The sequence below is a fragment of the Danio rerio genome, chromosome 9 (genome assembly GCF_052040795.2).
Source record: "Danio rerio strain M-AB ecotype USA chromosome 9, GRCz13ab, whole genome shotgun sequence".
Lineage (NCBI taxonomy): Eukaryota > Metazoa > Chordata > Actinopteri > Cypriniformes > Danionidae > Danio > Danio rerio.
The window spans coordinates 29,042,883-29,184,518 of NC_141029.1; the positions used below are offsets into that span (position 1 = coordinate 29,042,883).

General features: G+C 36.2%; 1 protein-coding gene and 2 long non-coding RNA genes across 4 annotated transcripts; 1 reads left to right on the forward strand and 2 right to left on the reverse strand.

Annotated features, from left to right (window-relative positions):
* Nucleotides 1-37,526: 37,526 nt before the first annotated feature.
* LOC147835323 (uncharacterized) lies at nt 37,527-103,697 on the reverse strand. The gene is made up of 2 exons (XR_015499627.1): nt 103,319-103,697; nt 37,527-38,335 (listed from the first exon to the last, which is right to left on the reverse strand). It is a non-coding gene; the product is annotated as an uncharacterized LOC147835323 (long non-coding RNA).
* On the reverse strand, nt 72,794-80,479 carry LOC147842390 (uncharacterized). The gene is made up of 6 exons (XR_015499576.1): nt 80,451-80,479; nt 79,106-79,211; nt 78,913-78,983; nt 77,456-77,640; nt 77,091-77,294; nt 72,794-73,150 (listed from the first exon to the last, which is right to left on the reverse strand). It is a non-coding gene; the product is annotated as an uncharacterized LOC147842390 (long non-coding RNA).
* Nucleotides 103,698-132,075: 28,378 nt separating the features above from the next.
* On the forward strand, nt 132,076-139,776 carry gtpbp8 (GTP binding protein 8). Of its 2 annotated transcripts, XM_087266720.1 has the most exons (7): nt 132,085-132,269; nt 132,504-132,912; nt 135,439-135,537; nt 135,626-135,756; nt 135,877-135,976; nt 137,427-137,545; nt 139,176-139,776. In XM_087266720.1, the coding sequence occupies exons 2-7, from the start codon at nt 132,589-132,591 to the stop codon at nt 139,261-139,263; spliced, it is 861 nt and encodes a 286-aa protein (XP_087122846.1). In that variant the 5' UTR covers nt 132,085-132,269; nt 132,504-132,588; the 3' UTR covers nt 139,264-139,776.
* Nucleotides 139,777-141,636: the final 1,860 nt, after the last annotated feature.

The following is a 141,636-nucleotide window of genomic DNA, read 5'->3' on the forward strand; positions in this document are numbered from 1 at the left end:
AAATATTAGTGTTTGCTGAGAATGGTCGCAGAATGACAATTAACAAAATATAATATTGCACAGAATTGTTTAATAAATGTCAGTATACATAATTTTTATACTGTTGCACATACACACATGTGACCCTGGACCACATACAGTTGAAACCAGAAGTTTACAAACACTCTAAAAAAAGGAACACAACCATTTTTTAAAATGTCTGATGGTAAATCATACTAAGTGTTTACTATTTTAGATTTGTTAGGATTACCTAAAGGATTTACATTTGCTAAATGCCAGAATAATGAGAATTATTTTTATTTTTATTTTTTTGAGAATTTTTTATTAATTTCTAGACAGTCAAAAGTTTACATACATTTCCTTGATATTTTTTAGCTTGCTTTTAAACTGTATAACTTTAGTCAACTGTTTTGGGTATCCTTCCACAAGCTTCTCACAATAGTTTGAAGGATTTTTTTCCCATTCCTCCTGACAGATTTGGTGTAACTGAGTCAGATTTGTTGTCTTGCTCGCACAAGCTTTTTCAACGCTGCCCACAAATTGTCTATAGGATTGAGATCAGGGCTTTGTGATGACCACTCCAAAACATTCACTCTGTTGTCCTTAAAGCACATTTTAACTAATTTGGCAGAATGCTTAGGATCATGGTCTGTCTGGAAGACCCATTTGTGGCCAAGTTTTAATTCCCTGGCTGATGGCTTGAGATGTTGCTTAAGTATTTCTACAAAATATTCTTTCTTTATGATGCCATCTATGCTGTGAAGTGGATTAGTCCCTCCTACAGCAAAACAGCCCCACAACATTATCCTGCCGCCCCCATACTTCACAGTTGGGATGGTTTTCCTAGGCTTGTAAAGCTTTCCCCTTTGTCCTCCAAATATAACACTGGTCATTATAGCCAAACAGTTCAATCTTAGTTCCATCAGACCACAGGACATTGCAGAGGTACAGTATATTGTTTTGTCAGAAGCCAAAAATATCTTGTACAGCAGGGCTATTCAATTAGTGGCCCGCGGGCTGAACCCAGCCCCTAAAGCAATTTGTTCAGGCCCTCCAATTAGTGTGACCAAGTCATCAAAAATGTTTAGTTCAGTTGAAAAACAGCCATTATAGTTATGATGGGACATGCGTCTGTTCAATACAGCACGAACTGCAGTTGAAGGCTTCATAGAGTGCGAGTCACCTGACATTAAGTGAGTGGCGCGAGCAGCCGAAAACATTTGGATATGTTTGTAGAAAAGGCCTTTTGTACAATGCACTTATAATGATACTAGGCATGCAATGATTAGCCGATTTTACTATTAACCGCACTTTAACTCAGTAAAGTTAATTAATCATAAAGCCTTCCTGATGCCGTGTTTTTGTTGCGCAGAACAAAACTGCTGAATCTAAACAAAGTTATGCCACCTGTGTGCTTTAAAGTTCCCAGCTTATACACCGAGGATAATACACAATCACACTGGATCGACTATAGCGGCGGTCCGTTCACATATTAGATTACAGCTTTTCAAAAAGTTGTATCACAGTCAAATATTGACATATACAGTAATAAACCACACATCAATTAAAATCTTATTTATCCAGCTTTGAGATTATGTATAAATCACAATTTCAAAAATTTGACCCTTATATCTATTTTGTGGTTCAGGGTCATATACTGTATTGACCTTATTCTAAAATGCGGAAGTGCGCCTGTTTTCGCGATTGTCTTAGAACTTCCGTTTCAGTCGCCTATGGGAGAAATGACAAGGAATAATAAACGACAAAAAACGGTCAAGCTACTTGCTCTACAAACAAATGTTTGCATGACTATACAGACCAAGTAGAATAATATAACAAGGAAATATCAGTTTGCAACATCAAACAGCGAAACGAGCAGTTTTTAATGTCTAAAAATGATTGGAAATGAATGAGACCGGAAGTCTCGTGCTAAAAAGATTCAAATGGCAGCGCCCGCTCGTCTGCGGAGAATAAGGTCAATATCATAGTTTGGTTGATTTAATGAGGACAGTGCACTTTTCCTCATGTATTTGAAATAATAATCTAAATAATATATGGTCACACTTTATTTTGATGGTCCGTTTAATACATTGCAACTACATGTCAACTAAGTGTCGTTAGATTTTAAGTACACTGTTAGGTTGGGGTTAGGATAAGTGTAAGCTGACATGTACTTGTAAAGTTTCTTATAGTCAGTTAAATGTCTGTTGAAGGAGCAGTTCCAGATATTAAGCAGACAGTCTACTAATACTCAAACGGACCATCAAAATAAAGTGTTACCTAATATATTTTATAAAAAATGTTCTAACCCTAACAATGAACCAAGATTATAGTTTTGACACGAGTTCTTCAGTAATTTTTTTAAGCTGTTAAGAGATTTCTCAGACTCGTGTAATCAAGTATTCATTTCCTAACCTTTTTTTCCCTCTTAGTTCTTGTCACTCAAGTAGTCCTCAAATGCAGAACCAAAACACAGAGCAGTCTGTGTTTGTATTAATAATTCAATAACACAATAATTCAGTCTGAGTGTGTGCTGATCTCCATTCTGTTTCAAAAATATTTCTGCCTGAGGTTCACAGTATACCACAGGGCAGACAAATGCTCAGCTGCACATTAGTTTGTCCAGAACAGTCAGTAAAGCACACCCATTCACCAAAAAGACACAAAGCCATGCTCACTTCACCTGCCTTGGGGCCGTGATCCATACTGATATGAAACCTGGGTCAGATTTTGAGATTAATGATATTCTGTACCAATTGGTCTGTGTTTAAAGTTGGTCACTGAGAATTTTGAAGAAACCCTGGTTTTATTAACTGCAGGAAGGAAAATATAGAATCAAATAAATGAAAAAGTCTATCCAAAAGCTATTAAAGTCATCTCTATTATTCATTCATTTTCTTTTCGGCTTAGTCCCTTTACTAATCTAGGGTCGCTACAGCACAATGAACTGCCAACTTATCCAGCACATTTTTACGCAGCAGATGCCCTTCCAGTCACAACCCATCTCTGGGAAACATCCACACACACATACAGCCTACCCAATTTATTTAGGATCAGTTTATTTAGGATCAGAGTTTAGTTCATTTGAATTATGTGAACACTCATATGATGGTTGAATATTATTTCCTGAAATTAGGAATACAAACTGTTCCAGAGTTTACTTTAAAAGGGTGGTCTGGAGCTATTCACTTGGACTCAGGTATCATTTGTACACAATCATGCTAAATCAGTTTCATATTGGAGTTTGAAGTATGTAGCTTTCTGTGTTTAAGGTTTTTTTTTTTCTGTATAGTATCTGCATTGTGTTTTAAAGGCCCCTCTAATGGCAGTAACCATAAGTGCCAGATCACTCCAAACCGAAGGTTGGCATTTAGGCTTTGTCATGCCATCTGTCAGGGCTGGTCTGACTAGTTGATTTGGTGTTCCACATGTCACCTCTTATTAGGTTAATGTCAGAGTTTGTTGGCACTATTCAACATGTAAATATGTTGTCGGTCATCGGCTGATGGGTTATTGGACATCTTTGGCTGGGTTATTGGCTGTAATTTTTACATTTCTCAAATATTTGAAAACTAAATTGATCATGAAATCATCAGACATAATTGCACAAATGCGGCAAGTGACAAGTTATTGTGATAATGGTACTAAACACTTTGACTGTGTGCATTTTATCTTCTGGTTTACCTTTGTGGAATGAGAAAACAGACTACTGCTCCCTGCGGACGTGGAAAGACACATCCTCGCACACAAGTGGCAAATGTCTAGTTGCCAAAATACCAAAATGTCTAAAATGTCTAGTTTCAGTTGGCTGTTTAGTGTATTTACATGCAGCTTTATGGTCCAGAGGAGACCAAACATGAGCCGACAAAACAGTTGTTTTTTTAGTCAGTGCTAATTGTTTAGCGACACCTTGGCTTGACTCTCTTCTCAAGGTCGATTTATTCTTGCATATCAATTGCACTCAGTAGGTCCAGCATAGCCTTCAGTCACATAATCTTGATGCATACACTGATACACACCTCTATAAATTGTAACTAATAACGTGAAGCACAAGATATGCGATTGGTCGGCTAGATAGCAGACGAATGTGTTAATACACTGTAAAACCCAACAGTCAACTTTATCAAATAAGCTGAGTGTAGTTAAGCTGAAATTTACTGAAACTTAATTATGCTTATTTGAAAAGAGTTTTAAACTTAGTGTTGAAGTTATTAATTTTTTTAATTACTTCAACTTGAATGGAGTAAGTTCACAGCACCCACATAAATTAGTTTTTTGACTCCAATGGTTTGTTGCAATCGGCTTCCTCAAACTGTTTGCCTAAACTTATCGGGCTTGACAGTACTCAGTTGGTTTGGTTTTCTTAGTTTATTTTGTTTTACTTTGCTCAAATTGCTTCGTTTACTCAAATGGATTAAGTTCACAGTACTCATTACGATTAGTTTTTGAACTTAAATGGTTTGTTGCATGGTTTGTTGCAATGGTTGGTTGTTTTGAGTTACTTTAACTTATTGGGTTTTTCAGTGTATTAATAGGATTGTTTCAAACCTAATAAGCACCATGAGGCACAGTAGAGAGATATTAAAACATCTGTTCTTTAAGCAAATAAACATTCAGTGTTTTTTTTTTTTTTTTTTTTTTTACTGACTTTCCTGAGAAGCATATGGACTTCAAATATCTTTTTCAAGTTTTCTCCCACTTTCAGAAATCAACTTTCTTCTCATTATTTTGAATAAATGCACATAATCCTCAGTGTCAGTGCTTTGAAAACTAAACTAGGTAGGATGTTCCGATATGAATATGGATGTTTGGTTTCTGGCCTGTGGTGAGTGGTCAACCATTGACATCTGAGCAGAGCCAACGCAATCTTACAGTAATTCATAACTTTTTGATTTAGAGACTAATTCTTTTGAATTCGTACAATCTAATTTGTACAATTTAGTACGATTTGCTCAACCAATTAGTCAACCAATGATGGTTGGTGTTAGGGGTGGGGGCTGGGTACCACGCCTCCTTTTTAAAATAAATTTTTTGTACGACTGACCTCATACAAATTCAAATGTACGTCTCCTTGTGAGGTCAGGCTGGCAGAGCAAACTCTCATAATGGTGGAGTTTAGAGAGACTGAATCCTTGAATGAATCAGTTCAGACAATATAAGAAAAACTCATGCTATGGTCTATTTTCCTAAAAATGCTAAGTGTTTTTGGACCTTGGATGCATGTAAATCTATTAAAAGTGATCTCCAAAATAAAATAAGAAACCTTTAGAACTGCATAAAGAGGCACTTTAATGTAACATTCATTTTCTCTGTTTAAAAATCGATTACCTCAAATAAAATTTCATTGAATAGGATGAGACAGATTATATGTTGTTTTTTTTACAAAATTGCAATTAATCTAAAAAGACTAAGTGTTTCTCTTGAAGTCTCTTAACAGTTTTTACCACACGCATAGACATATTTCTTGATGTTCATTGTCCACAAAGGACTCAATTCATTAGTCCTCATTGCGAGTAACATGCCCACCCAGCATGCTGCTATCACAGCCACTGCGGTGCTGCTAATAAGATCGTTTGCATATGAGACCGGAGGAGCTTTGGAGAAGAGGGTCACGCTAATGAAGTCCGATCTCATTAAAAGATACAGAGCAAATGTTTGTGTGTGGGTGTTTCGCTGTGCACGTCACAAGAAAAACAAGAGACAGGAGAGAGGTCTAGAGCATCTGTTAACCTGAGAGAAAAACTAGAATAGATTAAACAACATTGATTGCATTTGAATGGCTTGACCTTCATGCTTTTTGCTGGAAATGTAGATGCTTTCCAGTTGTTTATTACTAGATCTTTTGGAATGTTCTCTTATAAAACTGCATTTAATTTATGTGAAGGTTGCACTATAAAAATGGCAATTAATAAAATGGAAGAGCAAAGAATTGTTTTAAAGAGAAAAAGAATATGTTTAAATGCAACGATGGATCAAATATGAATTAACCCAACATTCGTTTAATTGATACATTTAAATTTAATTGACCCTTTAATGGTTGGTTTTGTATATATATTTAACCCAATTTTGTTGTTTAATTTATTTATTTATTTATTTTCAATTAAAATACTTTTTTAACCCAGTGGGAAAAGATGGGTTTGTCCATAGTTGATTCAATGTTGGGTAATATAATTCAATTAAATTTAAATTATGTTTTTAACCCACTTTTTGGGTTTGCCTATATCTGACACATTCATTCATTAACATTCCTTTTAGTTTAGTCCCTTATTTATTAGGGGTCGTCACAGTGGAATGAACGCCTACAATTCCAGCATATGTTTTAGGCAGAGGATGCCCTTCCTGCCACAACCCAGTATTGGAAAACACCCATACACTCTCAAATTCACACACACACTCATACACTACAGCCAATTTAGTTTCTTCCATTCACTTATAGCACATCTTTTGACTGTGGGGGAAACCAGAATACCTGGAGGAAATCCATGTGAACATGGGAAAATCCTGCAAACTCAACACAGAAATGGCATCTGGCCCAGCTGGGACTCGAACCATGACAATCTTGCTGTTAGGTGACAGTGCTAACCACTGAGCCAATATGCTGCTCTATATTTGACACATATTTTTTGTTTTTTGGTTAAATGTATTTATTTATTTATGTATGTATGTATTTATTTATTTATTTATTTAAACTAAGTTTGTGTTTGTACATATTTGATCCAACATTGGGTTACAACAACTAAGTATTTTTATACTATAGACTTAGGTATGAAAACATGTTTGACTATTGACTATTATATTAGCCAGAAAAACTTAAGATAAATTATTATTTTTCAATTAAATCAACATTCATAATAGCTAATGCAACACAAATAATCACAAACCCTGAAAATTGTGTGATATTTTAAAGTAAGAGTTAAGTTTGAGCCAAAAAAAAAGGAAAAAAAGAAATCATAGAATATTTAGAAGAGAGAAATTGAGTAAACATTTTAAAAAGTTAAATCTATGCAATATAATACCAGGGAATAAACCTATTGTGCTCATGCTGGCTTTATTGATATAGTTTGTGGTATTATTATTTCAATTCACATTTTTTCGCTGGAAATATATTATGAAATGGTAATATATTATATAATATATCTTAAAAATACGTCTTCTGATGGCAGGGCTGAATGTTCTTCATTACGAAACGTGTATTCTTATAATTAAAAACAGTTGCACTGCTCAATGTTTTGGTGGGAATTGTGGATTTGAACAGCAATATAAACAATCTGTCAAGCTAAAATGCATATATTGAATAAGATATTCCTCCCTAAGGAAAACAGATATAAATCTACTTTATGTCTCGTCTTTCTAAAATCACCTCTCGATATAATCTAAGCCTCCCCATCAAGTCTTACCATGGGGAGAGATTGAAGGAAAGGCAGAAGAAAGAAAGGGATGACCTTTGGTATCTCATTCATGTGTTCTCGTCTCCTGTGGTGTGGAACTGATGATCTGTTTAAAGAGGCGTTCAAACACGCAGCATCACTGGGCCAAAAACACACAAGTCAATGAACTTGCAGCATTTTCCAACAGCTTAACAGTGAGATCGGTCCATGAAAAAATTAACTTCAGCCGGAGGATTACTGCAACTATACACATACACACACTAAACAAGCTCCAGGAGCTCAACAGGTAGAGCAAAATATCTTATTTTAGTCTGAGAGATGTTCTTAAGGGACAGTTTAAAAAATACTTTATATTAGTCAATATAATCAATGGCTACCAGGGGTCTGTTCTTCGTACCTCGCTTAAACGATCTAAGATGATCTGTCAGATTCTGGATCTTTTATTCTTAATAACTAATCTCTGGCTAATTTGGTTCTTCAAACAAGTTCGTGAATCAGATTCAAATGCCTGGATGAACTGATCTAAGATGGCTGCGTGTGTTGTGTAGGACAGATCTTTCGATTTTCAAAATCATAATCAGTAATGTAACAATTGGCTGATGTCACAGCAGCATAATGACATTATTTGAATAATATCAATCATCCATGTGAGCAAAATGACATAAAATGAGTAGTTAATGGTTTGCTAAATACCATATGCAGTAACTTTTCACTTTTGTTCTGAGCTGCAGGCTTTACACTTTCATGCATCAAGAATATTTAGCAATTTATTTGGTAACACTTTATTTTGATGGTCCATTTGAGTATTAATAGACCATTTGCTTAATATCTGTTGATACTGCTCCTTAACAGACATTTAACTGACTATAAGAAACTTTGCAAATACACGTCAACTTACACTAAACCCAACCCTAACTCCTAAATCTAACTAATGTAACGTAACAAAATGGTGACGGTTGGCCATGCCTACTGGTAGCTTCTTTTGGGTTCTTCATAAACCTATGGGTGATGTCACGGATACTACGTCCATATCTTTTACAGTTCATGACTTTAACGTCTCAGGTTTCTTCGTTAATATCTAAGTTACAGCGGATTCTGGAATATTATCTCTAAAATCAGATCGCAAATGATTGATGTGATGCATTTTTAAAATCACTGTTGCCCCAATGTTGCTTTGTTTTCTCAAAAATGCTTCTAAACAGCTCTGCCGCTGTAAATCTCCATTTGTTTATGAATGAATCTTGAGCTTTGATATCAGACATGATTCAGTTGTCCATTCAGAAATACATTTGTGAAGGAATCAGCTGTTTGAACAAATCAATTAAATTAATCATTCAGTGACAAAGACGGAGACTTGACGCCACCTACTGGCGGTTTTAGCTTCAAATTTCATGACATCTTTTTTATTATTAATTTCATTGCATTCATGTCACCTCCAATGCCTTATTAAACAGTTTAATCAGTTTATAAAGAAACAGTCAATTTATCTAAATGCTAACTTTGTTTTTCCTTTGCCATCTATTTTGTCTGATTGTAAGATATCCTTCCTAATATTATTTCACTTTATATAAAAAAGTTTATGTAGTTCAAGGGTCACATAAGTAGTTACACATAAGGTAAACAAAGTGTTATAAATAAAAAGGTAAATTTATATTTAGTCAATCAAGCATTTGCTGGTGGTCAAAAGACTTACACTGTCGATTAATTAATTGTCCTTTTTAATTTCATGACTTTTTTTTAAAGATGACATGCTTAAGATTTTTAATGGTTGGTGGTTATTTTAAAAAGCATTTTCACCAATTAAAATGTGTTTAGAACTATTTTGTTATCATTATATCATTCAGAATGTGGATTACAGAACAGTTCATTTATACATGTCTTATAGAGTTAAAATTGGTTCAAATGGGTTTACATTTTAATATTTTCAATAAAACAACTAGGATACTACAATTAATATTTAATGTAATGTTGCTTTGCTGTTTTTGATGTGCACAATCTCTTTTAAAGACTGTATAGTAGGTCAGTTTTATTTTGAATAATTTGTTTGCTTATTTTGTTTGGACTTGGCCTGAGAGTATATCAATCAGCAACAAATTCACATTTTTGGGTAATCTATTCCTTTAAATTCTGTAGCTTAGTGTTTAACCTGATCTGATGTGGATAGTTAAATAAAATGCAACACTCAGATATAAAAAGGAAAGAATGCTGAACAAAACTGGACCACACATTTGAATTGGATATAAGGTATGTTGTTCTGGGGTTCCGACTGAAACTCTCCTGTATTATTCAGATGCATTCGGCATTCAATTTTCCGCTTGATAAAATCAACCACAGTGATGTTAAATACATTTGATTTTTTATTTCTTTTACACTTTTCCTTCTTCTGTAGTTCAAATACAGCCGATGAATATGAGGCCTCATACCTGCCTCTCTTAAAAAGGATGAAAAATACAGTCAAAGGATAAATCTCAGCTTTCCATTTCAAATCTGCCTTTGGAGCTGCTTCCTGTGACCGGAATACCAACGGATGCTGCAAGGGAAACTGCATTTTGACCTAATAGGGGATGAAAATGGAAAGAGTGACTGGGAAAGTTAATGGAGAGAGAGAAAGAGAAATCTGAGAGAGATGTTATAACATATTCAGAATACACAAAATCTACAAAGAAAACTTATGAAAAGGGATAATTTCCTCTACATCTCCAAATTATATTTATATATAATTATAATTATTTATATTATAATTATATTATAATTATATAAATTATATAAATATATTTTTTTAAATGTAAATTTAAATATTTTAAAAAACGATGTATAAAAGTAAATAAATAAATGAATAATCAATAAATGCTATTTATTTTACAACCATTTTTACCGCACTGATTTTATATGGGTTAGCAATTCATTTTGAGTTGTGCTAAACTTCCTATGGCAACTCTATTGCAAAGCCTTCCTGGCTTATTGTTTTTAATAAATCACGATTGCTTATTCATGTTCTGTAATTTAAGTGCTGACTGGAATCTTCTAAATGATAACTAAATATATCCTCGTTTTATTTGTTACAGGCATGTGTAACTGAAATCTACAGAAGGCCACAAATAGAAAATCAAAGCGTTGAATGTGTAATGTAATAGCCGTCTGAGCCACTAAATGCATGAACTCTGAGCATGCACAGACACATGTGATATGCATGCTGGCATATATCCGTTGCCTTTTAACCTCTGTCTTATGTTCCCTGTAAAATCAGTGCCACTCCGCCATGTGTCTTGGATCTTTCCGCTGTCAGTGACAGCGGCTGTCAGCGCTTAACAACTATCCCCTCTCCTCTCCCTCTCACACACTTACACACTCGCACCTTTCTATCCTTCACATGTCAACACTGTGACACTGGATCCTAATTGGATGCTGAAGTACTGCGGCCATTTGTGCTTACTGTGACACCAGATCACAGAGGCCAAACCGACAGCGGCACTAAAAAGTACTTGTAAAAGTATTTAAGAGGCACTTAAAGTTGCCACTAAAATGTAATTGCATGAAATAAAATAAAAATCTATGATAATTTGTTTCAACATTCCAATTTGAACTCTGTTTTATGTAAGTCAACTCAAATTAACTGTCAATTATATAGATATTCAGAATGATATATATAGCACTGAGTTACATGTAAAGAACAATCAACAAAATGACATGTATTGAAGGATTTTAAATGCACTAAACCGAGGCAAAGAACTGCCTGATGCAAAGTGGAAGTTGCATCTGCAAAGTGCTTTTAAAAATCCTTTGACACCCAGCAAGACATTAATTATTATGCTTATTCCATGGTCATTTTGCTCTTTGCAGTGCAACATTTGCCCGAATTCTCATTGCATATAATATGTTAGATATCCTAGTCTGCTTTTTGAATCAGTCACAGACATACGGAGAGGTAATGTGCTTGCAAGAATGATTGTGTGTGTGCATGTAAACGACATGGAAATATATGACATAGCTCATAGTAACATGTTAGATACCTCATCACAAGTATTCTTGAGCATGTTTGTGAGTTGGATGATCCAAATCGGCTCTCTGGTGTCCTCGAGATTACACAGATGAATAATGTTTCCGGCTGTCACTGTCACTGAGTTACTATGTTACCACCACTAACGTTTTTGATCACCAGCTAGTCAGGCTAATAGTTTTCCTTTTTCCATTTTCACTGGCCACATTTTTGTTGTTGAGAAAATATATCTTATTTCCATAGATTTGACTTTGGCATGCTAAAAATAACTAATTTAGAAATGTTGTTTTATTACCACATGCCTTCTCGTTAATTTTACTTTTTTTCACATGACTTATGATTTGTCTCTGGCCACACCCAACTAATTATTTCCTTGCCATACAATTTAAATAATGTGCCAAAAAAGCTAAATATAGCTGTATACATGCACTTTTTATTGAACAAAAAAATTCTAAAAAAAAAAACAATTAACATTTTAAAAACACATATGCTCATGTATCTAAAACTATACACAATAGTTTGTTCAGGCTAAAGATCCCAGATCATCAATTAACTTTAGATCAGAGAAGCTCAAATTGGGGCCTGCGGACCAAAGTGGGCCCATTGTAACCTTTGATTAGGCCCACCATCCTATATGATAGGAGAAGTGCGTATGATGGAGAGGGTTGGGACAAACGCCCTTAACACAGAGATCACCATTTCTAATTTGACATAACTTGCTGTTTGCTTTATTGCTGAGCTGCCAAAAAAAAAAAAAAAAAAAAAAACGTAAATGAAATGTTTCAATTAAATGTTGTTAATGAATGAGATTTTTTACTGGCACTCGATGAATAGAGGACTATACAGAATATATTGGCAAATCAAGGCAAAAACTAGTGTAATTCTGTTATAAACGAGGTTGTTTTGATTTTATTGTTCTAAGTTCATTATTACATGCAAATGAAAACATGTATTAGTTAATATAAAGCAATGTTTTCATGTCATTTCTAAACATTATTAAATAGGAAATTACCAATGGCAAATTTACCTTCAGCCCACTAGCCTCAATCAAGTTTGATTTTTGGCCTTTTATAAGAAAAAGTTTAGGCACCCCTGTTACTGTATAGATAAATGGAGAGTTATCGCCTATTACAGCAATGTTATTGTAAAGGATAATAATTAAACTATGTTAACAAAAACAACTGCAAGCAATAAAAAGCAGGTAAAAAACATTCTGTGTGCAATAGTGAACAGATGATCACGTGCACATGGTTTACGTTAGGCCTAGTAGTAATTTGTTCAAAGAATGGTACAAGCAAAGCAGCAACAGATGCTAGATATAAAACATCTAGAGATCTCTTGAAAGCAGCAGGACTGTGGGTGCAAAACCACTGTTTTTTTTAAAATCTATTTCAAAGTGAAAGGATTGCACCAGTTGCGTTTCCAGACGCAGTTGTTTTGCGCAAGGAAACAGAAGCTTTTAAGCACTCGCACATCACATCAGCTGTGCCTGACTCACAACGTCAGTGAGCGAGGATTACCATGCGCCTGATCATCCTCTCATTCGGTATTTACCTTGCTTTTGCTCGAGCAAACAGTTATCAATCATGCTGCTTGTCGATTCTTAGAGCACATTTGCATGCATATTGACAAACAGTCATAAACCAAAATTATAATCTTTAGGGACGATGCAGCTCTGGAATTGTAAAAATTTTTATCAACCAGCCAAAGAGAATCCAGGTTGCCTTACATTTTTAAGCTAAATCAAAATAACCTTATGAGTCCATTGAACTCCATATTAACTCAAACTGACTGAAAATATCTTTCACAACTTATAAAATTAAGTTAGTACGTTAGTACCTAAAACATATGCTTTCAGGACTATTTGATCATATAATTTTTTTACAGTGTAGTGGGGGTGTCTGTCTAACCCACCACAGCTGAAATCTACCCGCATTTGGCAGGTTATCGGGTGCATTTACTTCAAACTGTGATCAAAACTGACTGGAACAACATGCGAATTACTTGATTTTATTGCACACCTTCCAGTCCATCGGAATCGGAATTTTTGGCAATTAAAAGTTAAAAGTATTTGCCAGACCTCATGTTTGAATTGAATGTGCAAAATTATTTTCAGCCGCAGTCATTCAGGACTAGAATTTCCTCAACCAAGTTAAAGTATGGAATCAACAAAGCTGTTCTAAGATCCGTGTGTTAGGGAACTGAAATCATTGCAACAGGACAGCCCTTGCTTAAATAACCTCTCATATCTCAATGTCACCCTCAGAGAATTCTCTGTGTGGACCTGAGAGAGGAAACTCCATTTTGTTTGCATCAAAAGAGGCAACACTGTGTTGCATCACACACAGATGTACACATACACACATACTCTCTTGGCCTTTCTGGAAATTCCTCTTATCAGTTGCTGGGCCCATCAAAGTGAGTGGACCGCTATGAGTGGACTCAGTGTTGACAGTTCTTATTAGTTGGGCAGCAAATGCAGGGCTGACAAATGTTTTCGAGTTTTTCTGCTATCGCTCTCTGGACAGCTGCCGGGGACGCATGGAGGCTGGAAGAGACAGCAACACTAGATGATTGCTCCATTTTCTGTGCACTTAGTTTTCCACAGTTTCCACTTCCTGCTTATTTTTGACTGACTGCTGGTTTTTCACAGCATCCTATTCATTCATTCTGTTTTCATCTGATTAGCAGCTTTACAAATGAACAGACTGACGAGTTTCCTGAAATTAATATGTTCGGAACAGTCATTTTAGGTATGTGTGTACGGAAATTGTAATACAGCAGACACAATGCATGCTTGAATGACTCTGTTGTTAGGCATTAATCCTCTAAGTGTGGAGTGCAGGTTATTGTGGTGTCTTTTAATGAGCAGGTGTGAGTACAAAACCTGGATAAAGTAAACTGGATGGGAAGTATGTTCTTTAAGGTTTAAATAATGGTATATTTGTTGAAAGGTTAAGTTCAAACTTTGTTTTTAGAAGTTGTATTTATATGTTTATGTGCTTGCAGTGATTTTTATATTAATATTAAAGAATTTCACAGATTGTTTAAAAGCACTATACTTTTTAACCAGCTGAAAACACCAGGCATTCTTCTGAAGTTTGTATAATTTAATTATTTAATTTAATTATTTAATTTAATTTGATTTTATTTGATTTTATTTAGTTTCATTTTATTTTTTTATTATTATTATTTGATCCTTTTTTACATCATTTTTTTTTATTAATTTAATTTTATTATTATTATTATTATTATTTTATATTTTTATATTAGTTTATTATTATTTTATTTATTTATTTATTTATTTATTTATATTTTATTGTTGTGGCAAACAATATGTCACAATTGGTTAATGTGTTTTTTTTTTTTTTTTTTTTTTCCTGACCCTTCTTTCACTGTAATTGGACAACTGGGGATAAAATGACAGTGATCATTTCTTGGTTTTTCCCAAAGCTGGAGAATTTTCTCTGCAATCTCTCTGTAAGCATATAAAATCAAATATTATGGAGCAAAAAAATAAATAAATAAAATAAAAAACACCAACACAACACTCAGCATGAAATAGGCACTGTTACAGCTTGCCATGCTGCTGGAGTCTTTAAAAATTTAGCACACCCAATGAAAACAACTGGGGAAAACATATGCCTGCCATAGTAAAAAAAAGACTGCTTTGGTGGACAAGGCTTAAAAGAAATTAAAACAAAACCTTATAAAACAGTACTGCAGTACTGAAAAAGGATCTATTGACAGATCAGGACCTCGGTGAGAAACTGAGGTTTCTTGAATCACCTTAAAGGGGTTTAACAGTGTTTATGCACAGGTAGTGTTTTTCAGTAAAAGAAAAACTTCCAGTGAAAGCTTATTGTGACTACTTTCAATTTCATACAGTTCCTTTTATACCTTTGATTGTGTGTGTAATTACAATGCATTCAGTTAAATACAATTAAGCATTTGAGATTAAGGATCCCGAGCGCTGTTTGGATCAGCAGGCGAAAGCAGAATCTCTATTGAAAATACTGGAGTAAAATAAATGTTCGTATTTTAAAGACATGACGAGGAAAAAATGCAATTTAAAGCAGTGTTTCTTGCCCATTCTGAAACCCACTTTATATCGTATATCTATCAGGCAGTAAAGATCACTGATTTATTTATTTTTTTTCAGTCAGACCTTAAACTTGTCAATTTTATAATGAAAACAGCTCACCGGAAGCGCTGAGGCTGGCTGAAATTAAAAGTCTGTGTGCATATACCCCATTTGTAATAACAACCAAATACAAAACAGTCATACTGGAAAACAATGAGCACAGCCACAATACTACAGTACTATCAATACTGAAGTCCTCCCAAAATCCTTTCCAAGAAAATCAATAACTATAACAGGGATGCAAGGTTGCAGCAGATGCATTTGTATAAAAAAAGGGGATGAGTGGTAAAGTTGTAAACTTTGAAGGGTGAGTAAATGATAGAAGAATTGTTTTATTTTTGGGTGTACCTTTAAGTTGGAATGTTTTCTGATATCACTTTTTTTTTAGAAAACAGCTGCAAGCCATTTTAAACTAGACATCTTAAGATAGCTTTAATTTTCAGTTACAGTGATTTTAAACTATCATTTCTGATTCCCTTGATTTCAGTTTTGTTTTTTAAACTAAAACGAAGATGCATGATAGCCGCAGCTGTGTTTGTATGAATCTCAAAAGTGTGAGAGCGCGACGAGCAGTATGTTATTCACCATTACAATTGACAGCATTGTTTTTAAAGGGCCATGAAAGCCCCCTATTTTGGTTCAAGTCTACCTCAGAATTAAAAAAAAAAAAAAGCTCTGTGATGAGCGTGGAGCAGAAAGAGGAGTGGGCATGGTTAAAAGAGCAGGGGAAAAGGAGAAGAGTGAACAACTGTCAGTCGGCTCACAAAATGAGACACAAACCATGAGGAGCCTCACAATTTTTTAGTTTACAAAGTTAAAATGCAAAGAAATAAATTGTAAGTAATTTACATGCTACATGTTATTCGTAATTTCATATACACATAATCACAATTTGTTTTATCATCATTAAGATAATTGTGGGTGCGAGGCAGTGGCGCAGTAGGTAGTGCTGTCGCCTCACAGCAAGAAGGTCACTGGGTTGCTGGTTCGAACTGCCTCTCTAAGCAAAGGATGATCATGTCACCCTCAACCCGAAAGTGAAAACGAAAGTGACCCGTTCGCAAATTGAAGAGCGGGGAGGGGGGGTACGCACACCAGCACCACAAGTTGGCAGCTTTCTGCGGCGCCCAGCAACGACTCAGGACACTGTTCATATTTTTGCCGCACCACAGAGCGCCATCTGAATAGTTTTATTTAAAATTTAACATGCAAATGTGCGCATCTGGTGTGTGATACTTTCAACTGTCATGTGCACGCCTGGTGTGTGACCCACTTTAGTCTTCGTAAGTAGAACAGACTTCTTTGAAATACTTTACGACAAAAGGATTCTCTAAAACAGAAGAGGCACAAGAAAAATATCTAAAAGTTTTATAAGTAAATATGTGTGTGTGTGTGTGTGTGTGTGTGTGTGTGTGTGTGTGTGTGTGTGTGTGTGTGTGTGTGTGTGTGTGTGTGTGTGCATGTGAGTGAGAGAGAGAGAGAGAATCTCAGTCTGAGAGAAACTGAACACTGACCTTGGGAATAGGTGGTCATAAATTACAGGTGTCCACTCTTTAATTTACCATTCACCCAAAAGCGTTGTACACAGAAAACAAAACAGTGCGGTCAGACCCATTGAAGGGCCCATCAGAGCTCATTTAACCAATGAAAGGTGAATAAAGACAGCATGACAGGCAGAAAAGATGAGATAAACAGATAAGGACAAAAACAACATCCCTGTCAGTATATCTGTTTTTCTTTCTTTTTTCTTTTTTTTTTTTTTAGAACTGGTCCAGTTATTTTCAGATCGCCCGGTTATTGCAGCTTTTTCCGAAATGACATGTTTCCCGGGCTCCTCTCCTCACGTCTCTCTGTCTCTGTCTATCTGTCCATTAAGCTGTTCATTACAGCATGTCTCTCTGCCCCTCCAAGTCGCTGTCCATCACTCATTCAGATTTAGAGTGACGCAGACGGATTAAGAATGCGAGCTAATGGAAGGAGAGAAGCGAACATGCGCTCGGCTGCAAAGAGGAGGAAATTAAAGTGAGCCTGAATTGAGATTACTGAACTCAAAGGCTCTTGAAGGGGCACAATGGCATACCACAGCTATACTTACTGTAGTCAGGGAAGATGTTGCGTTTAAAGGGATAGTCCACCACAAAATGAAAAGTTGCTCACTATTTACTCACCCTCAAGAAGTTTCAAATCTTTCCTTTTACTTTAGAATACACACATAGAAAAAGATAGGATTTAAAGTGGTAACCATTGACGTCAATGGTGGGAAACAAATTGTATGGAAGTCAATTTGTTAGCAGTTGCTAATGTATATTTTTACAAAATATCTTCTTTTGTGTTTAACAGGAGATGTAAACTCAAAGGGGTTTTGAGACAAGAGTAAATTAATGAGTGAATGAATTTTCAGTTTTGGGTGAACTGTTTATTTAAGCTAGATACAATTTAAAATAAGCGCTTAGAGAAATAGAAGTGTAGTCAGATGAGTAGTTTTTCCTGTTTTATGGTGTCAGTTTCACAGTACATAATTTTCATCAGCTTCATTTTCATCAGAATAACATTTGTTTGCATCTATATTTAATTGGACACAATCAAATAGTATATGAGGAGTTTCAAGTTCATTCATTCATTTACTTTTTTGGATTAGTGTCTTTATTAATCTGTGGTCGCCACAGCGGAATAAACCACCAACTTATCCAGCATATGTTTTACACAGTGGATACAATTCAAGGTATATCATTTTAAAACAGCCAACATTTTCTGAAAATTTCAAAACCTTTTTGATTATTTATTTATTTATTTTTTTTTAGGATAACAGTATCTCCAACAGAAAAGATATCCAAAGATTCCATTTTAAATTGTAAAGAAATCTGTGCTTTTGAAACAAATGAAGACAGCAAAAGGCAATGATTAAGTTGAATTATTTAGCCTGTCATGTTTAATCATTCAAAATATTGTAAATTTAAAAAAAAAAAACATATTGTGTTGAAAGTGGAAAAGTTTTTTATTTTTTTTTACCGAGACATTCAAAAAGAAATTATTGTAGAGCAGTAATTACAATACTGTGAAACCGTGATATATTTATCCAAGGTTATCCAACCCAGGCTCATTCTAAAATGTACATGTATATACATTTCTGGAGAGCATCAAATGCATGCCAGGAGGTAAGTATTTTTTTTATTTTTTATTTTTTGCATTTTTTGTCTTCAAGAATCCAAGAGAGGTCGCTGCATATGCTTTTTAAGATCTCAAGTTTCTCTCTCGAGTGCCGTTCATACCTGATGTTCTCTCATAAATCCACCAGAGGCTGATGTCGATTGACTGTTTGACTGAATGACTGACTGACCGATCAACAGACCCACCCTCCCTCTTCCCTAAACCCAACCGATAGTATTTTAAATAGCAAAGATTGACAGACCCCCCCACTTCCCTTAACCTAACCGACAAATTAAAAAATCTATTCAGAAAAAGAAAATCCCTTATCTGATTTTTACCACGCTTGACCACATTCTTACCCTGTTATTTACTTGCTAATTTAATTTTTTGGCTTCTGTTTTTGTCTTTCCTGCTTTCTAGAACTGTTCTTCCCCGGACTCAAACCCCGTCATAGTTGTCATCTCCTCTCTGCATCTCAAGTCCACCGACTTACATGGCGAACTAACTGGACAAACTAATAAAACCTGGAAACGTCCATACGGAGGTACGTGGTCAGCTGGTAAGCACGAAAAGGAACGATGTCATGCCGCCCTATAGCGTTTCTTTTAAAGGGTCACGAAAAACCAAAACACATTTTTTGAGCTGTTGACAGTCGTATATGTGTCCCACACTGCTAAAAACACTATTAGGACACACATATTTCACTAAAAAGTGTAAATTGGTTGTTCTTGCGTTATTTCAAGCAAATTCGTACTTACGGTTTGAAACTAATTTTTGAAGCTGCGTCCTGGTCATGACATAATAGCGTTGTATTCCAGCATGCAGACTGGGTGTCTGTGCCAGAGTGTGTCTTATTACGTCTTACAGTGTGATGCATTAATGCATGAGTAAGGCTTGGTTCAAACCAATCAGCGTGCTCTATTGTGCAACTTCATTAATATTCATTACTGTCACAGTGTTTAGATGGCAGAGACGCCACATTGTATTGGCAAAACAAGCGTGAAGTGTTGCTTTTATAGTTTGCTGCAGTTGAGTTTTGTTTTCATTTTCTCTCTGTGAGAGCTCAGAGTCACTTGTGGATTACAGTGTACGCAACGCTCGACAACAATAACTTACGTGTCTAAGGAGGAACATTGTTTACCTGAGTAAACAGGTAAAGCTGTTCTCATCTGCAAACGCTCGGATCCGGATTCGCTTGTTGTCTTCTCTTCATAAAGACGCGGCTCTAGTTGCTGGTGATTGTCCTGTCTCTACAGATTTGGTAAGTGAGCGACCAGTGCTCTTTGTTCATTCAGTTTGTTCGTATCTAACAAACTATTGCACCGAGTGTAAACATGTTAGCACCACAACCAAACTTTAACCTCGTGTAGGGTTTTTACCGCATTTTGTGACCGGAATAACACATGCGGCTTTCTGACGCTACCTGCCGTGTGCATCTAAGTTTCCAGGAAATGCTGAGGTTTTTTTTCTCTCATTCGCCGTGCGGTATCAAACATTGCGTGAAAAATATACGCTTAGAGCAGTTCATCGAATCAAATATCTTGTTTGTCGCGAGGGGCATGAATGAATTCCCTGAATGAAAGAGCCAAACTGCAGTTAAAGTCCAACATTTAATAATTTGGCAAATAATTCGACTACAGATGTCCATGTAGGTTAAACACCATCACTTTCTACTGTGTGTGTGAATTTTGACTCTGAAACTCGCGCGTGCCCAAATAGACACTCCCACACCATCCCACTTTTCTTCCTCCGACACTCCCCCCTAAACAGAGCTGGACACGCCCACTTTTCTGACTTTTTCCAAAGTAGAGGTGTGAAAACACCCTGCTGAAACGAGGGGGATTCATGGCCCTTTAAAAATTAAATGCAGCCATACAGTACATATTTATGGCTACATAATTCACGATCTCCAGAATTTTTAAGGCTACATTTTCAGAATGAGCCTATGTTGAGGTTATCAAACCGTCAGAATCTTATTTCGGCCCATGCCTAGTACATACTATCCATATCTTTTTTTTTACACTACAGTATTTGACAAACCTGAACTTGAACACTCTTAACAACTATGCTGTTCATACTGTAAGTGATTGTTACCTTTATTTTGTTGTTTATTCATTATATTCTATTCATTCTACTCTTTCTTTCTTTTTTTCTTTCTTAAACAGTTCACAGTATTCTGCAGTAATATCCAACTCAGCTTCTACATCATCTAGACTTTGGACTTACAAAACAAGTACTGCTTCTCGATAACAGAGTTTAGCAATTAATAGCTTTTGTTGGAGACTTGAAGCATATGTTACCTCAGAGATCCATATTTTAGAGAGGTCATGAGTTTTCACTGGAACGATTCCAGTGCATAACATACAATTACTTTACTGAAGTATGTTTTTGGTGAGGGGGGAGAGAGAAAAAACTCAGAGACATTTTGTCAGTGTTTGTAGAGGATGAATTCATCCACATGTACTTTTGTTTAACTGCTTATTGATTACTTGTTTTGCAAAGAAAGTTTATTTTTGAGTTTGCGGGTACAAGCCTGCTATTTAAGACATTACTGTGCCGCTCAAATCATTTAAATTCTAGGGTCTGAAAGAAGCCCATAAAAAATGATTACATTTCAGCACCAGAATATCAAGTTAAACCGTTTCATTTATCAGAGGCCGGTCTGCAGCGAAGAGATTGGCAGAACCAGAAATAGGGAGAGCAGATTTGTTCTCCAGTGTGAAAGAAAGAAACAAGTCTCTCTCACTCTCTCTCTTTTTTTTTTTGACAGTCAATAAACTCTAGATCTCACTGAAACACTGTTGTTGGACATGCTAAGGTTTGTCAGTAATTAAATAAATAAAATTTCTGATTTGGCATTGATTTGACCATGAAAATGATATGGTTCAAAAGGCAAACACTGCTTTACACAGCTAAATACTGTGAAATTTGCCAATGTAGTCTTTTAACATGAGCAAATCATGATAAGTGTTTTCAGTGGCTTAGTTTGCATGCACACTGGGGCATTTTTTGCTTGTGTTTTCCATCGACTGCTCGACGCCAGTGCAAATCGCTTAGGTTTAAATCCAGATAAACGTCTCGAAAAACGCTGATGATAAACGCAAACGAAAAGTGTCCTGGTGTGTACAAGCCTTAAGTTCTGTTCCATACAAACTACATTTTTTGCTAGTGTTGTGATTTTAGTAATATTTTATTTGGTAAACAAAAATCTTATGATATAATTATAGATTGATATAAAATGAACGTATTATTGTTAGGGACCGAGCACGGTATGTAGGCCCTATTGGAATTTCTCAGTTACTTTTTCTTCTTCTTCTTTAGAATTAATCACATTTATCAGGGTCTAAACATGCTCACAAAAATGTATGCTTGTTAAAGGTTTCACCTATGCACATTTGATGTGAAGTTGCCACCGAACTGCATTTCACTAACTCATAAAAAAAATAGGTATACACATTAAACATGCCAATTGCTACAAAAAAAAAAAAAAAAAAACTTGAGATAATGAAGAGAAATCTCAAACAACAGGAAGTTGGATATTTTTATCTTTCTCTGCCAAAAAAGTGTAGTTTTTGTCATTTCCAGGTTGTACTTTAAGAAAAATAAAAGGGATTTTATCAGATCAACACTAAAATTGGGCATAGTCATCTAAAGGCCTTGACAATGTAAATTGCGAAGATCTAGAGTTTTTGTTGGATGGCATGTCCGTGGTGGCCTCACAAGCTTTGATGTTTCGCCACGAAGCAGGGAGTTGTTATAAATCAGGTCCGATCTGCCACAAAATTTACACATTTGATATGAGTCCTGCTGACACGTTACACGTTTTGTGTCAGCCATTTTAATTGAATAAATTTGTGTTTTTGGAGCTATGGTGTTGCCGCCTTTGATGAATATTTGATTTGCACCTTTTGCCTTCTTTAGGCTGAGCACCCAGTTAAGAGGGATGTGCCTGCTTTTGTACAGTTTTCCATTGATAAGAGTCTTGACCTGAACACATTTACATGCTAATTTTCAGTTACAATCATTGCAAGATCTGCTGGCAAAAGGAAATGACATGTTTTACACTGTAACAAACTCCTCCAACAAATTCTATTAGATCGAATTCATGTTCCATTAGTTTAATCCAAAGGCCTTTGTGATGTTAAATGGTAAAGATCTAGAGTTTTCATAAAAGGGCGTGTCCATAGTAGACTGGCAAAATTCAGGGCTTTGCCATAGAGGAAGAAATACTACTAACTAAAAACTCAACCACTTAAGGTCAGATATGCATAAAAATTGACATGTCTGATGAAATTCATCTCCTGAAGACATCTACATTCCAATATTGAGTCACAGTCAAAGCGCCAGCTACTGGCAGAAGGAAATTTGGCATAAATTGTTGATTTTCTCAGGGTTTTTTTTTTATATATACATATTAGCTTAAATTATTATTGGTGTGAAGTGGTGTTGAGCTGGGGTGCGAGGTCCCTTTCATTGCTGCTTGCAACTTTTATTATTAGTAGTGTTTGTGGTAGAAGTAGTAGAAGTAGTATTTGTAGTAGTATTCATAGTAATAGTAGTAGTAGTAGTAGTAGTAGTAGTAGTACTAGCAGTAGTAGTTGTATTTATAGTAGTATTAGTTGCAGAAGTAGTAGTAGTAGTCGTAGAACTTGTAGAAGTATTCATAGTAGTTTTAGCAGTAGTAGTAGTAGTAGTAGTAGCAGCAGCAGCAGATTAACAAACTCACCTTGCTGTTGTTCCAAACCTGTATGACAATTTTTTTCTGTCAAACAACCAAAAAATATATATTTTGAAGAATGACTATACAGCTATAGTTCAAGTATGACTTTAGACTAAAACATTATTTTCAAAATTTGTTCTTTTGTATTCTACAAAAGAAAGGAATTCATACACAAGAGTTAGTAAAAGATGACAGAATTTTCATTTTTGCATAAAGTATGTTTTAAGTTTCCTTCTCCTCAGAAGGTTCTCCTAAGAAAAATACTCTGTAATCTCACATGTGACTCCCAAGAGTTACAGAAAAGATCTCTTGTAGCAACTCTGGTCACATTTGCCACACACACACACACACACACACACACACACACACACACACACACACACACACACACGTACAGTCATTTTTGCGTTTTATACTCACACTAAATGTGTATAATATTGGCATTTTCATTATTTTACATCATTTGGATAAACTTCTGTGAGACACCTACTGTATGTAATATATATTTTATGCATTACTTACATTTTTGTGGATATATGTGTCACTAAGTACAACAGTTTCTAACTCAAGCTCAATGGAAATACATGCTTCCTTCCACGTTTTTGTGAAGCCACAAAAACGTACAAAAACATAATATATTTAACTGCAGTTTCTACATAAAATGAACGCTAGTATGAGGCCAGTATTACTCAAACAGCTTTTGTTCCTTTTTTAATAATATCTAAAGGCATATATTATCATAGAATAAACATTTACGTTCCACCAAATAAATACCACAATATCCACATGGCCAGTTTTTTTGGTGGTCAGTTTGCTCAGTTACTCACTTTGTGCGATGTTGTACTTGTGATTATGTTTGAGTTTGGTGAACCCCACTTTCACGTAAGAGGTCAAAATCAATATAAAATCAAGGTATAGCTATGTTCAAATATACTTTTTTCTTTGGTTCTTTTGGTTAGTGGTTTGCTTAGTGATGTGTATGACAAGCCCCGCCTTCTAATGTACAAGAAGGACTTGAAACATACAACAAAATGCACTCTAAGTTATTTATTTTAAATTTACAAAAATGTAGACAGTACCCTCTTTTGGATTTGTCATTTGAAACATGCATTGAAGGAATAAGGAATGTATTTTACATTTCAGAAAATGTAGCCTGAGGTATTTTCAATGAGCCTGGGTTGGGAGTTTCTGCATTCCAAGAATTTTGCCTTCAAATAAGACATCAATGGGACTTTTCTATTGTTAGTCATATCTAATACTAAAAATCTTTCACAGCTGCACTGGAAATCTGAAGAACAGCTTTTTGTTTATAGTTTCAGAGCCACAACTATGCTCTTGAAGGGATTTTTAAGTCTTACCACCAGCTACCTGCCAGCTACAGTAAATGCATTGCCTGTTTAATGGCTGTTTTTAATAATATCAGACTCTATATCAAAGGTTAACAGTTGACATATCTTTTTAAAGCATGAACGCTTCTTTGAAGTCATCGAAGTCACACACAGCCTAATCTTCTCCAGCTCTAAACTGTATTTTTGTGCATTTTAAATAAGAGCAAACACAGTTTGCACAAGTGTTTATGCCTCGGATTGAATTCTCAGATATTATTTGCCACAGTGAAAACCCTCATGTTTCGATTCACAATGACATGTCAGGATTGTTTGTCTGGGCTGTTTTGTGATGTTTTAACTAGAGAGGACTTTCTATATAAATACCTATTCCTGAATTCAGTCACATGTAAATTATGCAGCAAAAGGGTAGATAAATTAATAAGTAATGTGGCCTGGTTTGAGGCTTTGAAATCTGGGCTTTTGCCAGAAAAAGCTTGCAACTAGTGTGATTTTTCTTTTTCTTTTTTTTCCTGTATATACATTTGCAGATTCTGTTCAGGGTGGCTCAGGGTGGTTTCTTTCCAGGCACAGAGCCAGTGATGCTCGCTAAAGAAGTGTTTGGGTCTGTGTGTCTTTGTTCAGAGAGGTTTTTACATCAAGAGACTGTCTTGCAAACACAGCTCTTACGGTTCACATGAGGTCATAATCCAATTTTTATTGGGCAGTGTGGTTTTTTTCTCGGTTCTTTGTATTCCTTATTATTGGATTCTTAAAACCATGTACAGCAGCATGTCATGGGTCAGGCACATTAAAATAAATGCAGTGCTGTTATTTCTTGTAATCAGACAGTTTTATAAAATCTGCAATTTAATAACCTAACTGCATGCTGTAGAATACTACACAGTGAATGTCCTTTAAGACTGAATAGCCTTTTGGGGCTTTTGTGACTGCTCACATTGGTTAATACCCTTGAATATCTTTGAGGAAAACTATATGTGCTACATTTCATAAGAAAATTAGTGGCGAGCAGGTTTATGTCATATCAGTTGCTTTTCATATTGTTTGGCAATGGGTTATAATATACATATATATACAATAATGAGTTATACAGTAATAGTTACAGAAACACACACACACATATATATACTGTATATATATATATATATATATATATATATATATATATATATATATATATATACAGGTGAAGTCAGAATGATTAGCCCCCTTGTTTATTTTTTCCCCCAATTTCTGTTTAAAGCAGAGCACACTTTTTTCAAAACATTTCTAAACATAATAGTTTTAATAACTCAATTCTAATAACTGCAGTACAATGTTTCTGTATATCGTCACTGGTGAGGGCACTAAACCACGTCTACCACCAGTGCCGGTATACAGCCACATCGCACTGCTACTTGTGTGATATTGCTTATGTGTGAATTTATGAATGTATACTGGTCACAAGATGTTGCTAAAATACAACACTGCATTGGTCAAACAAAGACAATGAAAACAAAAACTCAATTAATCTTTTTAAATTCATAAAAATGAGAAGTGTTTTTTTTCTATTTTTGTTTTATTAATATTATTATTATTATTATTATTTATTCATTCATTTTCTTGTCGGCTTAGTCCCTTTATTAATCTGGGGTCGCCACAGCAGAATTAACTGTCAACTTATCCAGCACATTTTTACGGAGCGGATGTCCTTCCAGCCGCAACCCATCTCTGGCAAACATCCACACACAGTCATTCACACTCATACACTACGGACAATTTAGCCTACCCAATTCACCTGTACCGCATCGCATGTCTTTGGACTGTGAGGGAAACCGGAGCACCCGGTGGAAACCCATGCGAACGCAGGGAGCCATCTGACCCAGCCGAAGCTCGAATCAGTGACCGTTTTGCTGTGAGGCGAAAGCACTACCTTCTCCACCACTGCGTCGCCATTATTATTATTATTATTATTATTATTATTTTATTATTATTATTATTATTATTATTATTATTATTATTATTATTATTTTATTATTATTATTATTATCATCATCATCATCATCATCATCATCATTATTATTATTATTATTATTATTATCATGTGTTGTAAATGAGGGCGATGCCAACCCTCTTGTGCACCACCAGAGGGAACCATCGCCAGAATTCTGATTCGACTCACGGACTCAAAATCCCATAAGCCCTGCTACCTGGCACTGATTACGGTCCAGGTGCAACTCATCAGCTCTCGTGTATATATACCACACTCACGCTCCGGTTCGTTGCGAAGTCTTGATTTGCCTGGCTGTCATTTCTGAGCGTTCCATACTCCCTGCTTCGGACTGATCTGTGTTTTCTGACCCTGTGCTTGTTCTACGATTACGAAAGACATCTGCCTGCCCCTGATCTCCAGCCTGTTATTCTGACCAGTAAGATATCTGCCTGCCTTTGAACTTTTGCCTGTCCCACGTTCTGTCTCCTGGATTGCCCCTTTGTGTTTGTTTGTATGTCTGCTCTTAATAAAGCTTGCAAATGGATTCAATGCCTTCTGACTCATCACAACAGAAGACTTCGCCACTACAGAATCCAGCAGCTTTAGCACAAGTCTCGACTGAACTTTCCGCTCAAGCCACTCAGTTAGCCACCCATCATCAACAACTCACCCATCTAACTTCTCTCACGGAGGAACTGGTGAGAGCTATGCAACAACTCCGTCATCCGAATCCTGCAGTTACCCCGCCTGCTACTATGACAGCTTCTCAACCAACGCATGTCTCCAATGCTCCGGCTACCGTAAGTCCCCGATTAGCTTTTCCTGAAAAGTTTGATGGGTCACCTTCTCGCTGCAAAGGCTTCTTATTGCAATGCAAACTATTTGTTAACCAACAACCTGCATTATATCCCACTGATTCTAGTCAGGTGGCTTTTGTATGCAACCTGTTAACGGGGAAAGCGCTGGAATGGGCTACAGCGATATGGAAGGAGGAGGAATGTAACTATCCCACATTTGAAACTTTTCTCAAGCAATTTCGGGAAGTGTTCGAGCACCCAGCAGATGGGAGAAGCCCCGGTGAGCAGTTACTTTCTCTTACACAGGGGCGTAACACAGCTGCAGAATACGCCTTGTCATTTCGCACTCTCGCCGCTCAAACTAACTGGGTTGAGGATACACTGAAGACACTATTCAGACGGGGTCTGAATACCAATCTACAATCTGAATTGGCTTGCCGTGACGAAGGAAAGAAATTGAACGAACTCATTGAACTTACCATTCGTCTTGATCATCTGATTCGCAGCCGTAGAAATCCTCGCACACAGCTCCATGTTTCAAGTGACACGCCCCCTGATGAACCCATGCAACTGGGTTTCACTCGTCTCACCCATGAAGAAAGAATGCATCGATTGCAAAATCATCTATGCCTGTACTGCGGTCAATCAGGGCACAGGAAATCCACCTGCAGCGTACGACCTCAGACACCAGTTCAATCGGTGAGTCCTTCCCATGTTCCTGCACTTTTCAGTGTACTGATTCCTGTGATTATTAAATTTGATAAAAGAATGATTAATACTACGGCTCTTGTCGACTCTGGATCTGCCGGAAACTTTATATCTAAGAAATTTGCTTTATGTCACGAACTATCTCTCAGCTCATATGATTCCTGTCTTGCAGTGGAAGCACTAGACGGTCGTCCTGTGGGTGAAGGACGCATCCGTATGATTACGAATAAGCTACAGTTACAAGTTGGTGTTCTACACATTGAAGAAATGCAATTCTACATTATTGATTCAGTTAATCATCCACTGGTGTTGGGACTGCCCTGGTTAAGGCGACATGATCCTCATATCTCCTGGAGGGACGGACAGATATTGCAGTGGAGTGAGTCATGCATGAAACAGTGCATCCAGCCCATTCACAAAATTCCATTACGAACCACCAATGTGTTACCTGAACTCGTTGATGAACTAATCCCCATTGAGTACCATGACTTACATGAAGCTTTTAGCAAACAAAAAGCTACTCAACTTCCCCCACATCGACCAAGTGATTGTGCTATTGAGTTAATTCCAGGTTCAAGTCCTCCAACGGGTCGAATATTCCCTCTGTCACAACCTGAGCACAAGGCAATGTCTGAATATATCGACGAAGAATTGGCCAAGGGTTTCATCCGACCTTCTACATCTCCTGCTTCAGCTGGATTCTTCTTTGTAAAGAAGAAAGATGGCAGTTTACGTCCCTGTATTGATTACCGAGGGCTCAATGAAATCACCGTAAAATTCCGCTATCCATTACCCCTCGTACCTCCTGCCCTGGAACAATTAAGAAAGGCTAGATATTATACCAAGCTTGATCTTCGCAGTGCATATAACCTTGTCAGAATCCGTGCTGGTGACGAGTGGAAGACCGCGTTTTCCACCACTAGGGGGCACTATGAGTACACGGTAATGCCCTTCGGCCTGTCAAACTGTCCATCCGTGTTCCAATCTTTTATGAACGATGTCTTTCGGGATATGCTGGATCGCTGGGTCATCATTTACATCGACGACATCCTCATATATTCAAACACGATGAAGGAACATGTTGAACATGTACGTATAGTGTTGCAACGCATGATTCAACATCGTCTGTACGCCAAATTAGAGAAGTGTGAATTTCACCAGACACAGATCGCCTTTTTGGGTTACGTCATCAGTGCAGAAGGGATTACCATGGATGATACGAAGGTACAGGCAGTTCAACGATGGCCGTTACCCCAGAATCTCAAGGAGTTGCAGCGATTTCTAGGTTTTGCCAACTTCTATAGACGGTTTATCAGAGGCTTTAGTTCAATAGCCGCACCATTAACAGCCATGACCAAACGAAATTCCCACAAACTATCCTGGTCCTCTGAAGCACGCCAAGCATTTAGCGATCTGAAGACTCAATTCACCACAGCTCCTATTCTCCGTCATCCCAACCCAGACCTACCTTTCATTGTGGAAGTGGATGCATCCAACACAGGAGTCGGTGCTGTGTTATCTCAACGTCAGGGTCAACCATCCAAAATGTATCCATGTGCCTTCTTCTCCCGTAAATTGACCAGCGCAGAACGAAACTATGATGTGGGAAATCGCGAATTACTGGCAATGAAATTAGCCCTGGAAGAATGGAGACACTGGCTGGAGGGGGCTAGTCAGCAATTCACCATATTAACTGACCACAAGAATCTGGAATATCTTCGCTCAGCCAAACGTCTAAATCCCAGACAAGCTCGTTGGGCTTTGTTCTTCACCAGATTCGACTTCATTGTCACCTATAGACCAGGGAGTAAAAATAGTAAGGCAGATGCACTATCCAGGCTATCAGAGGATAAAACCCCAATTAGTGATGAAACCATTATTCCTACGAACTTACTAGTGGCTCCAGTACAGTGGGACATACTTACCGAGATCCAAGAGGCCAACCGAGAAAACAACCCTCCAGTAGACTGTCCGAATCACCTGATTTTTGTACCCAATAACATACGTACCAGATTACTGACCCATATTCATGACACTCCCAGTTCGGGGCATCCAGGCATCACTGCAACTTTGGAGTTAGTCAAAGCCCGTTTCTGGTGGCCGTCCCTCACGAAGGATGTAATTAATTATGTTCAGAAATGTGAAATTTGCCAAAGCACGAAGGCATCTCACCAAACCCCTGCTGGCCTGTTACAACCGCTACCGGTTCCGCAACGGCCCTGGTCCCATATAGCGGTGGACTTCATTACGGATCTCCCTGTTTCCCAGAACAACACAGTCATTCTCACGGTGGTTGATCGTTTCTCCAAGGCTTGTCGCCTAATACCGTTGCCCAAATTGCCCTCTGCCTTTGAAACCGCAGAAGCCCTGTGCAATCATGTATTTCGAATGTTTGGCTTACCTGATGATATCGTCTCAGACAGGGGATCCCAATTCACTTCCCGGGTATGGTCCGCTCTCTGTAAAAATCTAAATATTAATGTTAGTCTCACCTCAGGGTACCATCCTCAATCCAACGGCCAAACTGAACGTATGAATCAAGAAGTCATTCGATTTCTACGTTCCTACTGTCATCAGCAACAGCACGACTGGAGTCGCTATCTGATGTGGGCAGAATATGCACAAAATTCATTAATAAAGCCAGCCACGGGTATCACGCCATTCAAATGTATTCTTGGCTACCAACCACCCCTGTTTCCATGGTCCGGAGAACCCACTGAGTTACCTGCTGTCACGGATTGGCTGCAGCGGAGTGAGGATGTCTGGAACCAGGCTCACAGACATCTCATGAGGGCAGTCAGGAGGAGAGAGATTCAGGCGAACCGTCACCGACGCCAGGGACCCACGTATCAACCGGGGCAGTGGGTGTGGTTGTCGACACGAGACCTTCGTCTGAGATTGCCCTGCCGCAAACTCAGTCCCAGGTATGTAGGGCCATTCAAAATTGTACGCCAGATTACTCCAGTGTCTTTTCGCTTAGCCTTGCCTAATCATTATCGTATTTCTCCTACTTTCCACATGTCATTACTCAAACCCGCTGGTGGTCCACGAGAGGAGGCGGTTGAGGAGGAATCGGAAACCAGGACCCCTCCACCTGTCATGATCGAGGGCGAGGAAGCTTACCTCGTTCGAGAAGTGCTGGACTCTCGACGTCGGGGTGGCGCCCTCCAATATCTGGTGGACTGGGAAGGGTACGGTCCAGAGGAACGGTCCTGGGTGAATGCTAGAGATATTCTAGACCCAACTCTCACGGAAGAGTTTCATCAAAGGTTCCCAGAGAAACCAGCCCCCCGACAGCGCGGTAGACCCCGGCGTCAGGTGCCTTCTCGCTTCAGGAGCCGCTCGCAGGAGGGGGGTTCTGTTGTAAATGAGGGCGATGCCAACCCTCTTGTGCACCACCAGAGGGAACCATCGCCAGAATTCTGATTCGACTCACGGACTCAAAATCCCATAAGCCCTGCTACCTGGCACTGATTACGGTCCAGGTGCAACTCATCAGCTCTCGTGTATATATACCACACTCACGCTCCGGTTCGTTGCGAAGTCTTGATTTGCCTGGCTGTCATTTCTGAGCGTTCCATACTCCCTGCTTCGGACTGATCTGTGTTTTCTGACCCTGTGCTTGTTCTACGATTACGAAAGACATCTGCCTGCCCCTGATCTCCAGCCTGTTATTCTGACCAGTAAGATATCTGCCTGCCTTTGAACTTTTGCCTGTCCCACGTTCTGTCTCCTGGATTGCCCCTTTGTGTTTGTTTGTATGTCTGCTCTTAATAAAGCTTGCAAATGGATTCAATGCCTTCTGACTCATCACAACATCATGTTACATGCAATCACTGACTTTGATACTAATGTGATTTGTTAGTTTTTTGACTGGTTGACTGCTATAAATATTTGCGTATAATATATATATATATATATATATATATATATATATATATATATATATATATATATATATATATATATATATATATATATATATATATATAATATATATATATAAGCAAAATAAAAACATACTTTTAGGTGATGATAATAATTACATTTTTAACAAATTTCAGATCTTTTCCTTATAGCTCCATTTACTATTTAACAATAAAACATACATTTTGTCTTATTATCTTCAGTATTAAATAGCTACAATACAAAAAAAATTTTTTACTGTCACACCCACACAAAGCAAAATGCAAGAACACAATTTATAGACCTGCAGACTGACATTTGGCACAAAGCAAAGCACATGAGTGCTGTGTGGGAGTATTTTAATTATTACAAAAAAGGGAATACATTGTTTTTTAACCTGCAAAATGTAATTTTGAAATATTAAAACAAATCAGCATCATCACAAATATGATTGCCAAGCATTGATAGACTGAGACAAAAACTTAATCACACTCCACTTGAACTGATTGGAAAATGTCTGGCTCATTCCCAAACATTCCTTTTAGTTAGTAGTCAGTGTCGTAATGAAGGAAATGCAAAAATTAAATGCAAGTTAAAAATGTCGTTGTGTGTTTTGGGGACCTTTATAGCTCAGACACCTGGTCTGCCAGTACAGATGAACAAATAAGAGCATTCATCAGTTACTTCAGTCATATGAGCATCTCAACAAAACTATACAATTTTCTTGCCTTCCTGGAACTCAGTCGCAAAGATCTGCCAGAATAATGGACAGATGTGACACTGAATGTGTGAAGCAATGTGGCGGGTTTGAACTCTAAATCATGAAAAAAGCCTCTCTGGGTGTAAATGTCTAGACTACAAAGTTGTTTATAGTTCATTTACGCATATTCAAGTGAGCTTCTTCTATATGCAGGCATTGCATGCATTAGTGACCTTGCATAGAATGTTCATCCATTTTCTAAAGGAAGCAGTAAAGACAAAAAATCTTGGAGTTACAGATAATATCCAGTTTTGGCTTCTGGGGGATAATTCAGATCAACAATGTAACAATACACATGGAGTTGATGTCATCGTTTTCAGTTATTCATGTTTTTTGAAGATTTTGTCTTGCTTTAGAGACATTTAATAATTTTCAAAACGTCCATTATGAAAGATTATGTTTTTAGGCAGACAAAATGTTGTTGTTGAAACACTTAAATGCATTTTCAGTATATGTACCACAATATCTTTAAGTGTGAATCAAGAGAAATCTGAGAACTGTTTCTAAAATACATCATAAATTTTGCAAATGTATTTCAAAAACAAAATAAAGCCTGTAGTACCGAATTGTTGAAATTATTTGTTTAGGATTTGGGCGGAGCTAAAAAGTGGCTTGGATTTGCAATAGAGCAACGGTTCCCAAACAGCGCAACCAATTTTTTTAATTGTCAGTTGTATACAAAAAATGTTATGCTGAATAAAAAGGGTAGGTTTTACAATTATGTTTGGCTTTTAACACATTATTTAAAAATACTGTATGTGGCAAAAAAAAATAGCTATTAACTTTTTTTTTTTGGTCGGGCCAGTATAAAAAAAACCTTAGCGTTAAACCCTGTATGGACTCGGAGGATAACAAACGAGGTGAAGAGGCTCAGGAGGAAACAGAGAATGTAAATGCAAATATAGTGACAGTTACATTGGTTTCGAGTTTACATATATTGAAGATGCAGACAATCCAAATCCGCAGTGTTTAGTCTGTGGTGCGGTTTTAGCTAATAGCAGTCTTAAGCCCTCATATATGGTCCGGCACTTACAAACAAGAAACAGCCACTTAAAAGATATGCCTGTAAGTTTTTTTAAGGAAAATTGGAGGAACAAAGCAGAAGCTTTCATCCAAAAAGTTGCACCATCAATTTCCTGGGTACACTGCAGCATCCACCAAGAAGCTCTAGCCATGAAAAACATGCCAGAAGAACTTTTGTCTGTATGTTACTGTGAAAATTGTCAACTTCATAAAAGCTTGTCTATTAAATTCACATATTTTATTATTTTTATTTTAATCGTGTATACAGAAAAATATGTATATTTAGTTATTGTAGTTAAAAATGTGGAGTTTAATTGGAGAAAGGGGTGCTTGACAGGTTTCAAGTATTAGAAAGAGGTGCACACAGCCAAATGTTTGGGAACCACTGCAATACCACAGCCATTTCCCCTAACACTGTAATACTGACGATGTAATATCTCCCGATCTCATTTACTCACCTCTACATACTGTCTTATTATAATCAAATAATGTTTAAAAAATCAATTAAAAAAAATGTTTGTTTTTGTTAAACAGCGGACATTTTTCTCTGTTTTTCTAGAGACTTCATGTTTGTTCATTTTTTTAATCTTGTCTTGTCTCTTATCTCCTCACTTCTTATATCATCTTTAAGGTCAGCCCTAGTCATTTTCCGTGGAGTTGGGTTTAAAATGTGGCTCATCCAAAAACAAACAAAAAAAAGTTTACACCTTTGCCTGATCTGTAGATATACACACACTTTGTGTACTAAAACATGTTTGGCTGCATCTTAAATGTAATGCCACATTCAGACTACATAGCATTTTTATATGTGCGATCGTCAGTGTTAGGTTGTGATTTTGATGTTTTTAGATGTCACTTCCCAGCACATTTTTAGCAATGTACATGCTATCATTGAGAGAGCAGAACTAACAGGTTTTGACAGTAGCCCAATTTTAGGACACGTTTAAACTGTTTTAGAGTTAAATCAGAGTGCATGTGAAGCACTTCCTCATAAAATGTGCTGGTGCATGTCCTGTCTTAGTGTTCCAACATCAGTAACCTACATTCACAGAGTCACATTAAAAGGTTAAAATTCCTCAAGTGGTGTCCCAGTCAAAATGGACTAGTTTCTGTCTTTGCTGTCTATATTTAACATAGGTCATACTGAAAAGGAATTTCCCATGATGCAGTCTGTAGGTCATTTCAATAACTACTCACCTCAGCCAGAGGAACTGTGAATGTGTGTTTACCACTCAGTATTTTCTCTTGCTTTTTGTCTTCACTAAATAATAATGAAGTTTTTTGTTAACTTTGGCTTGCGTCAATACAAATGAGTAATTCAGCTGACTCATATGAAAAACACTGGGTATGCTGCAGTATTGGTCTTGCCGAAACATTCTGAACAAGGACTCTCATTACACTTGATAATCATGATATAATACAAATAATGTACAAGAGAAAAGATGCACTGACATTATATCAGATGAGAAAGAAAACAGGTACACATGGAGTTTCACATGCAGTCTGCCGTTACTACAAGCTTTGAGGTCAGATTTATGTCTGATGTATTTATTTTGATTCAGTTGAACTGTCCTTAGGCCTTAGGGTTTGGCCATTTTGATCAAAATCAGGACAAATCATTTTCAGGAGTTTGAAACAGTTTCTAAAGCTGGTGAACACATTCAAACTGCCAGTGGTCAATGGTGATTATGTAATAGGTTTTCTCTCATTAAAACAAAGACTATAGAATACACAAGATGTGTGACCCGTATAGTTTTAACTATGAAAAAAATGGTCAATATCCTCCTGAGACACCGCCCATTAACTTCTGTCTGCTGTAGTGGACATTGGGTTTGCATGAATTTTCTTTGAATTTTTTGAGCTACTATGTCAAGTCCTGTTGTACTGTTTAGAGGACATCCTGGGCCTGCAGAGCATCAGTAAATTACTTTTATTTTTTGAAAATTGCATGGCTTAATGTTACATACCTGTTATGTTTCATGTCATTAATATGGTTTGCTCTATAAATCAGTGCAGTATTGCATGTGATGTTTGATGTGTGTGTGTGTGTGTGTGTGTGTGTGTGTGTGTGTGTGCGTGTGTGTGTGTGTGTGTGTGTGTGCGTGTGTGTGTGTGTGTGTGTGTGTGTGTGTGTGTGTGTGTGTGTGTGTGTGTGTGTGTGTGTGTGTGTGTGTGTGTGTGTATGCATTAAAGAGCCTGCCGAGAGCAGTATAACAGCGGATAGGTCGGGAACACTGATGCTATATTTCCACATCTTATCTGACAGCAGACTCTTGCAGTTAAACCCGATCTGACAGAAATAAAATAGCTTAAACACATCTTTCAAAATCAAAGTTGTGGATCACAAAAATTCTCCGTAAGCCACTCAAAACAGTATTGACAGCCATTTTCGGATCAAGATTAACCAGTTGTAAATGCTGGGTCCCACTTTATATTAAGTGGCCTTAACTAATATGTACTTACAAAGGACTTAATACTTTACTACAATGTACTTATTGTGTAAAGACATGTATTTACTGTGTATTTACGCTTGATTAAATACATGTATGTAATTACATCTGTAATTAACTTTTGTGATTACATTTGTAAATACACTGTTGACCATCCCTTACACCTTAACCCACTGTTAAACCTACCCATGCCACCAAACCTGTCCATAACCCAACCTCTATCCCAACTCAAAAGCACCACAAGTGTTCTAAAATACATTATAAACACAGTAAGTACATTGTATTATTTTTGATGCAAGTACATAGTAGTTAAGGACACTTAATGTAAAGTGGGACCAATGCTGTATATTGAAGTTCTAAGCATCCTACCCAAAGACGCTGGTCACTATGGCACCCTCCATACTCCCAGAAATAAAGGTATGCAAGCTGTCACTGGGGTGGTACTTTTTCAAAAGGTACATATTTGTACCTAAAATGTCTATATTAAATCCTCAAGGGTACATATTAGTACCTAAAAAAGTACAAAAGTGTTCATGTTAAAATAGGTACTAATATATACTTTTGAGGTACCAATATGGACCCTTTAAGTACAAACGCGTACCTTTTAAAAAGGTACCACCCCAGTGACAGCTCGTGTACCTTTATTTCTGAGAGTGCATGCAGCAACCAATTAAACGGCATAGCCACTCTATTGAAGAAAGCTCCCCCTTCTGCTAAAGCAGCCAATCACTGATTACTATAGACTTATGATTCTTCAGGGAAGGTGATCGGTCATATGTTTTACTACAGTTTGTGGGACAGTTTTTGGGATCAAAAAACTCAATGAATTCTCCAAGGAGGTTTCCCTCACAGACATAAAAAATATATCAATAAAACATCTACTTTTAAATGAACCAACTACACTTACAGTACAGTTAAATTGAATGTTCTCTGGTTTTGTAACTTGTATGAAACAAACATGAGGTACAGTCAGTCCCATTTTTTGAGGTACAGTACCAATATGAGGTGCCGATATGAACATACCAATCATGAATTTCCGCTTCTGCCATTCAAATGCAAATCGCATGACAGCAGCTAATCGAACAGCCACAAACTATTAAACAAAGAAGTTGTGGTCAATTTAGGAGGAAATTTGCGGTCAGAAAAAAGTTTGGAATGACTTACCAGCTTAATTGGATGAGGTATTTATTCAGTAGATGATAATGTGTAACACTTATTGTAGAATTTATTGATTCTTACAATAGTTACATAGTTTAACTCACAGGATGACATATGATTGTGTCCTCCAGAGACATTTTTTTACCACATTAGCTTTTTTGTTTTGATTTGAACATTTAGAAATAATATTTAAGAGACAGGTCCCAGCAAACAAGGCTAAACTTGGGCTGTCAGTGAAAATCTAATAGACATTTAAGAATAGCCCAAAACTACTCTACTCGTCATATTTATTTGACGATTAATTCATTAGATCTTCATTTAACAGACCTTTTAAAAACAAAAGATGCTTGCCAGGATGTGCAGATCCATTGATGATTACAAATATGAAAATTAATTATAAGCTTAGCAAGCAATTTTGAAGAATTTGATGTTTTCCCATTTAAATACAAGTGACATGACTTTGACTTCTCAAAAGGTAATTATATGCACATTAAGTACTAATATGTTTTTGTTTTTATGTACGAATACTAATATATACCATTAAGACACAAATATATAACCTTTTGGGGTGTTGCCCCATTGGCATTTTCCCCCTCTGAGAGCATAGTGTAAAGTTTGTCCTGGCTAAATGAGAATGAAAGTTCAAGATTTGATATACTCCCAAAGGCTCATGTTCATCTCGGATCTGCTCCGCTGAGATTCACTGCTCTCTCTTTCTCATCTCCGTAGTGTGAGCTTACAGATACCACTCTTTCATCACAGGACTGCTGTCATCCTTCTTACCGCCATGTGTCGGGAACACCATGCATTTAGATGCCACTGTCAAACAAGCACAGGCAGAAAAAAAAAATCAGCAGTTTAATCTACCCCACAGGTGACTGTCAGCAACATCATTCAAATTCCGTGAAATGTTATGAGATTTGAGGTGGTACAGCGGTTTTGGGAATTGGAAGTGTTGATTGGTGTACTGAAAGGAAACACAGCAATGTGGCTGTTTTCACACCTGAGAGCTTGCAAGGAATAGAAAACAGTTTGAAAAGCATCCACCGGTGTGACTTTGTAAATTTTTTTGAGTCAGCTAAATTTGTTTCTGACAACGTGACAAAATTTCCCAACTATAAGTGCAGAGGGAAAAACTAGAAGACAGGAAAGGTTGAAGCAGCGTTTTAAAAGCCCAGAGCAAACCTGCTTCAAAGGTTACTCCGATTTTGTCAAGTGGGACAAATTCCTCAACGTTCTCTGTTGGTCCTGCAACAATTCTCCTGTCAAGGAAATTGTTATATAACCTCAACCCCAGGTGCAAATTATTGAGGAGGTTTAGGACCTTTCAAAGTCAAAACTGCTCATTGTTAAGGAAAGTATACACATATATATACAGTATTTCACCAATGTTTTCAAATGTTTCAGTAAGAGGCAATACAATGAATAGACACTTGTGCATTTGTGTGTTTATGTATTGCAACATAAACCAGTGCACACACAAGCATGCACCACACACACACACACACACAGAGAGAGAGAGAGAGAGAGAGAGAGAGAGGACAAAACATTTTCTGAAACATAAATAAAATATAAAAAGATTAAATATTGGGCAGCACGGTGGCTCAGTGGTTAGCACCTCACAGCAAGAAAGTCGCTGGTTTGAGTCCCGGTGTTCTGACATTTTATTCTACACATCAGATTATTCTACCAACATTGTATTTGAATGGTTCTGAAGTTGGAGATAGGGATTAGGAGGGTTAGGACATCATCACAGCTTCTTATCAGTTCATAGTTTGGCCAGAGGAGAAATTATCATGTCCAACTGAGCCTGGTTTCTCTCAAAGTTTTTTTTCATTTTTACTTTCGTCAGTTAGTGAAGTTTGTTCCCCGCCACTGTCGCCACTGCGTCACCTAGAATTCTAAGGTTCTGTCGACACAATAGCCTAGTGGTTAGCGCACCGACATATGGTGCAGTATTACCTTAGAGTGTCCTGAGTTTGAATCCTACAGTAGTTTGAGGACATTTCCCTACCCCTCCCTCTCTCTCCAACTTCGCTTCCTGTCTCAATACTGTCCTAATAAAACCAAAAAGGCCAAAAATAAATCTTAAATAAATGATTTATATTGTTCTATCTGAAATTTTTGTCAAAATTTAGTTATTGACATATTCTTATTAAATGACAACTTATTTACATTAAGGGATTTTTTTTATAAGTTGTTTACATTTTAAGACTTTTTATTTGAAGAAAAAAAATGTTGGCCACATACTGTTTGGGCTCTATTTTGACAGTCCATGCGCAGAGCGCAAAACGCAGGGCGCAAACGCTTTCAGGGCGTGTCAGGACGCATTTTTGCTAATTTAAGAACGGGAAATGTGCCTTGCGCTTCGGCGCATGGTCTAAAAGGGTCGAGTTTATTTCTTAATGAGTTATAGGTGTGTTTTGAGAATAAACCAATTAGAGTCTCATCTCCCATTCCCTTTAAGAGCCAGCTGCGTCACGCCAAGAGCGCATTCGCTATTTACAGGACACAAAGTAAGTCTAAGTGGAAAAAATGAGCATTTCACAAGCAAACAGTTAACTGTTTTTTAACAGAAAACTGTTAAACAGAGCATCTACTGCGTGAGAATGAGAGATAATGGATCACGTTCACTTTCGCTCTTGGATAGGGAAACCTTTACGCACAGACATCAATTAGTCTATAAATAAATAATTTTGTTTGTTAAGCGCAAATATTAGTTTCAAAACTATTTCTAAATTCAGTTCTAATTTCCAGCAAACGAATAAATAAATAATAATAGCAAAATGTGCTCAAAAACCTGAGTTATATCCTAAAACACATGCTGTGCCCCATATGGTCTAAAACCTGACAGGTGGGCAAATCTAAGCTTGTTTTTAATAAAACAAATATAAATATGGATATAATAAATAATACTGCTAATAATAATAACATTATACAAAAGCAAATTGTCATGAATGAACTGAAAAAGCCTCCCGAGATTAAGAAGGCCTAAAAGCAGTGATTTTTCATATTTATGTAGGCTAGAAAATAATATGTTTTGTAATATTTTAATCCTTTATATTTATATTCTATATCTATTCTTATTATATCCTATATATATCCTTAATATTTAAATTTTTTCATATGTAAAGATATTTGCCTATTGCTCTCTTGTGCGTATTAAGCTGTGAGTAAGCAAGGCGCAACTCTGCGCCAGAGTTTAGATCGGGTTTGTTTTGGTCTAATGAAAAATTTATTATAGTTTCTCAAAATAGCAACGCGCCAGCGGTCCGCCTCAGAACGCCTTCCTTTTTAGACCAGAACGCCTATGGGCGCACAAATGAGCGCTAATGCATTTGCTATTTAAACAGCGTAGCGCAGCGCCTCAAAACGACTCTTGCGCCAAGCTGAAACTACCAAAAGACTACTGCGCCACGCCTTGCGCCACGCCTTGCGCCACGCTGCGCCGGGTGTATGATAGGGCCCTTGTGTCACCGACTCGGCCCCAGTCATTCCCCTCGCTGGCCAGCAGAGGTCATCATCACCGGACTATTGACATTACTTCATCCACTTACACTGATTGCAGACACACCTGACACGTATCCAGCAATCACCTTCCACACACATATAAGCAGCACACACACGCTGCTTCATTGCGAAGTCTTGCTTTTGCCCCGGCTAACACTACTGAGCGTTCTCATCCTTGTCTGCCTTCCCGTTGTGATCCTGCTTCGTTTACTGACCCAGTCTTGCCTGCCGCCTGCCTTGTACTTTAACCTGAATCCCGACTTTGATCCTAGCCGCCTACATTTGAACTCTAGCCTGCTTACCGACTCTAATACTAGCCGCCTGCCTCTGACCCATGCCTGCTTACTCATCCCGTGTTTACCTGCCGCCAGCCAAACGACTACATACTACTGTGGTTGATGTGAGTTTGCGCACGCACAACATCTGTGTGCTATTGTTTATTAAACTGTGTTTAATAAAAATACTGCAAATGAATCCCTCTGTGTCAGCCACTTTGTTACAGTTTGCTATATGGATTGCAAAAAACTTTGAAGCTCAATATCTCACAATCAATTTAGAACGCAGATAGAACCTTATAATTCCAAGGTGACAAGCTTGCTTGGTTTGGGACTTGTGGAGCTGCGCATTGATAGATTTATTTTTCAGTGTTTGGACTTTCAGCAGCGAAAATTAAACCACACTGAATTGAACTAAACTGAACTTCAACTTTGAAAACTGCACTGAAACTGTTTCAATTTACTAAAACTTCTATGTTAAGCTGCCTTGACACAATCTACATTCTAAAAGCGCAATAGAATTAAACATGAATTGAATTGAATGTCACACTATTCCACATTAAAATTTACACTGGTATTTTACATCAAAATGTGCTACCTACTTTTTTAATGGTAGGTAGAACAATGTGACAAGGTAGGACAAATTGACAAACATCAGCTGGGCCAGTTGGCATTTCTGTGTGGAGTTTGCATGTTCTCCCCATGTTCGCGTGGATTTCCTCCAAGTGCTCTGGTTTCTACAGTCCAAAGACATGTGCTATAGGTGAATTGGATGATCTAAATTGGCTGTAGTGTATGACTGCATCTGTAAATGCAAGCATGTATAGGTTTTCCCAGTACTAGGTTACCCCTGATAAATAAGGGATTAAGCCAAAGGAAAACGAATGAATGAATGAAGGAAGGAATAAAATAAAAAATCATTTATATATGAATGATGCCATAGTTAACAAGAGAATTTGCATTACATCTAATGACTAATGCTGTGTTCCAGGCGCAAATAAAGCGTCGAACGCGAGTGATTTACATGTTAAGTAAATGCAAAGACGTGAATAAACATCCTGTGGTGCGATTAACACACGAATTTCTCGAGTTGGAAAATCTGAAAATAGTGGACATTCACGCCATTTTAACTAATCAGGAGCTTGCTCTTGTATAGGTTTAATTATGATGTAGTGCCTGTTGTTGGCGTCCCGAGGGGAAATACTCTTGCCGACACTAGAAAACAGCTCATCAAACTGGGCTTGGCTAAGTCTGAAGCATCATTGAAATTTCGATCAACCAGTTAAAGTTTCTGGAGAAGTTGATAAACTAACAGAGCTGGGTGTACCTCAGAATGGAACTAGAGGACTCGGACAGGGCCCAAACAAATCTATGCTGTTTTTCAGCCTTCCTAATGCACATACAGTACAGCAACTCTCTCAATAAAATCCATGTTAGCCATTTAACAACGAAGTTACTAACTTCGCCCATGATGTGATTGGCCTACTGAATTGTGCGTTATTTCATCTATTTACGTGCGTGCCAGGTCTGGTGTGAACACAGCATAAAACATTACCCGGATTGACAAACACATTGTATGGAAACATGGTTTTTATAGAATTATTTTGTTCTACTGACAGTCCACCATTGGCTGTTTGCTTAGTGTGTCACATCCATTAATTTAAATGTGTTAAAACATCACAAACTAAAAATATCTGACAAAAAATAGCTTCAAAGAGCCAAGCACCTTTCAGTGTATAATCTGTGCACCTCCAAATGCCAGCAATTAAATACCTCTGAAAAAATGTCAGAAGTTCATCCAAAAGCAAGTCCCATGTGACAAATTCATAGTAAGCCTAAAAATAAGTCCATCGTGTATTGAAAAGAGACCCCCAGCCTTTATTTTGCATTAATCACCTCCACACAACCCCGTTAATGTCATCCAGCGACCACAGCGTTACACATTAAACCCCAATAGCACACTGAAAAAAGAGTTCTTCAAAGGCTCTGCGCACATCATATGTGATAAATGAATCGATTTTGTCTTAATGGTAAATGGTGCACTAATGTTGGGAGTGCGTTTGGGTTATTACCCACAATTAGGACATGAAGGCATTTGAGCTTAAATGAGGTAGAAACTATTAAAGCAGAGACGACAGAGGACAAGCGAGCATTTAATGCAATCATGACAGCACAGTCTGTCTGGAATGAAACAGGTTCATGAACAATGTGTAACCTCTTCACGACGCACACACTCACACACACACATCTCAAGAGAGGTATAAAGAACTATTACTTATTGCCACTCTTCCTGTGACATGTGGTAAATGTCTTTGCTCTGGCGCTGCATGGATGCCCGCTCAGTTACGCTTACAGTTATTGCTGGAGTCATTAGGCCCCGGGGAAAATAAACTGACTTCAAGCAAAGCACAGAGATAGGATCGCTCACCGATGGAGTTAAGCACTTGAAGGACAAACCGCTGTCTGGGGGCAAATATATCGAGTCCTGTTTAAAGGTCCAGGTTGGAACATTTTGGCAAATGCTTTCTTGAATGGGGTGCACACACCTAGAGAGCTGTATTTGATTTCGTTTTGTTAAACATCTATCAGAAAGAACTTAAAAAAAAAAAAAAAAACGCCACGTCCACTAAATGTTATAACAAAGAGGATTCCTGACCTGCTGGATCAAGGGGGGATTATATGTGAAAAATCTGTGACAATGAAAAAACATTTATTGCTTGGATTTTATTTGAACACAATATATTTCTGTACATTTTATTATGCCAGTGTAATTGCTGGTTCATTCTGCTGTGGTGACCCCAAATAATGCAGGGACTAAAAATGAATGAATAGATGAATGAATGAATGAATGAATGAATGAATGAATGAACGAATACTTTATTTCAAAATAAGTCATTTTTTGTCATTTTTTAAACATTTTTCTATATTAGCGGGCCAACCCCGGACCACAGACTAATGCCTCTCAGTGGATCAATTGTTTCCGGACCACACAAGAAATCATTATTATTTCCATTTAAAGTATTATCAGCTGGTAGTTTGAACTATCTTTTACTTTGAAAAAATCTTTTACTTTGAAAAAAGACTATTCTCTCGGTTATATCTAGGGCCACACGGAATCTGCACGCACAGAAATCCACAGATTTTCAGCTCATCTTTGCTTAGTTGTGTGTAAATGTGTGTAAATTTATTTTTATTCAGTTTTTATACAGTATTATTATAGACTAATATGAAAATGTTCACATGATTTATATACAATACAATTTGTAATAATAAACTGTAACCCCCCCAACCCATCTCTGGGAAACATCCACACACATACACATACACCACGGACAATTTAGCCTACCCAATTTACCTGTACCGCAGGTCTTTGGACTGTAGGGGAAAGGGAGCACCCAAAAAGAAACCCACGCGAACGCAGGGAGAGCATGCAAACTCCACACAGAAACACCAACTGAGCTGAGGTTTGAACCAGCGACTCAGTGACCTTCTTGCTGTGAGGCGACAGCACTACCTACTGCACCACTGCATCGCCCAAGACACACATCAATCTATATATTTTTTCAGAAAAAAAACAAAAAATGTCCACAGATTCTGTCTGACCCTGGTTATATCTTGGTCACTTGGGCACCACAATTTAACCCATAAGCTAGCAAAATGAGTAAGAAACAGACGTCTTTGGAAAGTTTCTTTGCAATGGGGAAAAGACCCAGTGAAAGAATATTGAACTGCCAAGAAATGGGCCCCCAAACTATTTGTTAACAAATCAGGTAAATCCAGCATGTCTGTGCAAAAAAAGAATGGTCGACTGCTGGAGATCGCAAATGATGGCAGCCTTTAGGGGTCATTCACAAATCGTGTCTTTTCCACGTGCAATTTTTTTATTTTCATTGGAGGCACATGGCTTGCACATGCATTTTAAGAGCAATATAAAATTACCTGCTTGCAATGCATTCCAATATATTATTATTATTATTATTATTTTTATTATTTTTATTATTATTAATATTATTATTATTATTACATTTTTATCTGTTTTATTTATATATATATATATATATATATATATATATATATATATATATATATATATATATATATATATATATATATATATATATATTATGTATAAATGTATAAAGATACATAAAATTATTTTTTATTAATTGTTTTATTCTATTTCTGAAGGACATCAAAGTCTTATGAATGGCAAACAAATATTTTATTTGCAATCATAGGAATATATATTTTTAGAATAAATATATTAAAATACACAAAAAACTTTCAATAAGTAAAACCATCAAATAAGTTAAACCACTAAATAAAACAAAATTAATAACATTCATTTATTCATTCGTTTGTTCATTCATTTTCTTTTTAGATTAGTCCCTTTATTAACCAGGAGTTGCCACAGCAGAATGTATGTTTTACACAGCAGGTGCCCTTTCAGCTGCAACACAGTACTGGGAAACAAATATATAACATTTATTTTAGATTTTTAACATGTCTTAAATTAAACTTGTTCATGTTAAATTTTAAAGTAAAATTTATCAAATACAAACACATTTCTGGTTTGATGTGAATAAAGGATATTTGACCATCACATAAGTGGTTATATGGGGACACATGAGATCTGAAAAAATGGGTTGGAAAAATTGCACTTAAATTTTCACCTGACATCTGCCTAATTCCATGACAGTCCATGAAATACAGTGGATGTCTGAGACAGAACAGGAAGAAGTAAAACACATCAGCCAGCTCATGTGCATTTTGACTGTTCTGTAACCAGATCTGCTGTTTGTACAGAACTAACGGCAGCCACGGGAATCAGGAGGCCCCTAGATTTAACCGAGCAGCGCAGGAAGAAAGAGATGATGAAATAGGGAAAAGAGAAGAGAAAAGAAATTGAGAACATGATTTAAGCAGGAGGTGTTTGAGTGTCGGAGGTCTATAAAGCACGATGGAGTTTGTTGTATTTATTCAGTGTCTTGTTCTAAAAGAGAGATATAATGTTTTATGATAGACTATTATTCCAACCTTTGCTGGTATGAATCATGTTTTACAGTATTCACTGGTTTATTTACACCAGTGATATCAGGGTTGTGAGTGATTTTTATGACCAACAATTACACAGGTTTCCCCTTAGAGTTATTACTAGTATAAATACTGCAGTATAAAAGTAAATAAGATGATGAAAAAATTTTCATAGCCATGTAAATATGCACCTTATATATGCATACAGCTAGTGTTGCATGCTGGGTCAAGCCCAGCCGAGATGGAAAAAAAAAAAAACACACACACAAACATTTAGTTATTTTAAATATTATTTTATAAAATGTCTTTCCCCAACACTGCATAAAGCTATGGGGAAAAAAAAAAAAACTTTTTAAAATTTTTTTTACACTTTAATTATATTTGAAGGAAAAAAAAAATTCTTATATTTCTACGTTTTATTCTGTACCCAAAAACGCACAAAATACAGAAAAGTGTCTGATATAAAGCAAGAAATTGATTTGAATACATTTTTTATTAGGCTACTGATAAGTCTGATAAGTGTTTATACAACAGTTCTGTCTGGTTCTCGAATCTGATTGGTTGATAGCCATGCAATATTCTTTAATATCAGAACTCGTACAGCCTCCTCACCCTTCTGTATTACTCCGCCCGCATGCAGTGACATCAGATTAATAAACTCACTACAATTTGACATGATTGGTGACAATGACTGGTTATTGTCTTCACCTGCTCAACAGAAAGGGCTGGGATCGGCTTTGGAAAAGAAAGCTCTGTTTACTAATGGCGGGAAGAACAGCCAGAGTTACAGTCTGTATGCGCATAATACGTGGTTATCACAGGTAATCCGTAATAGACAGAGTAGAGAAAACTTGTACCACAGGCTCGCTTGTGTCTGGATCCACAAGTATTGCTTTAACAGCCAAGAGGAGAGGAAAAGTTACCTCACAAACAGGCTAGCGGGTCACAGTTTTACAGCAATTCTCCATATAGTGAAATAGCGGCTCGTGTGCTGTGCTGCCTTCATTGTAGTAAGAGCATTATTTACTCGCCCTCGCCTCCTTCGCCATAGTATTCTACTGCGACATTGCGCATAGGAGATGAATGACGTCAGTACGTAATAACCAGTTATGATCTATTACTAAACCGATATCAATAATTTTGACACCCCTAGTAACGAGTAACGATGCAGCACATAAAAAATCTCTCTGAGTAAAAGTATTAAACTCATCGAAAATATGTACTGAAGTAAAAGTGGAAGTAGGAGAAAAAAACAATAATACAGTAGAGTACAGATAGAGCCTTTTAGGACTTAAGTACAGTAGTGAAGTAGTTCTACTTGGTTACTATACATCTCTGACCCTGAGTTACTTTTTGGTTGGCCATTTGATTGTTTCTCATGAGTCTACTGTTTTCCTTACTGCTGACTAGTTCTGTAAAAAGAAAGAAAGAAGAAATATCCACGTGTGTTTAGCGTCTTTCCTTATCGCAAACACAACAGTGATCTGGTAGTGTATGCATTGCTTTGGCTTTTTTTAATTGTTGTGATCTCCCGATTGCAAAAGGGAAATACTGGGAAATGTCTCTAGATTGACGGCATTTCATGTCGTTCAGTTTTATAATCTTAAAGTGTCAGCAAAATCACCTGTTTTGTCATCACTTTAGACATTACGCTACAAAATCATTCAAATACTAGCTCTAAAACAACATTAGTAACGACTTCTGTTCTGACGTTAGCTGCTGATGTGAATGAATGGTGGAAGAAAGTAGCTCCTAATACAAAAGGGTTTTTAGACTACGTGTTTGTTTTTCTTCTTTATGTACACAATTATGCCAACGAACTGTTGTATAAACGCAATATCAAACAAGAAGCAGTGCGATATGGTTGTATATCGGCACTGATGGGACATATATCTCATGATAATGATTTTGTTATATCGGATTGTCCAATCATCCAGTGTAAATGTCTGTCTTTTTTTGTTTCAGCTATGTCGAATCAGCTCACGGTGAGCTTAGTCTTTGTCTTTGAACATTGATGACAGTTGACTGTGTATTTACGCAGACAGGCTCAATTTATACTGTCCCATCCACTTGTTCAGGCCAGGATTCGACCCTCACTTACACCCATGGATGGTGGCGGTCTCTCCCTTACTCCAAACACGGTATCGATTCAATCTCAAAGCATGCAATTAAGGCTACATCGGCGATATGGGCAAAGTGTCAGCCTCGATGAGGCCTGGTGCATGTCAACATGAGGGCCTTTTCAACTACCCTCTAATGTACCTTTCAAAAGAACTGTGAAATATAAAAGAAAGGCTGAGGGAGAAAAGGCAAAGAAAAAGACAGATAAATGAGCTCCTTGAGTGGAGGAGAGAGAAGGGGAGGCCAGTAGGCTGAGAAAAGATGGTGTTGCACATCAATTGAGAGCAAATTGTCCAGAAAGGAGGACAGAAAAGCATCAATCTTTCTTTTTTTTCCTTTTTTTTTTTTGTCCTACAGACCCCACAAGAGAGCTGTAGCCGGTTTGGGAAACACTTTCCAAGCTCTTTCTAGCTGATTCCAAGAACCGTTGGACTTACAGAAGGTGCCCATTTCACACTTGATCTGACATTTCTTTCATAGTTTGAATTCAAGTGTAGATTTGTTTGGGGTGAATCATAATGGTCTGAATGGACTGGACTCTGTTTCTCATGATTTGAAATCATTAGTTGGGACACTAAAACGAATTTGGTCACTATGGTTTTCTCAGGTATAAACTTGGTTTATTGTATTTATAGTTGTTCCACTAAATCATGACTAAAGATTTTCCTGGTGGTTGTTGCCAAATTGCAGTGCATGTGCAGGTTAAATGTCCTTCGGTAGCTGGTCCGTACTGTACACTCAAAAATCATATATACATGCATATATATATATATATATATATATATATATATATATATATATATATATATATATATATATATATATATATATATATATATATGATTAGTCAGCATAGGCTCATTTTGAAAACGTAAACATAAATAGATTTCTGGAGACCACGAATTATGTAGCCAGAAGTAATTATAGCTTCATTTCATCTTTAAAAAGAATGCTACGGGGAGGTTTGGCACCACTCCTTTTCGAGCTTACCAGCTGACCGATTACCTCCATATGGACAGCTTTCCCGTATTTACCAGTTTGTACACCGTACGTCGGCAGATTTGAGACACAGAGAGGAGTTGACCGCAATGACTGGGTTTGAGTCCAGTAAAAAAATGGTTCCAGAAAGCAGGTAAAACAAAAACAGAAACCAAAAAAATAAATACACAAGTAATTAACAGAGTAAGAATGTGGTAAAATCTGAAAATTTAGTAAAAATCTTGGATTTTCTTTTTCTGGATTGCTTTTCAAAAAACTGTCGTTTGAGTTTCAGTAAGTGGGTGGGCGCTGGTTAATAGGTGCTTTTTAAAATACTATTGGTTGGGTTTGGGGAAGGGTGTGGGTGGGGGGTTTGGTCGGTTGGTTAGTCAGTCAGTCAACAGTGGCCTCTGGTGAATTTAGAGCAAGTGCTAATGGCACTCGAAAGAGAAATTTCAGATGTCAAAAAGCATACACAGCGGCCCCTAACTCTTCACCAAAAAAAAAAACTAACAAAAAAAACATACCTCCTTGTACGTATTTGGTGATCTCCAGAAATGTGGTATGTTTTCAGAATGAGCCTCGGTAGTGATTAGTTGCATGCTCTGATTTTTATCTTAAAACTGTAGAGGTATAGACTCTGTAGAGGGATATCATAATCCAATCCTTTATGGTTTAACTTAGTTAAGGCTTTTCTAGTGTAAAAATATACAATGCTTCTTAAAATAATTGTTAAAGTTCAGTGTAAATTTAAAAAAAATAGTGCAACCCTTAGCACAACAGAAAATTCGCATGACAACCAAAGCATTCTCCATTTCGTTTTAGGCTAATTAAAAATGTCTACCAGTAGGGTAAATAATTGGTCAGAAAAAAAGAGCTTGTTTTATCAAAGCAGTAGAAGAGATTAACCGACAAATTGATCTGAAACTAAGGCAGCAGTGGTGACTGTACTATTGATGTTAGAATTTGTTTTTGCAGTGTGCAGAGAGATAAGAGGATGATTTTGGCTGAGCTTGAAAGTCTTAAAAGTTGTCTAAAAAGATCACATCAACAAGGGCAGTGACTCAGTCCTGCACCCACACTGAGTAGCGAAACACAACATTACAGCAGCAAGTCATTGTTTCGTAATCAATAGGCTTTGACCAGTTACTTACTTTTAAAGCTGATTTGAGTTTATTAGCCAAAGACATAAAAGTACCTTAACTCATCCTACAGTGCATAACAGTGTCACTAATTGTTAGTTTAATATCATCCATCTTTACCACCCAAAAAAACAAATCCGAACGTCCGTATTGATTGTTATGTGTGAGCCAAAAATACTTAATACTGAAATAACTTAAACAAAATTAAATTTTATTTATATTACTTATTTATTTCATATTCGTTTATTTTTGCTATGAACTATTATTTTTAGTAACACTTTTTTTTACGGTCCATTTGAGTATTAGTAGGCTGTCTGCTTGATATCTGTTGATATTGCTCCTTCAACAGACATTTAACTGACTATAAAAAACTTTACAAATACATGTCAGTCTACTTATAATCTTATGAGTATTAGCTGGCATGTAGATGTAATGTAACTTAAATACAACAAACGGACCATCAAAATAAAATGTGACCTTATTGTTTATTACAGTTTTTTGCTTGATTGCTAACATATTATTATGATTCAGATGGTATAATTCTCCAAACCAATAATTGAGTTCTCTAAACTCAGACACATTTCTCAAAACTCTAAACACTTGTTTTCAGACAAGTTACAATTTTCCCAATGTCGTCTGCAAAACTCTTTACAAAATGCCCTAATTTTGCACAGGTTTAACCATTATTATGAAAACACATAAAAGTAACCCAGGCTATCGCGTGCAGAACACAATAAACTTAAGACTAAGTAGAAAAACTGATGACATACCAATCAGAATCTCTGAGTAGAAAGTAACAAAGAGGAGACAAACAAGGAAGAGGATCAAGCCAAAGAGCATTTATTTCTGATGAAATATGGGAGACAATAGTTGACCAAGTTCTGGAAAATACAGCCTTTTCCAAATGCTTAAACACATTTTCAAAACAGTTTCACAGTTTTTCAAAACTCTATGCACAATTCTCAAAACTGCATACACAAAAAGCCTCACATCTCCTACATTCCAATTCCATAAGTACACATCAGAAGGAAGCGTCTGCTTCAAGTGGCAAACACTTCTTTCAAAGTAGCAAATGTTTGAATATACAGTACCATGTAAACACTGTTGTTCTAAATCTAAAGCTCTTTGCTCTTTCACAGGCTTATATCTACGATTTAATACCACATTCTACTGTGAAAATAATCTGCTGAGAGGAGTAACAGGTACACTGTAGTTACCAATCACATGTAGAAACAGAAAATATTTATTAGGCCAAAACCAGTTGTTTTCCAGTTGTTTTCTTTTTCTTTTTTTTTTTATTTACCTAAACAGCCCAGTGTCCTTCACATTTTACCTATTTATAGGCCCAGATCAGCTAAGATATTAGTGTTTTGGAGATTTGCTGTGTAGTTTTGCATTTGGAGTGAGATGTTTCAGAAATTGTGTGACAAAAAGATTTTGTGTGTTAGCAGTTGGAATAAAACGTAAGTTCATTTGAATGTGAGCAGACTCAAAGTCGTGTCTATCACTATTTTATTATAGTCATGTAATTAAATGATTCAGAATGTTTCTTTTTTGTATTTTATTGTACAGTACTTTTGCTTATTCCTGAATACCAATAAGAGGTTTTAGTCAAAGTGTTTGTATGTGTTTGTGTGTCCATAGGTGTATGTGTGTGTGTCCGTGTGTCCGTGTGTGTCCGTGTGTGTCTGTGTGTGTGTGTGTGTGTGTGTGTGTCCGTGTGTGTGTGTGTGTGTGTGTGTGTGTGTGTGTGTGTGTGTGTGTGTGTGTGTGTGTGTGTAATATTCTGATAGGCCAATATTAGGCCAAGATGCAACTATTTGAAAATCTGTAATTTGAGCGTTCAAAAAAATCTAAATATTGAGAAAATCGCATTTCAGTTTTCCAAAATATGTTCTTAGCCACACGTATTACCAACACAATCTCACGGCAATTTGTAACTTTTTGATTTAGTGGCTAATTCGTACAATTTAGTACGATTTGCTTATTCCTCAATGATGGTTGGGTTTAGGGGAGGGGTTAGGTGCCACGCCGTCTTTTTAACATCGTACATTTTTGTATGACTGAACTCGTACGAATTCGTACGAATTAGCCACTAAACTGGCAAAACCTAAAATACTTACGTTTTCTCGTTAGATCAGGCTGGTATTACTAAACAAAAATTGAGTTTTGAAATATATACATTAGGACATTTACAAAATATATTTTCTCTGAATAAATGTGAACATGATACATGAAAGGAATCTGTGAGATTTGAAAACTGTTGCATATTTTAATGAAAATGGCTTAAGTTGTTGTTTTGCTAATACTCATTTGTTATACAAGTTAGAATGACATGATTGAAAAATTGAGAGCTTTGTCTTGTTTGCATTAAATAACTTTCTAAATGTTCGACTGCTTATAAGGAGCTCCTGAAATCAAACAGTGTCTTTAACACAAAAGTGTCTCTTAATAAAAATTGTCTTATTCACAAGTGCACAAAAGATAGAAATGAACTGCACAGTTTTACTGAAGATCCTTTCAGAACGACTCTTTCTGCGGTAGAGTTGGAGGCACAGTGATAAAAATTTGGACAGCCGAAAATACATCTGTGTGAATAGCCGCAGTGAAAATGTGTCTGTTGGCCATCAGAAAATGCCCAGCCACAAAACTCTCTCCTTTTCCTTTTTCTACCTATCTCTTTTACTCTCAGTCTGTCAGTTGGCAGCAGCACTGGCAGGAGTTATTACTGTGAGAAATGATGGGATGGGCGCTGCCAGAGCCGCATGTTCGCTCAGAGGTTTCATACAATTCGGTTTTGTGCCTGGGCACTTTCAAACCCACTTACATTCATGCTCACCATCACGTGCATTCACACACACACACACACACTGTACCTGCTTAACACACACCTGTCTGGACACCGCATGGCCTCTCGACCTCTCACAGTCTCACTTTATTTCTCTTTTTCTCTCTGGGACTGGATTCCGTTCACCTGCAGGTGTCAGTGTGATTGCCTGCAGAGGGGAGGAAAAGCTTGACCTTTCCTCTTTCGTTCTTTCTTTGTGGCTTCACTTTCTCCATCTCTTAGAGCACAGAGGAGAGGGAAAGTGCCAGACAAAGGCAGAAAGCATTCAGCTCATGCCTCTAAATTATGATAAATTAGCCCTCTCCGGAGAGAACGCAGGATAAAAGAAAGAAAAAAGTTAAAAAGCAGCCACTAAAATCGACTTTGACAACTTCTGTCTGTGGGTCTGTGAAAAATATTGTTTTTAAGAGGTGTGCACTGGCTTTTAGCAAATGGCGACCCTTTCTTTCCTCTTCTCTTGTCTCCTTTCCATAAAAGGTGAGAAAAATGTGTAGCCTTTATTTAAAACGATAGTTGGCCATTTTCCGAACTCATTGCTCGGCACTGAAATGAAAGGCTTAACGCTGACTAATCGAGGTAAAGCGCTTCCCTTTTCTCCGGTACTTAACCTGAATTACACGCTTCTTTAAAGCGTTCACTCTGAATGGGTAGAGACGGACAAGTCACAGAGAAAAACTGTATGTCAGTACAAAGAGTTCTACTTAAAAGCACGTCCTGTTGTTTCCTCCTGACAACTCTTGGTACTTTGGTGAACATTATTCATTCTCATTTGGAGATGAGTTTAGACTTAAGAGTTATTTTATGTTAGAATTACCGTTTTTATTTATAAAAATGCTGTTAACACGTCATTTATGTGTCTTGTCTCATATGCAGACACAGACATTGGGTTTGAAATCCTAAAGAGCGTGACTTATTTTGTAAACTTTTTTGTATGGAACAAAATCAATGCCAAAAGTATTGAAATAAAAAGCTTATCGAATAGCACAAGCTGAAATAAAAATAATACATTGAATTAACAAGTGGTTGCATTTTATTGACTTGAATTGCTGGGGTTTGTATTTTTAGGGCCAGAATTTTACATAGCTGTTTATTTAAGATATGAATAATTCAACTAAAAATATTCAAAATACATTTTAATACTTAATAAATCATATTCAATTTCCAGATTTCACTATATTGTATTTATTTTTTTTTAGTTTAAAAAATTCACTTCCGTAAATTTATTGGATCAAATTTGGCTGTTAAAATTTGACATTACAGCCAGGAAACTCAGGAAATGTACAGTACAAAACATAATTTACTAATTTTACTCATAATCATTTTATTACTTATAATGCCCTAGACATCGACATAAATATTAAATGTTACTTGTGTGCTTTTTTTCACCTGTTTACTGGTTAAAAAACCTTAAATTGATTCACCTGCTAGTTGAAAAGCATCTGGAGGTTGTCAATCTGAAATCTATTGCTTTTCCTGTAATTTTAACAGTCGAATTTGATCCACTGAATCTATGAAATTGCTGTTTGAATATTCTACATCATATTTTTCAACAGTGTTGAATAGAGGTGTGAACCTATACTGGTTTCACAGTTCGGTTCGGTTACGATTATCATGCCATCGATTCGGTTCAATTCGATATCTCGGTGCATCACGGTGCATTGACGATGCTTTCCATATACAGTGTTATATTTTAGGGGGGAGGCTATAACATGCTGTCTGTATAAACACACAGACACACAGCACCACACTGTCTCTCATTCAAACACATTCAAAAACATGGATAGCATCAAACAAACACACACGCGCGCACACACACACACACACACAAAAACACACACACACTTAAGCCCTTGCAACAGGGAGAGCTCGCGCTGAGCGGAGCAGAAAAACGAAAAAAAAAATCTGAAATTTTTCTCTCTTTGTGCCAAATAAGATTTAAAACATGCTCAGTTGATGCACAAGACACAGTGATTCACAAAATGATACATTCATTCGGTAGGTCCGATCAATCAACTTCGATCAATCGACTTGTTCATAGTATCCACTCTCAGCTTACATTTTATTTTCTAGATATATAATCTTCACTTGGATCTTCTTAATATAATTATCCACTGGGTTGTTCACTCAGTGTTTTTTTTTTTTTTTCAGTGAATGGGTCATACTGTATATTTTGCATATAAAGCAAGTATCATGTGATATTTACAGCACACGTGCATGTGCAGTGGGGGCATGCTGTCAGCTCCACATCTGGGGTCTTTTCAAGTTCATCCATATGGTGCTCCTCTCTGGGCCACATTGGCCCCTGAGGACCCAGCCGGAGTACAGAAGCGAGGGGTCGTGATGAAACCTGCTGCATCCTCCTCTGTTCTCTCCACCTCGGACAGATCCAGCTGTGATTAACGGGCAGAGCTCCGTCCCTCATCCATCTTGCTTTTGCCTCGCTTCCTTCTGTTTTTATGGCTCTGTGTCTCACCCTTTCCTCTCCCTGACAGAGAATACTTTCTCCTTTCACTCATTCTTCTGTGACTGAAATAAAGTGTGACAGAGATAACTGTAATATAATTATTTCAGATAATCTGATGAAATGTTGCTAAATATCAGATCGCCTTAGATTTAGCTATAAATTTAGCAGCAGAACAGATGAGAGTGTAGTTTTACTTTTATAGTTCAATAATAAGACATTGATGGGTACTTTCACAAGCGTAACTGTTATGCTTTGTGGTTTTGTATCCTACAGAAAATATTGGTCATATAGTAGAAAGAATAGATTCTGCTCAATAAATCCTAATGTCTCACAGTCAATGAATTTACATATTGAATGAATTTACAATCGTCACTTTTATATCAATTATTTCAAAGTGACTTTTTTGTAACGGTCAAGATTTCCTAACAGATAAACAGCATTCGTTAGTAGTTCAGTATGCTTTTACTTTCATATTTAACATTCTGAAAATGTACCATCATATACATATCTGGAGACTGCCAGATACGTCCCAGCTACATTTTTTTTGTAGTTTTTTTTGTTTTCACAAATCCACCAGAGGTCAATGTGTACACATTTTCAGATCCCAGATTTTTTCTTGCGAGTGCTATTGCGCCTGCTGTTCTCACGTAAACCCACCACAGGCCGCTGTCAACTGACTGTTTGACTGACTGTCTGACCGATTGACCGACCCACCCTCCTCCTTCCCTAAGCCCAACCAATTGTATTGATTGACCCACCCACCCATTTCCCTAAACCCAACCAACAATTTTCAAAGTCCTCGCATGTTTTTTACTACGTTTTCAGATTTTACTACATTCTCACCCTGTTATTTACTTGTTTGTTTTATTTTTTGGTTTGTTGATTTTATCTTACCTGCTTTCTGGCACTGTTCTTCACCGGACTCAAACCCCGTAGTCTTGGTCAACTCCTCTCTGCGTCTCAAGTCCGCCTACGTACATGGCGAGCTAACAGGACAAACTGGTAACAGCAGGAAAGCCATCCATGGTAAGCGTGAAAAATACCACTCAATTAAAAAATTAAATGCAACCATACAAACTTATGGCTACATGATTTAAGATATCCAGAAACATATAGGGCTACGTTTTTTAGAATGAGCCTATGTTGACCAAATCGCTCCAGAGTTTGTTCCAACATGAGACCACCTTGTTCAGGCTATCTCAAACCAATTGTTTTGGTGCAGATGAGTGCGATTGTGTTGTTTACATATGCTCAAATAAACCTAGCTAAGGAGTAAAATGCACCAGGTTCCAAAACAAATGTCTAGGTTTTTTTAAACATTCAGGTAGAAGTGTAGAAACTACACTTGATTGTGTCAAAAACATAAGAAATGCTCATTAACTTTGGAGAAATACACCTTCTCTCCAAAGGGTAGTCATAAATGACACAGATGACAAATTTGTGGAGGAATATAGGTACCTAGGATCAATTATTCACAACAGGTTGAAATTTGATCAAAACACACATTCAATTATTATTAAGGCTCATCAAATAATCTACAACATCTAAGGACAATACGACAATAATTCCACAAATCGTTATGAATTTACTTTTGTGCATGAAGCATTTCAGTAATAAATGTTATTAGTCAATGAAGTATTATTGTAATTTTTTTTTTTATAAATTTTTTTTATTATTTTTTATTTATTTTTTATTTTGGTGTACTTGATGTTAAGTGTTTTGTCATTCTCGTTATGTGAAGCTTTAAACTGAAACTGAAACTAGGTGTGAAATATAATATATATATATATATATATATATATATATATATATATATATATATATATATATATATATATATATATATATATATATATATAAAATATATTAAACAATATAACAGTTTTGAAAACAGTAAAGACAGCTTCATTATTCAGTTCATGTTAGTGTTTGAAATGGTACAGTTCAGTTCAGTTCAGCGTAGAGCTTTCTATGTCATGTAGCGATCAGTCCATCCATCTATTCATCTTTATCTGTTACCCAAAGGTCCATGCATCTATCCATTTTTTTCTGATAGCAAACAATCTATCAATCCATTTACCTATTAATTCATTCAACAATCTCTCCATCAGTCCATGATCCATCCATCCATAGATCCATCATTCATCTGTCTATGCATCCATCTCTGTCTGTCATCCAACAACCTGCCACCCTTCCATCCATCCATCTACCCATCCCTTCATTCATCTAATACGTTCATCCATCCAGCTCTCTATAACCCATCAATCTACACTCACCGGCCACTTTATTCAGTATACCTGTCTAACTGCTCGTTAATACAAATTTCTAATTAGCCAATGCTAATCACATGGCAGCAACTCAATGCATAAGGCAGGTGTGTCAAACTCAGTTCCAAAAGGGCCGAAGCCCTGCAAAGTTTAGTTCCAACCCTGCTCCAACACACTTACCTGTAGGTTTCAAACAAGCCTGAAGGACTCAATTAGTTTGATCAGGTGTGTTTAGTTAGGGTTGGAACTAAACTGTGCAGAGCTGCGGCCCTTTTGGAACTGAGTTTGACACCTGTGCATTAAGACATATAGACATGGTCAAGACGATCTGCTGCAGTTTAAACCGAGCATCAGAATGGGAAGAAAGGTGATTTAAGTGACTTTGAACGTGGCATAGTTATTGGTGCCAGACTGGCTGGTCTGAGTATTTCAGAAACTGCTGATCTACTGGGATTTTTGCACACACCAAACTCTAGGATTTACAGAGAATGATCTGAAAAAGAGAAATTATCCAGTGAGCGGCAGTTCAGATGTCAGACGTCAGAGGAGAATGGCCAGACTGGTTCGAGCTGATAGAAAGGCATTGTTAGCACAAATTATCTCAGACTGGTTTCTTGAACAGTACTCACTGTACTCAAATGGCCTCTACAGTCACCAGATCTCAATCCAATAGAGCAGCTTTGGGATGTGGTGGAATGGGAGATTCGTATCATGGATTGGAAGCTGACAAATCTGCAGCAACTGCACAAAGCTTTCATGTCAATTTAGACCAAAATCTCTGAGGAATATTTACAGCACCTTGTTAAATCTATGCCAGTTCTGAAGCCAAAAGGGGATCCAATCCTGTACTAGTAAGTTTTACATTAAAAAAAATGGCTGGTAAGTGTATCTAACCATCCATCAATAAATCTGTTCACCAGTCATCCATTTGTTTTCCCTTCTCCTTCCAGGGAAACAACCCTGTTAATTAATGAATCTACTGATTCCATATAAAAATAATTGTTCAAGTTCATGATAAAATTAATACTTTCCCCTATTTCAGTTCATTAAAATGTATGGCCTGGTTCTTGGATCAGGAGATTTAAGTCTTACGGGACCTATTGCATTTTTCCATCTAAATGAGGTTCAGCTGAATATATTTCTTGATTTCTTAATGTATGTCCTATAGCAGCAGGCTATAGTCTGCAGCTACATCTGTGCATGACCGAAGATGTTTGAAATCAGATGATGTCCAAACTCTCTCTCTGACTCAGTCATATTCATTCATGACCACCTTCAGCAGATGCACACACAATCTGTCTTTCCATCCCACAGTCCCCCCCCTTCAATTGCTAATTTTATGAAATTACATGCAGATATGTTCTTTTGATTGTATAATTACATATTATCAGTGGCTATATAAACATCGCTTTACTTGGATTTATTTGATGTACATATGGACTGAAATAATGAGGGTGCATTATACGTTTGGCTACTCTTGAAAGTGCCTCATTGTGATACTTTGCTGCCACCCATAATGTTTAATGACTGTAGCTTACGAGACTAGAGTGACTTTACTATTTATAATAGAAACAAGCAGAATGAAAGTAAATAAATATGCCTGTAAATGCCAGTAAAATCTGCAACATTTCACATTTAATTTGCCTGTCATAAAGACTGCACAGGTCTAGAGAGATAAAAAGAAGAAGTGCAAACAGATTGTGTGGAAGATCAAGTAAAATAAATGAAAGTTTGTCCTTTTGCTTTTACGTTTTCTCATTTTCACTGGTTACTGAGATTAGATTAGACATATGAAGACATAAAAGTACCAGTTCCTTTAAAGCAACCGAATTTCATCTTAATTTTTTCTTGCATGGATGTTTGTTGTTGACTTTGAAATGTTTCTTCCACTTATTGACGTGCATCGACTACATTTCCAGCATGTGTTGTTGGCGGTGTGTTTTTGTGTCTATCACAGTTGTGTTTTTTGCTCACAGTTCTCTCACACAGAACATGCTCAGCCTTGTCATTCTGTCAATAACAAATCCGACCAGAGAGAGTTTCTATGGCAACCGTAGCATGACATGCACGGGGCGATACAGTCGAGCCACTGGATTCTGGAAAGAGTGGCGAAACTTGCCCACCATCAAAGGTCTGTTCACTCTTTTTCTCTCTCTCAGAGCTTTGAGGCCAGTTATTACTGACCCAAGACACACACACGCACGCACACTGAAACATCAACTGAAAGAGAAAATACAGAAGAATAGCCAGAGTTTAACATAGAGACTGCAGGAGAGGGAAATGAAAGTTTTCATTAAGAAGGCATCCTTTAATATTCCGGCGCTTTCTTCATAATCCATGTTCTTTCATCTGTTGAATGCTTTTAAAGAGGGTTTATCTGCACTTTGCATTAGCAATTAATTAGTAGAGAGGAACATCATACGACACAGAGCGAGAGAGCGCGAAAACAAGCAAAAAAGCTTTGCCGTCCTTTGTTTGCAGCTCGGCTGGGGTAACTCAGAGAGCTCTAAAGAACCTTTCAAATTTCCCTTCTCATCTCCCATACAGAGAGAATGACATTAGCCATCATTCTTAGTCTTCCAAGCACAGGCTCATTCCAAAGCTACATAAACAAGCCAGTCCAGCCTAAATAGAAATGTTCACTCAAACATTAACATGTTGCACACTTATTCACCCGCATGTTGTTTTAAATGTGATTTTTTTTTATACTCTGAACAAAACCTGTTTTTCATGAATAAAATGAATGTTTATCTGATTCATGAATGAAGTAAACAAATTAGACATGTGCTAGTGAATGAAAATCCACTGACATACTGGTTGAAAGCTGTTTGTTTTCTTCTTTTTGGAGAAGAAAGAGAGAAATTATTCAGCAATGACACATTAAATTGATCAAAAGTGACATTAAAATTCATATTTTATGAAGTTTCAAATGAATACAGTTCTCTTTGTATTCATTAAAGCATCCTGAAAACAAAATTATTGCAGTTTCTTGCAAAAATAGTAAGCGTGACTGCTTTTTATAATTTACTTTTTTTTTCCGTATTCACAATTAAAAGCTTACATTTTTTAAACTTGTCAAAACTTAGTTTAAGTTTCATTATGTTACTTGAATTATGGTGATTCCAATGATATCTCTTTTATAATTTCCATTACTTTAGCCCCTTTCACACATACAAACCTTTCCAGAAAATTACCAGCAATTTTAATGGAAAGGTCTGTATGTGTAAACAGGCCCTTTTTGAAAATACCAGTAAATTCGTTCTGGAAATTTGGCAGACAGAGTAGTTGTAACATTACTGGTAATTTGCTGCTCTGTGTGAATGCAGAAGGAGAATTGCTGTAAAGAGTGTGTTCAAGTTTAGAATGTGCTGACATGAGACAGCCAATCAGAACATTCAGACGCATTCACATTCACGCTGTTTATGAAAATAAAAGTCTTTGAATATTTTTCCCGACCCATTTAGCTGCTAGATGCTAGTCAGATAACATTTCTATGGTCCTTCCTAATGCCAGCTGTGTAAAAAAATTATCAATAAAATGCTTAAATGCTGTTTGTTTACCTTCAAGCTCTCCTTCAGTTGCTTGAAGCGTGTGCATGTGAAGAAGTACTCTGGTAAGCGCCAGCACACATACACATATTATGTACATCCCAATATGCGAAAGTTTTCCGGAAAATTTCCAGAACGTCCTTGCCTGTGTGAATAGCACTTTTTCGAACAGTCATATTGGAAAAGGTAATGTTGTATTGAAAATTTTCTGGATGTTTACCATATCACTGTGTGAAAGGGGCTTTTGTCTGTCACCTACAAATCTTGTATGGTTTTATGCATGTTTTTTTCCTTTTCAACTTTGTTTATAGAGTTTAATTATATTTATTGAGTTTAATTATATTAAAAAACCCAGTAAACAGTAGAGAATATTAACCTATGTGTTTTATCAGAATGTATTTTGTATTTAGTTGGCAGGTCATTAAACTGTGGCCCTTCCTGATTAATAAAGGGACTAAGCTGAAAAGAAAATGAATAAGCATGAAATACATAAACGGCAAAGGTAGCATACATACAAGGAATAGTTCACCAGAAAATGAAGATTTACTTTATATTTGACCAAAGCACATTCATTCATTTTCTTTTCAGTTTAGTCCCTTTATTAATCCAGAGTCGCCACAGCGGAATGAACCGCCAACTCATCCAGCACGTTTTTACGCAGTGGATACCCTTCCAACTACACCCATCTCTAGGAAACATCCATACACACTCATTCACACTCATGCACTACGGACAATTTAGCCTACCCAGTTCACCTGTACCGCATGTCTTTGGACTGTGGCGAAACCGGAGTACCCGTAGGAAACCCATGTGAACGTAGGGAGAACAAGAAAACTCCACGCAGAAACGCCAACTGACCCAGCGACAGCACTCCCTACTGTATCACTGCATCACCAAGAAAGCATTGCTCAATATTATTACTATATATATTACGCTATTTTGTTTACTCTATACATTTATTTCTGTTGAACACAAAAGAAGATAATTTGAAGGAAGCAAAAAATGAATGGATTACAGCTTTTTTTAAATGTCTTCTTTTGTATTCAAAAAAAAAAAAAAGACAGGTTTGAATAAAGTAAAGTGTGCAGAAAACGATGACAGAACTTTTATTTCGGGGTGAACTATCCCTTTACTTTAAACCAAAGCAAACATTTTCTTTAGCCAATATTTTTAATGAAGCGTTCTTTTCATATTACAATAAATCAAAGTTTACATTGTATATTTATTATTTTCTTCTTTACATTTCCTCTTCCTTTCCTTCTTTCTTTCTTTCTTTCTTTCTTTTTCTTTCTTTGAGATGCACTCAGAACCATTATGTAGCCAATCAAATTGTCATGAATCTGATGGTAATCCACTTTTAAATCCTCTTTTAGTGCATTTTTTTATTTTTAATTGATCTTTAAATGGAAACATATAGCTGTATTCCTGTTGTGTACTAAAAAAGAGAAAAATGGCAAAGATGAAATGTAAAAATACTTTCTTAACAATTTCTTTTTTTTTAATTGCAAATCCTCTTTTAAACTTTTAAAATATAAAAAATGAGCACAGATCAGATCTGAGACACCCCTTTTGCCTCCTGTGGGCACTGTGCCTGTTATAGCATAGTATTTTTGATGATTTTTGTGCCTTTGATGACCCCCTGAATGTACATTTTGCATGCTTGCTATGCTTGGTCTACTTGCTATTTTTGCTGCACTTGACATGTCTTTTGTGCTTGGTCCCAAATACCTGCTTGCAGATTTATATTAATACATATTCAACTGCTAAATTAACATATTACTGTAAAAAGCAAACAAACTAAATAACATTTTCAAATATATTAAAATGGTAATCCTTCATTTTCATTTTTGCTTGTCTATGTAACAAAAGCAGCCTTATTCACTAATAAGTTAATAACTGGTTTTACTTATAACATTTATTTATTTATAAGTGTAATTGTGACATAATGGTAGGATTTGGTAGGATTTTTTTGACTGATGCTGAAATACTGCACTAAAGTCTCTAAGTACATTTGAAGATTCAAAAAATCCAATACGATAAAGGCATTTCTGATGTGGCCATCATAATGAACCATTTATTTGGTAAATCACTTCAACAACAAGAACAAATCTGAACAATTCAAAACCCTGAATACAAATGAGAGCAACCACTGAGTGGAAGATTTGAAATGCTTAAATTTCTGTTTTCATTTTTGGGTGAAGCGCTCCTTTTTAACCTCCTTTGAATGCAACAATTACAGTTGAAAATGTCAACCGAAATGTCAAATATCTTTTATGTTGCTCGTCAGCAAACAATTGAGATTTCAACAACTTTGACTTTCATCAAGAACAAGCACTGTGGTGTGCTGGCATAAAAGCAGCATTATAATACCTTCTCCCTCTAAATTGCTAGTTTGAATGCAGTAATCTTGTTTGTCTTTTTTGTTCTTTGCAGCAGTTTCTCCTCCTGAAGACATTACACTCAGCTTGTACTAATGTATGACATTATCAGCATGTCTCTGGTGTGATGTAAGGGTACTGTATATGTAGGACAAACCTGTGCCTCGCAACCTAGCATTTCTGCCCATAGAATGTCCTAGCAAGTCTTCTTACCCCAAAGTACACTTTAGCATACTTTTCAATAGAATACATATTACAGAAATAATATACGCCGTGTATTTTATAAAACTGAATGTAATGTTTTTAGATACATACATGCCGTTGATTACTCTCCTTCAGTCTATCTAATATATTAGTGTATTTTTTTTTCTGTCGAACATTAAAGTTTTTTAGCTCATCTGGCTCTTTGCTGATTCATAAAATGAAAGGCAATCATACTTGCACCTTGATAATGATACATCGAGGTCTCATAAAGAAAAACAATTGGTCTGTGCAAGAAGTTGAACATTTTATAATTATAGCTCAGGACTGTTCGCCGAGGCTGTGGATTAAAGGTAATAATGTTGAAATAATATTCTGCTTCTTGCACAGACCAAACTTTCAAACACCTCAATGAATAATCAAGAGCCATGAATTAAAACTTTGCTTTGCCTGTATTGTTTTTTACTCTCCAAGTTATATATGAATCCTTGATATATTTAATTTAATCTCCTGCTGAAGAAGTGAAGTACACATCTTAAATGGTCTGAGGGAATCCTATTTACAGATCTCCAATAATGATTTTTTAAACAATTTGGTTAAAGTTATAGTCAAGGGCTTTACTTGTGCTTTGCGCACACTCGAGTGGTCTTGACAAACCACCTGTAGAAAAACCTGTAGAAAGTTTTTCCTTTCTTTAACCAACACCAGTTTTGCACATTTGCACCAGACACATTCTTACCATCACTTTAAAAAATAAAAATAAATAAAAAAATAAATATCAAAAAAAAATTTTAAAAGCATTATGCACTTATGAAATGTGCTTCACACAGGGAATTGGGCTTGACAAACCACTTGTAGAAACACTATTACAGTATCTCTTTAAAATCGTCCTTTTCCATAGCTCTTCATTCTCAGCACAAACAGTTGTTTTGTATATTTAGCACCTGTGTTTATTGCCTTTTCTAGTTGAATCCCTAAATACCTATTAAATTGTAATTCATGTGGACAAAATTGTCTGCTAAATGACTTGATAATGAATACATACTGTAATTTAAAACAAACATGTAATTCTAAAGTGTTCTTACTGTGAGTGTTTTAAGAGGCATGGAATTATTTGGTTTTTAAATTTCATTAATAATATAAGATTTTTTTAGATGTGCTAATAAGATTTGAATTACACTACAAAGTGCACATTAATTATAATTGTTATTAAAAATATGGGCGACAAGTGGTTAGCACTGTCACCTCACAACAATAAGGTCACTGATTCGAGTCCTGGCTGGGCCAGTTGGCATTGCTTTGTGGAGTTTGCATGTTCTTGTGTTCACGTGGGCTTCCTCTGGGTGCTCCGGTTTCCCCCACAATCCGAAGATATGCGCTATAGGTTAATTGATTAAACTATATTTGCCATAGTGTATGAGTGTGTGTGTCAATGAGTGTGTATGGATGTTTCCCAGTACTTGGTTACAGCTGAAAGGGCATTCGCTGTGTAAAATATATGCTGGATAAGTTGGTGGTTCATTCCGCTGTGGCGACCCAGATGAATAAAGGGACTAAGATGAAGGAAAATGAATGAATTAAAATATGTTTTTTCTTCCACAAGTTTAATCATACAACTGCCCAACGCGATACAATTTACCCCAATCACGATGCATGATTCATTTTAATTCAACACAATGCGGTAAGATGCAGTGCCATACACATATATATTTTTTAAATCATCGTTTTTGAGTCAGACTTTATTTTGATGGTCTGTTTGTTGAAATTAACTGTTTGTTGAATTACATTGCATCTACATGCCATCTAATTTTCATTAGATTATACGTGGACTGTTACGTAGGGGTTAGGGTTAGCATAAATTGACATGCACTTGCAAAGTTTCTTATAGTCAGTTAAATGTCTGTTTAGCAGCAGTATTAACGGACCTTAAGCAGACAGTCTACTAATACCCAAATGGACCATCAAAATAAAGTGTTACCCGTCTTTGCTGTTGTTGTTTTTGTTTTTTTGTTAACTGTCAGGTTTATCTCTGTTCCTCACACTGACTAATAAGAAAAACTGTCAGGCCTAGCTCAGTTCCTCACACTGACTAATAGGAAAGCTGTGTTATTACCTGTTGACTCACTCACATAGGCTGCTATTATAGCCATTCATATTTTCTATTTGTTTTTTGTTTTGTTTTTTATGACAGCTTTAAGTTTTATAAAACTGAAAGAAATAGCAGAACCCTAAAACATTAAGATCTAAATTGGATCTTAAATCTTTAGGACTAATAGTTCAAATTACTAAATAAAACATTTTTGTTTTAAATCAAGAAAGAAAAAAGACTACCATAATACCATATTTTACAGGTCAATACTATAGCACAGGGGTTCTCAACCTTTTTTACTTTGTGACCCACTTCTTTCTCCGATCAATTTTTGAAGGTCTACCTGTCTGACATTTTCTCTAAATGTTTGTATGAAATACTTTAAACCAAACACATGTTGTGCCTTCTATATTTTTTTATTATCAGCATTTTATAATATATATATATATATATTTCATTATAACTAAAACTAAAACTATATAATATCTAAACTATGTGAATTAAATTATATAAATCAAACTAACTTATAATATATATATATATATATATATATATATATATATATATATATATATATATATATATATATATATATATATATATATATATATATATATATATATAGACATACATACATACATACACACACAAACACTTTGGTTTGTAGAGAACCAAAGATCAACAGGGAGGTTGCAAAAGACCTGCTTCTGCTTTAAACTGGACGAAAAATATATACTAATAAATATCTACTATTCATGAAATATACAGACAAATGTCAATCAGAGAACAGGAGTGCATTGCTTCGATCATTTTTATATAGCATATTATTAATGAAATCAAAAATAGTATAAAATAAAAAAAAAAATATATATATATTAAGCTATCTCGCGGCCCACCTGCAGGATCTCTGGCTCACCGGTTGAGAATCCCTGCTATAGCTTACATTTTATCTACCCATTATAATACTCACTTTATAGCATACTCCTAGCATAATGCATACATATACTGTTTATAGGTTTACGGCACAGCAGCAGTATTTTATCAAAATGTGCACAGTGTCCATTTAATTTGCATCCATGTAGCAGAGCTAGTTCACTCACCCATTTATTCAGTTTCAATGATTTTTCTAAGATTTACAAATGAAAAAATACTGTGACATCTCAGTAATACTCTGAGGAAAACACAACATATCAAATACAATTAACAGCACAAATATTGTAGCTGTTTCCTATTGTAGATCAGTTGGTTAACAATAAGGACTTAATCCCCACTTCTTCTCAAATCAGTGCTGTGATACGTCAAACTTACACAGCAGCAGTGATGACTTTGATTGAGAAACTGATTAGAGATTGGAGAAATCTAAATAATTGGTCACTTATAAACAATACATGTATTGTGCATTAATGCTTGTTATGGTGCAAATAAGTTAGGAATGGTCCATTGCAATATAAATATCATTGTATATCTGATACACAATAGTTAAACTGATACATCACATTGTTAACTTTTGTTTTATAGATGCTCAGAGTGAATCTGGGAATCTTCCGGCACTTTCCTATAGTATTTGTGCATATTTTAGGTAGATAAAAACTCATCTTTTTAACTGGATGTTAACTTATAAACAGCACAATAAGGGGGATCTGTAGCAACTTGCTTAGTAGTATGTGAATTCAAACGCACCATCAGCCTTTACAGTTGGACAAAGAGAGAAAAAAAAACAGCATGTGAGTTAAAGTGCGCAGTCACCTGAGGCCTGACGGGGACAGGTAATTTCAGGCTAGTGATTACAGCAGCCTGACTCTGATAAAGTGAGTGTTGTTTTATGCCAATGCTATCAGAGAGAGCCATACCCACTGTCTCTTGACTACCACAGCTCAGAAATTAGAGCCCCGAATCGGCCTCTATCTGCATTCACGCCAAATAGCAACTGCGCAACAGGAGACCTGTAGTAAAACATTGACCCGGGAAAGCGAGCGTATACATGGGAATTATTTACTAAAGGAAAAACAATAGATAAACAAGTCAGCTAGAGACTCAAGCTGTTGCAAAACAATGAAGATAAATGTACGCTTGCTACCTCAGGTGGTTTGAGGGGGTGTCAGACTAACAAGCAGGCATCATGGGTATATACTGTGTTTCTTACCATTTTTAATTACTCCATGTTTTTCCCCTATGCCTTGGTCTCACTTTCTGATCTGAAAACAGACTTGCTTCACATTCTAAAGAGGAATACAGTTTTCGTGGACCAAATTCTTGGATGGCAGTCTATCAAGGGAAATAAACAGTCATTTAATAGCAAGAAAAAACAGTGGTTTACCTCCCGCTGCTGTTTCATTAACTTCAAGGCTAAACTCAAAAACAATGAGCACTGTGTGTGTCTATATATGTGTGTGTTTTAGGCACAGAGAGAGAAAAAGTGAAACAGGGAAGTTCAACTGCATCTCTGATAAAAGTAAATAGCCAAGGGCATCCCTGGGTAGAGATTAATACATCAAAACTACAAACACCCTCGCTATCTCTCTTCAGCATATTTCTGCTTCAAAACATGAAATGTTACATATTTTCATCAAACACAGAGATGTAACTGATACACAGCTACATTTATCCTGTCAGTTTTATTACTCGCTATTGGAAAGGCCGAAGCCAGTAGTGACTTGGGGTTCAAAAGTTACACAGTATCAGTAACTATATTTTGAGTATGTTGTGTCCAATTACAGACGTGTGTTGATTTTACTCTGTAGGTCTAAAATATGCAGTAAGTTAGTTTGACTTTTTTGTGAATTCAAATACACTTAAAGCACACTTAAACCTTGTTGGGGTTTCTTGCTTCTGTTTTACACAAAGGAAGATATATAGAAAAATTCAGAAAACGTGAACATTCTGAATTTAACTCCGTACACTGCAATTCTTTCGATTCAAATCAATTCATGGTTATATATAGCGCTTTTACAATGTAGATGGTGTCAAAGCAGCTTAACATAGACGTTCTAATAAACTGAAACTGTGTCAGTCCAGTTTTCAGAGTTTAAGTTCAGTTTAGTTCAGTTCAGTGAGGTTTAAATTTCCCTGCTGGAAGTGCAAAACAATGAAGAGCAAATCCATCAAAGCTCCACAAGTCCCAAACCAAGCAAGCCAGTGGTGAGGAGAAAATTTCATTGATTGACAAAAGTGAAGGAAAAAAAAATTTTTTTTCAAGATCAATGCAAAGACTCGTCTGTCACTGTGGTCTTTCAGGAATCTGCATCATGCTCTCCGCTTCTTCGTGGCCGCCACATCATCTGCGCTGGATATGACCTAGTCCAAGATTATGGATACCTTGGCATAATTTCTTCACAGGTTATGGATCGCATCAGTGGTGCTGTATGATCTCTAGAGGCCTCTGGATGAGTATCCCCAGGTGAGGATAGGTGATCCGGATTTTTTTATTTTTATCAAAAAAAAGCAAACAAAACATTTAAACCAGCATTTTCTAGACAAGCAAACATACAGTTTTCCTTGAAACAAGCAAAATAATCTGCCAATGAGGTAAGCTAAATAATATGACATAAAAAAATAAATAAATAAAACATAATTTTAGTCTATTGGGAGATAATTTAGCTTGTTTTAAGTAAAAACTCACTTAGTTTTGCATAATATTTATTAAAACCATAAGTTTTGCTTGTCTAGAATTTGCTTATTGATTTAAACGTTTTTAGATATTTTGACTAGAAACAAAAACAAAAACTAGAAACAAAAAAACTAAGTTAGAAAAACATTTTTGCAGTGTACACAGCAAACAATTTTGTGTTTAATAGACGTCTAATAGACATTTAAAGATAGACAGCTTGACTAAAACAAGACTAAACTTGGGCTGTCAGTGAAAATCTAATAGACATCTAGAATAGTCCAAAACTAGACCAGTGGTCAAATAGACAGATTAGACATACTTTATATGTGTAGTCATTTATTTCTGTTTATTTAATGACTATTTTTGGTCCATTCTTTAGACATCTATTATTAGATTTTTACTGACAGCCCAAATTTAGGCTTGTTCTAGCAAAGACGACTATGTTTAAAGTTGCTGGATAGTATTTGTCTTTTATACTATGGTAGTCAATGGTTACCGATTTCTAAAATTCTGCAAAATCTTTTTTTTTTTTTTTTTTTTTCAACAGAAAAAAGTTTTGAAAGTTTTGAAACTACTTGATGATGAGTAAATGTGCAGTATATTATATTTTTATTTCTGGGTGAACTATCCCTTTAATTTTTTAACAAGCTACCATATGTGCAGAGCCGAATGCACAGCTTTCAAAACATACTTCATTTGTCTCTTCCACATACACAGGCGTTCGGTGCATGAAAATTGCACTAACTTTCAGTACATCTCCTGGGCTACAGGGATCTGTCCATGCACAACATCTTGGCCCAAGTTATTTCCCAGAAAAACATTGTTGTATTATTTCATGCTGCTGCTGAGGATGCTCAGCTGTGTGTGTACTAGTTTGATGTTTTGGTTGTAACTCTACAATATTAGAAAACCAACCTCCCCAGTTGTTTAAATAGCTAAGCATATAAACAATGTTGTACTAAATATGTTAAAAAAAATGTCAAAAAAAGTTTTGAATGCAGGTTTGTCATAACCACAGCATGTGTAAGTCAACGTGTAAGCATCTGCTGCATATTCATTTATATTAATAGAGTTAGATTTTGTGAACACACATGTGAAAAATTAAATAAGACACAGAATGGGCTACTTCCAGATACATGTTTTATATGAAGTCCTACCAACTAAATTATACACATGCATTGTTTGCCCTCATCTCGGGTGTGTGTTGTTTAATGCATTTGAAACTAGTTCTCTACCACACAAACTTGCCGTACACTTACCTGTTAATGTTTCTAAGTCATTATTTCCATTTTGCACAAAGGATTATCCTGACAGCAAGAGAGTCCGTGTTTTACTTCTTACACTTCAGTAAATGAGTTAAATAGATGGAGCGGATTAAAACGAAAGCTCTGTAATTCTAATTTCCAACTAAAAGTTTAAGCTTTTGAAATATCTTCCCCTTTGCTCCATAAACTAAAGCGCGATGCAGGTTGCAGCAATATTGACTGGCTTTATAAAAAGACAGCCTTTTGTGTGTGTGTGTGTGTGTGTGTGTGTGTGTGTGTGTGTGTGTGTGTGTGTGTGTGTGTGTGTGTGTGTGCGCATGCATGTTTTTAAGCACACCAAACCATCATTCTGAAAACAAAGCTTTGTACTTTGATGTTGTTTAAACATTTAAAGTTAAAACAAACTGTTACATATTCTTTTATTTATTAAAACAATAAAGCAAAAGAAAATATATTTTATTTTAAGTATTAGGTTTTTCTTTGTGTTGTTGTATATGTCTTTTTGTTGTGGTTTTCTTCTCTCCACCTCTATCCGCTGTCTTTCCGACAGGTTTCATTTTGAGAGCACACAGGTGCGTGAATGAGGTGCCGATACATGGGAGTTTGCCGGCGTGTTGGTGAAGTCCATTTAAACCAGACTGGAAGGTCATGCACATTTTCTAGAATTAAGAATGTAAACAATGGGAAATGCTGTTTGGCAGCGCTAACAATTTAGCTACAAATTCACGAATATTAGTCTAACCACTGTAAACACACAATCTTCAGCAGCACATGCAGTGTCTCTCTATGCGTGTCTCTCTATGCGCACACTTTTCCTGCGTTCTATATAACAAATAACACATTTTCGAAAGATACGTTTCATTTTACTTACACATACTTATTCTTAATATATGTGAAAGACACTTGTCAGATTATATTTTAGAGAGCAGGCGGTGTACCTGGTGTGCTTTTCATTTTTCTGTCTGATTCAGGCAGCTAACGCTGCTAACGGCTACTCTGACTGGACTGTTTACACATTGCAATAGCTTGTGCTTGTAGGAGCATTATGTGATGCCGTGAAGCCAATCAGCAAATCACAGCATATTACTGTATGTTAGCTGACCAATCAGAGCCTTCCCAGATAGCAAAATACACTCGGGCCAGTTCCGGCTAGATTGTCGCCTGCCGGAGACTAACCCCTCGGCCCAACTTCGGCTGCCGGACTCGGGCCGGATGCCTGTGGACTCACTGCCCGATTCCGGCCCAAATCAAGCGGGCCAGATGCGGCGGCCGTAAGCGAGCCGACGCTGCGCATCCGCGCCGGAATCGGCGCGAGGGTAATGTGCGCTGCGGCCCGGAGCTGGCGCGACTCCGTATTTATACACCTTATAAAACCTTTTGGTATTACATTGGTACTTGATATATGGTATTACAACCATTTGAATTTATATAACAGCAAACACAGGCTATAATGTAAACACAAAGTGTAAGCACTGCGTTTAACCTTTGAATAAAGTGCAAACTGCATACATATTCTGTAACGAAAATAATCAGACAAATGACAAAATAAATAAATGTTAAACGTTTATTGATTGCATGAAAAAAATAGTACTAAAATTTTATAAATAATTTTGTAGTGCACAAGAATATCAATATAAAAACAACAATAAAACAACACAATAAAGACACAGAAAGATTTAAACCAAAAATCTAAAAATTACACACAAACACAGATGTTTTTTAAAACAACCCTGTTTTCCCAATAGACTTGAATTAAAAATTTGTAAAAAAACAGCTAAATTTTATATAAACCTAAATATAGAAACCAATTTAAGATATAGCAAGAAACATCTTAAAAATACCAATGACAATCCGTAAAATATCCAAGTCAAACTTGTAAAAAGTACTGCAGAATTCTGAAGAAACATCTTGAAACATTTTTTAATAAAACATTAAAATAATAATAAACAAACAAACATTATATATATATATATATATATATATATATATATATATATATATATATATATATATATATATATATATATATATCAGGGCTCGAAATTGCGACCATTTTGGTCGCATATGCGCCCGAAAATTAATCTATGCGACCTAATAATATATTTTGGCGCATTAGTGCGACTGCAGATAATGGTTGTAACCTGTTTTGATTTTTTGTAAAAACGTGCTGAATCGCTCTTCCCTGCCGCTACATTGGTTCATATTAGCTGTCAATCACTCAAGGTATTCCGCTGTCAGATGACAGGGAAGGAGTATGTAAGTTTTTTCCTATCAAAATTCAAATGAAAATTCAAATGCTTAAAAGATCAAATGATAAATCAAATGCTTAAACTATAAATCAAATGCTCAAACCGACATTGCAAATGATAAATCAAATCCTCAAACTGACTCTGCAAATGATAAATCAAATGCTCAAACTGACTCTGCAAATGATAAATCAAATGCTCAAAAGGACTTTGCAAATGGTGAATCAAATCATTTGCAATGTCGGTTTGAGCATTTGATTTATAGTTTGAGCATTTGATTTATCATTTGATCTTTTAAGCATTTGAATTTTCATTTTAATTTTGTTAGGAAAAAACTTCCACAAAGGAGCTTTAATGACCACGGGAAATACAAACGCAGGCCCGGCGCCAGGAAGTCAAAACTGAGGGGGCACTTTAAATCCATAGGGGGGCACTAGACCTGGTGACTGATTTTGGTCTCTTGTTTCTTTCATTTAGGCTATTTATTCACATTTATTATAACTTTGCATTACTGCCTAAGTTACTGACCTAAGGCAGTAATATACGTTTTAATAGTAATAACAATATGCAGTTTCGCTATTACGAATTTTATTAACGATGGTAATGCATACCGCTTATTATTGCAGACGTATGATGGCTTCAGTGCCAAACGAGTGCTTTAAATCATATATTATTCTCATTATTTCCGTTTTATTTAAAATAACAGGCCTATGAATGTTTAAAGTTTTAGGTAAAGACGTCAAATTATGCCCACGCATGCAAGCTGACCCACGATCAGACTATTCATTTAACCGGTAAATAAATATAGCGAAATCAGCTTAACCGAGTCACCCCGTTTCACGTGGCCTATATATTATCCAACCAACATCATTGTTAGGGAAAAGCTAAATGTTACAATTTAATGTCATTTAAAACAATTACTTAGTTACATTTTAAGGCATTAGTGTAGCCAGAAAAATACCTAAAAAAGATGCCAAAATTCACAGTTATTACCGTGAAAATTGGTTAAATTTTGGCACGGATAACACGCAACTCAATATGCTATATAACTTTTTAAAATCATTTTAAAATGTAAAAACAAAGATTTATCTTAAGCTATCATAAGTGTGCTTTTTTCGTGATATTGTAAACCATCATAAACCATTAGGTTACTAGGCCTACCCGTCATTTTATTTATTAATTATTTTATTTATTAAGCCTTTTTTAATAGCTTGTTTTCAGGTTATTTTCATTTTAAGGCCATTAGTTACAAGTCAAAACAAACTCGATATGTTGTATTTTAGCTCTTAAAATCTACAATATATTTTATGTTGTTTAATTTTGCATGAGCAAATAGCAGTACAGCCTAAATTACATATTTTTAAAAGATTATCATCCTGCCTACCTGCAGCGCACGAGGTTTCTCGGTTGATCCGCGGTAAATCCACTTAAGCACTATACCTATTCCATTTATAACACTGCAAACTTGTCTTCGCAGGCCGATCATCTTTAAACCCAAAAGCCATTTATTATGTGTTATACATTGACTGCTGCTGCATAATGGGATGTTTCTCTACACAACTGTAAAAGTGCGCTTTTTAGCAAAATGAAAGCAAACATTCAAAGGGTTCTGCGTTTTGACAATTTTAGCTTAATTGTAATATTAATAATAATATTAATAAATAAATTAAAATATTATTTATAGTGTAGCCTACTGTGGGACTGTGCAGTAAACTATTTATTTTTATTAAAACATTTTTATTAGGCTGAATCTTCCCGAATAACTAATAAATGACTGGCAGTTGCGTCTCTGCTAAAATTAATTTAACAGCAAATTTCTTATGTGTTTTTTTCCTTTTAGAGCTCAAGAGAGTTGTGTTTAAAGAATTAGTTAACCAAAACATGTAATGAATTAAGCTGCTCCTATCATGTCACCCATTTTCTCCCTTGTGAGTTGAGTGCGCCTCCATCGCCGTGTGCGCGTTTTAAAGGCTATTTACGGGCGCACCAGACCTGACGCGGGGACCGGATCTCTGCACTATAGGACTAGCTTTAATCTCACCATTTTCATAATTCAATTGCTATGTCATATATTTTAAAATATTTAAATGTGTGTTCTGAAGGTTGGAACGACGGGAGTGTTAGTAATTAATGACAGAAAGAATTTTCAGTTTGAGTGAACAATCCCTTATGAAAACTGGGGAGGCACAAACTCTTTCTGAGGGGGCAATGCCACCCTTTGCCCCCCCGTAGCGCCGGGCCTGTACAAACGGCTGAAGAATGAAAAATTAAAGCATGCAGGTTTGCAAACCCCACCTAAAGTTGAGGGCGCAGATGAGAGCGATCATGACACGTGAAGGATATCTGCCAGCTGAGATCAATCGAGTACGTGCTTTTCGGAGAAAGCGCCCGAATCTCCTTGCGTTGCATTCACTGCGTGTTCAGCGCAAATGTCCGCTAAAAGTCAAATCTAATACTGTACATATCATCGCCAAAAAGCTCGCCTTTACTAAGTTTACACTGAAACTGCGGCTCATCATAACAAACAGCGGTTTTGCGCCGGTGGTCACAGCAAGAATCCTGCTCAACCTGCTCATAAATTGGGTCGGCTGAATCGCCTGCTTTCCACTAACAGAAAAATTAAGATCAGCTCAGACTGAATCTTTAAATTGACACAAACTGAAACCAAAACTTTTAAAGAGTGATAGAAGTGAGACTTTACTTACTTTTTTTTTCGTCTATTCCTTTTTGAGGTGTATATTATTTTTTATTTAGGCCTATTTACTGACGACTGCTTTGCAGCTTTCAGCATTGAATTGAATTATTTATTAAATTGACATTCATATAAAACAGCACAAAATAAATATTTCTTACTGCAATGCTTCATTTTTGTTTGATGCAAACTATACATTTATTTTTCATAAAGTAACAGACTTTTTATAGCAGATATTCATGCACGTTCAAGGCAGTTCATTGTTACTATTATTGTCATTTTCATTATCATTAATATTCTATAATTATTAGACATTCATTTTGGAATTATTGCACACAAATATCAAGTCATCACAGCATTAGTTAGATAGTTGTTTCTGGTTTTTGTTAGTCCTATTGATGTTGTTTTAAAATACAATAAATACCTTAAAAAACTATTTGCAGCGGTGCTCATTCATTTTGGTGGGTGCTTCTAAATTTTTTTTGGTGCTCCTAAATATTTAATGTTGGGAGCACCGGTGCTACCAAGTAAAAAAATTAATTTCGAGCCCTGTATATATATATATATATAATTGCAGAAGTATAAAGTCAAACTTTTTTTTTAAATAAACTTGAACAAAATCAATTGCACAAACAGCAAGACATGAGTGAGATGATTATGCATTTCATATATATACACGTCTTGTGCAATTTTTTATTTATAATTTTATTTGTATTACGTTTATTAAAAATGTATCAAGATGTTTCTTTAGAATTTGGCGCACACACATACATACCATACATATACACACACACACACACACACACACATATATATATACATATACATATATATATATATATATATATATATATATATATATATATATATATATATATATATATATATATAAATGCAAATGAAAGAAACAAATTGTTCAAGTATCAGGGAACATCCTAATACACTTAAAATGTTGTTTAAAAAATAAAACAAAATAGTGATGTAGACATTTGACACATTAGCTTTCTCTTCTTTCTTCCTCCACCCCTGTCAGGGGCAAGTTGTAGCTACCTTGTTATGCATTTTTCCACTTCTTTATCAGTGGCGTGGTATGGACATTTGTCCTCACTCCATCTGTGATTAAAAGATAAACAGATAATTAGTAGTGAACAAGTACTAATGTAAAAAAAAAGAAAAAATTAGGAAAAAAGTAGGCTACCTACGAAGCAAAAAAAACAATAAAAAAGAACAAATAAACTTAAAACACTTTGAAATTAGCAAGAGCTTGAACTTACCAGTTTCTTCATTTGTTCAGGCTGCTCCTTTAGTTGATTTTCAAGCTTTTCCAAATCAAATTGGCCAAAGGAAGGTCAAATGTGTTTACATCTGGAATTTCATCACGTCTGTTTTGGTTTTGTGAGAATCAGGCCCAGCTGCTGCTTTATGACGTTGCATGATTTTAAAACTTCAGTCAGTCGTGCTAAAAAAGAAAAATAACAGATTAGTATAAATCAACCTGTAGCTTATTCTCATACAACTTCTGTAAATACAACAGTGGGTTAGACACTGCTGATATTCTCTAGTTGATCTTTACTGTCTAGCTGCATTAAACCTTAACAAATTTAGTGATGTCTTCAATTCTTACAAAGACATCACGAGATGCAATAAGTTCTGTCTTGATCTCAAACTGCACTAGAACAAAGACTGTAAATGTTCATAGGTGTACTGCAGGAGTGTCCAAACTTTTTGGGCCGAGGGCCAGATGCAAAAAAACAAACGTTGTCGCGGGCCAAATTTTACATACATCACACAGACACATGTATATGTATGTATGTATATGTATATATATATATATATATATATATATATATATATATATATATATATATATATATATATATATATATATATAAATACAGTTGAAGTCAGAATTGTTAGCCCCCCTAAATTATTAGCCACCGTTTATTTTTTCCCCAATTTCTGTTTAACGGAGAGTTAAACATTTTTTTCCACACATTTCTAAACATATTAGTTTTAGTAACTCATTTCTAATAACTGATTTATTTTATCTTTGCCATGATGACAGTAAATAATATTTGACTAGATATTTTTCAAGACACTTCTATACAGCTTAGTGACATTTAAAGGCTTAACTAGGTTAATCAAGTTAACTAGTCAAGTTAAGGTAATTAGGCAAGTTATTTTATAACAATGGTTTGTTCTGAAGACTTAAGGGGCTAATAATTTTGACCTTAAAATGGTTCATGAAAAAATTTAAACCGCTTTTTATTCTAGCCGAAATAAAACATAAGTCTTTCTCCAAAAGAAAAAATATTATCAGACATACTGTAAAATGTTCTTGCTCTGTTAAACATCATTTGGGAAATATTTAAAAAAGAAGAAATAAATCAATGAGGGGCTAATAATTCAGACTTCAACTGTGTGTAGATAGATAGACAGACAGACAGACAGACAGAAAGATAGATAGATAGATCATAACAAGAACTGCTGCTTAATTGAATGCATGTAATAGCGACACCCGGTGGTTATTTATTGAATTACGTTCAGTTTTGTATAGCAGGCCAGATTCTATTGATATTTATAAAAAGCCTCGCGGGCCGTAGTTTGGACACGCCTGGTGTACTGAAATGTACAGTATCTGTGCATCTTGATGGTGGTCTTAAGATTTCTGCCATAGTCATTGATGGTGATGGTACTTGTGGTGCTGCATTGATTTCTGAAATCTTCATACCTGCCTTTTATCCAGCCTCTTTGTTCCAAGTAATTTTTCTTCATCATGGTATAGATGTGTCTATACTGTCCCTTAATCAGATACATTTACAAAACAAAACATCACTTTAGTATAGTGCCAGGGCAAAACTCACAGGTTGTAATAGATCAATGACAATGTTGACAGTATGCGTTTAAAATAATTGCAAACAAACCTGTTCTGTCTTTAGATGTATGACAGACGATCATCATCCTCATCTGTCTACCAGTCAGAAATCACAGTTGCGTGTGGATGTTTGAGTCGAGCTTCCTCATATGCATCTATAATAAAACATCACATTGTTGTTAAACTCCCGTAAAGAAAAGTTCAAATCCTGAAATACTATCAAAGTTAATTAATGCATATAATACCTATAGTGTAAATAATCAGTACACAGAAGGTTGCACAAGATTTATTCGGAGATTCATGCAGAGTGACAGCCTTATGAATCTGAGACATAGATTTGTAAGATGGTCAAGCACATGCATTATTCTGTACCCATGAAGATTAACCTACCATTGTGAAAAATGTTTGATGATGATAGCCAATAACAATAAACCATTTCAGCTGTTTGTGAAGCAATTAGTAATGTCTGAAAAGCTCAATCTATGTTGAAAATATATCAGCAGTTTACAGCTTATAATGGACTTTTAGCACACAACTATAACATGCCTATTCACGTTCAAAAGAGTGTGCCATTGACTTCTTTGGTCGTGATGTGCTGCAAAATGATCTCACTAACCTTTGTTAAACAAGAACAATAAGACTTAACCAACAAATATTGTTACCCATTCATTTAAATCAGAATTTATCACTGTCAATAACATAAAAAAACAAAAAAAAACATCAAAATCTGCTTTAAGACGTTCAGTTTTACATTAACTGACCATTACAGCTTGAACAAAAGATATAATTGATTCACATAGGCTAACACATATGAATTAAAGTGCATAGTAATATATTTCTCTTGGATAATTTAAAGAGAATAGTAAACAGTCGAGTTTCGATCATTTTCGTGACTAACTGCATAAACAAGATAAACAAAAATATTTTATTAATCCAAAACGATTAGTTTTTATTTACACATAATAACAGAATTAATGCTGTTGGATAAGTATACGCCTGTACAATGATTTTTTTCAACATCCACGGTACTTTATAATGTTAAATCAGGAAACACGTTTTGCCAAGTTAGTTAATGGATTCGTCTACAGAAACTTTCTTTAACGCAAAGTTAGCATACACACAAATTCGTTTCATGTTTCTTTAAAATAATTAAAATAGTTTTCAGTTACTACACACGTTACAATCTAACATTGTGTAAAAGGAAAAGGAACTTTCAGACGTGTTTGTAACTGTTAGCGTTAGCATACATTAGCTCCAGTCGTGTTTCTTAAAGCAAGTTACATTTCGTATCAAACTGTTTTAAATTACTAAACGCTGTTACAACCAAACACCGTGGAAATGTTTTAAGCTCTAAATTCGCTAATTATACAGAACACAAGCAGTAAAAAGCTTACCTTTCTGACCGGAATCCACGTGAATCTTTGAAAAACTAAACTTTTTCTTCTTGTGATCTTCGTGCCATGGTGGTTGACAACCAGCTTTTTGGAGCATTACCGCCACCGTCTAGATTGGAGTTTAGATCAGGAGTTTAGTAACGCATGTGTTTATTATGAAACCAACTTCTGCTTTAAAAAAAAGTCAGCACAGGAGCGTGCTATCTCAAAAATAAGCGAATTTTACATAGTTTTTCTCTAGATGACATGTATAATCTATTTATAAATAATATTGTTTTGTTTGCGTCTAAACATTGCGAACATCCACACTAAATATTCTTTTTTTTTTTTTTTTTTGCTATCGTACCATGAATGTTTTCTCAAATTATCATTAAACGTGGAGCTAACAGATTACTAGATAAAATAAGAACTTAATCGGTTGCCATCAGCCGAGTCCTTGCCAGAAGCGGCCAGGATATGGTTGACCGGAATCGGGCCAGTGCTTTACAGCCGCATCACAACCGCATGTGCGCGAGCGAGCTGCGGGCCGCACTCGGCCCGGATAACACTCGCCGATGCCGAGTCGGAGCCGGAGGCGCCGGAGGGCAGCCGAGCTCGGGCCGATTACTGCCTGCTATCTGGGTTTTGAGGGCCGGCCTTTTAGAGGAACTAGGAAGTTTGATAGTCATTTTCATGTTAGCTGAGTAGCTGAATATAATCAAAGTAAGGTATCTGAAAAAATAACGTAATTTTATTCAAGTAAAGCATGAGCACAGATTGATTTGCATCTTATGCATTTAAACACAGCTAATCTTTAAAAATACACTGTGGACCACCCCTTTAAGTTTTCTCATGTTTTGTGGTTAGTACGGAGGTAAGTGAATGCTGTTTAATTTGTTTTAGTTTATGTACAGCTAAGAGGGTTTAAAACTTAGGTTAATTAGCTGTTGAGTTTTGTTTGTTATTTTGGCTTTACCTCTGCAAGATTTTTATGTCTCCTTTAAATTTAAATGTCAAATAAATTTGACTTTACGTTATTTCATTGGTCAACCGTTTTTATTGTTTTTCTTTTGAACGGGAGGTGAGACTCAGGACTCCTCATTAATTTTAAAGGTGTCCTATTTTATTTATTGTTATGGGTCTTGCTTGCTTTGTGGAGCTGTGCAAATTCAGATAATGTAACACAAACAATCAAATAAATTATTAAAATAAAATGTTCTATGTGCAAAGTAAATGTACTGGTAGAACTAGTTTGGGTTTAACAATGGAAAAAGAAAAAGAGAGAGCAGGTGAATGTTTGTGTGTGACAGCAATTCAGTTGGGAGTGTTTAGGAAAGGGGCATTTCACAGATGGACACACAGGTGTGAATTCAATCTTCTCCATACCTGCTAACACATCAAATGGACATGCTATATACCACAGTCAAAACACAGCATGATTCTGAAAGACTTGAACATTCTAGAAACGTCCAAAGCCATTCAGAGCTGAACTGTGCTGCCATAAAGCATCCTATTATTTTTTGCATCATTTGGTTTTAATACATCTCATAAGTAATTGGTGTTCAGGGGCTTATATACATTTGAGCAGTTGTTTTGTCACAGATGGAGCTCAGAGACTGAATTGTTGACAGCAGGTTTTGCATTGTTGACAAAAAGCATGCAGTGCACCAAATCACATTTGTAAAACAGGACCTACCGCAGACAGGACCATGAGCGCTTAACCTGTCTCCCTAAGACAACTCTCCTGAAAGCCAACCCAGTTCACACCTGCATCTAAACACATACACAAACATATATGCACACAATCCCAGAGATCAGTGCTGATTGGAGGATGTGTAGTTGTCAAATCGTGTGTGTGTGTGTGAAGCTCTCAGCACCTGCTGTGTTTGCCTGGGGTTCACTGGAACAAACTGAGGCACAGAGAGCTTGCATTTACATAAATAAACATTACAAGTGCTTTTACATTTATACTGAATATCACTTATGTTTGTGCTTCGTTAACTATTACAACCACAGTTGTAAAAACTTGGAGTTCTGTAAATTATGGGTATCTAGCACACTACACATGTGCAACATGACAGAATGCTAAATAATCTGATACACGGCAAAAATATCTGATAAAGGTGCAGTAGGTGATCTGCCAGAATGTTAGCATAATAGCTTAGAAATTGGCATCTCTCTCCTGCTGTCCAAAGCCATGCCTCCTTAAGTCCTGAACGCGCGAACACACACTAAATAGATGACGATCTGATGAAGATAGACAACACCAGATAGAAAACTCTATGGAGACACGCACTTTGTCCAGCGTAGTTGTAGACAGGCCAGTGGGTCCAGGAATTATATTTCCACAAAACCAGCATTGGGGTAATTTTGGTTTTATATTCGCACATTCAGACTTTCTGCTTTTAATATAATTTCAGAAAAGTATTATTTGCAAATTCTAAATAGTAAAATCATATAATCAGCCAATGACTAAACACAATATTGTCCACAGTCAATGAAATAGTGTTCATGTTGTTTGGAAGTCATGCCATTCCTGCTATTTCAGACAGAATATTCAAAGTAACATTGGAGTGGGAGGATGTCACAGGTTGTCAATGTTCAAAAAAGAACGAATGTGTGAATATAAATCAAACTTCACCTGTAAGAGCACTATTTACTTATGTCTCGTTCTGGCCCGGATTGGCTAATCGGGAGGACCGGGAGAATTCCCGGTGGGCCGGTCCGTTTTTGGCCGCGAGGGCCGGTGTCCCTAGCTCCAGAATCTGTTGCTCTCAGCAGTTACACTTTTTAAATTTATTTATTTACTTGACCACAGCCTTTTTATTCATTATTTTACCGCAACTCTTCTTTTTTGATCTATTTTAATGATGATAAAACTCAATTGTATCATCATTCATAAAACAGTTGTTGTGGTCGAGCGGTTAGCACATTAGGTTAAGATGCTGCGGACCTGGGTTTGATCCTCTTTAGAATAATTTAGTGTTTTCATTTTTATTGATAAGACATATAATATTGTTAGGGTTGTTGAACATTTGAAGTTCTAAAGCAGCTGTATTCTCAAAAAAAAAAAAAAAAAAAAAGACGTGATAGTGTCATTAGAAACTGATTTGGAAATATTTATTTATTTATTTATTTTAATATAGTCAGTCGTGAACTGAGGTGGGCCGGTCTGAGGCTTGAAACTCCAGAGCTGAAAAGGTGTCCCACTCCGGCCCTGGTCTCGTTATTCAACTAAATAAAAATCTGATCAAAAAAAGGAGTGCTAAAAACAGAAATATCCTGCCATCGTTTTACATTACACTTACGTAACCAAGACAAGGAGTGACTTTTCATTTCAAGTTCAATTGTGCTCGTTGATCCTCATACATCATTTGTTTTTATCTTCTTTTACACTTGAACAACTAAATGATTGCTTATGTCTATTTAACTGACTATATTATCAATGCTATAAAAGGCACTCCATGAAGTACTGGATGTTTCTCAGTGCATATAAACCCATCCATTAACAATAACACAATCTACATAAGCTTTGCATGACTAAAAACTCTCTTTAAACCTGTCTAAAAGTAATACTCCAGCCATGGTGTCACCTTCAGATCATTGTTTTGAACTGCATAATGTCATTTCCCTCTAGCATACAAAAGTTATTCCGATTTTTTTTTTTTTTTAGGAAAAGTTCTAAATCTCTATTTTTGACAGAAGCCCTTTCAAAAACAATCTTTCTTTTGATGGATACAATTAGTTTTTCAGAAAGAAGTTTTCAGGCTGATGCAGATTTTGCCTGATGCCTCTCTGTCAGCTGTAGGTGGCCATGCTTCACATGTATGCAGAAATGATGTATTTTTCAATTTAATTCAGCTTTATTTGTATAGCACTTTTACAATGTAGATTGTGTCAAAGCAGCTTTACATAAATGGTCATAGTAAATTGGTAGTTCCAGAAAAGTTTGTATCTAGTTCCAGAGAAGTTTGTATCTGCATAAAGAGGCTGCGCAGAAATACACATTTATATTTGTTGACAGACAGTTTGAGTTACCTGTCATAATTGAGTTATTTGTCGGCACGACAATTTTCAATTGGACGAGCATTTTTTTAGTCTTGTGCCTTACCCAGAATATAAAAATAGTACATTTAGATCATTTACTTTAATCATTACTATTGGAAGAAATTTTTCTGAAAACAATCACCTACTGCACATTTAATTAACAGTTTCCATATAACAAGTGTTTTCCATTTATTTATGGCTGTGCATTAGGGACCTGTGATCTCTGCTCTGTCGACTTTTGATGTTCAAAATTCAGCTCAACAGTTAAACAAAGTGACATTTTTTGATATTTTAGTAGTTTGAAATAATATGATGCATAATAAATTCAATATATAGAAATAAGCCTGTAAAATAACAGCAAATGTATTGGCAGTTGATTACAAAGTTTTTTTGTACTTTAGTAAACAACACCAACCCAGACAATATATCAATTTTCAACTAGAAATGTTTAAAAAAGAACTTTTCATGGTTAAAGATTAAAGCTTGATCAAAGTCCCATAATGCACTTCAAAAGCACAAATAAAACAGGGTAAATAAAACTGAAAACATGAAACACTAAATATGAAAACTACTAATTTGCATAAAAATATTTTTTACTGTGTATTTCTTTGTTTTTTGCCATTGTTCTCTCACTATTTCCCAGTTCAGACATGAAATTTTTAAAAGTACTTGTCCAAACACATCATAAAAAGCTCTATCTCTTCTTTTGAACTTATTGAAAAGGCTTTGGTGTGTCCATAATATAGTTCACACCGGATGTTCATATCATGAACCTTCAGTTGTCAAGCAGGGGAGTGTGCTGGATGAGTATAGAGACAAAACAGATGAAAAGGTCAAACAAGCATGTTTCTGATGTAATAAGGGTCAGTATGTTCTCAGACATAATTGTATATTTCATGAGGAGTGTTGAAAGTTGCAGTGGATTTTTGTTAAAACAGCCATCTAGGGTGACCAGCTCTATTTTTTGTGTTCCAACTTCTGAAAGTCATGTTTTGAAACATTTATTTATTTATTTCTAGGAGACAAAACAAATAATATTTTCTACTAGTTACTACAAGTAGTTTTCATTAATTGAAGATATACAAACTAATTTTGAGAGGAGCATGTGATATGATTGACCGCAGGTGGTCTCTCATCTACAATCATTAGTTAGCCAATCAGATTAATCCAAACTCACCATAAGTAACCAAGCAAAAAAATTAAATAAAAATACTCCTTTATCTTCGTTTTCCGAGGAAACCCTCCATCCACCCCTTCTCCCCTTCTTTCTTTACTACGGGGAGCTCTCGAGAACTACCTGATCTCATACTCCACATGCTCAATCAACTAGGTGGTAGCCCTGGGCTCAATTATCTCCGAGTTATCTCCCAGGACAGCATGCCAAACCTGCTAACATTTGTCAAACAATATCTTAGTGTGAATTCTTGAATTATACAGGTAGTTGGCGCCAATAGCCTTGAGGTTAAGTGAGCCCACTTATAGCATCATGGCACTCATGACGACCTGAGTTCGATTCCTGTCCGATTCTTCCCCCCTCTTCATTGTGCACTGTAGTCTAATATTGTATGGTTATTGTAATGTTTCATATCACAGTAGGCTGCACACTCTACTGTTTGTGCTGCTGAATATGAATTTTCATACAAAAAAAAAATGCTTTAAATTCAAATAAGCTGCTTCTCCCTGCCCATCACTCCAATGTGCATGTTTGTATGTGTTATGTCAGATTAACAGCCGTCAGTGACATAGACAGCCACGGATGAAGCTGAAGCAAGATCACTAGTCAAAAATACCAAGTAAGTTTTTGATGTATTTGTGGTTCAGTCTATTGAAGCCTTTCTGAAATGATGAGTAATCACACATTTGTGCCAATTTACTGACACCATGCGGCCATGATGATTATATTGGTTATATTGGAATCCGTTGGCGATTTTACACTCCTTATTGCAAACATGCACTTTTTAAAAAGTTTTTAACTTATAAAATTAATAATTGAGGTGCAGCTGATCACAGAGAGTTGTAACATATGTTTTAATCCCAGTATCTTTGCAAACAATGTTCTGTGGACATGTGTATACATGTTATTATGGAGACATATCACGTCAATCAATTCGGTGGAAGTGGTGCGCACATGGCTCACAAGCAGACTGACGCACTCGCACACTTTTGGCGCACACAGTAGAAATTATCCCATGCTGTGGTAAGAGTTGTGTGTGGTTTTTAGTGCAATGTAAACAAAAGAATTTAACAAATTATTAATATGATTATGTATGTACAGATGATAGCAACAGTTTATTTAAATTTGTAACAAATTTTTTAGACTAAATTAACATTAGACAAATGCGATTTTTTTATTTATTCTTATTTTTATTTATTTATTTATTCGCTATTCTGTCATTTATTTTCATTGTAAAATTACCACTCATGTTTAAATCAAAAACTTTTTCATTTATTTTTAAGTTCAAAGTGAAAAACGGACTATTGTTTGTTTTTTATTAATATTTTGTGCTGTATTTGGTTACTGAGCAGCAATAAACAAAAATTTTAAATATAAGCAGTTTTCTTGTTATTTTTAAAACTAGTAGTGTTTTAAATTAAAAAAAATCGCATAATATTTGTGATAACCATGAAACCATGACTATTCTTCAGACTATAATCGTACAACCAAAATCTATAATCGTTGCATCCCTAATTGTTACGCAGTTTAAAACTTAACATATGAATGTGTCTGAATGTAGAAAAAGCCTTACATGATCAATACACTGATTTTGTTTCTTGAAATACAACATTTGGATATGCTTGTAAAAAAGCCATTGTACATTGTACAATGCAGTGATGTTATGTAGTTTCAAAATACAACATGTTACCATTGTAATGTAGAAAAAGGCAACATGGGTGTCTTAAGGAACAAAAATACAGCATATGGGCTCTTATATGCTGTTGTGTCATTAGTCCTATTGCAAGGCATATCTCTCCAGCCCCTCGTTTGGGATGCTTTTCATGAACTGGCCCCTATGACAAACTAATTGAATAGCCCTGCTATATAACTACACACAGTTCTGTCCAAATAAACTCTAAAAGTGGATTTTCACCATAGGTGCCCTTTAAATTAATAACAATGACTTGTTATCTGAATCACACTATTGGCACAAATACATGTTTATAAGAAATAAACTATAATTATTAGTTTTTAATTCACTTGTGTCCCGTACAGTGAATAAATGTGTGTTTATTTGTTTTCTTGCTTATTTAATTGATTTCTGAATGACTTTTTAGTGTTGATTTTTAATAAGCTATTTAAGAGTTAACTGCAATTGGATGAAAATAATTATTGGCTTATCCAGATCAGCCGGAATTTTAATATCAGTTCATCCCTAATTAAAATAAACTCATTTTGATTCTGGTGTTCAATGCGCTTTTCAAAATACCCAATCACTCTCACCAGGATAATTATTAATACTATTTAAAGTTCAGGATCAGATAGCAGTCTTCCAAGAAAAAGGACATCAATCTGTCAAATGAATGTATTCTTTGTTCCCGCTAACAGCAAGTTTGACAGAACTTATCAAAACATTTCCACAATTAGCCCCAATTCTTTTCCCAACAATATAATTGAACAATGATAAAAATCCATTCTGCACCTATTCTCTATTCTCCCCTCTCTCTTTCACCCCGTCATTTCCTATGATTGTTTTTGTAGTGAGCAAATTAATGGTTTTCTAGGCTCTCAGACTCTTATTAATTATAAACTGTACCAATGTGAAAATAAATGATCGTCCAGACTCAGACTGAATCCAAACTAACTCTCCAGCTGTCGAAACTAAGGCTTCTCTACACTGCTTTGACTAATCTGTTGCTGCAGCCTGATTTATTTATTTTCCTTTGGCACAAATTGAAAAATAAATAATAAACACAGGAAGGAGGTAGATGTACTAGCACACCGAAGGATGGCAGCAGGAAGGTACTATAGAAATCCTATTGCATTTTTGTGTTTTTGGCAGCTTTCAATGTGCTGGATAGCCCAAAATGAAAACTGAAAGGTCTTCTTTCTTTCACCAGAAAAAAAAAAAATAAGGTTGAAAAGGTTGGGGTAGTGGGGTGAAAAAATGAGTTCAACACACAAAACAAGAGTGCATTTCATTTAGCTGTTAATTACTCTAATGGAGTCCTTTTGTTGGCTGCGGTGATGGCAGCATGTGGAGAAGAGAATGAACAGAAGAGAAGCAGAAGCTTCCATTGTGTTCCTTGAGCTCCAGGCTTAGAGAAACAGGTCTGGTAATTAGTTTAGCTCTCTCTGCTTCACCTCGCGCCAGGAGAGGGTCTTTAGTTCAAGAAAAAAACACTGCCTTTACACAATTCTCATGCCGCTATGTTAAGACCCTGATGGTAAAAGCCAAGTTAGAAGCTATGGAATCAGTTCCAAACCCTTTGAGATTAAGGTTAGGAGGCATGAACCTACCACCAGCCCTCATGACTGAAAACATGAACGGCTTCATCAAACAACTGCCTGAATTAGATGAAGAACGCTATTGTGTGTGCACTGCAGAAGAAAGGAAAGCCTTCCAGAAACACAAAATGCGGTTTAAGTGGCACGCTGAGAGATGCTGGATCTGTCCATATGAGTGTCATCTTACTGCAGAGACTATTCTTGTTACTGAAAATAGAAAAGATGTGGGAACATGTAGGATTTCCTGTTCATTATATAGTGAAAGTGTGCCAAAGGGACTTTCTGATATGTTTCTGATCTTGTGAATTGTACAAGCTTTAATAGATTGAAAGATTGTAGATCACTACAGTTATTTTTTTAGAAATATAAAATGCTGTAATTTTTATAAAAGGGTGCTAAAATAGTTTTTATTTCATATTTGTGGAATGACATTCATATCCCTTTTCCAATAAGCAGTAATTTAATTACTTTATAATTTTTTGGAGGGATATTGTAAAAACTTTACTCATTAGTATCATTAGTATTATTAGCTAGCACTCTGCAACTCTCACATGGTTGCCGACTGAAGCTTAGGAGAGCTGCGCCCAGTCAGTACCTGGATGGGAGACAACATGGGAAAGCTAGGTTGCTGCTGGAAGTGGTGTTAGTGAGGCCAGCAGGGGGTGCTTAACCTGCGATCCTAACACTCCAGTATAGTGAAGGGTACCCTATACTTCTCAGTGAGCGTCATCTTTCGAATGAGATGTTAAACCGAGGTCCTGACTCTCTGCTCATTAAAAATCCCAGCATGTCCTTCGAAAAAAAAGAGTAGGGGTTTAAACCCAGCATCCTGGGTTTAAAAAAAATTGCCCACAGGCCTCTGTCCATCATGGCCTCTTAACCATCCCCATATCTTAATTGACTTCATCACTATATCTCCTCATCACCAATCAGCTAGTGTGTGGTGTGCGGTCAGGTGCAATATGGCTGCCATCATGTCATCCAGGTGGATGCTGCACACTAGTGGTGGATGAGGAGATTCCCCTCAATGTGTAAAGCACTTTGAGTGGTTTAGAAAAGCGCTATATAAATGTAAGGGATTGTTGTTATTATTAATATTATTATTAATGGATGGATGGATGGATGGATGTACATAAAGACAGACAAATGAGTCAGCTTCACCTCAAAATAAACTTAGCATGAAAGCAGAGATGACGTTTATATTCCAATCACACACAAACACATTTCATTTGAACTCCTCTTCCTGAAAGACCATCTATCTACATTGAGTGGCACTAACCACCATCTTTTGCTTTTCTTGTGTCTTAATCAATGTCAGAGTTCCTTGTGGGTTTTCTTCTCAATCATTGCTTGTTCTTTATTGTGGTTCTTGAGAGGTGGTCGTTTACACCTCGCTGAACAAGCTCAATGCCTTTCGCCCCCATGGCTGCCATTTTGTTCGACCCATAGACCTGTGTGAATGAACTCCCTTCTCCTCTTGCCCTGTGAAAGCGAGCGCTAAACCTCTCTCGTCTAATCATGGTGCTGCAGCGCGGATGGATGAAACCAGGGACGTCCCTGTCTTTGTTTGTGAGCCTGACCATCTTGATACGACTGGCATTTTCTGGCACCGTTTAAAGCCCAGAGGCTTTTTAATTTGCTTTCTATTGACTCTCCCTTAATTGGGTTTGTTGGCGGCTTCCAGGATTCGCTCCTAAGTTCAGAGATGTTAAACCCATATTGTATTCGCAGACACGCTCAAAAGTACGTCGCCACCCCAACTGGGCAAAGCCTAAAAGCCCCCTGGGAGAAATACTAACGAAAAGGAATAAGGAGGAATACTGATAAAAGAAATGGTAAAAAGGGGGAAATTGAGGAGATTTGGACCTTTGAGGAATTTAAAGCAATTAACTGACTTGGTCAGAAATTGATTTTTTGTGTTTTGTTTTTGTGCTTTTTTTTTTTTTCCTGTCCTTGACCTCTGCTACTTTTATACATTTTCACATGTGTATGTGTGTATACAGTAGAACATCACAAATAGTTGCTCTAAGTTTGTGTTTACTTGATCAACATGGTAAAAACTGTGATATTTTGAAACATTATTTTTCTCTCTTTATGCACTGGACACTTTACTTAAACTCCATCTTACAAGGACTTAATAAGGAAAACAATCTTGTTACTTGTGAATAGAAATATCCCAATCAGGTTTTTTTTTTTTTTCGCCCTCAAGTCTAAGTCATTTGATTTTGAGTAACTACCAATACCGAAACCTGATCCGATATTTCTATAATACAGTGCATAAAAAATAAAGGAGTAAAGAAACATATCCAGGATGTTCCTTATTTTTTATTTAATTCACCGTAATTTCTTGCAAAAAAACACTTCTGTGAGGTAGCTTGAACAATCAAGTAATAAATCAAGTAAATTTGGTTTGCTATGGCAATGTTGTCATCATCAATTTTATAATACCTCCAAACCGCAGACACACTTGCGCTTTCCACTTCAGGCTGCTTCCATGCTCTACTTTGCCAGCATTAAACCAATAGCGTCTCTGCAACAGTGATGTCATGCCGCACACATCGCTGTTTCTGTGTGAATTCAAAAAAGAGGTCAAACTCTGTGCCACCGCTTACCTATAGATGTGTTTAAAAAAATTATGTGAATATATATACACATATATATTCAAGTCCTGATCAGGAGGTAACGTCAAATTCCAATCAAGTCTGAAACAGTGTGATTGGGCCCGATTTACAATCATGTGATCAAATCTGGACATCCTTCCTTGTGAATGTACCACAAATCATGTTGCACAATATTTCTTCAACTACTTTTGCACAATACATTGCACAATATTGTTCTATCATATGTAAAAGTAATTTTATAGTCTGTCTTAGGTTATGTGTAGAGCAGGGGTGGCTAACCCTGTTCCTGGAGAGCCACCTTCCTGCAGATTTCAGTTGCAACCCATATCAAACACACCTGCCTGTAATTATCATGAGGTGTTCAGGTCCTAATTAATTAGTTCAGGTGTGTTTGATATAGATAGCAACTGAAATCTGCATGAAGGTGGCTCTCCAGGAACAGGGTTTGCTACCCCTGGTTTAGAGTATACGTATAGTTGATTAGTATAATTAGATTATCGCTTTAGTATATTATGTATAAGTTTAAAATAGCTCTTACATCCAGTGTTGTGTTCATATTTATGATCGTTTATTGATGTAGAACTGTGCTCCTATGTGACACAACATTTAGTTCCCCTGTATGTCCCCACACAAAGCGGATTTGCAATAAACCTTAACTTCACTATAATTAACTACATCTTTAATACAATATATTTAAATATTTTATTTATTCCTGTGATAACAAATTGAATTGTCAGCATGATAATGCTAAATGCATTTTGTCTGTGTATAGTAAATATTATCTGCATTTTATGTGTACGTTGACATAACAATTTTGTATTGGTTTTTGAACAGTTGATGTCAAAACCATTCCCATTTGTGCAGAAATGACTAAAAACTCTGTATTATACATGCCAGGTCACATTTATTAATTGTATTTTTTTGTCATGTAAATGAATGACAATACATTATTTATATTTAAAAGAATTTGAATTATTTACATTTAAAACTAATCAGTAAATAAAGCAATTTGAGCACAGTAAAACTAGATAAATGAAGAGAACTCAAACCAACCGAGTACTGTAAAACCCAATAAGTTAAAGCAACTCAAACCGTTTGAGGAATCCGATTGCTACAAACCATTTGTGTTACAAAAAACTAATCTACATGAGTACTGTGAACTTACTCCATTTAAGATGAAATAATGAGGTATTTAAGTAACTCATTACCTTCAACACTGAGTTCTAAACCCTTTTTTTAAATAAGTATGATTAACTTTCAGTCAATTTTGAGTTAACTACACTCACTTCATTTGATAAAGCTGACTGTTGGGTTTTACAGTGTACAGTCTATAGTCTAAATGTGGCTTGCTAATGATTTTACCTGCTAAACACCCTACAGATAATCAAAGTCAGAGAGTGTTTAGTGTTTTTGTTCAGTTTCTGAATAAAAGGTCTAGCGTTTTAGTGTCTGCTATAGTTTTTCACAGCATCTGTTTTAATACACAAACAGCCACACACAGGGACAGTGAAGCAAAGCTATAATTCGGCAAATCCGGCCAATGCAGGCGGTATATTAGGAATCTGATTAAACGGTGCTATTCACATCAGTGACGCCGTCTCGGCTCCACGTTCAAAGTGTGCATGTGTGTCTTTCATGCTATGGCGCTTCTGCCTGGATAACACTATTGGTTTCACATCAGCACAAGAGCAGGAGAACAGTGGATTAGCTCACACAGCAAGCCTTTTCTATTACCATCCTTTCTTCCCACAATCCTCTCTCACCCACCTATTTCATAGACTTTTTTCTCTCCTCAATATGTCACACCTATTTTTCCGCTTGTTGCATTGCTGTTTCTGTCTCTTTCTCTCAAGTTGCCTGTTTCTTTCTCTCCCTTTGCCCAGCAATTATGCCCTAAACTCACCTCACCCAGGCGGTCAGGATGAAATTGATTTGCCATTATGTGAGTTGAGGTACCTCAGGCCGCCCTGAAGCAGAGCTGTGGTGCTTGACAACAGTTAGCCTGTGTGTGCCCAGGGGCATCTACTTGGAGTATTGAGCAGTTTCTCAAATTTGAATAAGAAAAGCATGTATGCAAAAAACAAAGTCAAAAACACAATGAACTAAATCTCTAGATGAGAAGGGTTGCTGTTGCTTTGACAAAGCTGTATGAGTTAGTTTGTTTCCTGCCTGAAATAACATTGTTGGCATGGGTTACCATGTTCCTACAATAGTTGATCATATTAAGATGCTTTTGGAATTAATTAGCACTCTGTTTTGATAAATTAGCCTGTAACATGTTTAGCATGAGTTAGAATGTTGTTGCCATGTTTTTGTCATAAATTTGCAGGTTGTTAGTATGAATTGGCATGTTTCTAGAAAAAAAAATAGCATGTTGCTATCATGTTTCTAGCATCAATTGGCTTGTTGCTAGCATGTTTCAAACATGAGTATGTTGCTACTAGCATGCTTCAACTATTACGTTACTACATTTTGGATAGGCTACATGAATTGACATTATTTTTGCCATGAATAAGATTATTATAGATTATAATTGCAGTGAAGCCATTTGTTTCTATGCACATAACATGTTGCTAGCGCATGTTTTAGGCATGCTTAACATGTTCTTTATATGAATTATTGCACGTTCTGGGATAGTTGCTCTGCTGGTGAAAGATAGATAAACTAAAGAAAAAGTTTTGACCCCATAAATGAAAATATCGGCTTAGTCCCTTTAATAATCTGGGATCACCACTGCGGAATGAACCGCCAACTTATCCAACATATGTTTTACACAGCGGATGCCCTTCCAACTGCAACCCATCTCTGGGAAACACCCATTCGCTCTCACAGCACACCCAATTCACCTATACCACATGTCTTTGGACTTGAGGGGGAAACCGGAGCACCCAGAGGAAACCCATGCAAACAAGTGGAGAACATGCAAACTCCACACAGAAATGTCAACTGACCAAGCCGGGGCTCAAACCTGCAACCTTCTTGCTGTGAGGGAATTGCTCTATCGTGTTGCCCTAAATGAAAATCTATGGGAGTGTTTTTTTCAAACAATCGTCTGACCCAGAAAACTTGAAAGATCAAGCAGGAGATGAGTGTATAATTTTGGTAAACAAAAGAAGAGGAAAAGGGAGAATGAGCTTTTAACATTATTTCAGTATGTTTGGCTTTGTCAAGCCAACACAAATAGTATGAAATATGAGAGCACATGGTCTTAAAAATGCTAATTTTTGTAAAGTGACAATGTCCACATTTTAGGTTCAGCGGTGAGGCAGTGTCTCTTTTACCTTGCTTAAGCTTCCTTGTTGACTCCCTATTTAAGGTCATTTATGTGATATTATATCATGAATTATAATTTCAGGCTGTCAGTTATTTTTATCCTTGGCTCATTATAGAAGCATGCCTGAGGCAACATTGCTGCAAAATTATATTATGTTTCCAAGTTTTATATTATTATTATATTATGTTTCCAAGATTTGTGTGACTCTGGTAACATTGTATTGCTTTGGTTTTGTGGCAATCAAAGGTTAATGCACTAACACTATTTAACTTACTTCAATAGAAATTACTATTGAAACAGTTACAATCAACCTAACCACAAATCTAACCATTTTAATGATATGCAAATCTAATAATATATCTAAAAAATCTTACACAATCAAGCTTTCTTAATATATTGTGTATTGTGTGTAATTTTTATGGTACTCCAGACAGTGCAGTGGTGCTGTACCAGCTTGGCAACCATGCAAGTTTGCTACTGTATGTCAGAAAAGTCATACACATGAATCAGTCTATGTGCTATTTGTTTATGAATTCATACATGCATTTTAGTAAAAGTGCTTTTATAACTTAGATTATGAAGGAAGGAATCCCTCAAAATAAGTCTTAATGCAATTTTACTGAATTTAATTTGAGTAACCTGTAATTTGGCTGCCTTATATTTTTTTTTCCTCCCAGAATGTGAGATAATTAGTTTGCTGTTTGTGATAATATTCTGATGAAGTGACTCTCAGAGCAGAAGATGAAGTTCATGTGTTCTTAGGTTATAATGTCCGACTCCTCACAGAGTGAGATGAAAGATGCTGAAAACACAAGTGGTGTGAAAAAAGTACATTTTAGATTTGTATTTTTTTTTTTTTTTTAGAACTTCCTTTTTTTTTTTTTTTTTGAGCTAAATTTAGAATTGGCCATTCTGTCTTGAACCATTTTATATTGTTTTAACAGCTATAAAATCCATTCAGTATTAGAAAATTTCCTCTTATTCTCAAAAGTTGTTTGACAATTATTTTATTGATTGGCGGCCGTTGGAATTGCTCAATAGTGAACAGTAATACAGTACTAGAGCTCAGAGGTCACATAGCTTGCAGCATTGACAACTTAGAATTAATGCAGGCCTGATTACATAAATAAAATAAAGAGACAGGCTATACTGTTATAGAAAGACTGAGGCACTGACACTTGCCCTCTCTCATTCTCTTTGCCAGCTACATTTACACAAACATGTACACATCTTTAACATTGAGTAATCCCTATGTGAGTTGTGTATGATTTTCCACACTAAAAAATGAGAAAATGAGCAGGATCTCCTGTTTCTCTGTCCAGAATCTCTGGAGAAAGTTGACTGAATACCTTCTGGCCCAGACAGAGAATAATCATGCTGTTGCACCAAAAAGCACTGCGGGTCAAACTAATGGATATGACCTTCACCAGAAACAGCCAAAGGCTTCTGCCCACTCAGTCTGTTATGAATCCTGTAATCTTCATCAATAACTGTGTATATGGATATTTTGAGGTTTACACTGTAATTATATAATAATAATATTATTATATTAATATATAAATAGAAGAAACATATATAATAGAATGTATACAGAAACATACATGCAATAAATATTGGGGTATGATTTTTGGGCTTGACTGTGTGTGTGTGTGTGTGTGTGTGTGTGTGTGTGTGTGTGTGTGTGTGTGTGTGTGTGTGTGTGTGTGTGTGTGTGTGTGTGTGTGTGTGTGTGTGTGTGTGTGTGTTCTGTCAATAGTTCTGTCTGGTTCTTAAATATCATTGGCTAATAGCTGTGCAATATTCTGCAAATAGCAGCACTCTTTACCCTTTGCCCTTGTGTTTTACTCCACCCACATACAGCAACCAGCAGAGGACACTACAGTTTGACCAATATTGCTGCTGTTGGACAACAAAATGTAGTTTTGAGTCTTTTTTAGTCGAGAATGTAGTTGTTTAGATTGCAACTATGCAGTTTATTTATGAGGATCGTACCTATTTTAAAATATTTATAATTTCTGAGAGGTGACGCAGTGGCGCAGTAGGTAGTGCTTGGCCTCGGCTTTGGCAGTTGGCATTTCTTTGTGGAGTTTGCATGTTCTCACTGCATTTGCGTGAGTTTTCTCTAGGTGCGCTGGTTTTCCCCACTGTCCAAAGACATGCTGTACAGGTGAATTGGGTAGGGTAAAATTGTCCGTAGTGTATGAGTGTGAATGAGTGTGTATGGATGTTTTCCAGAGATGGGTTGCAGCTGGAAGGGCATCCGCTGCATAAAACATACATCAGCACATACACTGCAAAAAATGCTTTTCTTGCTTAGATTTTTTGTCTTGTTTCTAGTTTAAATATCTAATTTATTGAAATAATTTCTTATATCAAGAAGCATTTTCTAGACAAGCAAAACATATTGTCTTGTTTTGAGAAATAAAATGCCAATATTAAGTGAGTTTTTCCTTAAAACAAGCAAAATAATCTGCCAATGAGGTAAGCAAATTAATCTTGTTTTTTCTTTTGACGTAAGATTATTTTGCTTACCCCATTGGCAGATTATTTTGCTTGTTTTAAGGAAAAACTCACCTAATTTTGGCATATTATTTCTGAAAACAAGACTATATGTTTTTCTTGTCTAGAAAATGCTTCTTGATTTAGGAATTTTAAGATATTTGGACTAGAAATAAGACAAAAAATCTAAGTAAGAAAAGCATTTTTTGCAGTGTAAGTTGGTGGTTCATTCTACTGTGGCGAACTCGGAATAATAAGAGTACACAGCTGAAAAATTTCTTAGAGACAGCGCATGTGTGACCATTAGCCTGTCATTGAGCAGAGCAAAGATGGTTGACATTGTAAAAACACAAGCTGGCGACAGAGGCAGCATAATAAGCCATTAGAAAAGAAAATCAGCAAAATTTCAAACTACAGCTAATCAAAACATTATTAGACAAGTAAAATTCTAAGTCTATCTATCTCTTTTGCATGTTGTAGAGCTGTATTTCTACATACAATTGTAGTGTATTTACATATCAGGAATGTATTTTGTGTTGACCACTCTTTGTATAACCATGAGATACTTTTTGGTTGACCATCTGTTTGTTTCTAATGAGTCTTCTGTTTTTGTTACTATAGACTAGTTCAGTGAAAAGAAAGAAGAAATGCCTGCATGTGTTTAGCATTTTTCCTTATCCCGATTGTAATAGAGAAATACTGGGAAATGTCGGTAGACTAATGGCATTTCAAGCCTTTCAGCCTTATAATCTTAAAATATCAGCAAAATCACTTGTTTTTGTCATCTCTTCAGACATTACGCTAGAGAATGATTCAAAAATTAGCTCTAAAATTATGTGTGTGAAGTAGAAATGGTTTCTGCTGTTCTGATGTCAGCTGCAAATGTGAATGAATGGCAAAAGAAAGTAGTTCCTCTTACAAAAGGGCTTTTAGACTCTTTGTGTTTGATTTTTTTTCTTTATATACATGACCATGCTGTCGAACTGTTGTATAAACACAATATCACATGAGTAGCAATGCAATATAGCTGTATATCATCACTGGTAGGACACTAAGGCACTCAGCCTATGACCTCGTGGCAATGCATGCCTCCCACCAGTGCTGATATACAGCCATATTGCACTGCTATTCGTATGATATTGCTCATAACTATATATATATATATATATATATATATATATATATATATATATATATATATATATATATATATATATATATATATATAAATATATATATTTTTTTGTAGCCAATGAGTCAGTAATTACAAAGCAATTCTGCAGCATCACACATGCACACAAACACACGCGCACACACACACACACACACACACACACACACACACACGCACACACACACACACACACAAACACCTGGTTTCCATCACTGTACCTTTCAGCCTCTTCAAACCCAGCCTCAGGTCTTAACTAGTGATTTCAGGAACTCATTAACACTCTGGTGTGTTTGTGAACAAGGGTCTCTTTCCAATGTGAGATGTTGCTGGAGGCAAATAAAACAAGGTTGAGATACTTTGCTGAAGTCACATAACACTAAGCTATAAGTGTTGCTGGAAAATTATACCATGCAGAAGTGCATTCTGACGTTTGCCATTTATGTGGCTATGGAGAGTATATTTTTTACAGAAAAGAAATGTATACTAATAGCAGCTCCATCCGGTACAGGTAGATTTAAAAGTTACATTGTGGAATTTACATTTTTATGTTGTTTTCTTGATTGAATTGCACTCGTCATGATAATTCAGCAACACCAACTTTGTGTAGCTGTGCTTTGAAGCTTCATACAAGTAAAACTTTAGCCCTAGTTTAATTTGGACTTGTTATACCGTGTTATGGCCATGATGTACTGTACCATGTTAAAGAACAACCATCTCTAGGGTATTTAGAAAATAGTCGAATAAGAGAAAATTTCCAGTGAGTGGCAGTTCTGTGGGCGAAAAATGCCTTGTTGATGAGAATAGACAGACTGGTTTAAACTCAAAGAAAGGCTACAAATGCGTTACGAGGTGGTCTCTCCACACCAACACCAGTGTGCAGCATCAACTTGGATGATGAGAAGACGTTTTCTATTCACAAGATGGCGACAGAACCGCATAATAAGCCCTAACGCTTAGAAGCTTATAAACAGTCTGATTTCTAATTACAGCAGATCAAATCATTATTAAACTGGTAAGCAATTCCTGCCAACATTTCCGTTTTTCCTGGGAGTATCCTATATTTCAGACCAATCTCCTGCAACCATCTCATTTTTTTAACGGGAAAACTCCCGTAAATTCACTCACCCCTCTTTTTGGTACAGTCCGCAAACACCCCGGGGTTGCCAACTTTGGTACAGTACCTGATAGCAGCGGCCGCCTAAAACCCGCTGCATCCTATCCCGGTTCTCAACAGTGTTATTCACTATTCAGAGACCTCACCCTCGAACACCCCCTCCCCCAGGTCTCTCAGATTTTCAGAGACAAGTTGGCAGGTAAGATGATCTCTCTGTGTATGTTGTAGTGCTGTATTTATACCAATTTGCTTGCATATCAGGAATGTGTGTTGTGTTAGCAGAAAGAAAGAAGCAAAGTCTGCACTTGATTAGCGTTTTTCCTTATCGCAAACACAACAGCAGTCTGGTAGTGATTGTGTTGCTTTTTTTAGGGTTATTTATTGTGATATCCCGATTGCAACAGAGAAATACTGTAGATTGTAACACTGTAAGAAAATATCTCAGTAGATGCATGGCATTTCATGTCACGTTCAGCCTTATAATCTTAAAGTGTGAGCAAAATCACCTGTTTTCTCATCACTTTAGAAATTATGCTATAGAGTCATTCGAACACTAGCTCTAAAGTGAATTTAGTAATAGTGATTTAGAAACGGCATCTGCTGTTTTTACGTCAGCTGCAGATGTGAATGAATGGCGTAAGAAAGTAGTTCCTAATAAAAAGTTGTTTTTAGACTCTTCGTGTTTGATTTTCTTATTTATATATACAATTGTGCCATCAAACTGTTGTATAAACGCAATATCACACTCACAGCAGTGAGATATGGCTGTGTATCAGCACTGGTGGGATGCTAAGGCAACGCACGGCTCCCACCAATGCTGATATATAACGCACGCCTCCCACCAGTGCTGATGTAAAGCCATATCTCACTGCTATGAGTGTAATATTGCCCATATATATTATTTATAATGAAGTTTCAGTGTTTTATGTTATGTCAAGAAATGCCTAATATGAAGAAATATTAAAGTTGAAAAAAAATCAATACACTTCTGCAGAAATGATCAAGAATGAGGAGTGTCCTGGATAAGGTTGATAATAACACAATACTGCCAGCACTTAATTTGAAGTATTGCTTTGGCATTCATTGATCCTGATGGACAAGAAAGATAATCTGAGTGAAATAACCTGCACAAATTTTCTTCTCCATAATTATTTCTTTTTCCCCTTCTGCCTCTGTAGTCATATAGTTTCCTTCTCTTGTGGTAAGGCTGTCATTAACACTGATGGCAGACGGTGACAGGATCTACAGTTCTGATCGCCCTTGTTTCCTCCTCACAGGGTGCCAAGCCGTAATGGTACAAGATACCACCCAGAATACAAGCCAGCCTTTTCAGAGGGCACAAATCAATAAAGCCACCATCTGACCGATGGGAATACAACTGAGAGGAAGGCAGAGACGGATCGGTAAGCCAGTTTTGTCTCTGTATCCGTTTCATTTCATTTGAGATGAGGTGCCAGTTTTTCATCGCCCCATTATCTATCATCGATTTTCAAATGAGGAAGTCTCAAGATTTTTTCCCCTTAAGTCTCAAGTGAGATCCAATGTAACATGACGTCGGAAGTCGACACAGCTCAGTTGAGACCACTAATGGGGTTGGTTTCAGTCAAACCACGTTAAGGCCAGCAAAAAAAACTCTTTGGGTCCCAGAGTGGTTTACTTGGCCATTTTGACTTTGGCACCGGGCACTGCAGTGTTTCTTGAGTGACCACTTTTTCCAAGAAGTCTACTAAAATAGCACAGAGAGGCACTTAAGGTCCAGTCACCATTTTAGAATTCTGATGACGATGATGAGTTATTGCTCTTCAATCTAATGAACGTACCGTGTCTTGATTGTTTCCAACGATGCGTTAAATGTCAGCCTATGTTTCCTAAGGGATTCATGTACAAAATGATTAAACACAAAAGCGCAGGCATATTTTTGGATGTTGTGAGCCAGCGAGGTGTCTCGTGCTTACTGGGCCAGTTTTGAAGGACTTGGCTGGATTTCTCCTGGCGCTGTTATCTGCAGCTCTGTCCTTATTCTCCTTCACACAGTCAGAGCATCTAATGAGAGCCAGAACTTGGCCTCAGTCTTGTTTTTAAAGCACAAATATAACCTTATTTGTATTTTGGGGTATGCTGACGTTGTTTCTCTCTAGAAATGTCTAGACTGTAAGAGCGTGTAATTGTCTCTATTTTTCCTATCTTGTCACAGGGCAACACTCTTAATATTAATCAGGGTGTATGTTTATGTAGATTGATCATGTGCTTGATTTTGACTAATAAATCGCAGCTGCAAGCCAATTCTGTGTAGTTGGGTGAAATTTGAAATAAAAGCATGAGCCGCTGAAATCCTGTACATCTTTCCATGAGGTGATAATACTTTGGAATCATTAGGTTCTATTTGGTCATATAATAGTTTAGGTCAGTGGTTCCTAAAGTGGGGGTCGGAACACCCTGGGGGGTCGCGGGACAATGACGAAGTTGCTCGGTAAGTCAAATAAATTTTATTAAACTATTAGAATTACCATATTTATTCATAACCCACAGAAAATAAAAATAGTTAATAGTTGCATAAAAACATCAACATGCAAATAAAAAGCCATCAGTCTTTCAATATTTTATTCAGATTCAGATTGATTTTATAGCACAAGGTTAAACTTAAAATTAAATTAAACTAATTAATAATTGACTATAAAAATTATATGGTTGTTAAACAGTTTTTTGTGTTGTCAATATGCTTGTGTGCGCAATGTTTGTATATATTTATAACCACAGGAATATGGGGGTCTCGAGTCACTGGCATTGTTATTTTGAGGGTGAAAGACTGAAAAGTTTGGGAACCCCTGGTTTAGGTTAAAGCTAGGGTTAAAGCAATTAATAAAAATAGGCAAGTATCAACAAAAATCCACTTATTTATTAACAGATGAATAAGTAAATAAATAAATGAAGGAAGGAAGGAAGGAAGGAAGGAAGGAAGGAATTGGATTTTTTGCAATAATTAAGTTATGAAAATACAGGCTCATATTGGCATTAGGGATTCCATGAAGGATGTTTAACATTAAAAATTTTCAGAACACTAAACTTTGGAACCTTTATTTCAAGCATATATGTATATATATGTATGTATAATATATAAGGTTGTGGTAATATTAAAAAGAAAAAACGGTGCAATATTGTGTTAGTAAATTTCAATTTAACATAGCCAAAAATGTAGCAGTATATGAATTATGTAGTGAATTTACGTGGCCATCTTGAACATGAACTTTTTATACTCTCGCAAAAAAAACTCTCAATCCCTAAGATTCCTATTAAAGTGCCTGGACATTGTGAGGGAAATTTTGCAGAGCGAAAGTAAATGTGACTGCAGCTTAAGTGTGAAGAACATTTTGCAGTCTAGAGAATCTTTTGTGCATTGAAAAGATTGTAAAAATGCTAAAGGTTCTTTGTAGAATTGTCAAGGCGAGTAGAAGACTCTTATTTTTTAGGAATGCACAGAAAACATAAACTAGTTATGAGTAAATTATGACACAATTTTTGTCTGACATGCTTGGAAACTAGTATGTCAATGCGTGAGGTAAATAGCCTCAAGAACAGATTGATGGAAGAAACCAAACTGCATTGCTCTTGCTAAAGAGATAAAATGGACACAAAGGGAAAGGAGCATTGACCTCGATCAGCCGTCATCTCTGACAAGCTGATTTAAATGAAGGCAGTGCCAGAAGGAATGTTTCTACTCCCGCCAAAGTTCCTTTTCTTTTGTGTGGCCTCAAAGACAGCTGGTCAGGCACAGTCTCCCTTCATGAACGCTGTGGAGATAACTACCTGATGCATGACGTGGAGAAGTTGACTACAGACCGTGCAAGTCAGCCTGCGCCTCGGCTGGTTACCGACCGTCCGCCGGCCGCTCGCTGGCCAAAACGGATGGTTTGACTTCTAGCCAAGCGCTCAAGCTGTGAGCAGGTCCTGCAGCCTCCTGCGTTCAGACAATATTACATTTGTTACATAGCCCTTTTTCCACTCCCCCACCATCTGTTTTCCTAATGGAGCTGTCCAGGGCTTGTCATTCACTCATGACTGAGCTTCCCCTAGAGCAAACCACTCACAACTTCAGCCTAGGGGTGGGGTTGGGTAAACTTTTAAAGAACTACTTTTTTCTTTCCTCCAGCCTCTATTTTGAACGGTGCGCTAACTGATTTTCACATATGGCTTTCAATAGCATTTCTAAACAAAGACAGATCTGCTGGGAATGGGAAATCATTTATAGACAGGGAAATATGTTAGTCTCGGAAAATGTCATGAATAATATTAACAAAGGAGGGAGTGATGACACTCTCCACCTTCATTATCATCACAATGACAGAGGGTGGATCAAACGTTCCCAGTTTCCCCGATGATGTCATAGACATTGGTCACATGATAGAATGGAATGGTAATGCAGCTCTTGAACTCTGGCCAGAAGGATACTCTAATCAAAGAAATATTCAGAATTAATGACTGTGTATTACTTAAGCTGTAAGGTGTGAGAATGCAGGGACACTTAAGGGTGGAGTGCCTGCAACTCCTTATATTGTTTTTACTATATGGTCAATACTATCCAATTTTTAATTTTTGTTTTGGTGTAGTGCAAAAGTAATACAGTAATAGTAGTAATAGTGTAAAAGTAATAGTGCTGATGGCATGGTAAAAATCTTGTCACAAATAATAGGGCTACACCCAGCATGTTTTTGTCTTTCTGCTTCTACTACAGATGTATAAACAATTCAACAGGTTCAGATGGTTGAGCTAGATCAGGGGTGTACAAATTCGGTCCTGGAGGCCCAGTGACCTGCTGAGTTTAGCTCCAACTTGCCTCAACACACCTACAAGGGTGTTTTTAGATGGTGAATTAGGTGAATTTTTTCTGATTGGGGTTGGAACTAAACTTTGCAGGACACTGGTCCTCTAGGGCACCCCTGAGCTAGATATTGCTACTCAATCAAAACTTGTACCAGTTTTGTACCAGTATCTACAAAATATGCCTTTTAAAACTCCATTTTGCTCTGAAAAATAATATTTTATTTATGTTAATACTTGCTATTTACTTTTTCCATATAAAGCCTTCAATAAGCTTAACCTATTTGGTAGTAGGGACAATGTAATAATGTAACTTTTTTAACCTTCATTGATGGGCTGATATTCCCCCATTTTTTCACTAATTGTTTAACAAAGGAATACAAAGAATACAAAGAAAAACAGCCACAGGGATATCCATAATGTCTAATAACTTTCTTCTAAGTTCTTAAATTCAAGTACTAATTACCTAAAGAGACTTTTAAAAACTTAAGTAAGTAATGTGTATGAACATACACCCAAAGTGCTTACATTTATGGGGTCTCTCCTCAATACCACCATTGTGCAGCATCCACCTAGAAGATGCTACGGCAAGAGAACTGGTGGAGTGGAGAGACAGTTATACAGCCAATTGTGTGGATGGGGATGATTGGATAATACACAGAATAACAAAATCTACTAAAGGAGGTCTAGCCTTCTCATTTATGGCTCCTAAACTCTGGAATAGCCTTTTTATAAGTTCTGAGGCTCAGACACACTCTCTCAGTTCAAAACTTGATCAAAGACCTGTCATTTAAGTAAAGCATACACACAATGCATCACCTAACAGTATGATGAGTGTGCTCCTCCCAGGTGAGTGAACTTGACAAACCACCTGTAGGACACACTTCTCATGTCTTAATGCACGCGACATTTAGTTGTAAACACTCATGTGCTTTACATGTTTGTTTCTATGTTTGTTTATATAACTATAAGATTATGCAGCGCCGTTGAAGCAATCCAAGACCTGTAAAGAAATAATGCCATTATAAAGATGAATTGAAATGAATTGATTGAATTGGAAGGCCATGATGAATGAAAAATGCCATTAGATGTCTAATGACCAGAGAGAGGACTTTGGTTTACAGTCTTATTTGTAATGCAGTGCTCACTGACAGAATAGAGTCCCCAGCACTATACTGGGACATTAGAACTCACACAGACCACAGGGTGAGCACCCCTGCTGGCTTCATAACATCACTTCCAACAGCAACTTATGCCAACAAATCTGCTTCATCCACTCTAGGCCCAAAACCAGATTAAGTCAGTAATGCAGCTAAAAGTCCAACCAATCAAAATCCCTCACAGCATGAAGGGATATAGCAGTTAACTGAGCACCCCCTGTGTGACTGAACCATGTACCCTTCACAAATCCTATTAAATCCATATGAAAAAAAATGCTTGATAGAATTTTCCTTAAATGGTTTGAAGTGCCTTATTGTATTCAGCAAATTGTTAAAACACCATCCGGTCTTTAGCTTGACTTTAACTACATGTTACTTGGCCTCTTTGGGTTGTTTTGTGATATTTATTATATGAACTGGTAACACGTTATTTCCATTGTTCCATTTAGAATTTCTGCTGATCATAAATACTAACTCTACATTGCCAACTAGCAGTCATTAGAGTGATTGTAAACTTAATATCTACAGACACTTACTTATTATCCAGCAAGCATGTGTGGGCGTGTGTGTATGGGTTTAAAGACATCTAACAGCCATCAAAACACAGACGTCTTGGGTAAAACAAAGCTAAATTTGGGCTGTCAGGGAATAGTCCAAAAATAGACTAGTCATCAAATAGACAGATTAGACAAACTTCACGTGTAAACATTTGATCCTGTCAGTTTGGTGATATGCAGTCTAGTTTTAGCCAAGAATTTTAGGTCTAGACGGCGATTATCCAGCGAACAATTATCAGATCTAAAAACATTCCCTTAACATGCACATTTTGTAATATAAAGAACCCTTTTCAAAATGTTTTCATAACATTCAGGCTAATGTTATATTAATGTTCTTAGAACATTATTTAAAACAGTATGAGAAATATCAACATTATGAGAGCATTCATCAATAACAAATAACAACCTTTTTCTATCAACGTTACAAGAAGGTCCCATTAATGTTATTTTAATAATGTTGCACAAATCTTTTAAGCAACAATACTGAATATACAAAGAAACATTCCATGTTAGCTGGGTAGGTCATTACCAGTCATTTTACTAAGTCATTTAAACATTGAATAAAATAAAATAAACAGAGCACTAAGAGAAAACCCTCACAAACATGAGGAGAACATGCAATATCGACACAAAAACACCAACTAACATAGCTGGGGCTCGAACCAGTAACCATCATGCTGTAAGATGACAGCAGGGCTCAACAATAAGGACTGCCCGGTGGCCCGGAGCCAGCGTGTGAGATGCTCGGGACAGTAGACAGGATCGTTACTGGCCTGATCGGTCCAGTGCTGCCTTGTCACTAAAGTTTAATTTGCCTGTGACTTATTGTCAATTGCGTGCAAATACAATCTAAGAATTGAGAAACAGTGTTTTCAAGCCTTCAAATGCTACCTTCTCGGTTCTTCTTTTCTGATTGGATGTTGTCAGCACATTATTTTTTTCCATATCAACCAGTACAGCGAAGAGACTGCAACATGGCGGTAACATCAAATGATTATGCTAAAGGTAAAACTTTTGTTTCTAAAGTCTTGGAAGCAGACATTAACGAGGGTGCACCATGACTAAAAAAATTAAATTATGTTTTGTACAGTTTGCCGTCAGTTTGGCAGGTCAGCCATCTTTTGTTTTAAAACACTTAGAATTTTTCTCATTATACATTTACTAACATTTTTAAATATTTTAATTCTAGATTTACAAACATTTTGACTTCTTTTTTTTTTTTTTGTGGTTAAGGAATATCTATTAACTTTTTTGGTGGGGCCAGTGAAAATATTGGCAGGGCAAGTAAAAATCTGAACCACTGGTCTGATTGGGCCAGTAGAAAAAAGCGTTGAAACCTGGACAGTGCTACCCACTGTGCCACTGTGTCGCCTTATAATCAGTCCTCATTCATTCATTTTCTTTTTGGCTTAGTCCCGTTAGTAATCTGGGGTCGCCACAGCAGAATGTACAGCCAACTTATCCAGCATATGTTTTACGCAATGGATGCCCTTTTAGTTGCAACCCATCACTGGGAAACACCCATAAACTCTCATTCACACAAACACTACAGACAACTTTAGATACCCAATTCACCTGTACCGCATGTCTTTGGACTGTGGGGGAAACTGGAGCAAACACTGGGAGAACATGCAAACTCCACACAGAAAGACCAACTGACCCAGCCAAGGCTCGAACCAGCGCCACTGTAACTACTAACCTAGATGTCTAAAACTAGAATAAGAGTTGCATGTTAGATAAGAGGTTAAACATTACTATGATGTTATCTTTAATTAACGGACTACCTAAAGGATAACTATAAATAAAATAAAAAGTGTGCCTGAATTTTGTGATGCTCAGCATCCAGGACCAGAAAACTGTTTTCTGCAGTAATATTTAAAAGTTATTATCTACTTATTTGACTTCACTTTATGGCAGTATTCTGTTATTAAACATTAAAACTAATTTGGAAATTAAAGAAGTGAATGATCTGATCATGAAAATGTGTCATTTCCGAAGCATGCGGCAGAGACGGTCAGAAACAGACCTGAAGGGTAAAAATTAAAGGAGGAAAAGACATTGGCAATTAGCTGATCTATAATGCATGTTGTATCATCGTGTCGAGTTCTATGGGACAATGAGTTTTAGGAACATCACCACTCTCATTCTCAGTAAATCTCTAGTGTTCCTTCTAGATAATCATTTCAGATTGTTGATCTCCAGCGGCCACAAAACCGCCACTTAATTTGCCACTTCCAAATCGTACTCTTGGAAGGGAACACAATGCACAATTCTGTCATGTCATTGTCTTGGCAAGAGGACATCTGACCAAAAGAGAAAAAAAAAAACTACAAATCGAGTTGGCTGTGGTTTCAAAAGATTTGTTTCCTCTTGAAAGCATGGGAGGCTTTATGAGGGTTTAGCTCTTTCCACTGGCTTGAATTTTGAAGGTCTGCTTCAAAAGTTTGCCAGCCATGTGAGTCAACTCGTCAATTGAGCTGCCAGGGAACCACCTAGCACCCTCGCTTCCAAGGCCTGAAAGCACAGCACCATAATCCAGATGTAACATTGGAGAGTATTTATCCTAGGCTAGGGTTCAAAGACCACAGCGACCGCACTTGAAGATTTTGCAATGACTGTTTTGGCAGACATGCTGTAATATTGCCTTGTTTAATGTTGTATTTTATGATTGGGGTTTTGGATTGGATAAAAGACAGGGTTAGTTTTATAATTTAGCATTCAAAAATGGCAATTTTACATTTAAAAATGAATTCGTCAACGCACCCGATGTGTCAGTTCAGAGCTTTTCGCTTCAATCCCACACACACAGAACCCTGTGTCTTCTGTTCCTGTAATTCCCAGTTGGCACATCAGTGTATGAACCCCACAGAAGTGTTTCTAATCCATTAAATATAGATGCTGCTTTTGCAGGATGCTAGTTCGCCAATCCAGTGCACAGCCAAAATTTTAGGCACATCTGCTTATTATTTGTTATTACCGCTTTCCACGTTTCAGAATAAAATGATCAAATTCATCAGAAATAGAGCAATGTCATATTTAACCTGTGCTGTTTTGAATGCAGGCTGTTGTTTCAACTAAATGTGATTGAATTAAAAGAAGTGATATAATGGATTTTAAAGAAACAATGGTTAATGCTGAGTAAATATGTAGTTTGACTGTTGTCATAAAAGACACCGACAAATTATGAGCCGAATTATTGTAATTGTAAAATACTGAGTTGATGTGAAATATATGTTAAGATAATGAAAAGGTGAGTTATTGTTATTTAATTATTTATTTACTTTGTATGGATGTAAATTATATTTAAGTAGGGAAGTAAAATAATAATGAATGGGCATAACGTTGGCGCAGAATGTAGCATGATTGCCTCACAGCAAGAATGTTGCTGGTTCAAGCCCTGGCTGTGTCAGTTGGCATTTCTGTGTGGAGTTTGCATGTTCTCCCCGTGTTCATGTGGGTTTCCTCCAGGTGCTCTGCTTTTAGTCTAAAGATATGCAGTATAGGTGAATAGAATAAGCTAAATTGGCTGTAGTGGATGTGAATATAAGAATGTATTGGTGTTTCCTAGTGTTGGGTTGTGACTGAAAGGGCATAAGCTGCGTAAAACATGTGCTGGAGTTGGCGGTTCATTCTGCTGTGGCGACCCCTGATTAATAAAGGGACTAAGCCGAAAAGAAAATGAATGAATGAATAATGAGCATTTAAAATAATAGGAAATAACGGTGGCCGAAAGAACTTAATATGCTTCAATTAAGAAAACACGTGCAATTACAAAAAAACACAGGCAAATTGAGAAAAGATCTTCATCTCTTTGACATGTGCTCCAAATCCTCACAACGCATACACATTAAAACAAAACACACTGCACTTTCACACAACGCAAACAAATTAATAAAAAAAAACATGCTGCATTTTCTCACAACACAAACAATTAAAAAAATAAAACGCACTGCATTTTCTTACAACATTTTCAAATATAACGGAATACAACATAATACAAACATAAAATGTTTCAAGGTGATTCTAAAACGTGCCGGACAAGGCTATTTAGGTTGTGGTTATTTAGGCTAATAAAATACAAAAGACAAGGCAATCAGGATAATAAAATAAACAGACAAAAAAAACTCACCTTTCAAACTTACACCTATACAACTTCGCTAAGCGTCCGTCTGTTAAAATTTTAAGTCCCCTTAAAAAAATCTCTGTTGTGTTCCCTTCTTTTTGCAAGTGTTGAGAGAAAATGCAGCGTGTTTTTGTAAATTTGTTACACTGTCAAAAATGCAGCGTGTTTTGTTAATTTGTGTGCATTGTGTGAAAATACAGAAGGTTTTTTAACGTTTATGCGTTGTGAGGATTTGCAGCAAGTCTGCTGTCAAACAGATAAAGATCTTTTCTAAATTTGCTGGGTGTTTTTTTTTTTTTTTTTTGCAATCTTTTGTTTTCCTAAATCGCAGGTTAAGCTCTCTGCCATTGTGGGAAATAATATATGTAAATAACATATATATATAACATAACAACATAACATATATAACATGAAATATAACATAAAAATGTTTAGGTGAAATACAGTTTAATAATAAAAAAAATGTATTGTATAAATAATACATTCATGTACAATAAGCATTCATCAATTCATTCATTTTGGCTTAGTCCCTTTATTATTCTGGGGTTGTCACAGCAGAATGAACCATCAACTTATCCAGCATATGTTTTAAGCAGCAGGTGCCCTTCCAGCTGCAGTCCATCACTGTGAAACAGCCATACACACTCATTCACACACATACACTACGGTCAATGTTTAGCTTACCCAATTCACCTGTACCGCAAATCTTTGGACTTGTGGGGGAAACCGGAGCACCTGGAGAAAATCCACGCTAACACAGGGAGAACATGCAAACTCCACACAGAAATGGCAACTGACCCAGCTGAGGCTCGATCCAGCGACCTTATTGCTGTGAGACAACAGCACTACTCACTGCTCCATCACGTCGCCCCTACAATAAGCATATATGTCATAATTATATAAAAGTTTAACCACTTTGTTTTTAACATACTGCACAAATTTTCTTTTCAAAGCAGCCAGTATATTCCTACATTACATCTCTTTACACTCTTGGCATTCTCTCAATAATCTTCATAAGGTGTTACTTGGGAAACTTGTATAACAATGTTGGATGAAACTTCCATGCACTTTTTCCAGTACTGGGTTGTGGCTGGAAGGGCATCTACTGCATAAAACATATGCGGGAATAGTTGGTGGTTTATTTCACTTTGGTGACCTCTGAAATAGAGACTAAGCCAAAGGAAAATGAATGAATGAATGAATGAATGAACTTCCATGTACATTTGCACTTGTTGATAGCTTTTCTTTTGCTCTGTGGTATAGCTCTTAGTTATTTTATCATGGCTTTTTTATTCTAATTTGACTGTGTTTGAAGGGATAAAACATAAATGCAGCTGATAGTTAATTTGTTGACATGCAACATTTTAACTCAAGCCTTTAAAAAGATCTTCAGGATCATCATAAATTCATAAACATGTACACAGTTGAAAATTCTGGCCATTAAAATGACTGAGACAAACTGACTTGAGACTAATATGCTAATTACCTCAACTGGATTCATTTAGACTGTGAGCTCAGTGTACATGTGTGTGAGCGTGTTTGTGTGTCTGTGTGTGTGTGTGTGTGTGTGTGTGTGTGTGTGTGTGTGTGTGTGTGTGTGTGTGTGTGTGTGTGCGTGTGCGTGTGCGTGTGTGTGCGTGTGTGTGTGTGTGCGCATGCGCATTGGTGAGTGAGAACATGTGTGCAGATGTCACACAATCCCTTATGGAGACCAACCATGGGGACCAATTCCTCATGTGGACCAAAGAAATGTACCCACAAGATCAAAATTGACTGGTATTGCTATAGTTGTGGGGACATTGTTTTGGTTCCCATGAGGAAAACAGCTCTCAAATCACACATAATCAAGTGTTTTGAAGAAGTAAAAATGCAGATTTTTTTCTGTGAGGCTTGGGTTTTGGGGTAAGAAGATAAAATATACAGCCTGTACAATATAAAACTAATATTTATGGGAAGTCCCCATAAAGATAGCTGTACAAGTGTGTATGTGTGCTTTTAAATGCTCTGTAAGGTACCGTATCCATCAGCTCATCCTCATGTTCACTGTTCTCACATCAGCTGGGTTTCACTCATGCCAGACTGATCTGAATTCAGAGCAAAGTACCACCTAATCTCTCACCCTCTCTAAGTCTCTCTCTCTCTCTCTTTCCCTCTCTCTTTTATAAGCGCTTCACCACCTCTCTCTCTCCTTCCAGCCGTGTTCTTCTTCACTCTCTCATGGCATCTGCACTGAACTCGAGAGATAAAGGTTGTAGCTACACACATCCCTCGGATCAGGGCAGATTTACCCTCCCATGGGCCAGAATCTGTTCTCTCAACCCTCAATATCTCAACTGACGGGGACAAAGAGTAGGACAGGCCCATGCAAACCAGGTCTGGATCTCTAGCACAGGCTATCCCAATTAACATCGGCGTAAGCTCTCCTGGGACACGGAGTGGGACTCCCTCACATGCATCTCCCCTGACCTGATCTCCTTTCAGAGGCGCTCTGCAAAGCTCTGACTTCTGGACTCCAGAGGCTGTGTTTAATAGTCCTCTCATCCATTCCCATCAGTATTTCACCGCTCTCGCTGCGATCTCATTAATCAAACGCAGCTCACATTTTCCCTACTCTTGAGAATCTTTCACAGTGTATATACAGATTCTGCTGCGGCCAGCTGCGAACATTTTCGGGAATTTATCTATATTCATTTTGATATAAATCAAGCTTAAAGCCGCGGTCACACCAGTTAGCCTTGCACTCCATTGAATTTTGTACTTAAGTGTGGGTAATGTTGTCTTTGCTGAATGCTGAATGCTGTATGTTCAGAGAGTATGATAAGATGTGACAATTTATTTAAACTGTTAGAAGTTCTAGTACATTGAAACAGTGTCAGTGCAGTTTTCAGAGTTGAAGTTCAGTTTAGTTCAGTTCAGTGTGGCTTAATTTTCACTGCTGAAAGTCCAAACACTGAAGAACAAATCAATCAATGCACAGCTCCACAAGTCCAAAACCAAGCAAGCCAGTGGGGACAGTGGCCAAAACCTCACCATTTGACGAAAGTAAAGGGAAAAAAACTAAGAGTAATGTATATTTTAGTGTAGTAAATTGTAACATACAGCAGTATCTGTAGTGTAAATATATAATTATAGATCAAGCTTAATATATGTTTTTTCTTTCATTCTTATTATTTCACCATTTGTGTGTAATACTTTTGTTTATTCTAAGACCACAGCTGACTAAATGCTTGTCCACTTTGAAAGCAGCATTGGTATTATCTAAGTAAAATTTTGGTGTCAAAGTAAACACAGATTACATAAGTGATTTATATACAGTAAATATAAAGTATACAGAATTCAAGAGTAATGTTTTAAATAAGCAAATAAAGAAGTAAATGTAGATGAAATATATTTAGTAAAAATATCAAACATTATGCTGACCTCTGATTATAAAATATATAAAATAATAAGTGTGTTATACAATGTGTATAGAATAATACTGCATTTTTTTAATAATATTAAAGTAAAAAGTGTAAAGTGGGTAAACTATGTACAGTTGCATTAGTATTTTGGCTGCAAATTTCTTAATATTTTATTATGTCATCACTGAAGTGTTTCTTTAAATCAGGTGTGCCCAAACTTTTTCTCATGAAGGGCCAAAAACCAAACTTGATTGAGGGCTGTGGGCTGTGAAGTTTAGTATTAACATTGCCATGGATCATTTCCTAAATTCTTTCAAAATAAACACATTACTTCAATCATATTAACTATATTTTACTAATGTATTATGATAATATTAACTAATGTATTTTTTTATTTATTAATTTTTATTAACATTTTATAACAATGAAAACAATAATTCAATTTACATCACAATGGAGTTTATGGCTGAATGAATACACTAGTCAATCTGCATCTACCTTTGCCCTGATTTGCTCTTCGAGGACTTCTGAATTGTGGTGTATCCGTCAAGCAACAGTATGTTAAAAAACAATTGGATTCATTCACAACAGTTAATGTAAATTTTTTTGTAGTTTAACAATAAAGCAAACAAACAAAAGTTTACGAAAACATTAAAAATGACAATATGTAAAGGCATTACCACCAACCCTGCCTAACATTCTCAAAGTGGACCAAATTAAACGTTACCCCGTAGGCTCTAGTTTGGACATCTCTGCTCTAAATCCAATAAATGTCACTATTTTATTCTATTGTGTTTAATATTTTGCTCAAAATAGCCAATTCTAATGTATGAAAGAAAAAAATAAAGCTACATTCTGTTATATAATATAGTAACAGCACATTTAACATACTCACAGCTCGGTATTTTAACTTTAATAAATGAAGAGATCAAATGCAAAAACCTCTATATGCCTCTATATTACGCTCTATATCTGAAAATTTCTTCTAAAATTAGTATTTTTCTCAGGCTTCTTTGTCTTGATTCAGTAATTTCCCTTTTATGGCAAAGAACAGGTTATTTGCATAGCTTTTAAAATCTGAACATAAGCATAAGAGTATGAGAAAAATGCTCATCATAGAAGACAATTCCAGATGGCCCTCTTTACACTGTCAGGTCATGATGCCCAATCTGATTTGTTGCCTATATCTGATTTTTTTTTGGTCTGTCCGTTTACACGTCCTTTTAAATGTGACCCATTTACGATTCATATGTTTACACTTGCCATACAAATTAAAACGTCGCACATGTGTAAAGGCTATTTCTAGCATCTGTGCCACACTAGCCACGATAGAAATTTTTTTCTTGCTTTTAGCTCTGCGAAATATGCAAAGTTCGCCAAACTTTTAAATGATTTTAAGGCAGAGGAGGGAAAGGACCGTCATCACAGCGTGCGCCTATGGTTTATACATGGTTTTCTCCACTATTCAGAGGAATTTGTGGATTCGAGAGAGATCATAGGTCTGGTTGGAGCAAATTCTGGCGACTGACTACTTTCCTCCTCCATGTTTCCTCTCTTGTTGTTGTTTACCACGTCGGCATCTCCACACACGCTCTTCCTTCAACGTAATTAAACTGCAGAGAAGTACCACATTGTCCAAATTTAATGACATACAAAAAGGAATGCCTCAATAAATCTAAACTGCCTGTTTACATGATTGTCACATTGTCACATTTCCGATTTATATCTGATTTATTTCCACATATGAAGGATGCCTGAATTCAATCTCTGAATATTTGAAAAAACAAAGCAAAAAATTGGAATTGGGTCACATTTACCTGGCAGTGTAAACGGGGCCTTAGAGGTTTTTGGATCGGAAATCTCCAAATTATTACCAAAAATCAATTTCTCAATGGAGAAAATTAATAGATTTTTGTTAAACTTAGTTAGAACCATACTGTTGCCCTCAATACAGAAGTCAAACCCAGCCCTCTTAATCTTAATGCTAATTTCTTCCCAAACCTTTCTTCCTTGTCTGCTATTTCTCAAATTTCTCAAGTGTTTCGATTGTAACTGAATGCAAAAACTCCAGCCTTCTTCTGCTCCAGATGTTTGGCGTTCACTTATCCGTGACTTCTTTTTTACACACGACTCCGACTTTTACTGCACCTAAATATCAGATGCTCTTTGAATAACACGCCATTTTATTCCCATGTTTCTCTCATCCAGTGCCGCCCACCGTGTCTTTCCTGGAAAGCAGCCATTTGCCAAATCCTTTCCATTCATTGTTTTAGGGAAATATGTTCTGTCTGTCCCCACGTTGGCCCTCTGACATTCAGACAGCGCCCTGCTCTCCAGTGAAAGGTTAGCTTAGTTCCAGTCTCCCACACGTTCGCTGTATGGCATTCTCTCAAATTGGAAAAGCAAGGCCTTGTTCTGGGAGCATGCTGGGGTTAAGGAGGGATACAGAGACATGATTTAGAAGGAGGCTTTAGAGGCTCAGGTCTCCGAGGACCTCATGCAGCGTGGCCAAAACTCCACTCGGGGTGACTGTGGAAAAAGTGTGCGTCCCAGGAGATTGGTGGAGCTCTACTGCCCCCTGTTGAGAGCTAGCGGCCTGGTAAACTGGGGGAAATGCCTTCGGTAGATCTCCTCCTGGGTTGAGTGGAGGTGTGGGGGATGGAGATGGTGGAGGTGTTTGTGAAGAGCTCTACTGCCTCCTGCTGGATGCCAGGCAATAGGGACTGTCAGGTTGAAGCCTTGTTTTATGTTCATTATATATTTAAAGCGCTGTTGTTTTGCTAATTGCTTGCAGGATTTGCATAATTGTATGTCTGTATCATGAATTATGCAAGCGGCAGCAGAGGAATTTAATTCGACTTGAGGTTTTAGTTAAAAGTGCAGGTTAGTCAGGAACAAAACAAACCATTTGCTAGAAATACGTGGTGTCCTAGTAACATAATTTAGTAATATTGGTCATTATTATTATTAGTAGTAGTAGTAGTAGTAGTGGTTGTTGTTGTAATAGTAGTTGTTGTAGTTTTTTCAGGTTTGTTTGTTTATTTGCTTGCCTGCTTTCTTGTTTGTTTTAACATACACCCACCTGCCACTTTATTAGGTACACCTTACTAGTACCGGGTTGAACCCCCTTTTGCCTTCAGAATTGCCTTAATCCTTCGTGGCATAGATTCAACAAGGTACTGGAAATATTAGTCAAAGATTTTGGTCTAAATTGACATGATAGCATCACACAGTTGCTGCAGATTTGTCGGCTGCACATCCATGATATGGATCTCCTGTTCCACCACATCCCAAAGGTCCTCTATTGGATTGAGATCTGGTGACTGTGGCGACCATTTGAGTACAGTGTGTTCCATGTCATGTTTAAGAATCCAGTCTGAGATTATTCATGCTTTCTGACATGGTGCGTTAGCCTGTTGGAAGTAGCCATCAGAAAATGGGTACATTGTGGTCATAAGGGGGTGGAAATGATCAGCAACAATATTCATAAAGTCTAGCCTGTCAGGCACCAACAACCATTCCATGTTAATATTCATTTAAATCACCTTTCTTCCCCGTTCTGATGCTCAGTTTGAACTGCAGCAGATTGTCTTGCTCATGTGTGCATGTCTAAATGCATTGAGTTGCTGCTATGTGCCTAGCTGATGAGAAATTTTAAGGCAATAACAAACAGTTGGACAGGTGTACCTAATATAGTGGCCGGTAAGTGTATAACAACCATGATGACGCATGACAACCTATTTATTTCAAGTTATTTAATTATTTGTTTGTTTTTTATCTTGCTCATTTGCTTGTTTCAGCTAACAATGATTACAATAGGCAGCTTATTTCAGTTTAGTTAGTTAGTTAGTTAGTTAGTTAGTTAGTTAGTTAGTTAGTTAGTTAGTTAGTTAGTTAGTTAGTTAGAAAAAACATAGTATTTTCTCACTCTTATAAACCCTTTAAAGAGAAGAACAGATTGACCCGATTGAGACAGAAATGCCAAAACTTGCAGATGGAGGTCGGTCACAAATCATGAGATCTTGACTTGTTGTGCAGGGGGTATTATGAACAAAATAAAGCATCATAACTCAAGAGATGAATGACCTTCCTCCACACAGAGCAAACAAGAGAAATGGGTTGAAAAAAGAAAATGGTTCTGGGCAGATGGGGCGACAAGTGAAAGTGTGTGAGGAAAGGTGATGGTTGGGGGGTGGCATTGCCAGACCACCTTCATCAATCAGAGCTCTTAACAAGACAGAGGCCACAGCAAGCAGCCTGTCATGACTGGGACAGACGCCGAGACAAGAGGGCCACAACCAACACCCCAGGGTATATTCATGCATGATTCTTGATGCTTTCTATAGCTGAGAAAGGGATGTCAGGATCTCAAGGGGAAAGCATTAGGATGAAGGTTTACTAACAGAAACAAGTGGTCGATTTGGATAAACAAATGCACACTTATGTTACTGGATTTTAATTTGATTCTGTTGGTGATAATGACATTAAAATATATTAAAACAGATTTACAGATAACGTTGTGGCAAGGATTATTTTCAAGTTATGGCCAATAAACAAATTAAATAAATCATGCTATGTGTCTATAATTTATTACACAGGATTTGCATTGTTTTTATATTTATATAACTTATATTTATTTTGAGATTACTTTTATTCATTAAAATAACACTCATGATATAGCTGTTGACATTATCAATACATGTTTTTATTATTACTATTATTATAATTATCATTTTATTAAACATCATGTTAATTTTCTTTTCGGCTTAGTTCCTTTATTAATGTGGGGTCGCCCCAGCGAAATGAACCACCAACTTATCCAGCATGTTTTTTACGCAGCGGATGCCCTTCTATTTGCAACCCATCTCTGGGAAACATCCACACTCATTCCACTCATACACTACAGACAATTTAGCTTAACCAATTCACCTGTACCGCATGTCTTTGAACTGTGGGGTAAACCAGAGCACTCACGCAAACGCAGGGAGAACATGCAAACTCCACACAAAAACGCCAGCTGACCCAGCCAAGACTCGAACCAGCAACCTTCTTGCTGTGAGGCGTTCCCAGGGCAGCCAAGAGACATAGTCCTTCCCTTCCCCGAGGCCTCCTCCTGATGGGACATGACTGGAACATCTCCCTAGATAGGCATCCAGAAGGCATCTAAAACAGATGCCCAAGCCACCTCAGCTGACTTCTCTCAATGTGGAGGAGCAGCAGCTCTACTTTTTTCAGTGGAACACCATGCCCTCGGACTTAGAGGTGCTAATTCTCATTCCAGCCGCGTCACACTTGACAGCAAACTGCCCCAGTGCATGCTGAAGGTCCATGAAGCCAACAGAACAACATCGTCTGTGAATAAAGAGATCCTGTGAACCCCCTCGAGCCCAAGGCTGCGCTTTGAAATTCTGTCCATAAAACTTAGGAACAGAATTGGTGGTATTAGTATATTTAATTTATAGTTTTATTTTATTAAACAAAAATGTATATATTTTTTTGTTTTAGTTAAGTATACTAGCCCGGAGTGAAGAAAAAATCTTTATCATCAAAAATTTTCATTTTCAAGCATGCTATTATAATCATATACAATCAGTTATTTTAAAACATAATACTATGATAACATTTAACAAAAGTTTCCTTTTTTAATTAAATGAAGGCTATTTTGGTGAGTATAACACATTCAAAACATTATAAATATTGTCAGGCTAACATCAGCATGTAACTCACATTTATTGTTTTACTATGCTATTTTTTTTACTTGTTTATCATTTTAAACAAGAGTGGAAACAAGAGCAAAACACATTTCCCAAGCATTCCTATCAAAAAATTTCCCACCTGTCCCAGTCCACCAGAGCCAGAAGTAAACATGTCAAACCACTAATAAATACAACATGTTTTACTTTTCATTTCCATGCAATTCACCCAAAAAATGAAAGTCTGCCGTTAATTTATTCACTATAAGGTCATTCTTTTTTCCCTTCAGTAGAAGATTTAAAAGATTTTCTGCTTTCAGGACTGTTTGGCTGTGGATTAATAATGATGTAAATAACGTTCAGTTTCTTCCACATATCAATAGTTTCACTTCTTTATGTGTCATCTGGAACCATGAGTATTACTTTTGTTTTCCATTTACTTTTCATTTTATGAATTACCAAATCAGCTAAAATCTTTCCAAATCTCGGATGGCCTTGAAGTAATAGTAAACATTCATTATTATGTGAACTACTATGCCTTTAAGACTTACTTTACTTTCACATAAAATTACGCATAATAATACTCTTTTTTTGGAGTCCAGATGACTTGAGCCCACACACATGTCCTAAATACCCTGTCCCACACACAAAAGCCCCACGCCGACACCTGCAGGAGGGGTGAAGCACCACATGCTCCCTGTGTCCATTAAACACATTGTTAGTATTCTGTGTGTTGTCAGAGCCCAGAGAGGCACAATGGACAGCAGTGTCGGTTCACATCACCTCATTTATTCTCACCTCCAAAAATCTCTGAAAGTAGCAGGGCCCACAGGACTCCGTATTAGAAATGGAGATGGGTGTGGGTGCGGCAGGGGTTTTGTCCTTCAGAACGCCCTTGCTGTAAAAAAAACAAAACAAAAAAAACAAGCTAGGCCAATTGTAGCATTTCCCTCAGACTCAGGACAAGTCGTGGGACTAAAACAAAGGACACACTCCAACCTCTTTCTGTCTCTGCAAGCCTCTATCACTCAGCATTGTGTGTGCCAGTTGTGTGTGTGAGAGTGTGTTGTAAGGCAGGGTGACTTTGGCTGCTGGTACAGTCATTTGTGACTGTAGGCCGTTCTCTGACAGCAGTAATTACAGGTTCTCTGTCAGACAGAGCTCTGACTCGGGATTCTTTCACTCCATATGCTGCCTTTATAAACAAAGTCATCTGTATTATTCTGTCTCTTCACCAACATCTCTCACCTCTACAACACATTCTCTTACAGACTCAATTCCAGGCTAGAATTAGGAAAGCGTTGACCGTTAATCTGCACTATTCGGGATATTACAGTTATTGCTACATACATATAACACACAGTTGAAGTCAGAATTATTAGCCCCCCTTTGAATTTTTTTCTTTTTTAAATATTTCCTAAATGATGTTTAACAGAGCAAGGACATTTTCACAGTATGTCTGATAGTAATTTTTCTTCTGGATAAAGTCTTATTTGTTTTATTTTGACCAGAATAAAAGCAGTTTTTATTTTAAAAAAAAAAAAATATATATATATATATATATATATATATATATTAAGGTCAAAATTATTAGCCCCTTTAAGCAATATTTTTCCGATAGTCTACAGAACAAACCATCATTATACAATAACTTCCCTAATTACCCTAACCTGGCTATTAACCTAATTAACCTGGTTAAGCCTTCAAATGACACTTTACGCTGTGTAGAAGTGTCTTGAAATATATCTAGGAAAATATTATTTACTGTCATCATGACAAAGATAAAATAAATCAGTTATTAGAGACGAGTTATAAAAAATATTGTGTTTAGAAATGTGTTGAAAAATCAATGTGTTGAAAAATCTGTCGCTAATATACAAATACAAAATATACAGGGGGCTAAAAATTCAGGGGGGCTAATAATTCTGACTTCAACTGTATATTCTGTTTTGTGGACATTCTATTACAGACATAAAAAACTGAAAAAAAATAAGGAGCAGCAATATATCAGCATAAAATATATTTACTCAGATGCAAGTAAGCATAATGGAATGATTTCTAAAGGATCACGACATGGTGAAGAATTAACCCTTACTTACACTCTTCCATCAGGGATAAATTATATGTCAAAATATATTTTTTAGAATGTAAATTTGCTATTTATTATTATACAAATTGGAATGGCACAATATTGTGTATGCTTATATTATAGAAGGTCAATTAAAATGTCTTTATATTATAAAATTATTTAATGTCAAGTTTTACTGTAAAAAATTAAAAAAAAAAAAGAATTTTATTAACTTATGCATAATTCTAGCAGGCACACAACATCATAAGACATTAATATTAGGTTAGATTTAGGTTGTGATTTCAGGTGACCAAAATTCAATGTCTAGTCAGCGTCCAAGGACAATGTTATTTTGACGTCCAATAATGGCATGAAATGACATTGACATTTGGTTGATTTTAGTTTGTGTTGGAAAGTGACCAAAATCCAACACCGAGCCAACATCTTAAACTAATGTCATATTGACGTCAAATACTGGCAAGTATTTGTCAGCAATGGCAACCAAAATCCAACGTCTGATAGACAGCATAGTGGTAATGTCCACACATCAAGCTGCAACATAAGACATTAATGTTTGGTTGATTTTAGGTTGGACATTGGACACTGACATCGGCCTGACGTTGGGTTTTGATGTCAACCCAATTTTCATTTCCAAGCAAAATACAACATTTCCACAACATTGGAGTACAACGTCAATCTGACATCAAGTTGATGTCCTGTGCCTGCTAGGATTTATAGTGTATTTTATTACAATAATATAATAGTAGTTTTATTTATTTATTTTGGATTTTTAAATGTTATTTCACGTTTTATTTTTACTCTCTCCTCTTACTGAAAATCAGAATTAGTAAAACACATCAAATAATTCATTAAAAAACTCCCTGAAAGTGAAATTCACACAAATGCGTATGCAATAAGGTTTGTTAATATTTCACTGTGTGCCTTTATTAAAGCCTAATTGCAAACAAAGAGATTGACCTGGTACAAACTATTTGTAAATTTGTCCCCAAATATATGAATATGGGCGACGCAGTGGTGCAGTAGGTAGTGCTGTCGCCTCACAGCAAGAAGGTAGCTGGTTCAAGCCTCGGCTGAGTCAGTTGGCATTTCTGTGTGGAGTCTGCATGTTCTCCCTGCATTCGCGTGGGTTTCCTCCGGGTACTCCTGTTTCCCCCACAGTCTAAAGACATGCAGTACAGGTTAATTGGGTAGGCTAAATTGTCCATAGTGTATGAGTGTGAATAAGTGTGTGTGGATGGTTCCCAGAGAGGGGTTGTGGCTGGAAGGGCATCCGCTGCGTAAAAACGTGCTGGATAAGTTGGTGGTTCATTCTGCTGTGGCTACCCTGGATTAATTAAGGGACTAAACCGAAAAGAAAATGAATGAATGAATGAATGAATGAATGAATGAATGAATGAATGAATGAATGAATGAATGAATGAATGTATATATAGTGTAATATTCCACCACTACTATGGAGGTCTGCACCTCACTTTCCGAAAAAAAAGGAAATCTCCTGCAGTGTCCATTAGTCCAGCTGTAAATGACTAAGACTGTTTATTTGTGATTTTCTGGAGTTTGTGTACACCAGGCAGACAGAGAGAGTTCAACATTCTTTCATGGCTATCCCTATGGGACTCTGAGAAAACCTAAATCACAGCCCATATGTGTATTTATATACCGCAATTTACAATATCGTAACTCAAATACAAAACAGGCCATTTGACCCTAACTTGGAAATAGATCGAAATACACACAACTTCACACGTTTCTCGAGATACTGAAAACATGTTCATTAAACAATTCATTTTAGAGTTAAATCTCATTCAAAAACCACCCAATGTCCAACTTAACCAGCTGGTGTATGCACTGATAGTGCTACATCATGTGTATTTAAATTAAGCCATATTTTCCATGCGCAAACATGACTTTTTCTATGCAAATGAGAGTCATTAGAGAATGCTCCGTATTCACAACTGTCAGCATTATTTGCCTGATGCAATTATCGCTGTGCTATTACCACCCACCGAAAGCTGGGATGTTTGTTTCATTTTCTAGTGATAATGGCAAATGATGGAGTATCATAGCCGGGCAGATATCCAGCCACACAGTGTAGTCAAGTGCACTTTCAGCATTTTAAAGAGCCTGTTCAGGTGTCCATGATGTATACAGTCTGCAGTGTTTACCGTTCAAAATCAAATGCTTGCAAGAATCAAATCAAAGTTTGATCAGCACTAATTTTAAGGACATGATCCAACAACATCACGTTTTTAATGCTCTAGATTTAACACGTTAGCCTACTTTTACATTTTAACTGTAAAGTAACTTTAAAAAAAACTATGCATTCTTAGTTTTTATGGGAAGAAACGCTTGCACTTACTAATTTATGCTAATATTGTGCTAAACATGTTTATTCAAAGGCTGTGTCCGAAAGCTTAGGCTGCTTACTTGTTACCTCACTGCCCTATGAAAGCATTGTTTGTACAGGAAGGCACCTTGTAAAACTGATTTCAGACAGACTTCTGAGACAGAATTATAATTTAATAATCTACAACCAGACAGAGCTTTGGTGATAACTAAGGGAATGTTTACCTACTACAATATTATCTTTTCGCTTGAAATATCATCAAAAATGGAAAATGTTGGTCCAGAATGAACATACAAATTGAACCAAAAGGCGCATCGAGATGCTGTGTTTTTTTTTAATTTATTTATTTATATTTTTTGTTAGATCACTGTCTCACAGTGTAGGGCAGCAAAGGACACATCATCAGTGTAATGCTGCTTCCAAATTCAATCAGATGACAGTACCTCCGGAGACAGGAACTAAATTTAGATTCAGAAGTGTTTAAATATCATCCTTCCTCCAAAGGCAGCATTTTTAAGCTTTCAGAAGCAGCCATAAACCTTTTTGAAGCATAATAATGTATGCTAATTACATGCTCATTCATGTAATAAACATGTTAGCATCATGCTAATTCATGCCAACTATAATAAACATGCTAGAAACATGATAACTATGCTGTCTATCATTTACAAACATTATACGTTTGTAAATGATGTAAATTTATGCACTATACTAAACAGTTCATTTCAGCAATCAGTTCAGGCTAGCAAAATGTTCAGTAATCTACTGTAGCATCATGTTAAATGTGACAGAGGGATGCTTTCCCTTTATTTACACTTTAAAAATGCATTGTGAAGCCCTGATCTTTGCTCCAACAACTTTTCAGTTTTGCCTGTACCTCTGCAGTTTAAAAGAAGTGACTTTTATTGGTATAATTGTAATTTGAAATCATTTTTGTCTGGTTGGTCATGTAAACTTTAGTACAAAATGGTTGCAGTTACGGACCAGAACCATGTGACCAAGTTAAACCAACCATGACCAGCAAGAACCAGTTTAAATCTAGCAGCCATAGTTGAAAACTTGTTTTTTTTTTCTTTATAGGGAGGTTGTGTCATTTTATGGATTTATTTATTTTTTAAAGTGTATTTGAACTCCAATTGTGCTCTTCGATTAATATTGTTTTCATTTGCCAATTAGAAAATAAGCCGTTATTTTCTTTGGAGTTTTTAGCTGCAAATGCCTAAACAAATAGTTTATCTACTTTTTATAAATACAATGGCTATATTCATAAGTAAACAAGTATGCCAACATTAAAAAATACTGTGTTTCTTGTAAATAAAAGTAGTTTTTTTTTACCATATTATAGTAAAGTACTTGAATACTATATTGTGGTAATTCTGTAGTTGCTATAGTAATAAAACAAATATAATAATATATAGAAATTACTCAATACTGTACCTCGTTCTCTACAACTCGGGTATATTAAACACCACAGTTTACTGTAGTAAAAACAAAAGTTAATCCAAGTTCACTATAGTTAATACAGGAGGTTTAGCATTCATTAGCAAAGTCTTTCATTCATTCATTCATTTTCTTAGTCCCTTTAATAATCCGGGGTCGCCACAGCGGAATGAACCGCCAACTTATCCAGCACGTTTTTACGCAGCGGATGCCCTTTCAGCCGCACCCCATCTCTGGGAAACATCCACATATACTCAAACACTACGGACAATTTAGCCTACTTAATTCACTTATACCAAGAAGACTGTGGGGGAAACCGGAGCACCCGGAGAAAACCCACGCAAGGCAGGGAGAACATGCAAACTCCACACAGAAACGCCAACTGAGCTGAGGCTCGAACCAGCGACCTTCTTGCTGTGAGGCCACTGCGTCGCCCTAGCAAAGTCCTGTATACTATAATATATTTATAGTATAACACACAATACTATAGTATAGTATGGTTCAAAAACACTATTTTTTATGTGGGTTTGTGGGACAGTCTACTTGGGTGCCATCAAATTTGTTTTCTTGAGCATTTCCTTCCTGCAGTTTATTTATCAAGTCAACCTCCTGCTTCAAGGTCATTTTCTCTCTCTTTCTCCTTTTCCCTTCTCTCTGCAGATCCTGGCATCCAGATCACGATCAATATCCCAAACACTGAGCTCTAATACCCTCTAAACACCACCTGCCAAAATATTTATGCTGCCATGTCTTAGAAAGACACAGAGGGGGAGAGGGAGACGACAAACCTTCATTTTGTGGCCATTTTGCTGATGTATCAAATAACTCTTTCGCTACTCTTAGTTTTTCTCAGAGTAAAACACAGAAGATTTGTTATAGCATGCTAGGATTCAACTGTTTACTCTCATTTCTGTGTTGTATCATAAATGTATATTGCACATGTAATAAAAAATGGACTACAAATTATACTACAAAGCAGGCTACACAGAATGATATACCCCAGAATGCAACATAAGCATTACTTTTCATTTTCAGTATTTTTGTTGTGTTAATTAAAACCTTTAAATTACATTAGTTATATAACAATGAACAATTTATTATTTATTTTATTTATTAGCATTTATTAGTCTTTTTAAGGTTATCAAAAAGAAAACTTTGTGTATTGTTAGATGTGTTAGCTTAGATCCATTAAAGAGCCACTATTATGAGTTTTTGAAAATTACCTTCCAGTGTGCAACACAGCTCTAAATGAATGAAAACATCCAGCTGAGCTTAAAATCTGAAATATTGTTATACATTTTCTGTCTCACTGTTATAAAATAATTAGTCAGTATGCTTTTCGTTGCTATATTTACTAAGCCTATTAATTTCTAAACATATCCATACTCTGTTAAAACTTCGACCACCTTGTAATCACATGAATAACATACATTTCCCAAATATATTCCCACATGCTCTCTCCTGGACCTGGCCAAACACTTATCAAATTGCACAAAAAGGACACAGACCTCTCCCGGGGTGTTTGGATGGAGCAGAAGCTCCTTTGTGAAGTTGTGTTATGAGGTGTGTTCATTACATTGACCCGCTCTTTGTCTTGAGTGTCACTGTGTCATTTTTACTGCTTGCGAGTTTGTCTTGAAAGCCTGTGTGTCAGATAGAAGTTACATTCCCTCAGTCTATTAAGCTCTTTGAAAGATTGACCCTTCTGATTTGTGTGAAGTCATCTGAGATGAACCGCGTATGGCTTCATTCTTAAGAGACGGGGCTGAGGCGGAGGTGTTAAGGGTGGCAGACGTCCCTTTGTGTGTCGCTCACAATGCTGAACTGAAAAGAGGCAGGATGCTTAACATGCAAATGAGATGAGAGAGAAGGAGAGGTCAGGGTGGACATCACTCAATGTCACATTAACAAGTGCTCGTCCCATGATGGGGTATTAAATGCTGAGTGTGAGAGTACGGCAGCTGCCTCTCATTGGCACTTCTCTATAGCGTTTACAAGCAGAAAATATCTCAGGCAATCTGGACTGACCACAAAGAGGTCTGTTTAAAGAATCAAAAGATGGTCATTCTAATGTGTATATAGCTGATTGATTGCAGGCCCATTATCCTATTAACACACGACGCCTGAATTTGTGGTTCTAACAACTGGGTGTTTAAAAAGAAACTGTGAAAAAAATCATTGTGTTTTATTTTATTATTTGATTCAATTTTTAGCAGTAGTGGTAGAAGTAGTAGTAAACTGTATTGTTTTTGACAGGAAATTTGTTGTTGGCATCATCATATTGCTGCAGACATTTCATACAAACAAACAATAAAAACAATATAAAATACAGTAGCTCTAATAATTATAATGCTAATTAAAATAAACTCTTGTTAAATAAACCCACTGAAACTGGTACAAAGGATTTCTTATAACGGTTCAACCTACACTTGGGAACTTTATATCTCCTACCAGAGGGAAGCAGTTCATAATGTTGGATCATTCACAATCCTTTCCACCTGATTAAGGACACAATTCTCATATAAAACTTTAGGATTAAAATATATATTGTGCTCAAAAAATTTCCACCCTGTCTTTAAGAGACGCATCCAGTTAGATTTACACTGTACAGATACAGTAGGTTGCGAAACCAAACTGTGATACCATGCCTGACAGTGCTTTCAAAAAAAGCTTTATAACACAAGGTATACGCTAAAATGACAAAATATTAACAAAATAAAAGAATAAAATTAAATTAATAAAATAAGATAAAAAAATTTTACTTACAACTGGGACATGAATATGAAGTGTCCCACATTGCTAAAAATACTATTAGCACACATAAATTTCACTAAAAATGAAAATTGGTTTTCAAGTTTATTACTGTAACTCTGCATGCTTTACAAAGGCAGAGTGCTTTCGTGCCTTAACAAAAATATACATGAGTATATCAGGGCCTTTGCAAATAACTCATTCTTCCCTATTATACAGGCAAAGAGAAAAGAAAGGAAAAGAAGAGTGTCAGAACTCTCAGTATTAATAAAGAGTCCAGATGACTCAAATTTTGCCTGTGAAGAGTGTATTTGATAGATTTTACTATCCCATGAGGTTGCGGGAGACGATCTGTGAATGGCACAGAAGTGATACAATTGATGCTGGTGATGCTCATGTGATATGATAATGACAACATTGCACATGTTAATTACATTCATAACACATAGTCATACTATTTTTATATGGAAGTGATACTTTTAGTTTATTCATCATTGTGAAAATGAAAGGTCACATCATGGCCAAATTAGTTACAGTATTGCTATTTTTCATTACTGCCAGATAATTTTATGTAAAATCAAATTACTGTATTGCATACATACAGTGCTATTTAAAACAGTGAGTAGTTATTCCATTTCTAAAACCGGCTGTCTGGCAATCTGTTTCTACTCCTCAAGATCCTAATATTCACATCCATCTAGTTCTACTTTCCATCTTTACATTTAGCATTCTGATTCTTTCATTATTCACTCCTGTTCTCAATTCCAAACTCTTTTGTCTACATTTTTTCTCTTCTTCTGTTGGACTTTCCATCCACATTTTTCTCCTACACTTCACATTTCTGTCTTCATCACTTTCATCTGTGTGTCTGTTCTCTGGGTTTAATGTTGAAGTCTGTGAGAAAAAAAAAAACAGTTTTTGACTTCATAAGGAATGGCTACATATATGTCATCTTTCTTTTTTCAGTACAATTTACAGATACTGAATGCTTTTTATTTATGTTGCTATTCCACTCTGCATTTTTGTAAGAAAGCTATACATTTTTAGTTGAACTATATTTACTGATCTCAAGTCAGTACTCCGGTTTATTCTTTAGTGGATGAATAGTTGAATCAGTGTAGATGTGAGGCTGTACTGGGATCTATCTTCCTAGACAGCTGGAGCTTTAAAGGTTTTAGATAGTAGGCAATTTTCATCCTCATAAATACTCCCTTCAACTGTCTGTGCACTTACAGCTGATTTAATGGCCATTAAAGCCCACTTTCTTACCAGGGATAAATTCACTGTACTTATTAATTTTCCGGCAGTAAAAAAGGTCGGGCAGGCTGTCAAGGTTATAGTCCTTTTTGAAGTCAATTAGGTAATAAAACTAGCTGGGTTGTAAATAAATACCTATGCTAATTGTACGTCTAAAATCATGCCCTGGCTGTAAATATTCATAGAAACAGTAGATTTCTACACATTTTTTTTTCAGGAGTCAAGATAACTATTTTAAAAAGCATTTAATTGTAACAGAAAACAAGTAGAAGTACTGAGATTTTTCTAAGTTCTAAAATGGGACAGTTTTTGAAAGAGGGAAATCCTGGTTATAATTTAAAATAATTGTAAGACATTGCTGCCCTCTAGCGGTCCAAAATATCTTAAAATTCTTTTTTTCCCCGTGTGATTTTTCTTTTTCTTTTTTTTTTATTGTTGCAAAAAGTTTACATCACAAAACAGGAAACAATCAACATCGCAAGTAATGATTACTAATAAAATAAATTAAAATTGTTACAACTGCAACAACAGCAAGGAGCAGTACACAAGACCTACATCAAAGGGAAAAAAAAAAAACATTTTAACAATAAATATTCTGAAAAGGAAGTAGAAAGAGCTTTGGTTATTTTATTTTGGTTTCTGAAGTATTTGAAGCTTTGAGCCACAAAGAAAACATCTAAAAGAGGCCTGCATTTTTAACATTTACAACAATGAATATGATATTTAACCAGTAGTAAAATAAGTTCACAACATCAGAGAAAGAAAAATGTTATTCACATTTGTAAAAGAAAATGTCTTCTGGAACACTAGGAGGGACTGAAAACATCTTTAATGAAAGCCATAGATGTCAAACCAGAATTTAGAAGTAAATTCACAAGAAAAAATTAAGTAGTGATCATATGTTTCTGGAAGATTTGAACAAAAGCTACACTTGTCAACATCAAAGTTAAATCTTTTTTGAATAAACTCATTCACAGGGTATATCCTAAATACAATTCTGTAATGAGTTTCCTTAACCTTACGTGCTACAGGATATTTAAGATAAAAGGTGAAAGCTTTGTCCTCTACTAAGGGTTCAACAACTAGATGATAACACTTATAATCACCCATGATAATGCGTTTAAATTCTTTGTTAATACGCTTGTTACATTTACTTTCAAAAATATCAACATTTGATATTTTTTAAAAACGGAAGAAAAGTTACATATGTACATGGGGGATCAAATAATTACTTTGAATTAACCTAAACAAAGCCGTAGGTGGCCTCATAAAATATAGAATAACCTTTATCTATCATTTTAATTCTACTTATTTAAAAATTTGTTATAAGATAGTAGCAGTCCGTTCTCATCTAACAAATCATTAATAAATTATATGCCTTTACTGTACCAGTCACTTTTAAACAATGATTTTATGTTAATAATAACAATAGTCCTATTATTCCAAAGAGTGGATTTATGAGGGGAAAAATTATGGATAAATATCATTTTCCAAAAAAGCCCCCAAGTGGTGCTCACTGCAGAGCCATTTGGGCAGAGCTGAGCTCCAGCGAGGGGGAGCTTGAGCTCTTGCTCCTCCTTGAGCTCATGCTCCCCCTCGCTGGAGCTCAGCTCTGCTCAAATGGCTCTGCAGCGAGCAGTGTCTCAAAAAGCAGTGCTTGCTTATGAAAATTAGACAGCTTCAAAGGAAGTTTTGAACAATCATAACCACATCTTCAAATTCAAGACCACCAATCCGGAAAGATTTAAGAAAAAAATGAATGACTGTTTTATCCTGTAGTGTTTAAATCAGGGGTGCCCAACCTTTTTCTTTTGAAGGGCCACAAATCAAACATGACTTATGCTAGTGGGTTGAAGGTATAGTTTTCATGAGTAATTTCCTAATTTATTTAATAGTTTTTAAAAATTACTAGAAAACGTATTGCTTTAACTAATACAGTGTTGTTTTTTTACATTTTATAATTATTTATTAGTAAAACTACATTTGATTTGCTTGCAGATGTCTTCTGAACAGTTTTCTATCCGCTATTTTTAAAAATCAGATTCATTTACAACATTTAACTGAAAGATTTTAATTCAGTTTGCTTTTTCTTATAGCTCAGCAATATAACAAACAAAACAGGTTACGTCAAATTAGAAATTATGATCTCTGTGTTACAGTCATTCGCCCCAACCCTCTTTATCATTTCTACTCTCCTTTTAGATGGGATGGTGGGCCAAATCAATGGTTATAATTGGGTCAACTTTGCAACGAGGCATGCATGTAGAGGGCTAACAATTCAGGGGGGCTAATAATTCTGACTTCAACTGTATGACAAAATTAAATAAAAGTATTTACAATTAAGTGGCTTTATTAGTTAAAAAAACACAAATTATAAGTGTACTTTGTGTTCATGAAAACAGGTTGCAAATGACTTCAGTTGGATAGACTATGTCCTGAGGAAATTAAGATAGTTTTTATGCCAAGATGTTTTAGTGCATAAAGATCTGTACTGCCTGAAAGGAGAAATGTGAGCAGTCCGTGGCTTGGGTGAGAGGGGTCTTGATGTTACCTGCTCTTTTCTCATTTTGGAGATGTTCAAGTCCTGGAGGTTGCGCAGGTGCACACCAAATCCTCACAGCTGTCCTGACAGTCCGCTGCAGCCTTTTTGGGTCTGATTTAAAGCTATTTAGTGCTTTATTTTAGCTAGTTCTTTCTATGGTGTAGTCACATATTTTCACAACACTTCCCCTTACGAAAATGAATAGTTATTTTGGGCATATCGAATACAATCTGTATTGTACCATACCATCCACTAGTCCCACGCTTGCAGTCTTTACACAAAATGCGGAACCTTTGTTCACTCGTTTGTTTCCTCCGGATTGATTCTGATGTAGTACGCGCATGTACACAAGTACGAAACATTTAAAATCAATAAATGAGAGATTTTTACGGTCTTTTTACAAATAGAAATTGGGTTTATTTCAGGTTTAATAGTTATAAAATTTAATTTTCAGCCCAGCGAATTTAACCTGAAGATGTTATCGGATTTGCAGTAAGATGTCTCTATGTGACGATTTTTTTTCAGCATGTGCACAACAAAAACGTTATGCAATGTTTTTATAATAATTTGAAGTATAACATATATGTGAATCCCGTGTAGACGTAAATCATGGTACCACTGGATAAAAATAATCAATACTTGATTGTATTTCTTAGTTAAATTATTTAAAATTCAGGGGGAAAAAATTAAACAAGGCAACTTTAACTCAGAATCCCCATGTAACAGATTACAATGAATCAGACGTCAGTGCAGTTAAAAAACTGATTTCCAAAGTCAACCAATCTCATCTTTAATGAACTGATCCAACAAAATGCTGAGGATAAAGGCACTGGCACTACTGCAGACACGAGTATCGTGTTGGCTTTTGGTCCTTCAGAGAGGTCATCGTCTGGCCTCCATCAAACATGTGTGTCAGCTCTCAGAGAGGAAGCGTCAGAGTCTGCTGTACCCTTTCAGTGATCTGGAGGGGCACCTGTCCTCACAGGTCAATCAGGCACAATTCAAGATCTTCCATCCCAGTTTGGAGGAACTCCGCCAGGCAGAGACACTTTTCACTCCCTCCTCTAAACATGTTATCAACTACTCGACTTCTGCTGTCAGGATGGACCATGTCCCTATTCTTAAACAGCCTGAGGTGAGATAAGATTGTGTTTATGTGTTCGTTAAGTGACACCATGTCCTCAAAACCTATTTAAACTCTGTTTAAAAACTGCAATTAAATGCAGAAAATGGGATTATTTATTTGCAGTTGTCACCAGGACCGTAGTGGACATTTTAAAAGTGGGGGGACAGTTGTATGAAACTGCATGTAAATATGACTTCAAAACTACATTAGAGAACACTTAACATGAAAAAGCTTAACATGGCTTAATGCACATAAACATCAACCAGAGAAACCCAAATTTTTGCCAAACTGTACTTGTAATTAACCCTAATTTCTGTAAGAAGAATGAGTCAGAATTCCATAGATAAATTGAAAATCATCACATTAAGCGTTTTTTCCACCAATTGAAGTCCATTATAAGGGAAAAAGCTTAACATGGCTTAATGTACCTTATCAACAAGGATGGAAAGTCAAATTTCTATCAGATTTTACTAGTGACAAACACTTTCTAATGTCAAAAGAATGAAAGAAAGAAATGGAAATTATAATGTTATGCATTTCTTCCCAGTGAAATTCATAATAAAAGGAAAAAGCTTAAGTCAACAAGTGGGGCACACCAAAATCTATCGAATTTTACTTGTGATTAACAGTAACTACTAGCAAAAGATCAAGCTCTGATTCTGTGAATGAAGTCAACAATGTCACGTTAAGTGTTTTATCTCTATTGAAGTCCAATATAAGAGCTAGTGTGATTTAACTTAACATCCGGAGACAATCAAATTTCTATGCAAATATACTCATAAACGCTTCTGTCAAGTAAACAACATCACTTTCATTTTTCCAAATTTCTGTCAAACTTTACTTGTTACTAACACCAACTATTGTCAAATGAATGGGCCTTAATTCCATAAATATAGTGAACAATATCACGTTAAGCGTTTTCTCCCCATTGAAGTCCATATTAAGGAAAGTCTTAATGTATCTTTACAACAACTGAGGGAAACCTAAATGTTAAAAAGGCTGTTCATAAAATCAAATCTAATTGATAATAGATTAACCCTTGCTGTCAAAAGAATGCACATGTGCATGTCATTGACATCCCCACAACAACATAGGGGAATAAGCTTAACACAATATTGTTCACTTTAGCTGTGGAAATGAGGCTCATTCTATTGCTTGTAGTTAGTGCTAATCACAAGTAAAATTTGGTTTCCCCCACTTGATGTTAAGGCTGATTTATACTTCTGCGTCAAACGGCTACGTTTATGCTACGGCGCTGACGCATAGCCCTTCGCCATGGCCGTCGGCGTCGCTGACGTGCACCTCTCAAAAACACAGAGGAACATTTACACCTCACTGCCCACTAGCGTTTCGGAAGTGTTAATTCAGACCAACAGAGACAGCGTGCAGAAGTATAAATGCAAAGCTGCGCGCGTTGCCTGCGCCGTGAGTTACGCCGGTCACTTGATGCAGAAGTATAAACCAGGCTTAAGGTACATCAAGCCATGTTAAGCTTTTTACTTATTATAAATTTTACTTAACGTGATGTTTTTCACTTTATCTATGAAGTTTGGGACTCATTCTTTTTACAGTATTTAGGGTTAATTACAAGAAAAGTTTAACAGGAATTTGGGTTTATGTTTAGGTACATAAAGCCACAATAAGCTTTTTTCACGTTAAAGTGTCCCTATATTAGCACTATTTAGTAACTGTCAACAATGTTGTACTTTGATAGTCATTGGCTGCTAATGGGATTTCAAGTTTTAGAATTTTTCAAAGAATAATTTTCTAAAATTATATTATTAAGGAGAAAGTTTGAATGTGTGAACATAAAACCAACTTTACCTTAATAGAAAGGGCTTATATACAGTAGATTAAGCCAGTATTAGGCCATGCAATTTTTTTGTTATTTTTTAGTGTTCCTTTGAAAAAAAAGTATTGGGACAAATCAAAATCATTTATATATTCAAAGGTCTTTTATAACTGATTATTTTAGCTGAACTGCCTAATACCTATATTTTAGTCTGGGACTGGACTTAAAGACATAGTTAATCCAAAAATTGAAAACATACTCAATATTTATTACCTAAAAAAAAAAAAGAAAAAAAATCCTACAAAAGTTTGTAGTTTTTAGTTTTTTTTTGAACACAAAATATATAGCGCTTTTCTGGACACTCAAAGCACTTTACACAAGGGGGGGGGGGGGGTATCCTCATCCACCACCAAAATAAGTAATTTTGAGAAAAATTAGAAACATGTAACCAAAGGCTCCCTTAGTATGTAAGGCTGTGGTTACAGGTTTTTAGCATTTTTTAAGTATCTTCGTTTGTATTATTTACCAGAAGAAAGAAACTTAAACAGTTTTGTGACAAGAAATTTTCAAAATCTCTTTTTTTGCATTCACCAGAAAAAAGAAACACAAACAGGGTTTTGACAAGAAATGAATAATGAGTAAATGATGACATAATTTTCAGTTTTGGGTGAATCATCTCTTTAAGCCTTGTCTGCCAATCGAGGTGTATCAATCTTTGGTTTGATTGTTTATGTTTGTTACAGGTGTGTTTTATGGGCAGGAGTAATGTGGGGAAGTCTTCTCTCATCCGTGCCTTATTCTCTCTTGCACCAGAGGTGGAAGTGCGGGTCTCTAAAACTCCAGTGAGTATGTATGTCAGGGATGTTCTAGCAATTTATTCCTCTGTAAAATAAAAGTCTAATCTCAACCTAATTCTATATTTTTACACAGGGTCACACCAAAAAGCTCAATTTCTTTACTGTGGGAAAAGCGTTTACTCTAGTAGACATGCCTGGCTATGGACACATGGCACCACAGGACTTTGTAGAGATGGTTGAACCGTATCTTCAGGAGCGCCACAAGTAGGTTGAAGTTACTGCTGTACTTTAACTAATTCCTTATATACTGAAGCTTTATGTGTTTGTGTCTGAATAAATGCATAGTAAAGGGAGTGTTTCGTGATCTCTCATTTTTATCTGTAGTTTGGCGAGGACGTTCTTGCTGGTGGATGCAAGTGCAGGAATGCAGAGTACTGATTTAGTTGCTGTGGAGATGTTTGAAGAATTTAATTTGCCTTATGTGGTGAGTGTTTGGCTGAATTTAAATGTGTTTATATAAATAAATAAATATATTATTATTATTATTATTATTTTGCTCACCTATCACAGTAAGCACAAATATCAAAATGAGGACATTCTGAACTACTTCTATAAGCATTTTTCAAATCAGATACATAGACAATATTTCTACTTTTGTCCTGTTAGTACTCGGGTACATTTGATTTCCTTTAGACTTTCAAGCTACCACAATGCAATGTGGCATATTATCTCACTAAGACAACATTTGAAACAAATATGTCTGTGTACTATATGTGGTAGCACAAAAACAAATTAGAGCTATTGCATACAGGGAGTTTTTTTAGCTACCCAATGATCTGCTGAATTTAAAAAAACTTTGCTACTGAAAGCTATTTTTATCTACAAGGTGCAGATGTTGCTTTTTTGTAGTAATTAAACACATATTTGTTTTTTGACAATTCTGCAAATGTTAGCTTCTAAATCTGTATGTCCCGTAGCGAAGCAAAAACTAGTTATTATTATTATTATTATTATTATTATTATTATTAATAATATTGTTGTTGTTGTTTTTATTCAAATGAATCAATGCATCTTTTTTTATTTGTTATGCTGTAACTGTCCAGCAGGGGATGTTAGAGTACAATACAAACTTTTGACCAGAATGTAGAAGAGAACGTCAAGATGACTGAATTTTGAAAACACACACATACAAAATCCATATACTCCCTCATTGTTTTTCTTTGAAATAACATATTAGCTTTCAAATATTTATGCAAACCTTAAGTATGATTCATTCATTCATTCTTTAATTTTCTTTTCGGCTTAGTCCCTTTATTAATCAGGGCTCGCCACAGCTGAATGAACTGCCAAATAATTCAGCATGTATGTTTATGGAGCAGATGCCCTTCCAGCTGCAACCCAACACTGGGAAACACCCATACACTCTTACATTTACTCACATCCACTACGCCCAATTTAGCTTTTTCAATTCACCTGTACCAGTGGGGGAAACCGAAGCACACAGAGGAAACCCATGCAAATATGGGGAGAAAATGCAAACTACACACAGAAATGCCAACTGACCTGGCTCAGGCTCGAACCAGCGACCTTTTTGCTGTGAGGTGATCATGCTACCCACTGCGCTACTGTGACGCCCTGTATGATTTGAAATTTGTTTACATTTTTTTGGCAGGTTTCATTGTCCTCTTACTTCACAGGGACTTTTTGTGCTGAAATCTTTTTTAAAACACCCATCAGTCTTAAGGTTTGTTAAAAAAATAATCATTATCGCGCAAAGTCCTTTTTTCAACTCAAAGGTCTTTTTTTTTTTACTTTATTATTCTTCTGAGCATTATTGTTGCTCCACTGAAAGTAAAATGTAACTTACAGATTATAGCAGTCTAAAAATTAACAAATGTTTTCCGTGTTGTTTTTGTTGTTGTTTGTTTTTTTAGCTGGTGGTAACTAAGATAGACAGAACCCGACAGGGTGCTTTGTTGGCTCTTGCTCTGGAGCTTCAGGACTTCATCAAAAAGCAAACCACAGCTTGTTTCCCACAACCATTTTTAGTGAGGTGAGAGAGAGATACACACACAAACACACTACTTTGTCACAATGTGTGAAAATAGTCATAGAAGCTAGCACGGTGTTAAAAGCAGATGAACAAACAAATATTATTCTTTAATGTTGCAGTAATTTAGCATTCAGTAAGGTTTAAAACACATGTACAGAGATTGGCAATGAGTATATTGTTTTCCTTGCTGGCCCAGTCATATTATAAATAAATTGTAGTATTTTATTAAATATTAAATAATTAAACGATACATAGTTCAGTCAGGTTGATAGATAGATAGATAGATAGATAGATAGACAGACAGACAGACAGACAGACAGACAGACAGACAGACAGACAGACAGACGCACGCTCGTGTGCGCACACACACACACACACACACACACACACATACATACATACGTACATACATACCTGAGGCTGATTACCAATGATTACCATGTACTTGGTTATACTTCGAATTTATATCAGAAATGAGCTAGGAGGAGTTTGAATGGTGCAGGTATGTAGTGTAGTGCAGTTGAGGTGCAGAATTGCCGAGCACTCAAGAGAGACTGGATGTATGATTTAAATAGACTGTTGTGATATAAGTTAGAACAGAACTGGATTGGTACACGTGATAAACAACTGAGTTTGAATATCGTTGTCCTCGTATGTTAGCCAGCTAGATAACACTGTCCAGGTTGGGGTTTAATTCAGTGGATTTTGCAGTCCCAGCTCATGCTTTTTTTAGGAATATTTATGTTTTTACATTTATATTTTTATCAATTACTTATTTATGTGGAACGAAATTAATTCTTCATTCAACAAGGAAAATCCATTAGAAGAAACTTGATCAAAATCAAAGAATAATTTTACATTCAGAAAATTCAGCTTTGCCAATTTTTAAAAAATATTTGACATCTAAATCTGGGTGTGTATAATGTATAAATGTAGATGTATATTGTATGTATAATGTGTGTATAATGTATAAATGTAGATGTATATTGCTTGATGTATAAATCATGAAAATCATGCAAAAAAACATAGTTTATAATATTTGAGCATGTATATATGCAAGTATATGTGTGCTTTTGTGAGGAATTTAGGGTATGTAGTGAATAAGAATCATTATTCTATGAAGAGTCCTCAAACACAAAAACTCCTAGTGTGTGCATTTGCACTGCATTTTTCTACCATATTAGAGTTATTTCCTAGTTGGATTATTTAAAATTTACTTTACAAGTGTCATCTTGTTTAAACGTGTTAGAGCAATGATAAGTGTATATTGCGCACTCATCGTTAACCACTTCTTTAGGTTTTATGTGAGTATGAGTGTACATTTGAGGTACCCTTGAACGCAGCAATTCCATAAATCCTGTGTACAAATATTTCACAGCATCTGACCCATAGTTTTATAAGCATGGTGAACATTCTGTGTTAGGAGAAATATGTTAATGTGGTCTGATTATTATCAACTGATAACAGTAAGCTGATAAGATAAGGCTAGTGGTTCTGGAAACAGTTGCAGTTTATTTGCGTGTCAATACAGTAAGTCATTTTCTCACAGATAAGGTGATAAGTAACATGGGTTATTACATTCTTGCACCTAATTTTATTTCTCTCTTCCGTTCCTTTCTATAACCCGCAGTTCAGTCCAATTCTCCGGGATTCACCTGCTCAGATGTTTCATAGCACACGTAACTGGGAAACAACAGCTTTCTGCTAAACAATCATGAATGTACAGGACTGCCATGCACTGACACCACGTGGACAAATCTCATTTCCAAAACACATTTTGAAAAAGACCAATTTTAAGCATAGAAATGTTGATGTCGAGTCTGTGCATTAATGACTAATGCAGAGGAATCATGTTGTTACTGGTTTCAGGATTCATTCAACCCTGTATGAACTCCATGAATGATCCAGGATTGAGTGTGAGTGAGCTTTCAGAGGAAATAAGACAAATGTTTATTTTTGTAAATGATATCATGGCATAGTACATACACACTGTTATTAGTCGCAGTGATTAAAAAAATGAAGAAATTTACCATGTGAAATTAACTCCATGCTTCATATACAGATTGTATAAATTCAACCTAAAAGTTACTGTTGAAACCTGTATTTGCTGTAGAATAATTTTCATAATCGTTCAAAATAATTTATTTTTGTGCATTTCATCGATCTATTTCATTTAGTCTATGACATTTCAGTCAAATCAATTAAATACTATGAGTTATTCAGACCCTCAAGTTAATTGCATGTTTTTTTTTTTTTTTTTTTTTTTTTTTTTGGGCAGCTTGGTTGTTGTCTGTTAATTTGTGGAAGATTCATTCATTCATTCTTTTTTTTTTTTTTTTTTTTTTGGCTTAGTTGCTTTATTATTCAGGAGTGAACTGCCAACTTATCCAGCATATGTTTTACGCAGCGGATGCCCTTCTACCTAACACTGCTTGTTTGCTTTATTTATAGAGCACATTTAAAAATAAGAGATGTTGACCAAAGTGCTTTACAAAGCAACCAACATACAACATCTATACTCCTATCTATCTATCTATCTATCTATCTATCTATCTATCTATCTATCTATCTATCTATCTATCTATCTATCTATCTATCTATCTATCTATCTATCTATCTATCTATCTATCTATCTATCTATCTATCTATCTATCTATCTATCTATCTATCTATCTATCTATCTATCTATGCAATAGAGAGGAAGTGATTTTTTTTTAATGAGACTTAAAGGCTCCAAGGGAAAAACATGACCTGATATGTAAAGGCAGACCATTCCACAGATGAGGGGCTGTGTGGGAAAAAGCCCTGTCATCTCTAGATTTTACCCGCGATTTGGGAACAACTAGCTGAAACTGGTTTTCCGACCTGATTACCCTTAATGAAGTTTGCAAGTGTAGAAGCTCACCAATGTAAGTAGGTGGCAGACCACTCAAACCTTTAAAAACAAATAACAATAACTTGTATTGTATCCTAAATTAGACTGGGAGGCAGTGATTGGGGTGATAAAACTGGTGTGATACTGGATTTTTTTTTTGTCTCAGAGCAGCTGCATTTTGAAGTAGCTGCAGGCGTACAATTGAAGCAATGTTCCATGGATGATAGAAACCACTTTTGACGACTGAATTTATTTGTCAAACTTTTACTCACTTAACTTGGAAGGCTTGGAAAGCCAAATACCAGCACTTCAGTTTTTGATTCATTCAAGTGTAAAAAATTACCCACTGGGAAACAACCATACACTCTTGCATTCACACATGTACACTATGCCCAATTTAGCTTATTCAATTCACCTGTACCCCATGTCTTTGGACTGTGGGTCCAAACCCATGCGAACATGCAAACTTCACACAGAAATGCCAACTCACTCGGCCAGCGCTCGAACCAGCGACCTTCTTGCTGTGAGGCGATCATGCTACCCACTGCACCACCGTGACACGTTGTGGAAGATTCTTGTCAATTTTAAACAAAAGAATCTTCATTCCTAAATGATCCTTGTAGCTCAGTTCCAGATCAGTTGTTCTTTTAACATATTAACTAAAAACTGTGACCTATTCATAGAATATCTAATCACAGAACCAAAAATCCTCTCAATGTGTTAAACCCACAGACACCCTAAACCAAGCAAAGACTAAGTGTTATAAATTTGTAAAAATAAAAAAATTCTTGGAAGTACTTCATATTTATGAATTGTTTAAATTTTGTTTTCATTTTACGGCCAAAAGTCAAAATGTTTCAAAGTTACTCTGGCAAATTACGGTGGTATCGTATATGGCCTCTGGTCTGAAAAAGCCTTCCTTACACTAGAGCAGAGATTCAAAATCCAGAGTTAAAAGCTTTACACCAATTAAAACATGTTGAGTTGTAAATGGGGCTTGATTAGTTTAGATGAGCAGATCTAATTTTTATGTTTTTATTTTTTTACATACCCTGAGAGAACAGTACAGTATGCACCAATTCCATCAATGAACTTTGTGCTCAAGTGTCTTTACAGATGTTATAGAGTTTAAACAAAATGTTTCTTATTTCATTCCTTGAACTTTGTGCCTTTTATTTGAAGGTATATGTGCATTTTTGCACTGCATTGCTGGTGA

Excerpts from the sequence above, each read along its gene's own strand:
- gtpbp8 (XM_087266720.1), top strand. The coding sequence starts at position 132,589 with ATGCTGAGGATAAAGGCACTGGCACTACTGCAGACACGAGTATCGTGT. Across the intron at positions 135,538-135,625 it reads TGCGGGTCTCTAAAACTCCA|GGTCACACCAAAAAGCTCAA; the intron begins GTGAGTATGTAT and ends ATTTTTACACAG. Across the intron at positions 135,757-135,876 it reads TATCTTCAGGAGCGCCACAA|TTTGGCGAGGACGTTCTTGC; the intron begins GTAGGTTGAAGT and ends TTTTATCTGTAG.